The sequence below is a fragment of the Pseudorca crassidens genome, chromosome 13, assembly GCF_039906515.1.
Source record: "Pseudorca crassidens isolate mPseCra1 chromosome 13, mPseCra1.hap1, whole genome shotgun sequence".
NCBI classification, from domain to species: Eukaryota; Metazoa; Chordata; class Mammalia; order Artiodactyla; family Delphinidae; genus Pseudorca; species Pseudorca crassidens.
Window position 1 is genome coordinate 74,337,956 of NC_090308.1, and position 119,524 is coordinate 74,457,479.

General features: G+C 41.8%; 1 protein-coding gene and 1 long non-coding RNA gene across 2 annotated transcripts; one reads left to right on the plus strand and one right to left on the minus strand.

Annotated features, from left to right (window-relative positions):
* Window positions 1-349: 349 nt before the first annotated feature.
* SH3BGRL2 (SH3 domain binding glutamate rich protein like 2) lies at window positions 350-54,596 on the minus strand. The gene is made up of 4 exons (XM_067702723.1): window positions 54,333-54,596; window positions 24,288-24,473; window positions 7,681-7,761; window positions 350-4,730 (listed from the first exon to the last, which is right to left on the minus strand). The coding sequence occupies exons 1-4, from the start codon at window positions 54,375-54,377 to the stop codon at window positions 4,719-4,721; spliced, it is 324 nt and encodes a 107-aa protein (XP_067558824.1). The 5' UTR covers window positions 54,378-54,596; the 3' UTR covers window positions 350-4,718.
* Window positions 54,597-54,906: 310 nt separating this feature from the next.
* LOC137204807 (uncharacterized) lies at window positions 54,907-69,130 on the plus strand. Its single transcript, XR_010933852.1, has 2 exons — window positions 54,907-55,140; window positions 68,739-69,130. It is a non-coding gene; the product is annotated as an uncharacterized lncRNA (long non-coding RNA).
* The last annotated feature ends 50,394 nt before the right edge of the window (window positions 69,131-119,524 follow it).

Here is a 119,524-nt window from a genome sequence, read left to right on the forward strand (position 1 = left end):
TCTAGTACACCAGTGGAGTGTCAGTTGGTACCATTACTTTGGAAAACAATTTGGCCTTATCTGTTCAGGTTGACGATGTGCTTTATTGCACGTGTGACACAGCAATTCTACTCAAGGTATACATCTACTTGTGTATGTGCACCAGAAATCACATAGAAGAATGTTTGTAGCAACATTTCCTTTCTCTATTTCAAAGAAAGATGTATTTCCATATTCAGCAATAGGAGAAGGGAAAAATTGTGATATACGACAAAATAATACTTAGCAGTGAAAATAAACAAGCTAGGGCACTTGTTTCAAAATGATTATGCCCAAATGCAATGACCATAAAAAGAAGGTGACAGAAGAACAGAGTTTAATTCCATTTATTAGTTTTTAAGGATATGTACACAAAGGTAAAATAATAAAGGACAGGAAGGCTATGATCAACATGGCGTTCTGGATGGGCTCCCGCTATCAAACAGGGACGAGACAGGGTCAGGGAGGGAGCACACAGAGCCCCAAAGGAAAGGCAGGCGGCTGGTGGCAGACACACGGGGGTGTGTTTATTTTTCTTTATATGTCAGTGTATATATTATATACGTGTGTGTGTACATATTTATTCTGTTGCTGTAGGAAATCATTTTAAAAATTGGACTGGTTGAAACATACAAAGAAAAAGACTATACAGCACATTTCAGATGACGAACCATCGCTTGGAACACTGTGAACTTACCTGTTTCTCAAGTCACTGCCACTGTCACTGCTGCTAATTCTTCTCCGTTTCTCTCCTCTTTGAGGGTGGAGACTATTGTCCTGCTCAGACAGTCCCTGTCACATTCTAGGGGTTCAACACACGCTGATTAATGGGATGACCAAACTAACCTGGCCTGCATTTCTAGAAAACTAGGAAAACTTTGAAAATCTGGGTTACAAGTGGGCGGGGATTACTTGGCTTCTTTGGCTTCACAATTTAGTGCATTTCTGGAAACTGACAGCCTGTTCTCTTTATCTCCTCCTTCACCCTCCCTCATCTTGGAGTTTAAGTTAGAAATAGTTCAGCGATGGGCTTAACCTCAGACGCTGCCTTCAGAAACGTCTTCTGCCTTCAGAGGTGTTTGCAGCAAAGGCAGCCCTGCTATTAAGGGCTGTGGCTACACTGTACTTTTCTCCTGCACGAAATTAGGGAAGGGAATCCACAGCCCATCGCTTCATTGTACTCAAGAAACCACCGTCATCTATTTGAACCAACCAGGGGATGAGTGATTTAACGCCATCCTTCGTCCTGGTCACTGTCTGAGATGATTCTGCAGTCACCTCCAACACACACACACAACCCCAAGTGTGTCTCCTCAAGTACTCAAATGATCCATCTGCATTTTTACAACGAATCTGCAGCTTTCAGGTATGGGGTTCATGATGGGAGCAGAAATACAGCATCCCAGCTAAACAAGAAGGTTTCAACCAAACACAGAAGCAAAATTAGAAAAGGTGTAAGAAACGGTCGGGAACAAGCACTCCATTTTCAGAATATGTGTTTTCTGTAATTTATTCCTCTTTAATGCTGAATATAAAATCTGAGATTTCACCAATGCCTTTAGAGACAAATAAATGCATACAAATGGAAATCTAAACACAATAATTTTGCAGATCAAAGTGGGCTCTGACACTTTAGAAAAGATGTAAGCATTTCTAGAAAAAGCAAAACCCTATACAGCAAAATCAAATTAAAAAACAAAACAAAACAAACCAGAAAGAGGCTTTGGTACCTTTCAACAAGGAAGGACAAAAATAAGTTTAGTTCATTATTAAATTCATGTAATATAAAAACATCTATGTGGGAGTGTTGAATAAATCTATAAAACAGAAACAAATCTAAAATATATTAGAGCCTGAGAGAAAAAAAAAATCCTCCTTTTCTCCTTTTTGATTTTAATAGAATACCAGAATGTGGAAAAACAAGTACTTCCCCAACTAAATTTTCTTCTGGTCTGCATATACCTAGCAGGATGGCACTCTCTGTATTTTATCTCATTTTAAAATGGGATAATTTGATTTTTAGCAGCACATTTTCTTTGCCCCAACAAGCCTACTACAGGAAATAAAAATTCTGTCTTAAAATGCTTTTGATATTACATCTATGTCTGCAATTCCCATCCACTTCTTTCCTAGATTTTTAAGACTATGATTATTCAGATCTAAAGGCAGCTAGTTAAAGAAGGGATGAAGGGCTTCCCTGGTGGCGCGCTGGTTGAGATTCCGCCTGCCGATGCTGGGGACAGGGGTTCGTGTCGCGGTCCGGGAGGATCCCATATGCCGTGGAGCGGCTGGGTCCGTGAGCCATGGACGCTGAGTCTGCGCGTCCGGAGCCTGCGCTCCGCAACGGGAGAGGCCACAACAGTGACAGGCCCGCGTACCGTAAAAAAACAAAACAAAACAAAACAAAACAAAACGAAAAAAGAAAGGATGAAGAAAACCATTACAGGTTTGGAATTCAGCTGGTAAAACACAAGTAAGGACACAGTGCAGTCCCAGAGGGCAATACCTTAGGACTCTGCAGAGCCTGGGTACTGAGGGAAATGCCACACAGTGTGTTTCTAGCTTGCTCATAACAAGCACAATACCAGGTGAAGCTGGTCTCTCCTATTTCTTTGCTGCTCCAAAAAAAAAAAGTGGGGTGGGGTAGATGATCTGTAACTGTGGTAAATAATTTAGCACTCCTATTCATCTAGTCTGTTTAGGACAACCATACTGGGCCTACTACAACCAGAGTAATTCAGAAGTTTTGAGACAAACAATTCTGAGTAGCTTTCTTGGTCTAGCAGGTATTGAATTGATCCTACGACCCCAGGACTCAATCTTACCAAGTTGCTTCTCGGTAGTCACTGGCAAGAGTAGACAAAATGTAAGTTAGACCATTGCAACGTTAACTTTTAAAAACTGCTGTATCTTAAAAAGAAATTCTAAGTCTTCTTAGACTTTAACACGATATCCAGTTCAAAAACATTTCCTGGTTAGTCCCTGGGATTTATCAAGTGGAATGTGACCTGGATCGTATTTAATGCCAACTAAGCAGTCACAGCCATGATTTTACAGCAGCTTTCCTTGCAGAGAAAATGGTGGATCATATATCTGTTCCAGTCATGTAGGAATCAGTGGCGTGCTTTCCTTCTGGTTGTAGTCCTGGGATGCAAATCTCAGGCTGGGATGTCAGCTTTAGCATTCAACAAGTTCTTTAGAATAGGAGGGAGAGAGAACACAGGTGACAGGGACTAAATTCTTCTGTTCTTTCCATTTCTTACAAACTTCCTGCTCAGAATCAAAAGGGCAGGTCCACCATCAGGACACTGAGAATAGCAGAATATCTTAGGCAGCACTCTGAATTTATTCTATTCAAGACTATTCCCAGGTTTGGCAACTAAAAACTCTAAAAAAATGTGAGCAGGGACAAGGATGCAGAAAAGGAGCCTTTGCCCTAATGAAGTCGACGGGTTCAGTGTTTGTCAGCACCCACTCCGAAGGAAGGAGAGATTTCACATGCCAAGTACAATTCAGAGTGAGTCTCTGACAGCCCCTTTCTCGTATGTACTCTGTTCTGAAAAATCACTAGTGTTCATATATGGAATGAGAACATGTATCTATGTTACTCTGAAAATCCGGAACTGTGCATTGGCCAGAAATATGAACTGGCAGTGTCAGAGGACCGATGAAAAGTAACACAGGAAAAAAAATTAAAGTGTGCAGCAATATTAGTATCTTTTAATATGCCTCATCAATCAAGGGTTCACAAAATATATCTAACCGAGATCTTCCTTTCTCGAAAAATACAATCCCTTTGCAAAATATATAAGCAGCTATTAGTTGGGGGAGCTGCGTTTAAAAATATATGTGCACTTACGCATAATAAGTTGCTAGAGCTGAAATGCCTTCAGGTACGAGTCAGATAATGTCCCTATAAATTAACTATCAGTGCACCTTTTTAAAGATATCTTTTAAGTCATCTTACACATTAGGTGAAACTTTTCCTTTGTAAGAGATAAAGAAGCATTTTTTTTTCCAAATAGCAATTCTTTTCATCCCTGTCAACTGGTTCTGATCACACATTGTTGCAACAGTGATTTCTGGAAACATCTGTAGGGGTTTGGAGGATTTAGGGGGGGTAAGAATTTCCATTACCAAAAGGAGGCTAGAACATCTAAGTTTTTCCTACAGTTATGACAAAGCACTGGAATAGTGATGCCTGTGAATCTGCAGCAAAGATCTTTAGCCCTTTGTCAACCAACATTGCTTTTTTTCCTTTCTGATCAAAATATTCTAAGAGCCTGGCAGACTAATTTCAAGGACACCACCTAGGCGGCCTGAAGAGAAGCAGGTCTGAGCAATCCTGGCATCAACTACAACCCAGGGCAGATCCAGTACTTTCTCTCTGATGGTGCCACCTGCTTATCACTCAGTTATTCAGGAGGCACACCTGTAACAGGTGACAGTACCTCCGGGTGAGTGAGGCAACTGCAGGCAATTCTGAAAACAAGGAAAAAACCCACCACGGGCCTGATTTGGTTTAAAGCACTCATGCAATCCCATTAGACCCATGTCTTCCCCAAACACCTTTTCCGTGGCAAGCAAAGTTACTGATAATGCATGTGGCTTCTGTCACAGTGATGCATTAGGTAAGCAGGTGTGTGCTGAGTACCAGGGGCGCTCCAAAATGCATCTCCGTCCTCTTCCGCTTGTCTTTGCTAAGGTTCTGCCTATTTATTTAAAAAAAAAAAGCCAGTTATTGCATCGTGCGGGCAAGAAATTTCACCCTGGCGGTGATATTTTAAATGTCAGGAACAGAGATGTTGGAAATCACAAGAAATCACCGCCATGGGATGGATAAGAGCAAATAAATCCTGGGTTCAGGGATCAGAGCCCAGAGTTAAGTCACACCCACCTGACCTGCCAAATATAAAAGTGGAAAGAAAGCCACGTGTTTTCAACAACTGAGGAAACTCCTCTGAGGTACTGTTCCACTCACACCTGGGTGAGTGGCGTGGCCGGGGGTTACCTTACTCAGGGGCCCTGCGGAGGGTGACCTGAGGGGACGAACGGCACTGGAATGGCCATACCTATTGGTAAATAGCTGATACCCCTCTCCCCCAAGTGCTACCATGATCCAGCCACTGGATGGCTGACCCCTGGCATCGGCTGGGAGTGGGCCTCTGAGACCTGCTCCCTGGCTGGTCAGTGCTCAAGGTTTACTGGTGGTTGCGTATTTTCAATATCACCCCTGAATGGCAGGGATCCGAAAGCAGAAACTTCCATTTCAGGCTCTGCTTTGAATCTGTTACGATAAGAAAACTGATGATTTTCTACCTGAAAAGTATTGGTGAAAAGGCCTTCTTTTCTTTTCGGTAGGTACCACGGTGGGCTCCAGCTGGCCACAGAAGGATGTGGGACCCCCTCCCCCCCACCAGGGCTGCAACAATTCAAATTCTGGAGAAAAGTGGGAAATCTGTATTTTAAGTATCAGCAACCCACCTGAAGTCTTTAAAAAAGAGTCCGTGCAGGACAAACACATCCAGAACCAATGTGGCCTGCAGGCCGCTATTCTGTGGCCTCCTACCCTCCTCTGCCCCATCCACTTTGCAGAACTGCCCAGGGTCTAGAGTTGCGTCTGTGAATGTTCTTTTCCTACGGACCTTCTCTCCCCTCACTGTGTGAGAGCAATTAGATGCTAATGGAGTCTTTATACGTCCCCTGGCAGGCCTGCTCGCCTGGTCTTTCGTGTGTGTACTGCAGAGAGGGTAGGAAAGGAGACAGGAAAGGGGGCTCCATCTTTTGGTACATCACACCCGTAAATGCTCCGTCTAGGCCTTAGAGGGTAGACTGTATAATGAATTACTACCAAGGTACAAAATGACTAACTAGAAAGGGGGAAAATGCTGACTCGCTCTTAAAGATATTTGCACTTCTTTCCTACGGAGGTGAAGTATGAGTTGCTATTAACCCTTAAGGCCCTGAATGGCTCACGAGAGGGGATGGCACACACACCGGCACCGTGGCCTTCCACTCTGGTTCCGTGGGCCCCTGCTCATGTCTGACTGACTCAGGTGCCTGAAAGCGGGGGGCTGAATGGGTGGAGGTGCCTAGCGCTCTCACTGACCGTGGAATGGTCTCCTGCAATCAAGCAAACCTCAATGCCATCAAGACCAACTCCAATCCCATGACCGTTAAGTCATGTGAGAAGGCATATCCTACAGGTCACAGGTTTCCTGAGAAATTTCTAAGAGAATAAGTATTTTCAAAGAGTAAAAAAGTCAGCCCGAAGCCTCTCAAAGGAACCTACATCTTCAGGGAAAATGAGAACAAAGATGGCAAGCACGCAGTATTTTTCAAAGGTTTTTGCACAGACGCTGGTGTCCGCTGGATTTATGCATCCGTTAGACTGCTCCCACCCCAGTTTTTTCTAGTTCTCTGAAGATAAATCTGGATGGTTTACATGTCTTTGCACGAAACATGTTACAAAAATACTTTCATTTTCCTAAGTATTGCAATGTTCCATCTTTATAAAGATAGTTTTAAGCGCCTTTAAGGGTTTTCTGTGTGGGTTTTGTCTCTTTAAAACATGTGCACAGAAACCACCCACAAGCATCTGTGGACTTACTGATGTATAACAAAGCATGATTTCACGTCGGCGAGGAACTACAGGTGCTGTTGTATAATTTTTATTATTGATACTCTCTGTCTTCCTCCCACAAGTGTTCCAGAAACGGCACAAATCCTGGGGAGCCTCAAAAGACCTATTACTTACAGATATCAAAGTTCCCAGCAATGTACTTTCATTTCAATTCAGTGTTACAAACAGAAGCTTTAGAATTCAGTCTCAATTTGAAATACAGTCAAAACCTCAATTGCTATGTATATAAAGATTGCAAGGAAATACACCAAAAATGTTTATGTGGTTTTCTCTGGTGACTTTTTATTTTCTCCTTTGTACTTTTTTGCATTTTCCCAATTTTCCTACATGAGCCTAGGCTACTTTCATAATCAGAAAAATATAGTATTTCTGAAGTGGAAATAACAATCAAAATACTGCCTTATTTAATAAAGAAATATTATTTTTTATTTTGAAAGTGAATCCACGTGCTTCACAAAGTTACCATAATATATATCATCTATAGCTCTAAATATTAGAAAAGTTTGAGCCTTTTACATTTGCTAAAAGACATATGACACAATAAAGTGGCTTCGAAAACACTCTGATTAGTTTAGGAATTGCCCTTTTTTTCAAGGTTGACCATTTGTTACTGCAAACCACGTCCCTTCCAATGTAAAAGGCTTAAATTGCAGACGACCTTAAACACATGGCTTTGATTCTATTTCAAAAAATGTAAAGTAATGTGAACTTGCACTTTAAAATAAAAAGCACCTACTGTTTTTTGCTACCTTAAATTTTTTTTGGAAGAAGGAGATATAAATTATAAATAAACTGAAGTTTAAATAAAGATAAAACTCTAATATACAGCAACAATTGAAAATGGGAAAGAAAAAAAACTGGCTTCCTTGTGTGTCTTTATTTACCCTGAGCAGTCCTAACTGTGTATTTGAGAAAGCAAAAACTGAAAATTTAGGAGACTAGATATGCACTCCTTCAACCTCAATCCCTAAGAAGAACTCAAGAAAGACACATTTTACAACAAGAAAAGATTGACCTACCTTTGATGCCAACTGTGATTTGAGGCCTAAGAATGAAAAGACTGTGTTGCTTTCCTTGGATTCAAAGAAACTGTCATAATCCTAGAAAAAAGAGAAGGAGAAAATAAACAAAAGCAAACGATTGTATTTGGTGCTGTTGACAAAGTCTCTATGTAAATAAAAAAGGTACCACTACTCCATCCAGGCCAGGGAAAAGGTACATAAATCTACCGGATTTGCTCTGTTTGAGCCTCAACATTTGAGCATGATGATGAAGGTAACAACTTTTTAATCCAAAGTCTGTGGCAGGATTAAAATGTAAAACATTGAGGACAGAAACCAAATCAGAACATGCCCCCTCGAGTGTCAAACTAACATTTCTTTGTGTGGAATCACTCTGACAAGGTTTTACTTAAGCATTTCAATCTGAAAGGCTGCCTCCCAATTCCACTCTTGATGCTTTGTTACCTAGGGCTTAAAACAAGAAAAAAAAAATCACTGTGTAAACAGAAAAGCCATAAAGGTCTCCGTGTGTCAAAGTTGAGCGCTTCTATTCTGCTTTTGAAGTTTTCCACATTCCTTGAGACTGTCTTCAGAGAGAATAAAAAGATCAAACAAAAACTAGAGGAAACTATATTCTCTATAACATTTATCTTTACCTCACAGAATCATTTTTCTCCTCCTTGTTTCAGGAGAGAAGCCATTAAGGAATTCTGGCCAATGTGTTCATCAGTTGTTTTCTTTTCAAAAGCTTGCATGTGTTAATACTATTGGACATAGTTGCTAAGGCGATGTGAAGCAGTCTTAAAATTGGAGAGAAATCCCTTGGATAATTTTAGGCAGAGGGTAAACAGCACAGGCAGACAATGATGAGAATCACCTGTAGGCAACTGCTTTGTGCTTAGCGCCAGAGCATCAGCACATCCTTTAATCCCAGCTACCGCCCACCAGGTTAGAGACTCGCGCAGAGCAAAGAAATACGGTACCCAAGTTTGACAGCCGACATGTAACAAAGCTGAGATTTGGGCCCAAGTTTCACTGGTGTTGAAATCAATGCTTTTTGTATGCTATGATGCTTCTTGCCCAAGAGGAAACCAGGTATGGGGTACCCTGTATATCAGAGTCACTGAGCCCTCACGAACCCACTGCTGAGCTGGGTCAATAGCATGACAAATACTGGTGAAACCTGTTTAGGAATCTGAACGAGAGTGGATGACTTAGAGTGGAGATCTGCTTCTTGCAAAGCAGGCCTCAGCTGAAGAAAAAGCTTTGAATTATTTGACTCTCTGTAGAGACTCTCTTGTCCAAGCGCTTTAGCAAGTTGAGCCTCGTGTGGTTTGAAGGCAGCTTGATTGCAGTTCCCGGTCATCTCAGCCTCAGGCCTTGCTGGCACTGCTCCTGATCCTGAAGCGGTCACTCCTGCTGTCATTTCGGGTCAGCCCTGAGGCCAGTCACCTGCAAAGGGAGGCCTTCCTTGACCATACCGAGAAGGAGCAACACATCTGAAGGGGGAGGCTCAGCAAATACCTCCTTGGAAAATGGCATTTTAGCCTGAAATGTGAAGAATGAATAGAATTGGCCAAGTAAAGGGTTGGGATAGGAGCCTCTGAGACGGGAAACAGCACCGGGGAAGAGCGGAGCTGGCAGATGTGACCGGGATCAGCAATGTGCCAGACTCTGTAAACCCAAAAAACGATTTTGAATTTTATCTTAAGTACAAAAGGAAATCACGGACGGGTTCTGAGCAAGGGAGCAGAATGACCTATTTCCTTTAAGAAAATCTCTGCGTTGACTGCGTGGGGAATGGCTCAGAGAGAGGGCAGCAAGAAGAGAAGCAGGGACAAGGGTGAGGAGTGCACTGGGGGAATTCAGGTAAGAGACGGAGGCAGCCTGAACCAGAGCCACTGTCATAAATACAGGATAGGACAGACTGGAGATATATTTTGGAGGATTGATCATACTCAATAGTGTAATTGGTGTAGAGGGTTAGGGAGAATTAAGAATTAAAGCAGCTCTCGGGCTTCTCTCGGGCTTCCCTGGTGGCGCAGTGGTTGACAGTCCGCCTGCCGATGCAGGGGACACGGGTTCGTGCCCCGGTCCGGGAAGATCCCACATGCCGTGGAGCAGCTGGGCCCGTGAGCCATGGCCGCTGAGCCTGCACGTCCGGAGCCTGTGCTCCGCAGCGGGAGAGGCCACAACAGTGAGAGGCCCACGTACCGCCCCCCCCACCAAAAAGAATTAAAGCAGCTCTTGTACAACTCATCATCAAAAAACAAACAACCCAATTAAAAAGAGGTCAGAAGACCTGAATAAAACTTTTTCCAAAGAAGACATACAGACGGCCAACAGACACATGAAAAGATGGCCAACGTCGCTAATCGTCAGGGAAAGGCAAATGGAAACCACAATGAGAGATCACCTCACACCTGTCAGAATGGCCATCATCTAAAAGACCACAAATAACAAATGTGGTCGAGGGTGTGGAGAAAAGGAGCCCTCATGCACTGTTGTGGGAATGTGAATTAGTGCAGCCACTGTGCAGAACAGTGTGAAGAGTCCTCAGAAAACTAAAAACAGAACTACCATATCACCCAGCAATCCCACTCCTGGGCATATATCCGAAGAAAACGAAAACATTAATTCAAAAAGATTTATGCACCCCAATGTTCACTGCAGCATTATTTACAACAGCCAAGATACGGCAGCAACTTAAGTGTCCATATCAACAGATGAATGGAGAAAGAAGATGTGGTATGTATACACAATGGAGTATTACTCAGCCATAAAAAAGAATGACATTTTTTCCATTGGACTTGCAGGGTATTATGCTTAATGAAATAAGAGAGAGAAAGACAAATACTGTATGATATCACTTATATGTGGAATCTAAAAAATAAAACAAACTAGAGATTATAGCAAAAAAGAAACAGACTCACAGACATAGAGAAAAAACTAGTTGTTACCAGTGGGGAGAGGGAAGGGGGAGGGTTAAGGTAGGGGTAGGGGATAAAGAGGTACAAACTACTATGTATTATAAAATAAATAAGCTACAAGGATATATTGTACAGCACAGGGAATATAGCCAATATTTTATAATAGCTATAAATGGAGCATAACCTTTAAAAACTGTGAATCACTACGTTGTACACCTGAAACATTGTAAAAACTATACCTCAATTAAAAATTTTTTGGAAAAAAAATTTAAAGCAGCTCTGAGCTTTGTGACTTGATGGGAAAGACCAGAGAAAAAGCAGGTTTGAGGGTAAGGTTGGAGTTGAGTTTTAAAATGTTAAGTTTGAGAAATTGTATGAGACACTGAGTGAAGACGATCTCAATGAGGCAGTTGGAGGTTCCGACTGACTCTAGGTATTACAGGTTTCATAGAAACTTATGGAAAATTGTATAACTTTTAATAAGAAAAACTATGTCTCAATTTGATGTAGAATTTTAGGCAAAATCCCATGAACTGAAAATGTTGTTACCACTATTCTTTGTAACAAAGACAGTTCCAAATAATTGAGTAGCATTTCATTGACCTGGGCTCAAGAAATAACCCTGTTTGACCCACACCTTCTCTATCTGATCGTTTGTTGTTTATATTCAATGTGGTAACAAGAGGAAGAGAGCTAAATTACAGCCAGCTTATCTCACCCTTTTAGATATCCACCATATGAAAACTGGTGTACCTGTTTCTCTCTACACCATATTCTGCCACTACTCGGGCTAAATTCTTTCCCTAGGGAATCTCAATCGCAGCCACGGCTCTAATTAAACTCAGATCCCCAGCTCTGATTCTCCTCTCAATTCTGGTTCCATGTAAGCAACTAACTGTTCATAATAGACTATTAAACATAATGGGTCTAAATCGCAATTCATGCTTTTCCTTCCACCCCACAAGCTGGACCTCTCAGAAGCCTGGCACCACCAGCTAACGGGCTCTACCAGGCAGAAATCAGGCATCATAGGACTCCTCTCTTCCCTCAACCAGTAACTACCTTACATATCCCTTCAACCTCTCTGTTTTTCTACATCAGTCTCATTGCCCTAATCCAAGCTAGATATCTGCAACGGCACCTCAACATACCAACCCCTCTACAGTCTACCCTATCTCCCCCCACCCCCCCGAATCATGCTCAAGTGAGGACAGACTGATCCTTTAAAAAGGCAAATTTGATCATATCATCCTCTGCTTAAGTCCTTTCCTTCAAGACTTCTCATTGCTCCTTGTGGGAGAAGAGGGGTCTTGAACTTCTACCTGCACCAACCACTGTCTGGGTCACAGCTTCAATTCTGGGAAACTGAGTGGTATATACACTCAGTCAACTATAGATGAGATGTCCAGCAATCTACTAGCTGAGTTATGACCTTGACCAACTCCTTTAACCTCCTCAGACTGCTTCTTCCTTTCTGTATCAGATACGACCAAAGTCCCTTGAAGTTCCAGAATTCTAAAAAATAATGGAGCATTCAGTGGAGTTGCTCTTAAATGGGCTGTTAGCTGTGTCCAGATGTGAAGTCCAGCCTATGTATTCCAGTTCCTAGTGATACCTGTTCGAAGAGCTTACCTCTCTCTGAACAGGAAACAGGTTTAACCAAATAGGAAAGGGAAAGGGCAAAAGTGAGAGAAAAAAAACTAAGGACTAGTCAACAAAATGTCATCCCTGTTCTTGAATTCTGAAAGGGCTTTACCTGTTTCTACCTGATAAATAATCTCTGACGTCAGTGTGAAAACGCAAGAATGAAAAAACTAATAATATAAGAAATAAAAAGTGAGAAACAGTGCCTGACTCAATGTCTATAAATGCAGTGTGAATTTTACTTTAAAGACGGAAGTGCTGGGACTTCCCTGATGGTCCAGTGGTTAAGACTCCACACTCCCAATGCAGGGGGCATGGGCTCGAACCTTGGTGCGGGAACTAAGATCCTGCATGCCGTGTGGCGAGGCCAAAAAACAAAAAAACAGAAACAAAAACAAAACAACAAAAAAGGAAGTGCTAACATGAAAATACAGTGCGTGCGAAAGATCAAAAGGCAAGTTACGAGACTTAATATGTATAATTCAGGTTGCAGTGTTTATATTAAAAACCTTAATCTTAAAATGATTACAATTCTCCAAATCACAAAGCTAGAAATAAGGTCAACTTTCACAAGCGAGCTTCATACATATAAAACAAAACAGAGAATACATACGTGTAGAGAAAACCTGTAAACCATCCATTCAACCACACTGAACCAACACTGTTCTCATACATGTTAGTCACCAACAAAGGTATTTAGACATGTCAGATATTAGGAAATCTCAGAATGGCAACATTTCTTATTTATATAAAAAATTCTCTTGAACTGTATTTCTGTCATAAAAGTTATAACCGTTATTTTTAGTTTATGAACCTTTAACTCAGGGCCACATCACCATGGCTGGGGGACTTCTTACCGAATATTAAACTGGATGCTCCCAACAGTTTAGAAATTGTCACCCAAGGTAACTAACTCCCAAAGTGACAAACATAAAATTTGGTAATTAACTTTAAAAGCAATCATTTTTAAAAGTCAACGTGAGAACAGTACCTGACACACACCAGGCAAACTGGGGGATGAGTTGTGTCTGCTAATTAATGACCGACATGCCATGTTTTAGGTAATCTCATGCTAATAATGTAATCTGATTAAATCCTATTTCTACTTGATTACTTACTGATTTAAAGAATTATGTAAAAAATTTACTTTCTGACATACAAAAGCTTTTGAATGGCCTGATGAATCTCAAATTGTAAGAAGTTAAATCATCTTCTTTGTCATGTTGACGCAAAGAGTAGATGATTGATAATTTAAAATCTAGAAGTTCTGAATACCCTCTTTTAGAGGTAATAAACTAAATACTATGATGTGAAATAATATGAGTAAAATAGTATTAGAATCTTAAAATCACTTTCTATTAAGATAGAAGTTCTCTTATATTCTGGCCTTAGACATTCCCCAATAAAAGAGAAAGATCTGCTTCCTTATCAAATTCATTTCAGTTATCAGGCTTATATTTTAAAAGAAACAAACCACACTAGAGCTCATACTGCAAACGTTAAAAGCACTGCATTTTAAAAACTCACTATAAAGTTTCTAAATGGGCTTGTTGAATTCCTTATAGTCAAAGACACTCTCTCTGAAGTGTTTGCAAATACATGTCTGCGAATTGAACACTGTAAGACAATCAACCTCCCGTGACTATAAAATATAACGATCAGTTAATATCACCTTTGGAGGAGAGTACAAATACATAAAGCATATTCAAGAAAAAAAATCATTCAGTTTCAGAAGCTGGAACATTTTTAACTACATTTAAAACACAGGCTGAAAAATTCACTTTGCTTCTAGTGCCAAATGAAAAGAAAAAATTCTGGGTTACAAAGATATCAGCATAACTGAGCACTGTTACTAATGGAATATTTATCTAAATGCTACAATTTTAAGAAGAATAAAGCAAGCTAAATAGCTGTGAAAAAGAAAAAGGAAAAAAAAAAAGGCTTCCATTACCTACACTTCTGTTTGCATTTAAGTGAAAACCAATGTTAGAGACATTTATAAGCTCATGATAAAACCTACAACAGGTAGAGCTCACAGTAGTCTCATTCTTCCACAGAGCTTACTTAAGGACATTACCCGTTCCTACGGTTAGACTATTATGGACTGGACAAGCATTTGAGACAAAGGCCTAAAGTTCTTTGCCCTTTTCGCGTTCCCTCAGAGAACAGCGAGGAAAACCCACAGTAGCCACTCTGAAAAGCTGCATCGCTTCCCACGCTAAGTCGATAACAAGTGACAGACCCATACTATTTCTACATGCCAAGGGCCTTTCCAAACAGAAGCAAATGTGGTTTACCCCAAAGGAGAAATTAAAGAAAAAAGTTCCTCCTAAGACTACAAGAGCTACCGCTGCCGCTGCAAATGGGCAGAGACTCCTTCCTCCTGAAATTTCCTTCAAGCCTGCGGGTAGCCTCTGAGCAGAATTTTTTGATTCAGTGGTTAAGGACCATTAATGCTATATTCCATTTTGTGAAATCTTGATAGAGGAGGAAAAAATATTTGACAGCTCCAATCCCGGTAGGATCTAGAAGATGTAGCTGTCTAAAACAGCTTCATTCAGCAATTTTTAGGCCAAATACCAAAAATACGAGTAAGTCCAAAGCTGAAGATTTAAAATTCCTAACACATTTAACATTTCTGACCATTCCGATACGAGATGGCAGAGCAAGCGAATACGTCTACCCAAGCACCCAGTGAAATCGGATGGGAAACAATTTTGTGCTAAACACAGGAAAAGCAACCAGCAATAAAAGTTTAAGAAATACTCAGAGGAGTAAGTGAAAAGGCTAAAATCAATGAAGAAAATCTCATAAATATTTGTGTTGTTCTTCAAGCCACAGGAATTTAGTAAAATAGGATTATACACCTTCCTCTGTGACCACTCACACAACTAAGCAGTTCTGTAGAGAATATTTAGAGAGATTCTGTAGAGAGAATACGTTTATAACAATATAAATGTGTTATATTTACATAGTATACAATAGTTATCATAATTACAGATGAGTATGCGACTGTTATAAACTTTAGCAATGCAGTGTGTGCGTGCACATGTGTGCAAGTCAAAACGGGGGAGAAATGAGAGAAGCTATAAGAATGCAAGTTTCCCCTCTTCCAAAGAAAAAAGTAAATACTATCTAATTTAAAATCAAGGAATATAGGGCTTCCCTGGTGGCGCAGTGGTTGAGAGTCCGCCTGCCGATGCAGGGGACACGGGTCCGTGCCCCCGTCCGGGAGGATCCCACATGCTGTGGAGCGGCTGGGCCCATGAGCCATGGCCGCTGAGCCTGCGCATCCGGAGCCTGCGCTCCGCAACGAGAGAGGCCACAACAGTGAGAGGCCCGCGTATTGCAAAAAAAAAAAAAAAAAAAAAAATCAAGGAATATAGCTATTAGTCTATGAAACACAGAGTGGTGGTAACTTAAAACCATAAAGCAGAAACTCATAAAAGAGGCTACATCTTGGAAATCTGGGGGAGACTGACTTTTCACTTTGGACCCTCCCATCAACAGACTTTATTGTCTTAACATTGATATTAACATGGCCTTAGTGTTTTAACAGTTTTGTTTTCTTTTCATTAACTTAAACTGTGTAAGGCTCAGAAAACAGGAAAATTTTAACAAAAGGGAAACCGCCAGTTTGGGTATCAGTTAAGATACACTGCTAAACATGCAATTGGGGTGCCCTGAAATTGTCTGGACGAATACTGAAATATTGAATATTTCAATATTCAGAGCACAAACCATAATTTTCATGAAAGACATGTCCTAGGGATTCATCACTGTAGAATACTGAGACAAACATCTCAGTAAGGTGAAAATGGGAGATTAAACATTTATAGACAGAAGAATAAAAACTAGGGTTATATAGAAGAGATAAGACTGCAAAGAATATCTAATTAAATTGCTATGCTTCTGGGCATCCAGCAATTATCGATAAAGAGAATTGAAATCTCCCTTCCCCACCACCCTTTCCTAGTATCTGTGAGGATGCCGCATGAGATCACGTTTAGTAAAACATCTGAAGGAGAAGATTCTCCTTGATTAGATAACTGATCTTTTAGACAGAAAACCTTGGAATCCAGATTTTCCAATTCAGATCACAAGTTTCCTGAGAAAATTCTACCTGTGGCGTAGGCAAGCTTCTAATAGAGGTGATTTACCGAAAAGATTTCATTGTAAAATTTAGAAGAAGGTTCAATAAGCTTGCTTTTGAGAGATCTGGCTTTGAGTTTTATTAATAAACAGGAATGGAAATGTTCAGAACCTTGACAAGGCGAGACCCAACAGAACGGGTGAGCTACCTGCTTGGCTGAAAGTACGCGGAGCTATTCACCCACTTCTAGAACCAATTTTTGTTAAGTATGTTCTGTGTTCCCAGCTTCCTGATAGGTACCAGATACTAAGATAAATATGCCACGTAGCCTGCTGAGGGTGAGTACAAGGAACTCAGAGACCAGCGGAAGGCAAAGGCATGAAAAAACATTCTGTGAACTAAAGGTCATAATAGGAGTAATGACACGCAGGTTTGCTAGGCATGGGGGAGGGGGAGGAATAACCAGAGTCCTAGTTAATTAGAGAGAGTCAAGAGCAAGGCTCGTGTGAACTGAGCTTTGCAAGGGAAACAAAGACAGAATTATGTAGGAGGTAAAACTTACAGGATTTGGTGACCAAGGGAGTATCAAGATGAGGAAAATGGGTGTGGGGTGACTTTCAGGGCTTTGCCTTGAACCTACATAAATAACATCCCTACTTCAGAGACAGACCACATCTCCCGTGGATAATGAAAATTTTTGACTTTAACTTTCCTTTTTATTTTTCTTATGGACTGTAAACACAGTTCTATTAATTACTGCAGACAGTTGGACTTCAACATAGGTGGGTGATGATGACGTTAGTTCTAATAATCCACCCAGGGAAATAAGAGGCAACCTCTAAAAAATTAGTTTACAATGACATGGAAGCTATTTTTGTTGGGAGAACAAAGCAGGGCACAAAATGGTATATACACTATGATCATTTGTGAATTTTGGTAGTCGTGGAGAGCCCTGGAGCCAAACCCCTAATCCCCTGCAGATACCAAGGGTATGTGTATGTATGTGTGTGTGTTGTGTGTATAATCTTTTTTTTTTTTTTTTTGCAGTATGCGGGCCTCTCACTGCTGTGGCCTCTTCCGTCGCGCAGCACAGGCTCCGGACGCGCAGGCTCGGCGGCCATGGCTCACGGGCCCAGCCGCTCCGCGGTATGTGGGATCTTCCCGGACCGGGGCACGAACCCGCGTCCCCTGCATCGGCAGGCGGACTCTCAACCACTGCGCCACCAGGGAAGCCCTGTGTGTGTAATGTTGTTAAAAATAAAATTATATGTATGAGGCAGGAATTTGTAAAACTAATAATTAAGGGAGTTGGTTCTTCAGCTTCACAAAAGATCCCCAAACACACTTAAAATATATTATCCAGAGACAATCTTCTCAAGAGTCTTACGTAAACACTGCACTTGGGAACAATACAACTGCATACATTTAGGTATTCTTGTGGTGTGCTTCTGAACCTCTACCAATGGTTAGAAAATGCTAACACATCTTGTTTCCTTTCATACCTAAGAAAGAAAAGGAGAGGATACTCCACAAAGAACCACTGCTGGTCATTTAGCTTTTCTGTGCCTCGTGAAGATTAGTCTTAACCTGTCTGTCGTCTACTTTCAGGATCCATTACCCTACGTAATATGGGGAAAGGCTGCCATAGCTGGCCCCCAAATCATTACTTAAACAAAACTAGTCAGTAGCTTTAATGTAATCTTATTTGGTAATCTTATTTGGCTAGCAATACACCCAATGCTTGGGTACAAATTTAAGATTCTACAAGTATCATCTAAAAGTGCAAAAAAAGGTAATTCAATAGTTTTAAAATATAAATAATTTTATAAGTTGCCTCATGGAAAATAATCAGATGGTTATTTTTCTATAAAAGTCTGCCCTCTGTCTCTCAGCTGAACGGTCCTCGCTTCATTAGATAGGACTTTACATGAGTAGCTCCAGCCACACATTCTACCTCACTTCACCTCTCTCCCCACCTTCACCCAGAGCCCAGTTCTAAGTATTGGCCAAACATGCACCAGCTCATCTTGATTACCTGAATGGTCATTGGGTTCTTCCCCCTTGATGGCAAATCCACAAACTGGTTAATGTGACCCCAGGCAAATAAAATTTGGCTGCATTCCCATTTCTAACTACAAGGTTTTTTTTTTTTAATAAAATGAAAGAGTTAATAAATTCATTCAGCAAAGTTGCAGGACAAAAAAACAACACATAAAAATCACTTGTGTCTCTATACACTAATAATACACGATTGGAAAAGGAAATTAGGAAAATAATTCTATTTACAATAGCACCAAAAACGCCCACCAAACTTGGGAGTAAACCTAACCAAGGAGGTAAAAGACTTGTACACTAAAAACTACAGAACATTGCTGAAAGAAATTAACGGAGACACAAAAAATGAAAAGACACCCACGTTCATAGACTGGAAGACTTAATATTATTATGATGTCAACGCTACCCAAAGCAATCTAAAGATCCAACATATTCCCTATCAAAACCCTAATGGCATTTTTTGCAGAAATAGAAAAAAAAAAAAACAAAACTCCTAAAATTCATACAGAATCTCAAGGGACCTCAAATAGCCAAAACAAGTTTGAAGAAGGACGAAGTTAAAGAAATCGTACTTCCTAATTTCAAAACACATTACAAAGCGACAGTAATAAAAACTGTGGTACTGGCACAGACCAGTGCAACAGAATAGAGTCCAAAAAAATATAAACCCTCACATATATGGTCAAATGATCATGAACAAAGGTGCCAAGACCACTCAATGGGGAAAGCACCGTGTCATCAACAAATGGTAACAGGAAACCTAGATATCCACACTCAGAAGAATGAAGTTGGACCCTTATCTTATACCACACACAAAAATTAACTAAAAATGAATTAAAGACCTAAACCTAAGACCCCAAACTACAAAACTGCTATAGGAAAACCTAGGGGAAAAGCTTCATGACACTGTATTTGGCAAGTAATGGTTTCCTGGATATGACTTCAAAAGCACAGGCAACAAAAACAAAGACAGACAAATGGGACTACATTAAACTTAAAAACTCTTGTTCATCAAAAGATATAATCAACAGAGTGAAAGGCAACCTAAGAATGGGAGAAAATACCTGCAAAATACATATCTGATAAGAGGTTAGTATTCAGAATATACAAAGAACTCTTACAACTCAACAGCAAAAAGCCAAATAACCCAATTGAAAACTGGGCAAAGGACTTGAATAGACATTTCTCCAAAGATTATATACAAGCTCAACAACACTAGTCATCAAAGAAATGCAAATCAAAGCCACAGTGAGATATCACCTCACGCCCATTAGCATGGCTACTCTCAAAACAAGACAAAAACAGAAAATAACAAGTGTTGGCAGGGATGTGGAGAAGTTAGAACTCTTGTACACTACTGATGGGTTTATAAAATGGTGTAACCACTATGGAAAACAGTATAGCAGTTCCTCAAAAAATTAACAGTAGAACTACCATATGATGCAGCAATCCCACTGATATGTACATATCCCCAAGAACTGAAAACAGGATCTTGAAGAGGTATTTGCAAACTCATGTTCATAGCAGCACTATTCATAATAGCCAAGGGGTAGAAGCAACCCAGAGTCCATCAATGCATGAGTGGAAAAACAAAATGTGATATATACATACAATGGAGATCTTAAAAAGGAAGGAAATCTTGTCACATGCTTCAATGCTATAGGCTAGGTAAACACCTATCCCCCCAAAATTCATACATTGAAATGCTGATGCCCAAAGACCTTTGGGAGGGGAGTAGGTCATGACAGCAGAGCCCTCATGGATGAGATTAATGCCTTTTATAAAACAGGTCTGGGACTTCCCTGGTGGCGCAGTGATTAAGAATCCACCTGCCAATGCAGGGGACATAGGTTCGATCCCTGGTCCAGGAAGATCCCACATGCTGTGGAGCAACTAAGCCAGTGCGCCACAACTACTGAGCCTGTGCTCTAGGGCCCGCAAGCCACAACTACTGAAGCCTGCGTGCCTAGAGCCCGTGCTCAGCAACAAGAGAAGTCCGCGCAAGAAGCCCGTGCACCACAACGAAGAGTAGCCCCTGATCGCTGCAACTAGAGAAACCCCGCACACAGCAATGAAGATCCAACGCAGCCAAAAAGAAAAAGAGGACTGAGAGAGCTCCCCTGCCCCCTTTACCACGTGAAGATATTACAGGAAGTTGGCAATCTGCAACCTAGAAGAGGGCCTTCACCAGAACCCAACCCTAGTGTAACCCTGATCTTGGACTTAACTCTGAGAAATAAATTTCTATTGTTTGTAAGTTACCCAGTCTGTGGTGTTTTGTTATAGCAGCCTGAACGGACTAAGACATACCAGAGGATGCACCTTGAGGGCATGATGCCAAGAGAAGTAAGACAGTCACAAAGGACAAATACTGGGACTTCCCTGGCGGTCCAGTGGTTAAGACTCTGCGCTTCCACTGCAGGGGGCATGGGTTCGATCCCTGGTTGGGGAACTAAGATCCCGAACGCCTCGCAGTGTGGCCAAAAAACAAAAACAAAACAAAGAAAACAAAGGACAAATACTACATGATTTCACTTTTATGAAGTCTCTAAAGTAGTCAAATTCATAGATATAGAAAGTAGAACGATGGTTATCGGGGGAGTGGGGTGGGGGAAGGGGACAAACAGGAGTTATTTAATGGGTATAGAGTCTCAGCTCTGCAAGGTGAAAAAGTTCTGGGGACCTGTTTTACAGCAATGCGAATACACTTAACATTACTCAACCGTCCACTTGATAGTGGTTAAGATGATAAATTTTATGATGTATGTTTTTACCACAATAAAAAAATTTCAATCAAAAATAAGAAAAAAATATAAAGAAATCCAATTTTTTTTTTCTTCTGAATGGGGAAGGAGAAAAGAAACGGGAGGAAATGTTTTCCTTTTGTGTAGATATGTGTGTTTTTATTTCTAGTGCATTCCACACATGCCAGTTCCACAGAGAGAGAGAACAGAGTTTAAACCTTGAACGTGAGGATCTGAGCTTTCTAAAATGAGAAAAGCCTGTAGGCGTTGGGATGTTGACCTTTAGGAACCCATTTCCAGAGAAGAATCGTGCTTATGGTAGGACACTTCAGGGAAACAGCAAGAACAACCAGTCTGCCCCAAGAAGGGTTCTTGCCTACAAACAACTGAAACAGACACTGGCAACTTAAAAGGAAAAGAATGTATAGCGGGGAGCTCACAGAATCCACGTTAAGCCTGGAGGACCAGTTCAGAAAATAGGAGGAACTTCCATGTCTGGGGAACCAAGAACACACCTAGGCCACACCTCAGGACCAGCCTCCTTAGGACACCAGCCATATGGTGTCCAGCCACCAGGCTCTGCCTGGCCCCATCACCCCTGGACACTCACTGAGCCACCTCCAACTGATGCTGTGTTTCGGCATCATTTCCTCAGTGTCCAAATCTGGGGTGGGAAGAACTGATTGGACACGCCAGGGAGCTTCCATTCGGTGGGGAATTCCTCCCAATAGGCAGGATTTTCATGTGCTAAAGGAGAGAGAGAAGGCAGTTGTCCACACTGGTTAGCAAGCAGCTTAGCAGCTGTGTATGTCTCACATGCCTAGCTCATCCAGTTTAAAACAAAGTAGTAAGTTTCCAGCCAATTCCAGGAAACAGGAGAATCTTCATGCTTACTGGATCCTGTCACTTGCAATATGGCAGGTTTCAACAGGTTATCCAACCAGATACGACCACTCATAAACCACTGCCGGGCAATGCAAGGTGCACAGAAGCAGGTGGGATGCACGAGGCCATGGTTCATTGCCCTCAAATGTTTTTGCTTTTGTCAAAATCGAATTTATTTGACCTTGATAAGAGCAGACACTGTCTTCAAAACTCCTGCCAGAACAGACTATAAAGACAGAATGAATACACCAGCACTGCTGTCACAACTGCCATGGGACTGACACTGCTCAAGCAGCCATTTATCTGGCACAGTTTAATCAATATGGACGCCTCTAGCCAGCTCCCGGTCTACCTGAAAAAACTTCCATAGACTCTATAAGGCAAAGATACACAGAGATATAGAAAGTCATAAAGAGGTGGAAATAAAGGGAAGGAATTAACTTTATTTCACATCACATTCTTTTTTATTCATTGAATACATTCTTCTACTCAAAGGGCTCTGAAGACTTCGGCTTTTATGGTGATAGAGCAAAGATGTCTCTGCGTCCTTCCTCTTGAGAGGTCTATCAAACAACAAGGACTAAAAAAAAAACAGCAACAACTCCACTTTTAAAATAAACTTAGGAGATGTCAACAGCCCTGAACCATGTATGCAGGAAGTGGGTAGAGCAATGGAGAGGGAAGTCAAGAGCAGAGGATGGTCAAACCTCAGTGTCTGCAGAGGCAGCATCAACAAGAAATAAGGTGCATTATTATATAATAAAGGTTATTATTTTTGTGGAATTTTTTTACATCATGATCTCATATTAGGGAAAGTATACGGTTACCAAGAGTGTATTCCATTCATGATTACAGAGTCTAGAAAACGTACTTTTGTGCCTGCAGACCAAAATAAGATAATAGATGAAAATGTGTGTAAACTGTACAGTTCAAAATAAAGCTATCAGTCAAACAGTGCTAGAAAACTTAAAACAAAAATCCATTGGTTCTCTGTTCCTCAGACTTGGCGGCTGTGAAAATGCCTTTATTCTGGTCTTACAGTTGAATGGTAGTTTGGGTGGGTATAGAGTTTTAGAAGTACTTTAGAAACAGTGACAAACATCCTGGGAAGTGAGATGGATATGATCGTCCTTTGCTAAAGATGAGAACATTGAGATATAAAGAGATGCGTGACTTTCCAAAGGTGTCGAGCCAACATAAAGCAGTACTAGAACTCAAATCTGTGTCTAGTGCCAGGTTCGGTTTTCTCTTCATGACATGTGAAAACGCTGGGCACAATCTTTATGGCTTTATGTTTCAGCATTTCATTCTGCCTCACGTTCTTGGAGAACTGTTTCACTGTTATCCCTCTTCTCCACCCTAACGAGCACCCAGTTATTTATTTCACCTTGAGCATCTCTGCACTGTAGCCCCTTCCCCTGCTCCTGGCCATCCTTAAAGGACTGCAGTTCAGGTCTCAAAATAAACACTGACTTACATACTTAAAGCTACAGCAGAAAGCAAATCCTAACTACTCATTAGAGAGACATTTCTCAATGTTTTTTCTGAACCTAAGAAGTGAGAAGGAAAATAATTAGTCGAAAGTGGCTTCATCTTCTCAATGCCACCTGCAGCAGGAAGGCATCTGATGTATTTTAGTTGTTCATAACGATCCAGCTGGCTCATGATCATAAAAAAGTGAAACTCTGGTTTATAATCAGCCATTAGCAGTTTTTTTACACTACAGAGAGATAAAGATTCAAGCATAATTACCGCTTCCCCTCTGCCCCCCAAAATGTATTAGTAAAAAAATACGCTTTAAAATGTAGAACACAGTAAACACACAGGTACGCAGCTTCCCTTCCCACCCCCTTTTCCCAAAGCAAACAGGAAGGCACAGTCTGTGACCTTGGACTCATACACCATCTCGAATTCACCCTCTGTTAGACCTGTGGAACTGACTAGGTACTAGGTAAGGAGGTCAGTCTGCATTGAAAAAAACCCAACTGCACTCCAGATGACTCTGTTTTTTTTTTTTTTTTTCGGTACGCGGGCCTCTCACTGCTGTGGCCTCTCCCGTTGCGGAGCACAGGCTCCGGACGCGCAGGCTCAGCGGCCATGGCTCACGGGCCCAGCTGCTCCGTGGCATGTGGGATCTTCCTGGACCGGGGCACGAACCCATGTCCCCTGCATCGGCAGGCAGACTCTCAACCACTGTGCCACCAGGGAAGCCCCAGATGACTCTGTTTTGAATCAGACAAAGAAATGATGTGATAACAATCATTTGATACTTACTCCACAGTATCGGTTACCATTAAATATCTGAGGTGGCAGAGGGTTGCCCTGGGCAGGCTTCTTCTCCAGGGGGATGTTCTTGTACATCCACTGCCTCTGCTCTTCTGACATCGTGATGTCCACCTCCTCAAACTCTATCTTGTTGGCTTCCAGAAATCTAACCACATCCTGCTGCTTCTTCTTTATCTGCAGAGAGAAGACAAACACATAAGGAGAAATGCCCCTCCAAAACCAAGTGGAAATATTTCCAATTTGAACTAGATTTGAGTGTTCATCGTCAGAGGCCACTGAGCTAAAAAAAAAAAGAGGTGATTTTTGCAGACAGCACACACTGTCCACTCCCTGGTGATCCAGCAGACGTCTCAGCAAGTACTGACACAGTGATTTCTCCAAGAATTCTGGGGCACAACTCCGCCGGTCTGGGAGGGACAGACGAGGTCTGAGGTGGGAGATTCACTTAGTTCTCAGGGGGCCATAACTACCCACTCCCAGCCCCAGCAGTTGACATTTACAGTCACGAAAGCCCTGTCTGTCCCCAACCAATTGAAAACCACAGAGAGCCCATCTGAGATGCCGACACTTCATTGATTCCTGGGAGCGGCAACAGTTTTATTCCCCTCAGCAGCCTCTTTCAGATATGCCACAGCTGTAGCCAGTGTCATGAGAGCATCCTTTCATCAATTCACAAGAGTAAAACGTCCTCCACTTCCAAGGGGAGAGTAAACAAGAAGCACCATCCTACTCTGAACTCTCTTTCTTAACCCTTCTTGTTCCCCTAATGTTTCATCTTTCCTTCTCCAGTCACTAGGGGTCAGGTATGCTCTTGAAGAGCTGCAAACACATCTGCAGGTTTTCCAGATGTTACCAATCTTCTTCACTGAAGGTACGTATGAACTCATTGAGATGCGGTGACAAGATTCAGGTATCTTAACCACAGCATGTAAAACCTGAGAAAACAAGTGTGCTTTTTCTGAACGATCCTGGGAAATCTGCAAAAACAACAAACTTAAGTGGTGAAGTAAATGTTATAATGGCCAAAGAAAAGAATCATTTTGAGAAGTGAAGCAGCTAGAAAGACCTCTGGACAAAGAAAATAAAAGGCTGAAGAACAAACTTTCACAGAGTGATTGTCCCAACCAATCTCCTCCACCCCACCTCAATCCGACTGCTCCCCAAAAGCCTCAGTGACATGTGTCTCTGATCACTGGGTTCAGGTCTATGAATGACTAATGATGCAATGTCATAGTTAGTAATGGACAGAAATAAAAGGCTGGCAAGAAAGGACACCTTCTAAGCGCAATAATATTATAAAAGGAGAGAATTACTGTATGGTTGTAAATCCAAGTTGAAAATGATATTATCTCCATTTCTTGAACTAAGCCACTTCTCACGTCTGAAAAAGTTAACTTTTTCTCCTCACTCGTAGAATTTCAGAACATATATTATTTTGTAACTTCGGTATGCAAAAAAGTATCATCCATCCTACTTAACTTCCCCTTACAACTCTACCAGGTAGAGTTTATCGACCCTGAGGTTGAAAGCGTTCACCTATTTTGATCCAAGTCCTAGTGTGTGTTCTTATCAAGACAATCACGTCACTGTCCTAAAATCCTTCTTCTTCTTCTTCTTTTTTTTTTTTTTTTTTTTTTGCGGTACGCGGGCCTCACTGTTGCGGCCTCTCCCGTTGTGGAGCACAGGCTCCGGACGCGCAGGCTCAGTGGCCATGGCTCACGGGCCCAGCCACTCCGCGGCGTGTGGGATCTTCCCGGACCGGGGCACGAACCCATGTCCCCTGCATCGGCAGGCGGACTCTCAACCACTGCGCCACCAGGGAAGCCCCCTAAAATCCTTCTTTAGTGGGTCCCCACTGGCCTTCGTAAAGCAAACAAAAAGTTACCTACAATCCTACTATCCAGATGGCCACTGCCAAAATTTAAATAGAGGAAAGGGTCTGGATTTAATGTCCATATTTGGAGCTCTACATACCCAGCACATTTCAACTGTTCGTGAGCATGATCAAAAATGAAACTTATCCACAGTCAAACCTTGGTTTTCCATATATAATGTACAGACATACAACGTCCACCACGACTCCAAAATGTGGGTACTTAAAGGCTCGATGTGAGGATGAATCAAGACATGCACACAGCTTCTTCACTCCCCCCACCTCCTGGCCATAAACACACAGGGACACACACACACACACACACACAGGGTATTTATTGCTCGACTATAATCCCCTACAGCTCACCTGGTCTTTCCTTTCACACAATCACACCTGGTAAAAAACTGCACCTTGCCCCTTTCACTGAACACTAAATGTATCATGACCACCGCCCTCTGTCATTGAAAAGTTTTCAGAAGTATGAATTTTAATATCTTCCTGGCAATTCCATCATGTAGATGCGCAGTTAACTATTACTCTATTGTTGAATACTTGGCATGCTTGTAGGTTTCACCACTAGAAATAATATCATCTTTATATATCTTTGATGGTATCGCTCAAGACTACTTTAGGGCAAAGCCCCGTGAATGAAACCCAGGTGAAAGGGCAGAGCTATTTCTCAGACTCCTGAAGGACTCAGGGTAAAACTGTCTTTCATCAAGGCCACCTCAATTTACATTACCATTAGTCTAAGAGCATCCATGTCTCAACACCCCTCCTCCTTATAGCCAATATTTGAAAGTTACATCGTAGAATATTAAAATTCAAATGACGTGAGGTGATGGATGTTAATAAACTAATCGTGATAATCAATTCACAATATATACATACATCAAATCATTATGCTGTACACCTTAAACTTATACAAGTGTTGTATGTCAATTATATCTTAATAAAACTGGGAAAAAATGGTTGCTGTTTTAAGGAAAAAATTCAAATGCATCATTATACCCTAACAACGCTCAGGAAGCAAAGGACAGTTCCTCACCGATACTGGTGATGGCTGATGATAGCGTGAGGAGTGAAATGTGAGTAATTATATCTGTATTTTAAGAGGAAAGCAGGAGAGGCATGACCAGCTTTGTGTTTCAAAGAGATCACTTTAATATTATGCAGCTTAAAAAGAAAAAAGGAGAAATTCTGTAAGTACTGTTAACACTGCTATGGAAAGGTCTCCAAGATGTATACATGGAAAAAAAAAAAGCAGAACTGTGTGTAGGCTAGGCACATTAAAAAAAAAAAAAAGGAGAAAAATAGGAACACTTTTGTATTTACTTGTATTTTCATTTTTTAGAAAAATGCTTGAAGGTTTATATAAGAAATTAACAAAAGCGGTTGCCTGGGGAGTGAGTGGGAACTGGAGGATGGGGACAAAGTGACAGCAAGAGTTTTCACTCTATATTTGTAAACCTTTTGGAAAAGTGTGAATGTGTCAACATTCAAAAGATTAAAGAGAAGAAATTTAAGAGAGAAAGAAAGCCTCCCATAGAAAACAACCTGGAGGGGGGCAGTAGTCCATGGCCATAGAGACCAGGGGCATTTCGTATAAATCAGCAGGACATGAAGCTGGACTTGGAGCGTTTCGTCACTTGCTGGCCTCCCTGACTCCTTACACTTAGAAGAAAGGCCAGATGATTAAAAAGAAAAAAAAAAAAAGAGCTACAAATCCTTGTTCCCCCACTTATTTACTGGGTGAGTTTGAGCAAGCTACTTAATCTCTCTATGCCTCAGTTTTTCCATCTTTAAAATGGGAATAATAGTATTACCTGCTTTATTGGATTATTGTGAGGGTTACAGATAAATTATGTGTAGCTTACAATATTTATTGCCTGGCACATAACAGTGCTGTATAACGTCTTAATTATTATTGTTGAATTTGTTATTTGACATCACATTAAAAAAATCTTTCAGAATGCAGTGTCAGGGAAAAGTTCACTTTTTTGAGACATGGTGAATCAAATTATCGTATTTTGCTTTGCTTTTGTTGAAGTTTAGAAATAAATTTAGCACATGTTCAAAATTTTTAAAAATTAAAAAAAAAAAGAGCTAAGGCCACAGAAAATTAATACGATAGCAGGTCACCCAAATAAACAAAGGGGAGAAATTGTGCTCCAGAGAAGGAAGATTCAAGGGGATGTTTGTGACATTAGCCTCAGGAAGGAAGATGAGTCATGGCAGCAGGGCTGTTTTGAGATTTCCCAGGTGACCGAGGCTGGAACTGTGGAAGCCCAGGGATGAGCGGCAGGGACAGACCAGCGCAGGAGGTAGGACCTGGGAGAAGCCAGGGTCGTAGGTAACGGAAGGGCTTCCCTCGTGGCAAGAGGAAGCCGTCAAGGGCACTGCACAGGCCGGCATAAACCCAGGGTTCAGATAACAATAACATATACCGTCACTTCCTTGACACAAAGAGTTTTATTTACGTTTCAACCCTTCTGAAACAAAACACACCTTGCAATCAATATCAAAAGAAGTTTGGGGAGAGAAATTTGTGGAAGAGAAGTAAATTGTGGGGTGACAGTCAAGGCCTTCACCCATGTCAATTTAGCCATGGGTGACGGTACCTGTAACTCACGTGACTGTTTTTTTTTCTTCAAACACACTTAGAAGCCATAGCAGATAACGCTATTTATCCAGTAGCCCATCTCCCTTTCTTTCTTAATAACCGAAGCCTGATTTTGTTTTAGAAAGCAATGTGCTCAGCTATAAAAACTTGTTGAGCCAGCTCCTCTGCAGCTACGGGTGATCACAGAACACAGTGCTGGCCAGTGAGATGTGAGGCGTCTGCTCCTTGGGAAGGCTCCACCTAATGAATGAAAAGACAAAGCCCATTTTGCACTGGGTCACTCTTCTCCCTTCTCTCTTGCAGAAATGCACCCGTGGTGCCCGGAGGTGCAGAAAGCATTTGGCAATTGTGAAAACCAACACCATATGCAAGAATGGCAGTGGTCAAGCAGAATGACAGGAACCTGGGTTCTTGATGACATCTAACAGCTGCCACACGAGTCTTGTGCAGCCCACTCTAAACCTTATTAGACAAATAAAACCCTAATTAGTTAAGCCACTTTTTAGCAACTTTTCTAGAGCTTGCATCCCAATGCAATGCTACCTGGAAAACTCTTAATTGCTACATAAAATGTCTTCGGCAATACTGTAGTATGACGGATTGAAAATAAAAGCTATTATTGCACAGCAGAGCCTAAAAATAAAAGCTGTAAGACATAAATTTCATATAAGTGAAATGAGGATCTGTCACTGGATAAACAGATGAATTTTCATTCCTTTTCTTTGAGAAGCAACAGCAAAGCTGTTGGACCTAAAACAGGCAGATATCTGCAAAAGCATGAGTTGCATTCCATCTTATCTTTCAAACGTACACCATTACACGTCATCCAAAGCAATTAAGGGGAAAGGACACCGTTAAATCTCTTGGGCTCTATTGCAGGGAGGCCCACAGGCCAATTCTAGCCCAGTAACTGTGTTTTTATGGCCCACAGCCAAATATAGTCTTTATCTTTTTAAGTGGTTGGGGGGAAAAGAAATCAAAAGAATGATAGTATTTCATGACATAAAAATTCTATGAGATACAAATTTCCGTGTCCATAAGTAAAGTTGCATTGGAAGACAACTACATCCATTCATTTACATGTTCTCCCTGGATGCTTTCGTCCTAGAGAAATTAGCATAATTGAGCCATTGTAACAGAGGCTGTACCGTTCCCAAAGCCTAAAGTATTTAACAGCTGCCCTTTTCAGAAAAAGTTTGCCAACTCCACGCTAGATCACAGATCTTCATTTCCGGCTCAAAGCTCACTTTCTCAGTGAGGCCTTGCCTGACTATGCGATTTTACACTTTGACCAGCCTCCCTCCCCCAAAACTCCCGATTCCCTTTCAATGCTTTATTTTACCATAGCACACAGCATCTGACATACTGTCGTTTTACACATTTGTTTGTCCACCTCGTCCTACTAGGACACAAATTCCACAAGGGCAGGGGATTTTTTTTTTTGTGTGGTACGCGGGCCTCTCACGGTTGTAGCCTCTTCCGTTGCGGAGCACAAGCTCCGGACGCGCAGGCTCAGCGGCCATGGCTCACGGGCCCAGCCGCTCCGCAGCATGTGGGATCTTCCTGGACCGGGGCACGAACCCGTGTCCCCTGCATCGGCAGGCAGATTCCCAACCTGCGCCACCAGGGAAGCCCTCCTGTTGTTTTTGAGCCACCCAGTCTGTGGTATTTTCTTATAGCAGCCCAAATGGACTAAAACAATAAACCTTTACCCTTTCAACTCCGGGGCCCTGCAGGACCCAGATCCGCTGAAGCCCCAAGCCCTGACGAACCGGCCCCAGTGATAAGCTGTCTGGGCTGGTGCCACTCAATCTGCTGATGTAGCGTGAACACTCAACGACCCACGCAAATCTTAGTGAAGACACTGGTAGCTTTCCCTGGCAACCTCCTGGCTCCAGGCATCCCTAGGGACTGGATCAGAGGCCAGGCTAACTAAATTATACTGCACTTGACTTACACTTACCCCCTATCTCAGGCACTGAGTGCAAGTAAACTTGCACTTCTCTACTCTCTCTCCGCGTAGGATTAGTTCTTTCCCAGAAGGCTGCCAGTTAACTTATGTAATTAAGCAGCCCCTGCCAGATTCTTCCAGACGCTTCCAGACGTGTCTAATCATGTTTGAATTCCGGGGTGAACACAGCGGAGGCTGTACCTTGGGACCTTGGGAGTCCCTAGTAAACAAAGACATTATCAATTTGAATAAGATAGGACTTGTTTTTTTTTCTAACTGAGATTTAACAAGAGCAATTGTGGGAAAGCAAGTGTAAAGACAAAGCAGAAAAAAAGAATGAAATAATGCCATTTGCAGCAACATGGATGGATCTAGAGATTATCATACTAAGTGAAGTAAGTCAAACAGAGACAAATATCTTATGATATCACTTATATGTGGAATCTAAAAAAAATGATACAAATGAACTTATGTACAAAACAGAAAGAGACTCAGACATAGAAAACTTATGGTTACCAAAGGGGAAAGGGAAAGGTGGCGGGGAGGGATAAATTATGAAGTAACATAACATATATCTATATATAAAATACATAAACAGCAAGGACCTACTGTATAGCACAGGGAACTCTACTCAATATTTTGTAATAACCTATATGGGGAAAGAATCTGAAAAAGAAAACATATATATTATATATATATACACATATACACACACACACACACACATATATGTGTATCTTGAGTCGCTTTGCTGTACACCTGAAACTAACACAACATTGTAAATCAGCTATATTTCAATTAAAAAAAAAAAAAAGACAAAGCACAGATGGCAGACAACAAGAAAAACTGGAAAAAAAAGAAAAGTATGTATTTTAGAGTTAGACTGTCCTGGTTTTAACCCTGGCCCTGTCAGTCGAGTAGCCTTGGAGATATTACTACGCTTCTCTTTTGGCCTTAGTTTCCAAATACGTGAAATGGACCCAGAATCTTCTTTCACAGATTTATTGGGAGGATTAAATAAGAAAAGAGCTAAACCGTAATAGGCACTGCTCAGTTGTTTCATTCATTCAAGCATGTTCTCTTTCTTTGCCCTAGATGTGGCCTTCTGCAAAAAATATAAAGTAACTTCATAGAACTTTCAAAGGCTTTAGGTATTGGATGTAACAGTTCTTCATTTCACCTCCTTTCACACTTCGAATACACAGTTTTCTTTCTTCTGACTTGAGGCAGATGTAAGGCTGATTTAGGGCCTTTTATGTCTGTCACAAGGAAAAAATCAAAGGCAGGCAGAGGAAAGAGGACAGAGAGCACAGATTTTCTTATAACTTTCTAAGACTTACAGAGGAGGCGCTGGACTAGACTAGGAGGGGTAGGGGGCCCGAAGACAACTCCTCCTTCCAAATAAAAAGGGAAGAAAGGTCTGATGATCTCTTCTGGGTCAAAGACACACGAACTTCCAAGCAATTGAGTAGGGTACCTCGAAGATCTATCATTCCATGGCAAATTCTTTAACTAATACCACACCGTTGGACTTACTAGGCATTACATTCTCATAAAGAGGATGTAAATGGCAGGCGATAGACTAGTTACCCCAAGCTATTCACTATGTCTCCTGTGAAGACTAGAAAGTGAAAGCCCTGTGTTCCCAGCCACCCTTGCAGCTGGGAAGTCACTGACCCAGAGCCCACTGCTAAGCTGGGGGCCAAAATCCAATGGGTGGAGCTTCTGCACGAGGCTCTGCTCTCCTGCTGAAGCTAATGGATCAATACCAGGGCCCTTTGTCCCTGCCCTTCCTCCCTCTTCTTGCTTGGAACCTTGGTGTGAGGGCTGGAGGTGCAGGGGCCGCCTTTCCACCATGAGGCAACAAGCATCAGGAAAAGGCCAAGAGATCCCAGAAATACAGGCCCTGGACAAATCAGTCTCCAGACTTAACCTGGAGAGACCCAAACACCTCTGTTCATCTAAGTTCACGTTCCTCAGGTTCTCTCTTACCTGCAAACGGACACACGCCTCCCCTAAAACACCCACATATGTTTCCTTTCTGGGAAGCAGGACGGGGTGTAGAAGAAACCCCAACAAGCCATTGGCTCACTGGCAACATTCAAATGCTGTTTAACTCAACATGAGATTACACGTAAAGTGCTGTGTCTCTGGTGTCTATTTCAGTCTGTCTTACTAGAAAGCAAATACCAGGCTACCAAGCTGAAGATAACAGTGAGAGAAGCTGTCTTGCAAGAGATTGAAACTTGAGTTTTAGGGAATCAGAGTGTCAGAAAGAGCAACTGTGAACTACAGGGCAATTTTTGAAAGAATCATTATTATATGTGGTAAATTAAAGCAATACAATTTCAGTGATGGGAAACACTGTGCTTTTTTGTCTGTATATCATTAGCACAGCCCCTGGTAGTTACTAGGCACTCCATATGTTTGTAAACAAATAAACATTATTGAGCTTGAATAAATACTTTTAACATATTTTTTTTTAACCAGTAAATACTCTGGATCCTGTTTTCTTAACCAACTTGCATTGGCTTCTTTTTTCCATGTTTATAATGTTAAGTCGTCTTTTCAATTAAAAAATAATAATATCATCCCGAAGTAATTATTTTTTATATTACCTTCCAAGGATTCAACGTTCAGAAGCAGACTTTATATGGTTGTCATAATAACATACACATTTTGGGTAGAATGTTTCGGTTGTATTACAAATATTTTCTGCTTTTGTAATCTTCATAGTTATCTTATTGCATGCATGGATTCTATTAAGTATTTAACTCTAAGGTTTAGAACATTATCCAACCATTGGAAATTTAAGTATATTCTAGATATATTTTTCTTTTTTAAGAAAACAAAGCTGTTTCAAACGGGCTGACATTTTTCATGATGACAAATGGTATCAATAGTAGGCTACCTAACAGATACTAAAACACACAGAGATGCTCACACATACACACACACCTTCTTTCCTGATTTGTCCCTTCAAAGTGAAGATGATACTTTATCAGGTAACTATGTCACAAAATGGATTTTAGGAAATGTTTGATATTATGATTTTGTTACTGAAAATAATGCTTGTTGTCTATAAAAGTTGTCACTACGAAAACCCAGAAACATAATTTTCTAATCTACTAAAAATCTTTCAAATGAAAAATTCCAGTGAGTTTTTTTCATGTTAAAATCTAACATCTTTCAATTCGTTTTCAGGAACTAATTGACATCAGGCAAGAGAGTAGGATTTTAACTACAGAATTTTTACCACTTTTGCGTTATTGATGGATGGGACCAGAAAAATGATTATCACTGTCCTTGAATTCTAATGATGCTTATCCTCCATGTGCATATCTTTCATAATCTGCTTTCTCGATACTAATACTTTGAAGACATCACATACTTCCACATCTTCAACTGTCACCTCTATGGAGACACATCTAAAATGTGCATTTCAAAACTGGCCTCTTTCACAAGGGCCAATCCAGAGCGCCAAAGCCTTTCTGGAAATGTATGCTTAAACGTCCCACCATCACCTCAGACTTCACTGCTAAAACAAAACAACAAAACAAGGTTTTGTTGTCATAAGATCAACCTAGCAATCTACCTCCTTCTCCTAACTTCCCTGTTTCTGTTAACAATACATCACTGTGTTGCTGGCTCAGCATGACCACAGACCTGCCTGTGAGTCCAACACTTAACACTGTTCCAAAAATAACCTACCTAAGGAAAGCCTTCACACACACACACACACACACACACACACTCACACACACTCTCTCTCTCTCTCTCTCTCTCACTCTCTCTCCCTCTCTCTCCCCCTCTGTTTTAGATGAAGAGCCTCTCCTATCTCAGTTTGGTAGGTACTGGAATTGTGACTTTGATGTCCTCGGGGGGCCCTGGTTCATCTGTGACTTTTTCCATGACAGTTAGAACATCTGATGATGATGTCAAGGGCAGTGGCCTGATCCCCAGAGGGGCCACTTCATTTTGATTTGTGTTCTAGTTTTGGACAACTAGCAAGGGATGGATCTGTCACCTCGGGCAAGTTACCTCTTCTGTCAAAGCCTCAGTTTCCTCATCGGTGAAAGGCAGATCAGAATTTAGGGCAGACGGTGGTGATGAAAATTAAACGACGTAATGTTCTTAGTACACGGCACATAGGGAAAGAGCTCAACACACATCAGTCACTATTATCATTACACTTTTAATTCGAAGGCCACAGACCTCATCGGCTATTCTGTTCTTTGGCAAGCTTACTCTCCTGCCAATCACTGAGGACACCTGGGCCCAGTACAATGCCATTCCTTCAGTGAGTCTCTCATTTGTTCACTCTAGAAGGACATTCTGAGGGTCGAGCAGGTGTCCAGGCACTGTGCTAGGCTTAGTGGGTACACACCTGCCTCTGCCTTCCTTCAGCTCGCGCCCAAGAAAGCTGGGAGTTACAGGGAGTCAAAGTACTGACAGTGCCCAAACTATAAAACTAGGTAACGCAGAGAGGACTGATAAAAAGAAATGTTCACAGATTGAGATATGGGGAAGTCATTCTGGCTTTCCCATGAGTTACATTGAATTTTATGCTGACTAAAATAGACTGTGGCCTATCAAACATACATTGTACATCTGTTTTAATTATTAGAGGACACATTGATTAAAAGTAAAGAATGTCCGTGTTAAAAATAGAGATTAAGGGCTTCCCTGGTGGCGCAGTGGTTGAGAGTCCGCCTGCCGATGCAGGGGACGCGGGTTCGTGCCCCGGTCCGGGGAGGATGTAAAGGGAGGATAAGGCTCCCTTCCCAGGGGCCAAGGCCATGCTGACTTGCTAGGTACTGGCTGGAATGTTCTTTTTCTGAAATCTTGAAGAAATGTAACGCTGACTAGTTTCATGTTCTTTGTTCTGACAAGATATAAACTGTGCTGGAAACCCTGCTTCTGCAGAGCAATTTCTCAGTCACCTGGGAAGCTGGCTTCCGGCTAGTCCTCAGTTTGGCTCAAATAAAACTCTTTTCTGTTCTTACGATTGATTGTTGATTACTTCCATTGACAGGATCCACTCTCTGGGAACATACCCTTTGGTAAAAATGGGCTTCCCTTTAGAGATGAGCATGATTGCTATCATGCTAGCACATATTCTGCGAGGCTATATCCTCATGCCAACCCTGTCGTCCTCCCATCCTGCGAGGCAGGCTAGGGCAGCCTACAAGTGATGAGGGCAGGACGGGGTCTCCTCAGGCACACGCTGCACAGAGCTCGTCACAGCAGAATGCACCTCAACTGCCCAGGCCAGACTCACCAAACCCAGGAACAGACAGGCACTGTCCCTTGCTGTGTGTTCACAAGAGTAACCCTTTTGACTTTCCCGTCTCTGCTGCATACAGGGACTGAGAAAAAGAATGCTAGAGGTGGGCTCCCCTGGTGGCGCAGTGGTTGAGAGTCCACCTGCCGATGCAGGGGACGCGGGTTCGTGCCCCGGTCCGGGAGGATCCCACGTGCCGCGGAGCGGCTGGGCCCGTGAGCCATGGCCGCTGGGCCTGCGTCTCCGGAGCCTGTGCTCTGCAGTGGGAGAGGCCACAACAGTGAGGCCCGCGTACCGCAAAAAAAAAAAAAAAAAAAAAAAAAGGAAAGAATGCTAGAGTTAAAACTAGAAAGTGCGGGTGGGGGGGAGGGAAGGACCGGGAGATTGGGGTTAGTAGATGCAAACTATTATATATGGAATGGATAAACAACAAGGTCTTACAGTAGCACAGGGAACTCTATTCAGTAACCTGTGATGAGCCATAATGGAAAAGAATATGAAAAAGAATGTATATATATATATATATGTGTGTGTGTAACTGAATCACTGTGCTGTACAGCAGAAATCAACACAACATTGTAAATCAAGTCTACTTCAATAAAATAAATTAGAAAAAAACAAACTAGAAAGTGGAACAGGGAGAACCACAGATGTCAGGCACGTAAAGAGGAATTAACAAGTGTCCCCATGGCTGTCCTCTGGGACTAAAAGACCTACTGTACAGCACAGGGAACTACACTCAATACCTTTTAATAACTTATAATGGAAAAGAATCTGAAAAAGAATATATATATGTATAACTGAATCATTTTGCGGTACACTTGACATATACACGATATTATAAATTAACTATACTCCAATATATAAATAAATAAGTAAACAAGTAAATAAAGAAAAAAGGAAAAAAGAAATTGACTGGGTCTTTCCATAATGGCTTCTGTTAACTAAATCATCTCCATATGGTCCACACGTCCTGTCCAAGTTCTATTTATTCTTCAAGGTTCAGCCCCAAAGCCCACACTGCGATCAACTATGCCTACCCAGTGGTTCTCAGCTGGGACAATTTTGTTCCCCCCCCAGGAAACAGCTGTCAACGTCTGCAGGCATTTTTGGTTGTCACAGTTGGCAGGTACAACTGGCATCGAGTGGGCAGAGGCCAGGGATGCTGCTAAACACCCCGTGATGTACAGGACAGCCCCCCAGAATGTCAACAGTGCTGATGCTGAGAAACCCTGGCTTATACCAGCCACAGCCCTCCCAGACCCTCTTTTCATCAAACTCCCATTATCCCCACGGGTCACCACCATTTAGTGATATACAGCCTGGCGCTGTTGATAGCAGTTGCGAGTACCTGTGCCTCTTTCCCCAACTTAACTGTAAATGCCTCTGGCGGATGAAGACCATGTGTGTAGCACATCGGTGTTCCCCCGGGACTCAGCAGGGTGGCTCCGAAGAGCTGCTCGTCACATACCTGTTAGTTGACTTGTCTCCTTTCCCACCTGCTTGATGCAATATAGACGGCTTTAACTAATTTCTCTATCAACTCATGCCATAAATTGCTTTTACTCTGAATTTTGAAAAAAACAAAAATGAAAACAAAACAACTTGTATTACTTGGCAATGCAAAGCCATAAAAAACATGAGCAAAAACCTGGAATGAAAGATGTGGGTGGTTTGATGTTTCTGTTTTTACATTCCCTGTCAAGATTACATGTTTACTTCCTTAAAGGAAAAAGTCAGCCAAGTATAAAATATGAACTTAAAATGCCGCTCTTTTGCAAGACTATCTATGAAAATTACATACTACTGTTCACACACATGCTTCCTGTTAATTAGAGGATCGTTTGTAGAAAAACCTGCTCCAGCAAAACTTGCTGTAATAGTCCAAATCCTCTGCAGTAATGAGGAAATCCTGCTGAGGATGGTATTTTCCACCAAGAACGACAGGACTGCAGCCAAAAGCCATGCTTTTATCAATGGCCGGAGGTGGTGCCCTGCAACAGTGTGTTTGGAGTATGTTCTTCCCAATTCTACGCCTGTCCATTCTCAGATGTGCGAGAAGAGATCCTAAGAGGTGATCTAGAAACTATATCTATTTACATTTGACAAATAATATGGGGACGGCAGATTGTTCTCACAATTACATTTTTAGGGGGATCATATAATGAATTAGTATTTCCATAGTGGGTGCACACTGATGCCTCAGAGAAAGTCTGGGCCTTTTCACCCGCATCCCATGGACCGGTCCCGTCAGCTTTCTCTTCCCTCCTCGGGCTACTGAGCCAGGCCGGTCAGTGCGCCTTGGGTGCTGAAAATTCCCATTCAGCTGGACACTCCATTCTGTTCAGATGCCACACAACCGCCCCTAGGAGCTTTCAAAGCTAGCTTGAATCTCTGCAAGCTCTCACCCTTCCTACAGAGGACCCTGATTCCTGCAGCCCAGATAAGACAGTCTGTCTTGAAGAGTGACTCCAAATTCTGGTGTCTCCACCTCAGATTCCTCGTTATCTTCAGCCATGTCATTTCTGCATTCCGTCTTGACTCCAAAGAGTCAGTGGAGAAGTTAACAAAGAATGAGAAATTAACACAACATCGTAAAGCAACTATACTTCAGTGAAAAAAATATTAAAACTGGAAAAAGAAAAAAAGGAATTAGAGAGAGAGCAGAGAGACGCAGCACAAAGAAAAACCGAAGTCTCTAAAAGGTCAAGGAGGCATGGTTCACTCAACAGGTTTTACAAGACCTTGTGGAGACCTCGCGAGGCTGTAAACGCTGCCCTAGTAACTAGGGGAACGTAAGTGACAAATCAAGGGCTCCAGTGTGATGCAGCGCATAGTCGTTGGGGAAGGGGGTGGAGACAGGGCTTGTCAACAAGTAACTTCCATAGAAAACTGGCAGTAACACAGGCGTGCCCACAGGGCCAGGGCAGCCCAAAGGCAGGTGCTCCGTGGGGAAGGTGCCCGGGATGGGCGATAAACGCTGCAGCTGATGTGGAAGCAAGGAAGAGAAGCACAGCATGAGAAATATAGAAAGAATATAAAATAAACGGCTCCTAAGATGATGAGGAAAAAGAATCTACAGCTGTAATATCGAAAGGTAGAGAGAAGGAAAAGTGGCAGGCCACATGGGCACAGAGTTAAGAGCAAGTAAGTTACTTTCTCCTGGGATCGGAGAGTGAGGTCTTCCATATAACTGAAACTTGGCCCTTTAAGCACAGATTTATTATTATCTTGTTTTAAACTACTTTTATTTTAGAAATCTTTCTGAAATGCACCACATGTGTTCCTGCATTGTTCAGCAGGGTACATCGAACCAAAATGTGCCAAAGCCGATCTGATCTGTTCTGGACAAGCCATCATCCTTCCGGCCCATTTTTGTCCTTCGATGTGGTGCACTGACATTCTCAGAGCCCACTTACAAGAGCCCGCTGTTTTATTTTATGCCAAGCAGAGCCCAAAGCTGTGCTTCTGGAATTCTCCGCTTCTGCTTTCAGAAGGTGGCTGTCCCTTCTCAGAGCTTCCCCTGGTGATCCCTCAGGGGGGCCCAAGGCTGCAGGGGCCTACTGCATGCCCAGTCTTCTGGGTGAGGCCCTGAGGTCAGCTCCCTGACCCCTGCTCCACTGAAGGGGAACAGCTGACTGCCTCTCAGAGGTCTCCCTGCTTCCTCCCAAATGAAGGTTCTAGAATTATGATATCTGGATAAGAGACGTAATACTGTAATAAAATTATCCCTAATAACGTAGATTCTCCATGCCACTTATTTACAAAGCAGCGAAATAAATCACGGCCCTCGCAGCCTTTCTGTTTTCCAATCAGACTTTCGTCCACTACATACTCCGCTCCAGTCCCGCCTTGGCATGGTCACCAACTTTTATTAGCTTTTGGTTTTGATGTGGAAGCTACAGAAACAATATTTCTTCTCCACGTGTTCAATAAATACAACATGCCAAGCTCTCTAACAGCAAATGTGGGGCAGTGTGTGATAAGATGATGAATAGGACCTGACCGCAACGAGCTTAGAACTTGGCATGCAAACCACCTGGGTACAAAATAATTGTAACCAAGGGTAAAATGCGCTGGGTGCCAGGAAAACAGTTCCACATCCTGGAGGGCTGTGGAAACAGCATCCTCCCAGTTTGGAGGGCAAAGGACGGCTGTCTTCATTGGGAAATATTATTGGCATGGGCTTCAAAGAAGGGAGGGGACCCTGACCAGTTTCAATGCAAGGTTGGCACCATCAAGGCAAAGAAAGCAGCATGAGAAAACGCACAGAAGGCGTTTTAAACCAGGGGTTTAAAGAAGGCCTGGTGTGTGTATACAGTGGTCTAAAGAATAGTGAAAGAAAATGCTGTGAAGGTAGGTCAGATTCGGGTCAGAGGGCCCAAGATGCAAGGCCAAAAGGTGAGGCCCCGAAGGCAGAAGCTCTCAGCAGCCAGTGAGGTTTTCCTACACTCTCTGAACCTAACATGCAGACTTAATCTTGTTAGAAGGAGGACGCTGTTTTCCCTCCTTTAATGGAAAAGGAATTTAAAAAGGTGAATAATTAATCATCTCATCTCGGTTAATTATCTCTTAGAACCAAGCTCACTTTTAAAGTGTCACTATGGAACTCACTATAGAGCATGCATGTGTCATGCTCTCACTCGACAGGAAATGCACGCCAGTGGAAAAGGAATCATCTAGTCTACAACAAAAGGCAGCATGGGTACACAAGCCAAATTCATTTCTTTGACAAAAAGAGAACAGGGGGGCTTCCCTGGTGGCGCAGTGGTTAAGAATCCACCTGCCAATGCAGGGGACATGGGTTTGAGCCCTGGTCCGGGAAGATCCCACATGCCGTGGAGCAACTAAGCCCGTGTGCCACAACTACTGAGCCTGCGCTCTAGAGCCCGCGAGCCGCAACTACTGAGCCCATGTGCCACAGCTACTGAAGCCCGCGCACCTAGAGCCCATGCTCCGCAACGAGAAGCCACCGCAGTGGGAAGCCCGCGCACCGCAACGAAGAGTAGCCCCTGATCGCTGCAACTAGAGAAAGCCCGTGCGCAGCAACGAAGACCCAATGCAGCCAAAAATAAATAAATAAATAAACTTATTAAAAAAATAAAACAGAGAACAGGAAAGATGACATCTGTTCTAGTTCACAAGCCAAGCTCAAACAAAATATTTTGGAAAAAAAAAGTCTCTCAATTTTCCACTGGAGGCTTTTATTTAAGTGATACTTTCTAGAATCTTGAAAACAGCCACCTTCCCCATTTAAGAGATGCCATCTTTCTGTCTCGCTCAGAATATGCCTTCCTTTGCCCTTACCCAGATAAATATATCTGCCCTGGAGACTTACCTACAGCATAGATCATTCGTTCTAGCACTGTATTCCCTATGGCTCTGTTTTCTGTGCTCTTCTTCTCACTCAGATGATTAGCTACTGGGGGGGAAGGGTCATGCCATATATTCTGTCCTAAACATGGCTGAACACTGGGCAATAGAAGGTACTTATGAACATATGGGAATTGATTAACTCAATTAATTATAGACACACACACACACACACACACACACACACACACACACACACACATCCCCTAAAGACTCAATTCTGTCATACTGGTCTAAGTGTGGAAAAAAAGAAAAAAATTAAACAGTTAAAGCGAGCTCTTAAAAATAAAAAAGATCTAAACCAGTTCTTAAGAAACAACACCAACAGTACTAGGCAGTAGGGAAATGCAAATCAAAACCATCGCGAGATTCTACCACATACCCACGAAAATGGCCATAATCAAAAAGACAGACAATAACAAGTGTTGGTGAGGAAACTGGAACCTCATCCATTACTAGTGGGAATGTAAAACAGAGTAGCCGCTTTGCAAAACAGTCTGGCCGTTCTCACAAAGCTAACACAGTTATTACCATATGAAACCACCAATTCCTCGCCTAGGAATATACTCAAGAGAACCAAAAACACATTTACACAGAAACTCCAACACAAATGTTCACAGCAGCATTGTTCCTAGTAGCCAAAACATGGAAACAACCCCAAATATCCCTCGACCGATGAATGAATAAACAAAATGTGGTATATTCGTACATAGAATATTATTCAGCCATACCAAGAGACACAGTGCTGATACATTCTACAACAGGCCTGGACGCTGAGAACACGTGCTAAGTGAAAGAAGCCAGACACAAAAGGTCACATATTGTATGATTCCATTTATATGAAATGCCCAGAACAGGCGAATCCAGAGATAGAAAGTAGATTAGTGGTTGCCAGGGACTCGGGGAGGAGGGGCTGGGGAGTGCGACTGCTCGTGGACACGGGTTTCTTTTTGGGGTTGATGAAAGGAGCTAGTGGTGATGGCTGCACAACCCAGTGAATCCGTGAAAAACCACTTACACAACAATTTAAAGGGTTATGGTATGTGAACGATCTCAACTAGAAAACAACAATCACATGATGAGACGCCTAAGGCCCAGAAATGCAAAGTTTCTTGTCCAAAGACACAAAGCTGATTAAATGGCATCTCCAGAACCAGATTTCAAGTCTCCCGACGCCCAGGACACCGTTCCAGGAGAATCAGGACAAGTCGTGTAGACGCGAGGCAGCTAGTCCTTTACTAGCTCACGCCTCAGCAGAAGAGAAAGATGAACTGAATGATCTCTTCTGTTCCTTCCAGTTTTTGCGATCTAAGTCTTATATCACATCGTGAGCATCTCCTCTCCGCTACTGGTGACGAGAGCTGGGGTTCTCAGTCAGGGAGTTTACCCCTCAGGGGACATGGGAGAATGTCTAGAGACATTTCTGGTTGTCGCACCTGGGGGACGGGGTGGGTAGAGACTGGGCACGCTGCTCTCTGTCTGAAACGCACAGGGCAACCTCCCACGACAGAGAACTATGCAGCCCAAGATGCTGACGGCGGTGCTGCTGACCAACCTGGGCTTAGGGTATGACCAGCTTCATCTCCAACCTTTCCAAAGAAGCTCCAGAGCATGATGACCTCAAGCCGCAGTTCTGAGATTACAGACTGACTGGGAGGCTGGCACAGCAGAGACAGGAAATAGACACTTTTCACCTCCCATAATAATCAGCTTCCACAGAGAGTCGACTATTCAAATGCCCACAGGAGTCCGGCAGTTAACAGAAAGGAATGTGGCCAACAAACACCTAATAACCATTTGGGACTATTCTGTCTTTTCTTCCACAGGAAAACTCTCACTGGCTCCCGTTCTTCCTGAAACATATAGAACCCTCTCAATACACTCTCAATCTAACCCACTTTGGATAGACACGGACGCCAAGAAATACTTTCTAACATAAGAAAAAGAATAACACGGGCTCAAGAACAAATGGCTCAGAGTGGGGAAGGTGGTGGGAATGGTGGGGGGCTGTGGAGACCCCCGGGGTATATGCCCCCATGAAGGGGCCACCACTAGTCAGCTTCAGTGGATCCATGCCAGGATGGAGATCAAAAGGTCTCCAGATGTCTCAAGAAGAACGGGAAATCCAGATGATGTGTAGGGGTGAGAAAGACATCTCCCAGGATTTAAAATCTTTGCTCAAAAAAATTTTAAACACTGTTAGGTCAAAAACAACGGGGTTCCAGCCTCTGCAACCAGACCGTGACCTCTTAGCTCACACTAATCCCAATAAACAATGTCAGTTTCACAGTTTCAGGTCTTCCTAGGGACAGGTTCCATCGAAGGCAGGACCTATTGTCTGATTATAAGAACAATTCTTTTTCCTTAATTAAATCTTGATAGTTCATGTAAAGTCGAAAATTTACCAAAGACCAGAGAATTATTGCTGACTTAAACTCATAATATTATTGATGGCTGCCATTTCTTGAAGCTCCAACAGCTTTACAAATGGGGACGCTGAGATCCAGAGGAATAAAAAGGCTTGCTAAGCTACCCCGCCAGTTAGGGAACCAGAGGCATAATTTGAACCCAGGTCTCTCTGCTCAGATATTCTCTCCACTTCCAATGGCTATCACGCCAAGTTACTGAAAGAAATACAAATAACAAACGCAAGGCCCTGAGTACTTCCTGCACATGCTGTGAACAGCAGTTGTTACTATTATTATGAAATATTAGCTTTCCATCTCAACGCATACTCCTCATAGCTTTTATCAGAGTCTCTGAAGAAGCAAAGCTATTGTTTTCACAAGCCCTGAGGACACTGTGCCTAAAAATTACCTGCTGAGTGGAGTTCTGCCCCTTCCCCCTTCCTTAGCATGAGTTCACACACTGTTATCCCAGCCAGCTTTCTGGGTCGGCATGACCAGGTCCTCACTGATCTCCGATCAGGGGCCCTTCTGGTGGGCAATGTGGTGTCACGAAACAAGTACCACACACAAAGTCAGAAGACAGGGGCTCGAATCTGGTTTCATTGAGCTGAATGATCCTGGGCATGTTACTTAACTCTGTGCCTCAATATTCTCATCTGTAAAATGGGTATAATAGACTGCAGTCTGTAGGATGATTGTAAGGATTAAATTACCTGCAGAAAAAATCCTCCCACATTGTTGGCCACAGGTAAACACTCATTGTTCACCTGACTTTTCAATGTCCAAGGCTCGGCACAGTGGGCAGGCTTATCCTCGAATCTACCCATTCCAGTGCTTTTCTCCCTCTCCTGTCTCTACCACCTTTTCCCACAAAGCCCCTTATCTCTTTTACCACCACCCCTGCCCATCTGCCAGATTTGAAAGAACGCTGCCTACGTTTCACAACAACAAACAAGGTTTGGTGTTCAGTTTCACAGTCAGGATAATCACTGTCTTTTCCGGGAAGTATCACTCATTTTCATTAACCACAGAAATCCTGCCCTTTCTCTGCTGCCACCTCCTCACCCCATATTCGAGGTGAGATGTTTGCAGAGGATATAATCCATCAATTCAACCCACTTCTCATATTTCTCTTCCCTCTTACAGATTGAAAATATTCTACATTCAGTTACATGAATTTGAAAGACAGAGTCCAACTACAGAGTCTAAGACAGGGCTGGCAAGTATGTGGATAAGCCCTGGTCTTCCCTCCTCCGGGGCCAGAGCAGACATCAACAATCAATCACACTGTGTGGGGGGCTTCCCTGGTGGCGCAGTGGTTAAGAATCCACCTGCCAGTGCAGGGGACACGGGTTCATGCCCTGGTCCGGGAAGATCCCACATGCCACGGAGCAGCTAAGCCCACGCACCACAACTACTGAGCCTGTGCTCTAGAGCCCGCGAGCCACAACTACTGAAGCCTGCACGCCTAGAGCCGTGCTCCACAAGAGAAGCCACTGCAATGAGAAGCCCGCTCACTGCAGCGAAGAGCAGCCCCCGCTCGCCGCAACTAGAGAAAGCCTGCACGCAGCAATGAAGACCCAATGCAGTCATAAACAACAACAAACAAACAAACAAAAAAACCACACTGGGTGTTTTCCAGCTGATCCCAGACAAGGCTCCAAAACCCCTCTCCCAGCTCTGCAGGCAGCCACCATTCATCAGACAGGGCTGCCATTTGGGATGAAATCTACTTGCCAAGTTTAGGAAGCGTTACATCAGATGAGGACTCTGCAATCATGGACTGTGTACAGCAAAGGAAGAGTGCCCATTTGCATCATAGTAAGCACTTTGTAGGCTGTGAATAAATATGGTTTAGTGACTGTGCACAGCATGCTGTGTCCCTATAAAGTGTTCAAAAATTACAGAAGAACTCTAAGTGGTTTGTTGGGGAACGGCCTCAAATTGTCACGTTCTTATTCAAATTTTCAGTTGAAAACTCTTTACACTTGAATTTACTAAAAATTCTCCAAACATTACATCAGCATGCATCCTTGGTAAGCATTATGTACTGTATGCAACATTTTGATGATTAAAGATCTTGCACAGTTCAGGGTTATAATTTTTTTCATGGTTTTATTACTGCTATTACTACTGCTGCTGCTGTTAATAACGATACAATAGAACTAATAGATAAAATGCACCGCGTACTTTCTATGTACCTGGCACTGTATGTGGAATACTTCAGGCCTTCGATGCTCACAGCGATCCTACACAGAAGGTACCACTGCTGTCCCACTTTTACAAATGAAGGGGCTGAGGCTCCTTGCCTAAGGTCATGTCGCTCACCAATGGCAGACTAGGATTTGGACCAAGCCCCGCCTTAACCATGAGGCTACACTAATGTAGCCAATGTGCTGCACTGGGTGACATCTCGCCAATGGTACATAATCCAAAGATGAGGCAGAAGTAGGTGCATGGGTTGAATGTAAACTGACTCCAGAATTAAATAAACCAGTAGGTATTCAATCCAAAGACCTACTTTGGCTAGTATGTAGTTTATCATAAAATGACAGTGTAACCCAAACCTCCTGTCAATTGGGGATCCAGGCTTATGGAAATGGCCAATTTCCAGTCAAAGGAACTATCCTGATGAACATGATTACTAAAGAAGAGAACCTGGAAGCTTCAATCCACACAGGAACGTCATGAATGGAGACCATACTCCCACTCCTTGCGCAACCCACAGAAGGAAAACTAACTCAAAAGCTATGTTGGCTGTGTTGCTTTGGGTTTTTTTGTTTTGCTTTGTTTTATTTTGTTTTGTTTTCACTTGAACTTATTTGAAATCGGATGGTGGTCATAAACTGATTTAAGTCAGATATTATAGTCACAAACTCTTTTCCCAACTTAAGTTGCATACAGGTGGTGTATTTTTTTATTTACCTTTTTTTATATTGAAGTATAATTGATTTACAACGTTGTGTTAGTTTCAGGTGTACAGCAAAGTGATTCAGATATACATATATCTATATCTATTCTTTTGCAGATTCTTTTCCCTTATAGGTTATTACAAGATATTGAGTACAGTTCCCTGCACTGTACAGTAGGTCCTTGTTGGTTGTTTTGTTTTTAATATCGGATTGGTGTGTAGCAATAGCTGCTGACTTTAACTACATATATTTGCATTTACCAAATGCCACTGAACTGACCTGTCCAGCAAGTCACCTCTTACTCTTAGCCCTCCACTCCCAAGCCACTAGAGCCAAGGTGACAGAAAGCCATTTCCAGATCTGGGCTGTCCATCACCAGTAGGAAATGGAAAATGCATCCTGACGTAGTAGAACTCTCTGCCCGCAGTCACAGCCAGTGTTTCCTTTCCGGCTTTGGGAGCTCTGAGGTAATATTGGCAGGGAGCACACAAAGGTGCCACAAGAAGGCAGACACACCCTGATGCACACCACTCCACTCTCAGGGGTCAGTTCCAGGAAACCCCCTTTCGGGTTTTGCCAGTTACGGAGCCAACCCAAAGGAGTCAGGTCCCCTCAGAAATACCAATCAAACTGTTCCAGAGTCTCCCAGGGGCCATACCAGCCTAAAAGTCCCTGGGATTGTAGGTCGGGGCCCCCTCTGCCAGCATCTAGCTCAGCTTTCAGTCCTACAGCAGAGTTGTCATGAGTCCAGAAGGGAAACATTCCATTAAGTACTTTTCCTCAGTCCATTAGCGTTTGGGAACAAAACAATCAAACATAAAAGAAGTAACAACTCTAACCTTAAATTACCACAGCCCAGTTCCTGGGGGACTAGCCTGTGCTGGCAGATAAACTCAGATAAGCCTTTCCAGAGGACAGAGGGAAACCACTGCTTTAAACTAGATGCTCAGTTGCAGCTGGTGTCCATTTCCAACCTCTGACTCCCCTGTCCCACTCTCCCAGCCACACCAACTGCCAATCAAAACTCTGGCAACGGTAAGTACTGATCCTATTGGTCTAAAAAAACACCAAACAGAAGGTTTCAGCGACTTGTTGTTAAGCTACAACAAGAAAGAGGGCCCAAAAAGAGAATTGTACATGATCAGGAGTAGAGGATTTCCCTCACATGTTAAAAAGCACTGGCCATTTCTGAGAAAAAATAACTTTTCACTACATTTCTCACCTGGAAAGCTAAGCTCCTTTTCGGCAAAATGGATAAACGGAGTAATATAAAATTGATCACAGAAAAATAGTGAATACAGGAATGTGATTTAAATGAGAACTTAAGTTTCTAAAGAACTCTGCAGCTAAACTAACACCCCTGAAAGCAGTCCCTACTGAAAACCTGATGAAACCTAAAAGGGTCTCCTTCTGAGTTTAGAGTTTGGAAGGCAAATTTTAAAAAGATTAACCGTTGGCAGCTAAACTAATAATTTCTTGATCCAGTTTTTTCAAATCTGCATTTCAAAATTTCATATATAATGATCGCTAAGCCATACTAACTCTTATGTTAAAAATGAAACATTCACTAAGAATCTAGAACTTTTCTATTCTGTCACCCATTTCTAACTTTACTGAAAAAAAAAACCAATTCATTTCAGAACTTTTTACAAATTAAACATGAAAAACCTGAAGAAGAAACATTCTTTAGAGTTAGTATCTCACACTGCTGCCTGTAGAATTGTTGGGTTTTTTCACAATAGCTGTTTTCTGCTTTTGATCAAAAAATTGAAAAATACAGAAATAAACAAAGCTCAATTAGGCTTACACTCCTGCGATGTGGAAACCACCTCATACTTTTATAAATAGATGTCAAAATTTAGTTCCCTCAAATCAAATGAAATATTTATTTAAAATGTCCTAATGCACATGGATTTTAAAAAGTCCCTAATTTCGTAAAGGAGTCCATGCCCTTGATTATATTTACAAGTTTAAAGTATCACAGAATGGAAAAAATATCAAATTTGGGAAATATTAAGATGAACTAGAAAAAGTGAGGTCAGGTCTTCACTTGGGATATCGATAAATCTCCCTTTCTAGCAATGGACCTTAGTATGCATTGACTATAATTCCATACCCATATCTGACTTGGAAATTCGCCCATAGTCTTTCCAATTAAAGGGGGGAAATGCCATCAATTAGTCCTTCTATTTCAACTGTCAACTTGCATGCTGTTACGGGAAATGAACTGTGTCCCCCTAAAAGATGCTGATGTCCTAACCCCCGGTACCTGTGACTGTGACCTTATCTGGAAATAGGATCTTTGCAAATGATCGAGTTAAGATTAGGCCAATAGGGTAGGCTGAAGTTCAATATAAAAAGGGGAAACGTAGACACAGAGGACACACACACACACAAGGGGAATGCCATGTGTACATAAAGACAGATATCAGGGTCATAATCTACACGCCAAGGGGGAGTGCCAAAGATTACCAACAAACTGTCAAAAGTTAGGAGAGAGGCACAGAACACAGTCTCCCTCACAGCCCTCAGAAGGAACCAAGCCTGCCAACACCCTGATCTCGCCTTCTAGCTTCCAGAACTGTGAGACCAATTTCTGTTGTTTAAGCCCCACAGTTCTCGGTACTGTGTTAATGGCAGCCCTAGAAAACCAATACACGTCTTCCCAGCCTGACGTTCCCTTACAACTTTGTCCTTGCACTCCCAACTTATTCCTGCCTCTCCTAATTATTTCTTATAATGCTCCTGCCACTTCCCTGAACTCCCTCCCTCCCCTCCCCTGCCAATGCCCTTCGGCGCTGTTTCTTGTCAGGGGTACCACTGGCATTTTGCATCGGGCAGCTCTTACAGGGGACTGTCCAGCACACTGCAGGATGTGGAACACCCCTGGTACTTTCATTCCGCCAAGGGCCCATAGTGGAGAAATTTTGCTCTAGAAGCTTTGGAGCCACCTGCCTGCCAGACTTTGACTCAGGGTCCCACCATCTACTGGGTATCATCTCAATCAGGTCCGTTAACTTCAGTCTCTCCATCTGTAAAATGGGAATAAACCTTGCCATGTGACTCAGGACTGAGTTAAAGATCCTAGCAAGCCCAGGCTTACCCTCACTAGCTTTTTTTGGCATTAGAGTCACTGGGGAATTGATGCTCACTCTGTTTTATATGGTCACATCCTGACTTTAACCACCTCGGAGCTCCTTTCAGAAGCTCCCTTATACCAACGAAGCTTCACAATGCATTTTGATCATTATCACGGGTCTGACCATTGCACGTTTACAGCAGTCATACGTCACACAAAGCAAAGCATGGGCACGCCTTTCTACAGCTAAAAACGAGTGTGACAACTCTGAGCACAGTTTCTACATGTTTCCCCTCCACTCCCACACCCACCTGAAAACACAGTTGCAGCCGTGGACAAAGGTCCATGTCTTCCAACTCTGCTTCCAACTCTGCTTTCTTTGTACCTCTTCCTCCCGGTGATGGTCCCCTCCAACATCCAGGGATATACTACTTCTGTCTAGCTCATTTCCCCTTGTCCCATGGAAACATCCCCCGAGCCAGCATCAGCCCTTCATTCTCCTTGATGAAATGGTTTGCAACCCAAGTCTTTGGGCTGTGGAGTGTCCGCACTGATTTACGCCATGAAGGCAGAGTGTGTGCCTGTTCTGCTGACCATCATACACCTGACAGCACCTAATAGAGAGCCTGGTACTTCACAGGTTTTCAATGATTGATGCGAGCATGAGTCAATCAAGGCATGAATGAATGTAGGGCTGAATGAACGTACAAAGGGATACATTCAGTAGTCAGGAGACCTGGCCTCCACTTAACCCTCAGCTCTGCACTGACTGCCATTAATGACCTCAGGGGAAGTCATTTAATCTCTAGGCCCAAATTTCCTTCTCTGTGAAATGAGGTGGTTGGACTTCACTAGAAAATCTCTTTCGGTATTCTTCCAGCTCTCACAACTGAGCCCAAGAACTTTTCACAAAGAGTGACAAACTTTACTTCCTTTTTGAGAAATTTTAGTCAAGGCAAGCAGGATGGTAAAGATTCTCCTGAAATCACACACCAGGGGTCTCTCCCTGTCAGACAGCACCTTGTTCCCTGGGGACAAAAGGCTCCAGACAGCACGCCAGCTGCAGATTCTGAAGACATCTCTGAGATGTGGAGTACTCTGGAGTTTGTTAGCACCGGCTGCTTTCAAGGACTCAGGGTCTACTCCGTACTCAAAAGGTCCACAGGGACCCCAGGTGCCTGTCCCCTCCCACCTAAGGTTCCTCCCTTTCCAGCCTGAACAAGATGGGCTCAGGCACTCTCTCCCGGGCTCCAAATCCAACTCAGTCCCTCTCTCTGCCATCTGCCTGAGGCTCCCACATGCATATTTTATGATTTCTGGCACATTTCCTCCTTATCTGACATCCTGCAATGCATCCCTCCACCGCCTATATAATTTCTATCTCTGGTAAAGAATGTTCCTGAAAGAGGCATGTGTCCTTGGGTTGTACTTTATTACTGGTGGTTTCACCTTTCCTATCTTATCTCCCCACCTGATCCCTACCTGAATTCCTGGAGGACAGAAACCACACCCTCTGCTCTCCTCCAATTCCCACAAGACCAAGGACAGGGCTAGGCAAGGAGTAGACCCTTAGAAAATGCTTGTTGAGCAAATAAAATAATGAATGAATGAAATAATCGACTGATTTCAATGTTTTTACATTAAAAAGTCATATCAATACATTTCCTGGATAAAGTTACCAAGACCTCCCCTTCTGGGTATACAACCAGAATAAATTAGATTTTAAAACGGCACTCCTATGACTACACTATTTTCTTAGGACTGAAATAAAGTGCCCTTCTCTATGATATGAATGACAGCAGCACGATTAGTTGCATAAGAAATCTGATTTTCAAGTAGCTGTAGCATAATAATGCGGCATTGCTTTTATTTCCTATAAAAGCTGATTTTACTTGGAGCTGGGGAAGAGAAAAGGGCAATCACCCCTTCTGTTAATTATTCTAACTACCACTGTTAGGTGTTGAAGCTGGAGAGTTCAGGCAAATCAGAACAAGATATGAGAGTTTTCCCCAGACAGATTGTTTAAATCTATTGTTGACTGGGGCAGAGCATCTTTTTTGGAAATTCCTGGGACTTACTTGGCCACGTCTACTTCTAGTCACATTCCTTCCTTGTGGTTTAATCCACTCCAGCTAAAACCAAACTGATTTGGGAATCACATTATTCATTCTCCCGTGCACTTGCTGGTCATGGTTGGTCACCGAATGAAACAGAGCCAATGGTCAATGCAACACCGCTGGAGGGAAAACACAGCTGTGCCCTCACAGCTCAATACAGCATAATACCATAAGCCCTAGTGAGCCTCTTCTGCTCAACAGCTGACCTAAACAACTTCATTATCTCTTAGAAATCACCATTCTTGCATAGAAGCATAAACTTACCCTCACCCAAAGTATTGATGTTACCTAATTACAGAAAAACTCTGTACTGATATAGGAGATAAATTTACAATTGGAGGGACTCAATGACTGAGGGTTGTCTGAGACCCAAAAAGATCAGGTACTTTAAAATACATAATTAGCATTTATGGGCTGTACATATGGTATGTGATAACAGAGTATGTCTTCCAGCTGAAACCGTATCTTGTTGGAACACAGACTACCGGGTGTGTTAGTGAGGGGACCTGAGCCATCCCAGTAAAACACCAGAGGAAAAGAATAAATTCACTTTGATACTAACATGTATATTGTCAATGGGAAAGAAGTCATTATAAGGATTTATCCACATTTACCCAACTAATTAATTCAAAGCACTTTAAAGCTAGAGTGCAATGCTGAGTTATTCATCACAACCCTTCATTCTATGGACAAGAAACTCCAGCAGAGGTGAGGTACTTCAACCAAACTCACACCACTCGTCAGAGCCTTCCTCAAAACTGGGGTCTCTTAGGTCTAGCTTCATGTGCAAAACACCCAACATTAAATTTAAAAGTTAAAAAGGCACATCGCAGGCAGGCAATAAATATTTGTTAATGGAATTGAGGAAACAGAGATGTGGGGTTCCAGAACTCTCTTGATATACGACCTTCTTACAGGACAAGCCAAGTCATTACCGTAAGTTTGACTTGTCCAACATCGGTAGCGTAGGCTTCTTAATACATAAAGCATCCCTTTTTCAATCAATAAAATGCTATTGCAACAATTATCGGAGCACTCAAGTTGATGGTGAAACCAAAAGCTTTGTAGCACTCTTAGGAAGAAGTGAATTGGAAAAAAATCTATCCATGAAACAGTATGGGTTCCCAAACACATGAAGTGCAGCTTCAGTGCAGACATCTATAAAAGGCAGGTATGACTAAGCAGCCCCAAATAACAAGAAACACCAAAACTATCAGGAATGTGGGGGACCAGGGCATGCGTGCATACAAAGATAAGTTGGAATTTCTCATCTATCGTAACTAATGCAAAAGGGGGCCTTTTTTTCTATTGTAGGGTAATTCCTTTTTAAATAAAAAACCTCAGTGTTGTGTTGCAAACAACATTTTCTTCCTTCCATCTCACCTGCTTCAGAAACAAATTTGGGGAAAACATGGTTGAGTTGCTGGGCCTGCAACCAACTGGCCAGACCAAATTTTAAGCTATCAGCATTGCACTTTCTGATGTATTTGAATCTGTATCTCACCAAAGAGCCTCTTAAATCTAGAGTTTTACTCTTAGCTAAGGTAACCAAATCTTAATAATCTAATCGTGTAGAACATATTGCTACCTGTCTTATTCAGTGGGCTATCAAGTATATTACTGAATTTTTCCCTAAAGTCTGATATCTAGCTATGTAACTTCTTCCTAAAAAAAAATTCAAGAATATCGACCAAACAAAACAGCTTAAAATAATGAAAGAGACCACAATTTATATATCCCCAAGATGAAACTGAGCACAGCATTACTGGAGAAAAGAAACCAAACGCACCACATTTTACATATAGATGTAAAAATATTTATAGTACCCGAGGCCAAAAAAAAAAAGGACAAAACAAAAACCCCTGGCACGACAGGACAAACCTGGTTTACTGTTCTCTCTGCGCAGGTATAAAACTGAAGAAACGTGCTTGGTGGCGGGGCACAGAGGGTGGAGAGCAAGTTCTACTTAAACTTGTTCCATTCAGGAGCTAGGTTAGCAAACCAAGCAGCCTGACAAGCTCCCGTACAACACAGAACCGGGCTGAGTGTCCCAAATCGGCAAGAACTGACACCAAGGGAAGTGGGACCCCCGAAGCTCTCGGACCACCCATCCCCAAATCCCCGAGCCACTCAACTGGAGCTGGGGGCTTCCCGCCGACTCCATTTTCCTGTCTCCGTCTCAGGCCGTGCAGGGTGGGCACGTGGGTGAGTCCGGGGTCCCCCACCAACCTTGGCTCCCCGCCCTATTCATTGTCCGAGGATGATGGGTCACCTGCCGGGCGCCGGCTCCCGCCGCCGGACGCGCAGCGCGCCGAGACACACCGGGGCGGGCGCCGCGCGCCTCCCGCAGGATCGGCGCCCTGCTGCCCCTACCACGCAGACCCGGCCCGCGGCCGGTCCCCTACGTGCTCACCGCCACGAAGCCCGAGGAGGAGGCGATGAACACGCGGATGACCATCCTCTCGCCGCGCCGGGACTGACCGTCGGCCCCCCGGAGGCTCCGGGCTGGCGCGGACGCAAAGGCAGAACTCGGCTGAGAGCCTCCGCCACCGCCACCGCCACCGCCGGGCACAGCGCTCCGGTCTGGGAAGATCGCAGGGATCCGGAACCCTCCCGCCCGGTCTGCAGATAAAAGCTGAGAGCTTCCCAACCGCCGGCCAAGGTAGAGAGGGGGGGCAGAGGGGAGGGGAGGGAGCCGGCTGCGGGGCGTGATGGGAGTTGTAGTCTCCGCAGCTCCCTGGGATGGCGGTGAACTGAGCTCTTACCAACCGCCTCCTTGCTGCGCGTCGATGCCGGTCGCGCGCAGGTGGCTGGAAGGCCACCCGAGGCCGGGAAGAAGCTATGACGGGGGTGGCGAGGATCCTGGCGAGACGAAGGGGCAAAAAGAAAACTAGGCAAGAAGAGCTTGGTTCAAAGTCCGAGCTGGGGTTTCAGTGTTGTGGTTTACTGGTGTGGAGCATCCCCTCCCAGAAACGTCCACAGACTTAGTGGTGACGCGGAGACCCATCATCTCCGGGTCTCCTGCCCGCCCAGCAAGCCCCAGCGACTCGCGGCCGGCGGGGTGGGGCGGGCCGGGCGCTCGGGGAAGTGGGGACGGTAAGGGCGGTGGGGACGCGCGCTCCTCTCTTTTCCCAGCGGCTCTGGAGGTGCGGAAAGGTGATTCTTTGCGGGGTAAATGAGAGGTTTTCTTTTTCGGTAGACGCTGAACATTAGAAACCCAGGTGAGAGCACAGCCGATATTTTATTTTTCTAGCAAAACTGTAATTGTAGCAGAAAAAATAAATACCAAGCGAAATTAGAATCGTACTATCAGCATCGGGAATCAGGACCCCGCCCGCCCCACCCCCTCCCCTACACAATGGCTTCGCCTCTGTGCACCTGATATTTACAGTTGAGCCAAATCTGTGCCTTTTTCAGACCTGCTGCACATTCCAGCGCAGTCTCCCAGGAGGATGCTGTTAAAATAAAAAGCTTCTATGTAGTTGCTAAGAGTTTAGGAATAGTTCTTCAGCAAGTGTTTTCTGTTTTACGAAAGCGCAAGCCTCTCGCAGCTCCGTGAAAATGAACCCGTTTTCCCTGCAGTACTGTATTTACTTTCTTCCTTGCAGCAGGGGAGTTTTAGCAGAGTTCTGGGAGCAATGTTAATTAATAGTTCTAGAAACAAAGAAATTAGATGATGAGGTCTCCGGCTCTTTGGTAAAATTCTTGCACAAACACTAATCGTTTTGGAGCATTTGTTTTTTAGAGCGATTTTGAATATTTCAAGTGTATAACCGTCCCTATTTATCAGAAGTCATGTCTGTAGTATTCCATTTTTTATTTAGTACAGTGACAGAAGATACAATGCTAATGGGACTTTATTTCTTCTTACTATTCAACAATTTTAACTATAAATTTTGCTGGCTGTAGATAATCTCTCTCTGCAGATTTAGTTTAATTTGGTCACCGTAAACGCGGAAATGAATGTTTATTACTTTTACAATAATTTTCTTAAAGGTAGATACCGTATTTCCTATATAAATGCAACTTTATAAAAGTCTCAATTTCTTTGGTTTGGAATTATTCAGCTTTGAGGATATGGTTAAACTCAACAAATGAGAACTCAGAGCCTGTGCTCTAACCGGTACCAGAGTGGGTGAAAAGCTGAATAAGTCATTTCCTCAGTCAGCAGAGCACCTGTTGTCTGCAAAACAAAAAGTCAGGTACAGAAATAGTGACAGAATGAGATACACTGTACCAGTAGAGTGTTGTATGGATATAAAGGAAAGCGAGGGAAAGGGTGGCCTTCTAGAAGAGACTTTAAAGGTGAGTAGAATTTCTGCTGGCAGATAGAAGGGATGCAGGATGGAAAATGCAGGGTCTATAGGAACAGCAAGGGGTCCATTTTGCTTCAGGAAGGAAAATCAGGGTCCTAACAGGGGGCAATGCTGAAAATACAGCTTTGGTTGAATGCAGCAAGAGGCTCTCACCGGGTTCTCTGCCTAACTCCCTGCCTTTTTCTGGAATCTCTTCCTCAGCTTTGATCCAAGAGCTTGTAGGGGTGGTTTCCCAACACGCCCCTGGTTCATAGAGCAAGACCCAGAGCCCTGGCCACAGCTGATAGGTTGAGGGGTGAGCGTCTGAGCCAAGCAAGGCCAGGCAACATCTCTTCCCTAAGGATTTAAAATTAGGACTAGGGCTTCCCTGGTGGCACAGTGGTTGAGTATCTGCCTGCCAATGCAGGGGACAGGGGTTCAAGCCCTGGTCTGGGAAGATCCCACATGCCGCGGAGCAACTGGGCCCGTGCGCCACAACTACTGAGCCTGTGCGTCTGGAGCCTGTGCTCCGCAACATGAGAGGCCACGACAGTGAAAGGCCTGCGCACCGCGATGAAGAGTGGCCCCCGCTCGCCGCAACTAGAGAAAGCCCTCGCACAGAAACGAAGAGCCAACACAGCCAAAAATAAATAAATAAATAAATTTTTGAAAAAAAAATAAATAAAATTAGGACTGAGAGAGAGAGAGAACGCTTGAACTTCATCTTGTGACCTGGAAGCTCAGTGCTTTCAGAAGCCCTGTTCCAACGTGAGAACCACAGAAGCTGAGGAAGGTAGTCAACAGGAAGAGAACAACAAAGCAGGGGCGTGGAGGGCGATGGAGATGTTTCAGAGAATCCTCATAACGCTTTAGCCCAGGGGCCCTAAAACTCTGGCCTGTGTGTCAAATCCAGTTGGTTGTCTGTTTTGTAAATAAAGTTTTATTAGAACACAATAGTTTTCCTATTGTCTCTGGCAGAATGCCAGAAACCATATGGCCTGCAAAGCCTAGTACATTTACTCTGTAGCCCTTTTACAGAAGAAGTTTGCCAGTCCCTGTTTATGGCTCAGCCTGTTCCTGTATCCCTGCTCTGGAGGCCTGTGTCATAGTCCTGTAGTCAAATCATAAATTCCTCATCTTAACCTAAGTCACCCCAAATAGGTTTCTGTTTTGTGCAACCCAAAGTGCCTTAAGAAGGTTGTACTTAATTTGTAAGCATTCTGAGGAAGAAAAGGATATGATCAGAACTATACTTTGAAGACTTCCCCAGTGCTGCAGTGGTTAAGAATCCACCTGCCAATGCAGGGGACACCGGTTCGAGCCCTGGTCCGGGAAGATCCCACATGCCGCGGAGCAACTAAGCCTGTGCGCCACAACTACTGAGCCTGTGCTCTAGAGCCTGTGAGCCACAACTACTGAAGCCCTCATGCCACAATTACTGAAGCCCGCGCACCTAGAGCCTGTGCTTGGCAACAAGAGAATCCACCACAATGAGAGGCCCGCGTACCGCCAGGAAGACCCAACACAGCCACAAAAAAAAACTATTTTAAACAAATTTGTTAAAACCAAGTCTTTAAAAAAAAAAAAAAAAGAACTGTACTTTGAGAAGATTACTCTGGTCATAGTTAGCTCTGTTTTTTGGACCCTCAGTGAAGAGGTTTATCCTTAAAGCTTGTATTCAGGACAAAGTGTTAGCAGTGCAGGAACCCACAGTAGCCAGTACAGAGTTGGGACCCAGAGAGTGACAGAGAGTAGAAAGCAATCTGGAACATAAGCTAAGAGTCCAAGATCACCACCAGGGTATCATAGCACAGAGAGGATTCCGTGCTGATCTGACAAGTCAAGTCTGCAGATAGAGCAGGTGGCTGAAACTTAAGACAGAACTCAGAAAATGGAGTAGGTCATTAGGCATCATGGAGGCTGCTCCTGCATTGCCTAGAAATCGATCCCTTTTACAAGTCGTGATAGAACATCTGGCGAGGGTGGGTTTTTTCCTTAGTGTTATTGACATGTAATTGATATATAACATTGTGTAAATTTAAGGTGTATAACGTCTCTTTTCCTGGCAGCTACACAATCCCGGCCAGAATATCTATGCAAAGCGCAGATAGTAAATCCTCTCCCTATAGGGGTCAGGCAGGTGACATAAATGAGAGAGGTGGGGTAGGTCCAAGTGCACATGTCTTCACCGAGAGGACTGTAGCAAACTGGACAACACTGCTCAAAAATACAGATTTTTGTCTAAAATGTTCTCATCTTTCAATATTGACTCGTAAGTCCCATACAGCCCTAGGGTTCTCCAGGTTTCTCCCTGCAACATAAATAAAGCTCTGAGCCTGGTGTTTGGCTCCAGTAAAGCCACAAGAAGCATCAGGTGTTATTATAATAATGGTTTGTTATCATTGCTGACCTTTATGAGAGCATTGCCAGCAGGAGGGCAGAGGCAGAAGCCACATCGCAGCGATAGCTAATGAGGCAGTAGAGGGAACGATCTAGTCTTTTCTAATTGGAAGTTGAGGAGTAATAAGAGAATGAACAAGGACAGAAGCTTGCAGGGGAGTCAGGGAACAGAAACATTCTTCTTTCAGGTTTATCTACAGATTAAATGAAGAGCTCTCTGAAACAGTCTGGAGTCCCCCAACTGTCCAGATTTTATTTTTAGAGTGGCATTGAATCTGATTGATAATTCTGTTTTGTCGGGGGTGCCTGTCCTTAACAGCACTTAATCCAAGACTGTCTAGCTCCCCAAGGATTTCACTTTAAAAAAAACCCCACACATTTATTTATTTATTTTGGCTGTGCCGGATCTTTAGTTGCGGCATGCATGCGGGATCTAGTTCCCTGACCAGGGATTGAACCTGCGTCCCCTGCATTGGGAGTGCGGAGCTTACCCACTGGACCACCAGGGAAGTCCCAGGAATTTCACTTTTTAAAGAATGTCAGTCACCACACCATGCGTGTAACATCCCTGCCCTACTCCAGGCAGTAGCTCCCCTGAAAGCTCAATGAGCACATTTGGCTGTTAGTAGGCGACAGATTTGTGGGAGTGGAGGTTATAAGCCAAAGGGCAAGGGTAGGGCAGGGATAGGTCAGAGTGGTTAAGGAACGGGCCTCTGAGTCAGACCTGGATTGATGTCCCAGCTCTATAAGCTTCCTTAGGCAGTTTAGGTAACTTTCCAATACCTCCCCTTCCGAGTTGTTGTTGGGGGCTTAGTGGAGAAGATGTAAGTAAAGTGCTATTCACACAGTGCCTGGGACACAGTTGGGACTCACAAAGTATTAGCTGTTACGAATCACGCAAAGTAAATCAAGGAATGGCCTTCATTTGCATAAAGCATATAAATCCTGTAAATATTTCTGTCTCATGTCTGTGATTTGAACTTGCTAAATAACAGGGATCTGGTTCGTATGAGCCTCTTGTCCAGTGCCATGTCCTGCTTAAAGTACTTAAAATCTTTTTGATGTTAATGAAGTTTAGAGACCATACTTAAGAGAAAAGGAGTATTAGTGAAATGAAGCAGCAATAAAGGCAAGTAAGGCGGCTTGAATTTTGTCAGAAAATTCATTCGCTGCTTTTATGTGGCTTCATCGGGCCATTCTGTCTATTCTTAATAAAATAAAATCTTAATTGACAGAACCATACTAAGCGATCCCTGAACTGGATGGAACTTTCAGCCGTCATGTTGAAGAACTGGAGGCAAATCGTAAAGCAAGGAATTAGGCTTGAAACCAACATTCAGGACATGTTCTTTTTTTTTTTTTTTTTTAAATTGAAGTATAGTTGATTTGCAATGTTGTATTAGTTTCAGGTGTACAGCGATTCAGATATATATATATATGTGTGTGTGTATATATATATACATATATATGTATATTCTTTTTCAGATTTTCTTCCCTTATAGGTTACTACAAAATGTTGAGTAGATTTCCCTGTGCTATACAGTAGGTTATCTATTTTACAAACAGTAGTGTGTATATGTTAATCCCAAACTCCTAATTTGTCCATCCCCCACCCCCTTTCCCCTTCGGTAACCATAAGTTTGTTTTCTATGCCTGTGAGTCTCTTTCTGTTTTGTAAGTAAGTTCATTTGTATCTTTTGTATCTTTTTTTTTTTAGATTCCACATATAAGTGATATCATGATATGATATTTGTCTTTCTCTTTCTGGCTTACTTCACTTAGTATGATAATCTCTGGGTCCATCCATGTTGCTGCAAATGGCATTATTTCATTCTTTTTTATGGCTGAGTAATATTCCATTGTATGTATATATACCACATCTTCTTTATCCATTTATCTGTTGATGGGCACTTGGGTTGCTTCCATGTCTTGGCTATTGTAGATAGTGTTGCAGTGAACATTGGGGTGCATATATCTTTTCGAATTATAGTTTTCTCAGGGTATATGCTCAGGAGTGGGATTAACGTGTCATATGGTAGCTCTATTTTTAATCTTTTAAGGAACCTCCATACTGTTCTCCATAGTGGCTGTACCAATTCACATTCCCACCAACAGTGTAGGAAGGTTCCTTTTTCTCCACACCAGGACATATTCTTGAATCAGTTCACATTCAATCCAATCAATAGGGTTCCCTATCCTCTCTGACAGGAGAAAACACTTTCATTTCCCCAATACCTTATTCCCACTAGAATCTGAAAAAAGTTAGGAGGAGAGAGGTGAATGCACAAGCCATCTTGGAGCACTATATATATATATATTGGAACTATAACAAGGAAGCTTCAAGGTCTGCTGGTAACCACCGGAAGAGCTAAAAACCTTGCATGCAGTTAATTTCTTGCAGCTGTAGTCATTCAGTGTGTGTCACGTGCTATGCTAGATGCTGAGGACTCAGCACTGAATCAAACATAGTCCCTACTGTTGATCTCCGAGAGACAGCAGTCAGCGGTCCTGAAGAGAGATCTTAGTTCCTTGCCCAGGAGCTGAACCTGGGTAGCCTGGATGAAAACCAGGAATCCTAGCCACTAAACCATCAGGGGTTAGAGGGTAGAAGCAAAGTTCCCCTAGCTCTTACCCCCATTGAAAGCAAGAATGTTTCAAGGAGGCAAAAACTGTAAAAACAGGTACAAAGTTTATTATTAGAGACACAGCACATTGTATGGGAGAGCATACAGAAAAGCAGTTTATTTATTTAAGTTTATGTAAATCAGAAGCTAGGCATCCTCTCTAAGGAGGAGCCCAGTAAAATGGTGATTTGAATCACTTATATAGGACAGTCCTTCTGAGTCTTTGTTTACCTTTGGCCAATTATCTTGTTTCTTTTTTCACACCTGACGGGTCCTAGGACCCTCCTTCCCTAAGACGGGTGAGCAACTTTTTGCCAAGATGGATCCCACCGCAGAGGCCTGTGGGTGCATGCCCACACTTATTATGGGGGAGTGCCCCCTCCCTTTTTAACCCCCAAGGAACCTTCCTGCGCATGTGCAGACAGGGAAGTGTTCCTTGGCCTCAGGAGTGGTCATCTTATCTCTTTACTTCAGCAGAGCTCAGCTTCTGCCACCAGCTTTGTCCTTGGAGTGTCTGGGTGAGAACAAAGCTTCAATTTTACTCTGCTTGACAAACACCAGCTGTCTGGCCCAGGGGCCCATCTATCTCTTACCTCTCCCTCATGGAGATTATGGCTTCTCAGGAAGATGAAAACTCAACAAGAGTATGCTAGGTGCTTGAAGGAAAGGACTATTTTTATTGTTTTATTTTGTTTTTTAACCTTGTAGGACTCTCCTAATCAATTTTTTTGGAGATACATATATATATATACACACACACGTGTGTGTGTGTGTGTGTGTGTGTGTACACATCTCCCCCTGCCCCCTCCAAGATTACATTCCAGATCAAGAGATGACGTCACCATAACAAGATAAAGGTTAAAGTTGATATTGCTTAAATAGTTCTCGGCAAATTAGAGGAACTCCCAATACTCTACAATATTTTGATTATTAGTTCAGTACTTTATAAATGAATGCCATATTATAATAAACAAAAATTTACATTTAGGTTGTTGAATTTTGAAATTATTTTGATTCCTCATGAATACATTGCTAATGAGTTTTCAGTTCATTATAATTTCTCATTATGCTAGGCATAAAGCCATTTAGAATAATTGCAACAGAGCAAGTCTAAGAAAAAGTTTATATATAGCTTCAATTAGAGTAGATGGAAAAGTCAGGTTAAGCAAATATAAAGTGATGTTGTTGTAGCGGTTATTCCTTTTTATTATTGCTTTTCCTATGATTTTGAAGGGCCTACTCAATGGAAATGATGAACATTTGCTTTTAGTACTTCTAAATACCTTGAGCTATAATGGTTTTGAAAAAAACAGTGAGCTCTTCACCTTTAAATTTCTCAACTCTTTCCTAAAAAGTAAAATCAAAGGGCGACAAAAAATATAGAGCCCTTTATTAGGTTACCACTTCTTTTCCTCAGTTTTGCATCCATCTCTAGCCACTTTATTCAGAGCAACTTAAATTGCAGCCATCACTCTACGTTGGTCTCCACTGCAATGAGAGCTGTCGGGTTTAAATAGCATCTTTTTAGAGGGAAGGCATTTTTGCATTAAGTGGAATCCCTTTTAACACCAAGGTCAGGGAATGAGACTTCTCTGTGAATGCACTCACTGTACTGGGAAGCTATGATCTGGCCCAGGTATCACTAAGTTTATGACAAAATGAAGGACTTAATAATGAAGCTCTAGTCCTTCTAGTGTTAATTGCTTTCTGGTTATAAACCAGACATATCTGAAAAACCCATTAAATTCTTCTTGCCCTGAAAACAATGTAGTGGGAATGCCTTATTTTACTTGAACCACAATTTACATTTCCCAGAACATGTAGCTTTTTATTTTTTTTAAGATTTTATTGGAGTATAGTTGATTTACAATGTTGTGTTAGTTTCAGATGTACAGCAGAGTGATTCAGTTATACATATATTCGTTCTTTTTCAGATTCTTTTCCATTATAGGTTATTACAAGACATTGAGTACAGTTCCCTGTGCTATACAGTAGGCCCTGTTGGTTATATATTTTATATATTGTAGTGTGTGTATGTTCATCCCAAGTTCCTGATTTATCCCCCTTCCACGTTTCCCCTTTGGTGACCATAAGTTTGTTTTCAGTATCTGTGAGTCTGTTTCTGTTTTGTAGATAAGTTCATTTGTATCATTTTTTAAAATTAGATTCCACATATAAGTGAATCATATGATATTTGTCTTTGTCTGACTTACTTCACATAGTATGATAATCTCTAGGTCCATCCATGTTGCTGCAAATGGCATTATTCCATTCTTTTTTATGGCTGAGTAATATTCCATTGTATATATGTACTTCATCTTCTTTATCCATTCTTCTGTCGATGGACATTTAGGTTGCTTCCGTGTCTTGGCTATTGTAAATAGTGCTGCAGTGAACATTGGGGTGCCTGTATCTTTTCTAATTTTGGTTTTCTCTGGATATATGCCCAGGAGTGGGATTGCTGGATCATATGGTGAACGTGTAGCTTTTAAAATCTTTTTTTTTAATTTATTTGTTTTTAAATTTTGGCTGAGTTGGGTCTTCATTGCTGCACGCGGGCTTTCTCTAGTTGCGGTGAGCGGGGGCTACTCTTTGTTGTGGTGCGTGGGCTTCTCATTGTCGTGGCTTCTCTTGTTGAGGAGCACAGGCTCTAGGTGTGTGGGCTTCAGTAGTTGTGGCTCGCGGGCTCTAGAGCTCAGGCTCCATAGTTGTGGCGCATGGGCTTAGTTGCTCCGCGGCATGTGGGATCTTCCCAGGCCAGGGCTCGAACCCGTGTCCCTTGCATTGGCAGGCAGATTCTTAACCACTGTGCCACCAGGGAAGCCCCGAACGTGTAGCTTTTTAAAAGCCAATCTGTTCAGTTCGGTTTATTTGTTGAGCACCTGCTCTCTATTAGCAACTTATCAAACTTCCTCTCTTAAGTAATGTGCATTTCTTTAAATGTTTAATAATTATTAAGAAATCATCTCTCAGGACCATAAAAATATGAATATGTCTTTGTAGTTCCTGAGATGCATAAATTGGATAGCTGTTCAGTAGAGGGGATATTATATGATTTTAATTCCATACCGCTGGTATATATCAAATTCCTACTAGGTACCAGGCACTCTACTAGATGCTGGGTATATGAAGCTTCATAAAAGAGTATGTGCATTAGAGGTGGAATAAAACAGGTTTAGCACAAACTGAAGTCCTGGATAGAAGCACAAAGGCCAGTGAGTGGGTGGTTATGTGCGAACAGTGCAGAGACATGGAGTATGGGTCCTTGGAAAGGAATCTCTGTAGTATGATTTAAAGTTTACTTGCAATATGTGTCATGTCTGTTCCGGTTTTAGTAGAATAAGTAATATTTTTGGTACTTAAAAATCTCATCAGTGTCTATTTTCCTACAGTTTGCTACATTTTGCCTTTGTTCCTCAATCAAGCGTAACAACTGTGTATGTGGAGTCAAGGTTGAGGGTGGGAGGTGCTGAAGCCGACAGAATTCAGTGGTACTGAATAGCAGCCTATCAGCCCAAAACAGAAACAGGCTTCTTGTGTCCAAAATCCACTTCTGTTCCCATAACAGTTGACATACATGCAGCTGTAGGTTTGGCTAAATCTAACAAACTTGTGGCAGCAATCAGGACATTTGATGTGAAATATTACATAACAAGAAGAGGATAGGGAGGTGAATCCAGGTTTATCACCGCAATTCAGCAATGTCCTCAAAGCCCAGGACGCTTTCCACTTTCCAGTGCGCCATCTTCAGCATAGTGATGTTCCTCCTTGGGCTCGTTGCCTCATGGTTGCAAAGTGGCTGCCTCAGCCACAAGGATGGCATTGTCATACTATCATCCCAAGTAGGAAGAAAGAAGAGGGCAGTGAGAAAATATGCTTTCCTCTTATCACAGAGGAAAAGCTTTTCCAGAAGCCCCCCAGTGTGTTTCTCCCTAAAGCTCTTTGATCAGAACTGGGTCACATGGCCAAGGGAGTCTGGGAAAGTACATATCAGGAAGGAGAGTGCCAGAGGCAAGATGGGTTTAGGTCTTTATCCCCAAGGATTTTGGGGTGGAGGGTGGGCATATAGCCAACCCAAACTACTGGGGTTCTGCCAGGAAGGAAGACAGGGTGAGTGGCAAAAAACAGTAACTGTCATTTGCTCGGTGTGACCTTGGGTAAGTTAATTAGCATCCTTGCCTCAGTTTCCACAGCAGGAAAACTGAGATAATTATAAAATCCAATTCCTAGGCTTGGGGTAAGAATTAAATGGCATAGCCCATGCTAAGTGCTTGAATAAGGGCCTGGTACATGGTAAGCATGTGTAAATAATAGCTACTAATAAAAAGAGCCACTGTATTTCCCAAAGTTCTTGATTTACAACCCACCTCAGATTCTTTGGATAGCACCATGTGCAGAAGATACACAAGTGGAAAACATGGTTTCCAACCCTGAGAGGAGAGTTTTTTCCACCAGACGTACATCTGTAACATAGTTTAGACACTTTGTGCTCTTTTCCTGCAGTATCTTCCATTCCTCTCCTCTCTTCCCATTCCTTTCTTGCTTCTCTTCCTTACTTGCTCTCACTTCTACTCGTCTCTCTTCTTTGCCCACACATGCTCCTTTTCTCTCTCATGAGCCCCTTCCCTTCCTTTCAGGCCAGGAAATCATCATTGCTTTGCCACTGCTCCTGACTCCAAGGCTGAAAAGGATGCTGACCGTCACACAGGGCTCCAGATTCCTATGAGACAGTTATCCTCCAAAGACTAATAAGTGATCTATTCAGAGCTCGGTTAATTTATTCTGCGTGTGCTGAAGCTTAAGTAATTCACAAGCCAGGCGACAGTCATGCACCTAGCATGCGTGGATTAGATGATAAACACACGTCATTGCATTAGTTTCTTTTTGCCATATTACTCTCAAAGGTCAGATAAAATTGTTGTAGGGAAAGGCAAAAAACTCTTAATTTAACCAAAATGGTTTATCCACCTTTTTTTTTTTAATGAATAGGGCAGAAGTAGGACAGATAACTTAAGAAATGAACTTTGAAAGAATATATTTTCAAAAGAATTACCCAGCAAGAAAGAAAGAACATTTGTTTATCTCAAAAAAAAAAAAAAAGGCAGAACCTGGGTCCTGTGAGACTGATGAATGGAACACAGCAGAAAAAGAAAAGGAGAGAATGTGTGTGTTAAGAGTTTTGGAGGACTTCCCTGGTGGCGCAGTGGTTGAGAGTCCGCCTGCCGATGCAGGGGACATGGGTTCGTGCCCTGGTCCGCGAAGATCCCACGTGCCGCGGAGCAGCTGGGCCCGTGAGCCATGGCCGCTGAGCTTGCGCGTCCAGAGCCTGTGCTCCGCAACGGGAGAGGTCACAACAGTGAGAGGCCCCGTGTACCGCAAAAACAAAACAAAACAAAACAAAAATCAAACCAACAGATTGATAAAATCGTTGGTTACCTAGAGATAGAGAAGACAAGGGGATATGGATAAGTATAGTTGAATTCTTTAACTCTATTTTTATGTAATTTTGAATTTGAGCTACATAAATGCTCAAACATGTTTTACCTGTTCAAAACTAAAATTTACTCACAAAGAAAATAAAAGCAAACCAAATTTGAAATCAAACCAAAACAAGTTACTCTAACTATAGATCATATGGATGACATAATATATACAGAAAAATAGTTCTTTGGAGTGACATTGGAACACAATATTCTTATTGCCCATCTTTAGTTGAATATATTTGAAGGACAAAAAGAAATACCCCTTCAAAAAAAAAATCTAAAATTCACCAAGTAATTTTCTGCTATTTGCATTTTAAATCTACTTTATGTCTATTGTAAACTATAGCAAATTAGTAAATATGTAAATGTTATTAGAAACAGATATGTTTCTATGTAAGAGAAAAGAGGTACAATGTAAAATTTTAAAAGTTAAGAAAAGCCATGTAATATTAAATTTGAATTGAGAGTATCAGTATGAACTCATGATTTAAATACATTTCTTAGCTTTAGCCACTGAAAGAGCTTACAGGCAATGATAGTACAATGGCAATGAGTACAATAGCTCCCTGAGTACAGAGATCTTGGATTTCAAATACTGTTTTTCAATAAAAGATCCCAGCGTTCCTTGGAGAAATGGCTAATTCTGGATCTGGGGTGGGAAAGTACAAGGTGAGCCCAGGACCTTTTCTTGTGCCAAAAAGCAGGGAAGTGCTCAAAGAATGATGGGGACATCTCAAAGGATGCAGGAGCCAGCCAGCTTGAAGGAGCTTCCTCTGGCCAGATTTGGGGCAATTTGAGCACCAAAAATGAGTGCAATTGATCATAAAAGTAGAATTAATAAAAAAGCCACAAGTCTGTAGCACTGTTCAAAGAAAGACAGAAAAAAACCGATTTGCCACCATCAAAAGTGACCGTAGCAACTCCTTATTCTGAAAGTTAGCAAAGAGAAGGAGACATTTACCCTTCCTTTGTAAAAGGAAATGTAATTCATCCCCAATAGGTAAGGAAAAGGTCTTGTTTATAGAGGTATGCCTGCAAAGAAATGAAGGAGAAAAGAAAACTTAGAAAATCACCAAGTTGCAACTATCAATTGAACAATATATACAATTAAATATCAATGGATGTGTCTATTATCAAGTACGGAACAGATGATCCACACCCTGCCAGACAGATTTTCAAGAGAATCCCATCCTTACAATGGGAGAACCTGTGGGCTATCACTTTAGCCAAGAGATCATATTTAGCGTCATATTCAACCTAGCATTGAGTCTCCTGACTGAAATGATATGAAGTACAAAGCATCTATGAAGTATCCCTGCCAAAGGTGTTTAACAGAATTCCAATCCCGTCTTTAGACCCAGCTTCCAGTTTACAGGAAAAATCAGGGGAGAGACTTATGTAACACCACAAGGAAACAGAGAAATCCGGAATATGGGTTATGCTACCAGACTTTGGCCTGGACTCTTCTAAGAAAAGGCCATGTCATAAAACAAAACAAACATAGCAAAGTTTGAGGGGCTGTTCTTGTTTAACTTGCTTACCCAAATACAATGAGTGAAACTTGATTGGATCTGGGTTCAAAAACACAGGCAAAAGCTACAAACGCAATTGGGGACAAGGAAATTTTAATCTGGACTGGCTATTAAACTTGGATATAAATATGGAACTATTGTTAATTTTCTTAGGTGTGATAATGGTTTATGCTTATGTAAGAAAATATTGTTATTCTTAAGGAGATGCAGGATGAAATATTTAGGGGTGAAATCTTGAGATGTCCATTACTTCATTTCAAAACTTCATATAGATGATAGATAGCTTGGAAGAGAGATAGATAGGTATGGAAGAACCAAATATGTCAAAATTTTAATAATTGTTGAATCAATGTTTTGATATTTCTCATAATCAAAAGTTGGGTGAAAATTCATATTTGAATTGAATAGAGTAAGAGACGATGTCTGACCCTTAGTAAATAGATACTCCATGCATTTTCTTTTTGCTTCCCTGGGTCACTGAACAGAGCTTCCCAAAGTGACAAAGGCAGCATGTGAGAGGTGGAAGGGATCGTGGAGATCATCTGTCCAACCCCCTAATGTGACCATCAGGAAGACGAGGTCTGGTCCCTGAGTGCCAGTTGCTGGTGAAGATTTAGGACCACCTCCTTGAAGCTTTGTCGTTCTTCCCAGTAAAAGAATGAGCTCTGGGGCTTCCCTGGTGGCGCAGTGGTTGAGAGTCCGCCTGCCGATGCAGGGGACGTGGGTTCGTGCCCTGGTCCGGGAAGATCCTACGTGCCGCGAAGCGGCTGGGCCTGTGAGCCATGGCCGCTGAGCCTGCGCGTCCGGAGCCTGTGCTCCGCAACGGGAGGGGCCACAGCAGGGAGAGGCCCGCGTACCGCAAAAAAAAAAAAAAGAATGAGCTCTGGAATCAGGAGGTCGTGGATGCCAAGACCCCGTGTGATCTCAGGCAAGTCACTTGACATCCCTGAGGTGTATCATCTGCCCACATCCTCCTAACAGGATAATAGTCTAGTCTCACATAATCATCACGAGGATGGAGTGAGAAAAATGTGTACGAAGAACCTTGGGTAGAACTGTCACAGAGCTGAGAATCGCAGCAAACGCTGGTTCTTACTATTCTTGCCTCTCACTCCTCAGCACCCTCCGTGTCTCTCCTTTCCCTGCCTTTTGCTACAGTCGCCCTTCAGCATACGTCTCACCTGGGCTTTCAAGGGCAAGGCCGGGTGCAGCATCACAGTTCCGGTGGGCTCCTGCGTCTCTCCGTGGCTGTATGTGCCCTGCCATCTGTCCTGAGCTGCACGGTGACATTGTGCCAAGGAAACGTCCTTAACAGCTCTTTGGGCCTCCTGCTTACCAGCACGGCCAAAGAAGGTGGCTTCAGCCCACATGCTTATAAAATAAAACCGTGAAGAAATCATGGGTGGCTTAAAACAGATTTTGTAAAAAGAAATATAAGATGTGAAGAAAAATATAAATCCAGAAATCCTTTGATGGGTACAGTTTGTTGTGTGCTGTAGCTCACAAACAGGGGGGGACAGTGGCTCTTTTTTTTTTTTTTAATATCTTGATCCTCATTAATTTATTTTCAGGTATGTTTTAACAAAGATACTATTTTTCCTATATCATTCATAATTCTCCCAAAGAGCAGAACACAGAGCATAGAGCATCCAGTTCTCTATGTAAGAGAACATACATATATGTACAGTCAAAATTAAAATTGATGTCTCTCTTAATAAATTTAAAAATATAACGCTAGAGCTTGCCAAACTTTTTGAAATGATTATGGCATTGACTTAACGATATCTTATGATATTTACATCCATATCAGTCCTAAGAAATGTTTTGCATGTGCACATCCCTGTAAGTACGCACTTGGAAGAAACATGAGTGTAACACTCCTGTTTCTTATTTAGCAAGATAAGTACCATACTTGGAAGTATCAGCAATTGAATCCACGCAAGAGGAAGGCTATTGTCATTGAAGCTAAACTGTGCTACCACCGAGGTCTTAATTCTTCCCCTCAAGACAAAAAAGAAAACAACAGACTTTACTTTGCAGACAAAGTAAAGTTACCTGCCACATGATACAATCACCCAACCCCTAAGTTTGTTGTTTTTTTTAAATTGAGACAATGGTTCTTGAAGTCGAAATAAATAACCGCAACTTGTGGAGTGTTTAATAGGTATCAGTTACTGCACTGGGCATTTTGCAGGTGTGATCACGCTTAATCCTCATGGCAGCTCTTTTAAGAGAGATATTATTCCCCTTTTACAGACGTGGACATGCAAGCTCAGAGAGATGAAGTGATTTGTCCAGTAAGCTGAAGAGCCTCATTTGCATCTGGGCCCCATGCCAAAGCCTGCACTTTTATTAACCAATAAACTCCACCAGCTGCAGAGTCATCCTGCCCAGAAGTGGCCTCACGGAGTCACCGTAGCGATAAGGTCCACTCAGCTGGACTCTAACCTTTATTTTTTCTAAGCACATCAGCCAGGGAGGACAGTCCAGGTGTAAACTCATGACCTAGTTAGTCTAGACCTTCTTGCGAATTGTCTGAAACCCAAGCCTCATTTGAGCCCCTTGCCCTCACCCCAGGAGGACGTGATCCCCTCTGTGGAGGTCCCGAAGTTAAAGCAACCATGGGCCTCATGGCCTCCCGAGCAGTGGGGCGGCACCCAAGCAACCCAAGAATGTCTGAGTGCTGGTACCGAGGCCACCATCCCCTGTGGACATTAATAACGAGTCCTCCGGGCTGCCTCGGCCAGAGCCCGAGTCAGTCCCTTGTACAAGCAATCTTTAGGCTGAGCCCTGAGAGGGGACCAGGACTGGAACACCCTCCCAGGGAATGAACTTCCAGGCCACCTTGGGTCACTTCTAGGGCTCTTTGTGTTTCTGCTGCCGGAGTCCCACCAAATCAGAAAGTGGTTTTAGCCCTCCTCTGCTCCATGGACCTGCCTGCTATCTCTCCTGGGTTACAATCCCAGCCCTTCCTAAAAACTGCCCTTTCCATCTCCTGTGGCCGCTGACCTCCATGACCCAGGAAACGCATACTTCATTTCCATCAACAGACCTGACTCAGGGCTTATCTCAGTTTCAATCAGAGCTTTTTCTATACGGTGTGCCAGTTAGGTACTCAGAAGCTCCCCTGAATCCTTCCTGGATTCGGGTGAGGAAGTAAGTATCTTCTATGTGCAAGTAAGTATCTACTATGTGCAAAGCTCTGCGGTAGGTTCAGGTCAGAGAGGGGGACGCTTACCACCCAGCAGAGGGTGAGACAAGTCAGAGAACATGACAGCGTGAGACCCAGTGCAAATGCTGTAGGAACAAGAGTTGGAAAACAATAGAAGACGAAAAACCTCTGGCTGTCAGGGATGAAGAAAGATTTCAAGGAGGCCATAGCATTTTACAGCATTTTGGAGCCCCAAACACTGTGTGCCGGGGAACAAAAACAAAATTCGTATCTCGCCCACCTTATCTCTTGCCTTACCCATGCATGCATCCTGCATTCCAGCCAGGCTGAAATGTTTGCTTGACCCATAATGTTGTCTATCAATTTTCACCTCCAACTCTTTGCTCTTTCTACCTGGATCCCCTCCTTCCCATCCACAGTCTCCAACTGGCTAACTCTAATCACGTTTCAAGACTCATGTCAGGGGTCATCGTTTCCAGAATGTTCTCCATGAGGTCCCCCCTAAGAGACTCCCACAGCAGCATGGGTCTCTCTTTATCATTGATGGTTATTAGCATGGCTTCTGGAGCCAGGGTATCTGGCTGTGATTCCTGGCTCTGACACTTACAGCTAAATTGCCTTTACCTGTTTAAGAGGGCTGAGTTCGTACCCACATAGCACGTAGGATAGTGCCTGGTCATAAGAAGCACCAAACAGATGTTAACTATTATTAACTACTATGATTATGCCACCAGCAGCAGCATGGCATATATCACCCTGGATTTTAATTCTTTATTTGTCGGTCTGTCCCAAGATGAGGATCTTCTTGAGTACAGGATTGTGTATTATATACCTTGGTATCTTCCACTCCTCATGGATTCCCTTGCACGTTAGTAGCATTTAATTAATTCTTGCTGGGATTGGAGATGGGTGACTGGAGAAATGAGATGAATCTGGGCAATTCCATAGGATAAGACCTGGGAACAGTGTCTAGTGCTGGTACGGTCTAAGGCATGACCTTGTTTCAGGTGATGCAGTTACAATGGGGGTCATCAGAGTCAAGGGAGCATAGAACTGTGAATCCTGATGTTGGATCGTCCAGATGGGTTTTCTCATCACCAGGGCTGCTATCAGGAAGTGCAAGGATGTCCTAGGAAGACAGGAAGTCCAGGGATGGGATGCTTGCTTCAGATGGGAATGTGGCAAGGGTTGGAAAGATGCTGGTACAAGGGAGGAGAGAAGGTATGGCATTAAGAGGAGAGATTGCCTCTCCCCTGCTCTCCAGCCCCACTACATCCTCAGTGCCCTGGCCACCAGTAGTTGAAAACATAGACTTTGTTTGTTAGCTGCCTATTTGAAATGCTTCTTGGGCTCCCACAGCTTGTGGAGTTTGTGTGAGCACACGTGTGTGTGAGCACACACAGAGCTTCATGTTGGCGCACTGGCTCACTCACCTCTACCCCCCCTACTCCCTTATCCTTACTGACCTCCCCTACATCCTCTTTCAGCCCTCTTTGCCTTTGAATTTGCTGTTCTCTCAATCTATTTGCTATGCGACCTTGGATAAGTTACTTCATTTTTCTGGGCTTTCTTTTTTTTCCTCCGTATAACATGGAGAGGTCGAACTCATCTCTATAGCAGTATTTTTAAAACTTCAGGTCATGAATGGATCAAGAAACCAACTTAATAGGTCTAACAGATATTAAAATGTGAAATAGAATAAATACAAATAATAATGTGAAATAGAATAGAATATGTGTGTGTGTGTGTGTGTGTGTGTGTGTGTGTGTGTGAGAGAGAGAGAGAGAGACCCGGGTCATATGTAAATGTATTTCTTACTATGCACTGTGGTCCAAAAAGATTGAAAGCACAATTCATTAGATCCTCTCAGCTTTAAAATTCAAAATGTGTAGAGTATTTCCAAATTTTCTTTGCAACTCTGAGGATGGAAATGAACAGAAACATTTCATTTTTAAGGAAGAGATACTCATGACAATAGCCAGCCACTTCGGGTTGTGCTGACAAGACAGTTAGCCTCCGCTTCTTCAATTCAAGAAATTGTTCACAATAGTGTGATGGCAGGTACGGTACCAGATTTCTAGGGTAGCATAGTATTTAGCTCAGAACGTCATGCTGAGGGATTCGGAGGAAGCCCTCTGGCTGCCCTCTGGCTGCAGTTCCATACTGAACACAGAGCATCGTACGGTAGGTAATACTTCCCTCCTTGACTGCGTAAAATTCCACCATTACCAATCTCGTGCTGTGTGGTGATCACCCCTTCTAAAGATCCTGAGAGGGTTACACGCTAATAACATATGAGAGTGAGCTTTATCGTGAAGGGCTAGAGCCTGGCGTTTTGTTAAGGTTCTGAGTTTGACGCTCACAGGAAAGACAAACTCAAGTCCCAGCTCTGATGTGCAAGACCTGGTCCCCTTTCAGTGAGTGTCTTTTGAGCATCTATTAATTTAACCATGTAAGTCTGTTTTTCCTTCTGTAATGCAAAGAGACTTAATTAGAACTTCTCTGAGGTTCCTTCTGTATACACCACCCTCATGCACTGAGATCCCATGGTGCTAGGGCCTTTATACACTCTCTACTTTTTTCGAATACTAACCCCATGACAGAGGTATTTTTATGCCTAGTTTTTGGATGTAGTATGGAGAGTCAAGTATCAGGTCCCAGGTCACATGACTTGAAACCGACTCTGGTCTCTGCCTCCAAAGCCTTTGCTCTTCCTGTTATACTTGTGGTTTTTGAACACTGGTCCCCTCAGGCTTGCTTGGAGGGTGGCAGCCCTGGCCCTACCCAAGCTTACTGACTCAGAACCCAGCCCGGTGGACAGCTTCCCAGGCATTTTCGGTGAGTCTCAGAGTTTGAGGACCATAGCATTAAACAAAACGTAAAAAAGCCTGTAACAAACATAGTCTGACACACTTTAGTCCAGATGAGCTGATTAGGGGCCTTTCCTGAGAGACCACAGCACCTGACATGTACAGCACAGTTTCTAATGGACAGACGCTATGCCGGGTTCTTTACGTGAGCCCATTTCACTGCAGTCACGTTAGGAAGTGAGTGACTCCACAGTTCCACGTTTTAAAGGCGAGAACTCTGAGGTTGAGGAATTTGCTGAGGTCATGGAGCCAGTAAGTGGCAGAGCCACGAACCAGGCAATGTGACTCCACTGTCCCCGCCGGCAACAAGGCAACAACCTGTTCCTCAAGCAAGAAAAGAGGCTAGGCAGCACAAGGGAACAGGGAAGTAGGAAGACAGGACAGAGTAAGAAATGGGTCTGAGAAGGAAGCCCCGGGGCTACTGACGATGAATACTCTTTATTTTAGTGTTTTCTGTAAGAGCCTTCATGAGAGAGTTAGAAGAACCAGATACATTATGTAGTGTTTATTACGAAGCAAAATGAGGAAAGCAACATTTCCATTTCCAATTTCTGGTTAAAAGAGGTGGCTTTATCATCAAGGAAGAAATCAGAACTCAGAGTATGAATATGGGACCCAAAACAAACTCTGCATCACCCCCCAAACTTCCCAAAGGGTTTCAGCAAAGCACTTTTAAACGCAAGGTAAGGGGGGGCAGGGTTACTTGTTGCAGACTTCTTGGTGCCAGAATCCTTTGTTGTTGCAGCTGTCCACCACGTCAGGTCACCATGTTCCTATAAACCTCCAACAAAAGAGATGTTTTTCTCCATTCTGCAACTTTTTATCTTTATAGGAATGGAAAAATGTTATACTCTTAAAGGTCAGAGACTTGAGAATAGGCTATTGTGTACATACCAGGCTATAGGCAACATTCTTTTACAAAAGGTGCAGAGCCAGCATGACTCAGCACAGGCTGCAAAGCACAAAGCTTAAAGAAAAACAAACAGATCTAATAAGGAGTCAGATTTGTTCTTCCCTGTTACAGGAGTGCATAGCAATACCTACTTCATAGCGCTGCTAAAAGGATCAAACCACATTCAATATTTGGACCTGCCTTGGGAACAACAGAACACTTGACAAATGTTCAAGGACATTATTATCAGTAAGAAGTTTCTTCATCATCATTTGTGTGTCAAGTACCCACTGTTCACTCAGCACTGACGAAACGTGGGTAAAGAAACTCATTCATGGTGACACAGCCATAGAGACCAGGAGTGACACAGCCAGAGACTGACTGTCAGTACCCCATTTGTGCATGGTTCTTGTCAGTTCAATAAGTGCCTTCTTAATACTGCAGATGAAAAACTACAGGGTTAGGGAGGTTAAATAAACTGCCCGACCTTGTATTTCTTTTTATTTTTTTAATTTATTTTTTAAAATATTTATTTAATTATTCTGGCTGCGCCAGGTCTTAGTTGCAGCACACAGGATCTTCACTGCGGCATGCGGATCTTTTAGTTGCAGTGTGCAGACTCTTACTTGTGGCATGCATGTGGGATCTAGTGCCCTGACCAGGGATTGAACCTGGGCCCCCTGCATTGGGAGCACGGAGTCTTACCTACTGGACCACCAGGGAAGCCCCTTGTATGTCTTTTAAAAGGCAGAACAAAAAGCAGGAAAGCACTTATTCTGGTGCCGAGAGCACTGTCTCCAGATGAATGTGGTATTTTTTTGGTAAAATACAAAGGATAGAGTAGAGTCCCATTTGTTATTACTTCTGATCAGTGTAAATCAAAATTAAAATTCAGGATGGTGTGAGAATAGAAAGCCACTTGTCTTAGTCTGTTTGGACTGCTATAACAAAATATCATAGACTGGGTACCTTATAAACAACAGAAATTTATTTCTCACAGTTCTGGAGGCTGGGAGTCTGAGATCAGGTGCCAGCAGGGTCAGGTGAGGACCCACTTCTGGGTCACAGACTTCTCACTGTGTCCTCACATGGTGGAAGGGGCTAGGGAGTTCTGTGGCGTCTCTTTTATAGAAGAATTAATCCTGTGTATGAGAGTTTTATCCTCATGACCTAATTACCTCCCCAAGGCCCCACCTTCTAATACCATCATCAGTGGGGATTAGGGTTTCAACATGTGGATTTGGGGCAGGGGGGAAACAAACATTCAGACCATAGCACTATCTATGCTTGCTGAAACGATTCTGTCCACAAATGCATTTATACAAGAAATATTGGGTTTTTTTCTATAACCTTTTTAAAAATATTTATTTATTTACTTATTTGTCTGCACCGGGTCTTCGTTGTGGTACGCGGGATCTTCGTTGCAGCCTGCAGGATCTTTAGTTGCAGCATGCGAACTCTTAGTTGCGGCATGTGGGATCTAGTTCCCTGACCAGGGATTGAACCCAGGCCCTCTGCATTGGGAACACTGAGTCTTAGCCATTGGACCACCAGGGAGGTCCCTTTTTTTCTATAATCTGTTCATCAACTTAATCTCTACTTCAGGCCTCTACCCAAACAGACCTGGGCTTCATTTAGTCAGTATTGGGGCCCTTCCTCTCCCACCATTGCCTTCGAGTCTGGGAGGGAGGCTCACAGAGTGCTAAAAATGATGAAAAGTTCTCCGAATAATGGTCTTTGAAGACTTCTCTGTCTGTCTTAGGCGACTTGGGCTGCTATAACAAAATACCATAGACTAGGTGGCTTAAACACCGGATGTTTATTTCTCAAAGTTCTACAGGCTGGGAAGTCCAAGATCAAAGTGCTTGGTGAGGCCTCGCTTCTGCAGCCACAGACAGCCGCCGCCTTACTCACGTGCCCTGTCCTCGCTGCGTGCGCTGGAAGGAGAGATCACACTGGCCTCTCTTCCTCTTCTTAAAAGGGCATTAGTCCCATCATGAGAGTCCCATCTCATGCCTAATTTAAGCCTAATTACCTCCTTCCAAGGTCCTCCAGGGGTCGGCCTCTGCCTCAAACCCTGTCCTCTTCCATGGGTTTGGCTTTTGGAAAGCAAAAGCCAGCAGGGCCTGCAGACCCTTCTGCTTCCCATCTCGCCCTGTGTTGGGGAGAAGTGGCCAGGGGGAGAGAACAGAGAATGTCTATGGAGAAAAAACATAACTGAACAGCTCAGACTGTCACCCACCACAATCTACGTGCACAGAGTGTCCCCTGGAAACTGAGGTGGCAGATGTGGCCTCTCCCCTCTCACTGTCCCCTGGCTTGGGACTGGGGCCAGACACCCAGGTTCCAGCTGCCCTGTCTCACATCACCTAATGCTCCAAACCCATCTTCCTGAGGGAAAGCACAATAATGTCATGAAGAGAATCAAGTCAAAATAATTTGTTTTCCACGAGTAACTGAGGTAGAATGATCTGACAGGTGTGGGTTCCAAAGTTCATGCAAACATTGTTCCTAAAGTTTACACAAAAGCTTTATCTCTAGAGTACAAATACTGGACTTCCCTGGTGGTGCAGTGGTAAAGAATCTGCCTGCCAGTGTTGGGAACCTGGGTTTGATCCCTGGTCCAGGAAGATCCCACATGCCGAGGAGCAGCTAAGCCCGTGCGCCACAACTACTGAGCCTGCGCTCTAGAGCCCACGAGCCACAACGCTGAGCGTGTGCACCACAACTACTGAAGCCTGTGCGCCTACAGCCCGTGCTCTGCAGCAGGAGAAACCACGCACCGCAAGGAAGAGTAGCCCCCGCTCGCCACAACTAGAGAAAGCCTGTGTGCAGCAACGAAGACCCAATGCAGCCCAAAATAAATAAAATTAAAAAAAAAAAGTACAAATACTGTCAGGTGCTTAAAAAGAGTATGACTCTTTCTGTACATTATTGCCCCCAAATATTCTCAGAAATTATGGATTATAATTTAATATACTATAAACTAAAACATAATGTTTTTTAAAAGAGTCAGTCTCACTCACTTAAGGGAATGTGGCTCTTTCCTTCTCTAGGTCCTTGCTTAACTATTTCAGGCACTTTCAGGACCAAAGGCTTTCTCCCAGCACTTGAACAGCTGGGTTTTTTTTTTTTAACATCTTTATCGGAGATTAATTGCTTTACAATGGTGTGTTAGTTTCTGCTGTATAACAAAGTGAATCAGCTATACTTATACTTATATCCCCATATCCCACCCTCCCTATCCCACCGCTCTAGGTGGTCACAAAACACCTGATCTCCCTGTGCTATGCAGCTGCTTCCCTCTAGCTGTCTGTTTTACATTTGGTAGTGTATATATGTCAATGCTACTCTCTCACTTTGTCCCAGTTTACCCTTCTCCCTCCCCCTGTCCTCAAGTCCATTCTCTATGTCTGCATCTTTATTCGAACAGCTGGGTTTTGATGTGGGTTTTGAGGCTGTCATAAGAACGAAGAGAGATGTACTTGATTCTTCTCATTTATGATTCTAAAAAAGGGCAGACTGGTTGATCTTTTATTAGCTGCGGGCTAAACAGAGTGCTGCTTGCCTTTGGGTTAACCGCCCTGCAGAGGTATCCCCGCACCCGCCTCTCAGGTAAAGAGAGTCCCAGTTAATCTGGCCTTTCTCAGCAGAGAGCCTTAGGTCCCCTGGGCAAAGCCGCTCACAGCCGTCCCTGACGGCTGCCCCCAGGGCTCTAGATGGCCAGGAAGATCACATGCATGTGAGTGGGACTGGCCAGCGCTGGTTGAATTCATAGAGTCAATCTCCACGCATTTCCCACGTGATGAGTAAACAGTTTTGGTTCTGTGCATTTCGTGGATTGCTGGAGGATTTCTGTAGCAAATATTTAACACGGAGCAAGCTGGGCTTCTCTGAAACCAAGTAGGGTTTTGAACTGCTGCTTCCTTGTTTCAGCTGCTGTGAACTCAGGAAATGACAGTTGATTTTATACCCAGCAGAACTTGATGAGAGAGGAAGTTTGTCGCCATAACATCCAAGCTTCGTGTCAAAGTCAAATCAAAATGATTTTTTGTATTACTAACTGGTTTGGATTACTTAGGCGTTGTAACGGGGAGTAGGTTGCACTAACTATCCTTATTGTTGGAACTGGTTAAATTTTCTCACCTACTTATTGTCAGATCCTTGACAATAATCTGGAAGTTCCCAGATAAGGTGGTGTGAGAGGAATAAAACCATCATGTGGAATGCTGCTAGAAATCATTGCAGGCAGGCTGCAGTAAGACGAATGGAATTTAATAGACTACGCTTGTTTTCTCCCATGCGTGGTGAAGTTATTAAAACACCTGAGCCCAGCCTTGCCTAACACCATGGACTTGCAATTATAGCTGGTATTTTTGAGCCACTCCTATGCCAGATTCTTCACATACCATTAATCCTCACAGAAAACCAGCAGAAGAAGCATAATAATACATCATTTACAGATGAAGAGACTGAGGTTCTGAGTGGTTAACTGAGCTGTCTAAGGTTACACAGCTAGTAAGTGGCTGAGCTATTATTAGAATCTGGATTTGCCCAACATTGGAGTCCATGACTGAATATTTTTAGGGTAGAGACTGGAGCTATATACTCTAGTTAATTTAAGGCCAGTTGATTTAGCAAAGTTCTATTAGCTAAAAGAGCGGAGGAAAGACGGTTATTTAATAATTGGGCTTCCCTGGTGGCTCAGTGGTTGAGAGTCCGCCTGCCGATGCAGGGGACACGGGTTCGTGTCCCGGTCCGGGAAGATCCCACATGCCGCAGAGTGGCTGGGCCCGTGAGCCATGGCCGCTAAGCCTGTGCGTCTGGAGCCTGTGCTCCGCAACGGGAGAGGCCACAACAGTGAGAGGCCCGCGGACTGCAAAAAAAAATAAAATAAAATAAAAAAATAATGAAAACAGCAACAACGCTCCTTTGTTGGGCACCTTCTATGTGTCACAAATGTTTCTAGGAACCTCATGTCCCTTATTTCATTCAAGCCACAAAACAGCCGAAGGATTGCTGTCCACCTTCGTACGCGACAATAATGAGACTCAGAGATGTTCCCTAGTACTCTCTCATGCAGCAGTTCACTGGCTATCAGGCTCCGTACAGGAAGATCAGGCCATGAATCCAAGCTGTGGGTAGATAGGATATAAAATCATAAAATGATAGAATCTTAGAGCCAAAAAATGTAGTCAAGGTGACCTTGCCTAACTCCTCTATTTGACATGTGGGAAAACTTAGATTTAGAACCTTACACCCCAAATCACACGAGATCTAGTTAGTTACAAATCCAAGACTAGAATGCAGGCTCCATTCAGTGAATCCATTTTCATGTGCATGCCTACTATGTGCTATGCATGGCCAGGTCTCCCATCTCCCAGACCCAGAACATTTTCTGTCAGACTGTGTGTAGAAGCAGGACATGGGGCCCAAGCTCACCCCTCCTTCTGCAGGAGAGGATCCTGTGGCCTGAAGAGTAAAGAAACAGGTGGTGACAGGGAATGGAGCAGGAATTGTGTCCATTCATGCCCTCCTCCTTCATACTATCCAGCACTGTTGGGGGTCTACTTGTGTGCCAGACACCGGTCCTTTCTTGAACTGTGAAATACGACAGATACGCACACAATTCCTGGATACTATCAGGCCTTGTGTGGAAGACAGGACATGTCAGACATTGTATAAGAAGGCTGTACGTGGCCAAACCATGAGCTCTAAGTCATGGGACTGAGACATAATTAGTGAGAAACATTTTTGACCTGCTGTGAAGCCAGAGAGGAGCCGGAACATCAGATATCACTTGATCCTAAATGGGAATGTTAAAAATACCATTGTGAGTGACTTTTTGGAGTGACTTGTCCTGCACAAAATGAAGTCCAAGCCTTTTGACTGGAACCTCACTGGACGATTTATTTCAGTGCAATTAATAAGAATAAGGAAAAGCATCTGTTTCTATAACAAAGGGCCATATTCATCAAGTTCACAAGTCGTGAACTGCTGGGAACATTTCTGAAGATAAGAGTGACCTCACCAGGCACAAGGCAGGCCCAGGGTGCAGCCTCCACATTGGTCTCAAATGCATGAGACCCTCTCTGTCCTTCCATGTCCTTCCACGTGAACCCCTGAACCACTTTATTTTTATTTATTTATTTGGTTGCACTGGGTCTTAGTTGTGGCAGGTGGGCTCCTTAGTTGCAGCTCACAGGCTTCTTAGTTGCAGCTCACTGCCTCCTTAGTTGTGGCTTGTGGGCTCCTTAGTTGTGTCTTGCGAACTCTCAGTTGTGGCATGCATGTGGTATCTAGTTCCCTGACCAGGGATCAAACCCTGGCCCCCTGCATTGGGAGCGCAGAGTCTTAACCACTGCACCACCAGGGAAGTCCCTGAACAACTTTATTTATGAGATCTTTTGGCTCTAAATATTCGCACATAATTTAAGAAATGTATATTGAATGAAAAAAATGCATGACTGAGGAAGGTGAGCACAATGAGTTAAGTAACCATCCAAAGTTAAATAACTAGTTAGCAGCAATCTTGTGTAATAGGGAAGAACCATTGTATTCTATTATAAGTTAACCGCTAGAGGGATGTTGCCTATAAGCTTAAATATAGGTAATGGCCCATTGCTGGGAGCCCTGCCTCCCAGGTAATGAACATTAAGCTAAGATACCTTTTTTTTTTTTGCGGCACGTGGGCCTCTCACTGCTGTGGCCTCTCCTGTTGCGGAGCACAGGCTCCAGACGCGCAGGCTCAGAGGCCATGGCTCACAGGCCCAGCCGCTCCGCGGCACGTGAGATCTTCCCTGAGCGGGGCACAAACCTGTGTCCCCTGCATCAGCAGGCGGACTCTCAACCACTGCGCCACCAGGGAAGCCCTAAAATACCTTTGCTTAGAGTGCAGGAAACATCCTGACCAGGCCCACCTGTGAATAACTGCAGGGAGGAAGAAATGAACACATCCCCTCCAGAGGCTGACCAGAACTAGGAAATGTTTGACTTTACTCCCCTCCTTTTAGTATAAAAGAAGCCTGAATTCTAACTCAGGTAAGATGGTTTTTTGGGACACTAGTTCTTCATCTTCTCAGTCTGCTGGCTTTCCAAATAAAATCACTATTCCTTGTCCCAACACATTGATTTATTGGCCTGTTGTATAGCAAGCAGTACGAGCTTGGACTTGGGAACACTTGGACTTTAGACTTCCATCCAATTTCTATTTCATTCTCCCAATTAGCTTCGGAATCTTTCAACAGTATAAAAAAGAGTAGTAATATTGTGCCCTCCTTTGCTCCAGAATAAGAATGTCAGCAAAATGTCTTGCAGTCTTTGCAGAAGCAAACGTAAAGTTAGGGTATGGAAAGGCAGACATTAACTCAGGCAGCATATCTCTAAAACCATAGCAGGCTGCATAATGACATTTCTAAAATTCTCTAATTTGACATTGGAAATGTGGCTTCCATGTGCAGAAATGCAATAATCTCTCCATTTGCTGGGCTACATGAGAAATGAGACTTAACTGGCCTGCCTTTTTTGGGTGGATAAATGGATGATAAGATTCTAGCCAGTCTCTTTTAACTTTGTGTCCACAAGTATATTTGCTGCATTAGTGGAATATAAGACTATATAATAAAGGCTGCCAGGCTGAGACATGACTGATTCAGTGTTTGGGAATCCTAACAGCTAATGGACATAGAGCTGTGTGACTGCTTAGGTCAATACGGCTATTGGGTCAACTGTGTATGAATGAATCATTAATAATCACCATAGAAGAAGCATTGCGCCAACTCAGATGGCTCTCTTGACTTAACCGTGCTGTTGAGGGATGGATGAGGCTGGACAGAAATATGAGGAATGAAAAAAGAGACTCCTCTAATTGGGAGAGATGCCTGTCAGCAGGGAGAGGCCAGGGCCGGTTGCTGGTTAGGAGCCTGGGCCTGGAAAGGCAGGCACACTGTGGAATCAGAGCCAGTATGGCCATCGCTTGTCTTCTAGTCAGACTCAGCTGGATGTGTCTAAGTAGTCTGCCTTGGTGGGCAAACAGAGACTTTTCAAACAGTACATGCTTCCTGCCCTTCATAAACATTTTCTCCTCATAGAACTTTTATTTTGCAACCAACCTTAACTCATTCCTTTGACTCAGTCCACCAGCTTCAAATACACATCCTAACGTCCAATGCCATGAATTGGAAAGGCGCTTATCTCACGAGGGAAAATTCTCTTGCCTACCCGTGAGGAGGCACCAACAGTAAATGTATGTTTAGTGTAAATGATCTACCTGAATCTCCACCCCTCCCTGTGCCAACCCTGATAGGAAGCTGATTGTTACGAGTGCTACACCCTCGGCCTCCCCAGCAGTTTTGCAGGCCGTGGGAGGTTTAGCACACGGCGCTGCATTTCAGCGTTCTCTGGGGCCGGTGGACCCAAACCTTGCCAGGCGTGAGACAATTACCTGGGCAGCTTAAAACAAATGCGTGTTTTCCAACTGCATCCCGTATCTAACGCCTCAAAATCGGGGGTGAGGGGAATGGGGGTCGGGGCAGAGCAGCTGTGGTTCTGGCAAGCACCCCAGGTGGTTCTGACCTACAGCCAGGATGGGAAGCCAGATTCCTAGGTTGAATTCTGTGGGGAAGAAAAAGAAGAAAACTGTATAAAATAAATAATGAACAAGGGCCTGCTGTACAGCACAGGGAACTATATTCAATATTCTGTAATAACGTATAACGGAAAAGAATCTGAAAAAGAATATAGATAAATCCCTTTGCTGTATACCTGAAACTAACACGACATTGTAAATCAACTATACTTCAATTAAAAAAAAATAGAGACCAAAAAAAGTAAAATCAAAAGAAAGAGTTTGTGAGTCATAAGAGAATTTTCCCCCTGAGTAATGACGGCTGAGACACTTTAGGAATCTTTATAAAAACCACTGTTGTGATGCTGCATGTGATTACGGTCCTACTCTCAATTTACACTGTGGTCTTTCTGGAGGAGTCTCTGGATCCTGTTAAGTTAGAATGCCTTGAACAGTTACCATATGCCAGGCCCTTTGGGCAACTCAGTGGGTTAGACAATTTTCCTGTTTACAGAAAGCTGACACTGAATCTAGACTATGGAAAATGAGACTCTTATACATGAATAATCAGATGATGAACTACAGATTGAAAGAGCCAGAGGTACTGAAGAGCTGATCCTGGCACACCTTGATCCAGGTGATGTTGCTGTCTTCCTAGGAGGCCAGGGAGGACCCATTTCCAGTCTCCTGCTACTTTTCATGTCTCATAATGGATGGAATGCCCAAGGGTGCAGTACCTGTGTGCTAGGTGCAACTGTCCCAGGAAGGTTAGGGTTGAGCTGTATGGAAGTGCCTCCCGGCCTCTGAGGGAAGAATTGAAGAAAGGCTGGAATAGCCATTCAGGCCATAGGTCCATGGACGAAGTGCTCAACAGGATTGTGGGTTTAAAGAAGGGAGGAAGATGATGCTAATGAAGAGAAAAAGAAATCAGAAGAGCCAGGAATTCTCCCTTCTGCCAGGTACACTGGGAACCCAGCATGTGCTGTTTGTCCAGCTGTGCATCTGAGCCTAAGGTTCCAGCCCTCTGCTTTCCATCCCTGGATCTGTCCGTCAGGCTGCTGGCTTTTTGTTTATGCATGCTCTGTTGCAAGGCTAGAGGTCCACTGCTGTGGTTTTGAAACTACAGGGAATCAGCCAAGGGGAGGAAGCTCCAAACTGCAGAGAATTTTAAGACCAGCTGAACCAAACTGCATCAACAGAGATCAGAGTGAGTCAGGGAACAGCCCAGGCCTCTGTGCAGAAGGGCGTGTTGGGAAGCAAGGTTATTTACATTCTTATAAAACGAGTGCTGGGGAAAGATGGATGGGATTCTCATAGTAAAGTTAGCAGCTAAGTCTCTTTAAAAGGCCCGAAGGGGGCTTCCCTGGTGGCGCAGTGGTTGGGGGTCCGCCTGCCAATGCAGGGGACACGGGTTCGTGCCCCGGTCCGGGAAGATCCCACAGGCCGCGGAGCGGCTGGGCCCGTGAGCCATGGCCGCTGAGCCTGTGCGTCCGGAGCCTGTGCTCCGCAACGGGAGAGGCCACAACAGTGAGAGGCCTGCGTACCACAAAAAAAAAAAAAAAAAAAAGGCCTGAAGAATTCTAAAGATAGAGGGGTGCTTGTTTCTCTCTATTCCAATAAAGAAGCAATGTGTGTTTTCCTTTTAAACAATTAGAAAAAAAAATTTATGTTTATCTCAAAACTGGAGCCCAAAGTTTAATTCTGAAAATAATAAACGTCCAAAACTGAAATAGTTTTCTTTTCTTTTTAAAAAAAATTCTCTTATGACTCACAAACTCTTTCTTTTTTTAAAAAAAAAAAGTTTTCTTTTCTTTTACTACCAGCAGAACTTCCCATCCAGATTTTGGTGTGTAAGTAAATGACAAAAGATGTTCATTTATATAAACTCATCTGAAAAAGGAACTTTCTCCTGACCAAAAAATATGGTACTTAGTGAAAAGAAGGGGGAATCTGGGTTTCTGATTTCAAAAAAGCCAAAGATCAAATTTCCTTGACACAGTAACTTGTGACATTTTAACCAAAAAGCAGATGACTTCTAAAGGGTCTGCCAGCCAGCCAGCCAGACACCGAAGGTCAGGTTGTTTTTCTGATGCACTAGCGTTCACCCCAGTTATAACTACTCAGCAGCTCTCAGCATGACAAGGGTAATGCAGTGTAAGCCTTATCGTGACAGCAGAAAGGTCTGAGTTCTTCCAGCAAGGGTATCTAATGCCCAACATGAAGAAAATAAGTTTTCAGAGACCCAAGAATAGGAAAGAAGGTAGCTACAGGTATATATGTGTCTAAGAAGAGTTAAGAAAACAAAATCCATGCCCCACCAACTAAAACCTAAAAATCTTGTGTAAGGATTGTCCTGAGGCTTCCGGGTTGGATACCCGGAGATCTAGGCAGGGCAGACTTGTCTTCTCCTATAGCAGAAGGGATTCTCTGCAGCCTCCACCCCAGATCAACAGGAATGCCCAGTGATCTGTGAGCGCTTCCTCAGTCAGCCTCTCTACCCGCCCATCTCCCACCTCTGAAAAGGCCTTTCAGCATCAGTTCCCCAGCCTGCAAAGTCAGGTTTTGAAGACCAAGTCAACAGTACTCTAAAACATTTATTACATTGTTATTTATTTTAAATGAGAAGCCTTTGGTTTCTTTCCACTGGGGATTAATATGATTAAGTCAGCAATTTTATGTCCAGGAGAAGAAGTACAAACTAAAATTTTCCACCAAGATTGCATCTCAAGGTGAAATGTGCTTCCTAGTGACCAACTCTGCCGTAATGTTTTCAGACACTTGTTTTCGTTTCCTGATTGGCTCAGCAGGAATCATCTCTCTTTTGAGTGTGTTTGATCACACTGATATAATGAACGACACATGTTCAAAGTTTTCTTCACATTTGGACTCTCCTGGGTGCCCACAGTCAACGGGTGATAACCCTGCTTGTTCAGCTGTTTGAATCCCCACGCCACAGTTTCATCTTGGCACTTAACATCTGGGTATTCATTGTCTCAATTCCCCACATTTAAAAATGCGCTATGAATATTACGGCTTTACCAAAACATTGAAAATTCAAGGTGGTTTTGGATAATACTCTATGAAGAAACTTAAAATCTTAATATTTGTCTAAATAATTCCTTATGCAACGTCAAGGGCAAGGGGTAGGAAATTAAACTGTAGGAAGATGGGAACAAGATAATGGACGTATTCATTCACATGACTAATCATTCAACAGCTTATTTTTTTTCTCACGATTCTGTGGGTTGCCTGGGTGATTCCACCGATCTCTCCCAGCATCGTTCACGGGGCTGTGCCCATATGGCGGATGGGCTGGGGACTGGGCTCAGCGGAGGCTGTCGGCCACGGCACGTTGATCTTCACCGCAGGTAGCCGCTCCACATTGCTTACAGTATGGTGGGCTCAAGGCGACATTCTTGGAGGATTTCAGCTATAAAATCTTTTACGTGAAACTATAAGATTTATGTCACTTCTGTCACATTTTATTGCTCAAAGCGAGTCACGAAGCCAGCCCAGATTCAAGAGGAGAGAAAATAGGCACTACCTCTTGAGGAGAGAAGAGGCAGAATCACGTTGTGAAAAGCTCGTGGGATGGGGACTACTGATGCCGCCATTTTGGGAAACCATCTACTATACTCCACCTCCTAACACAGTTCACATTCCAGCCCCATGCAAGATACACTAGTTGCCACTTTTCTCCATGGCTCATGACTCAGCCATAAAAAAGCGTGAAATAATGCCATTTGCAGCAACATGGTTGGACCTAGAGATTATCATACTAAGTGAAGTAAGTCAGAGAAAGACAAATAGCATATGATATCACTTATAGGTGTAATCTAAAAAATGATACAAATGAACTTATTTACAAAACTGAAACAGAGTCACAGACATAGAAAACAAATTTACGGTTACCAAAGGGCGGGAGGGATAAATTAGGAGAGGAAAGGGAGTGGTGCTGCAGAGTGGGGAAAGGAGCCTCCTGGCCTGGGTCTCCCAGGGCTGCATGCCCAGTGGCCTCAGATGTCCCTGCCACCTGACTTGGGTTTGGGTAAGCAGGGCCTGGATGGCTCCACAGCAGGACACCTCTAGTACCTGGGGCTCTAGAGCAGCCCAGGGGCACCACTGTCTTTTTAGGAAATCACAGAGAAGCAGAAAGGGAAAAAAAATCTCCCACAGTCTACCCCATGAGCAATTATCACTTTATATTTGGCATATATACTTTTCAGATTTTCTCTATGCATAAGTATGCTTATATACAAACTTTTAAAAAATGGATTATACTATTCATACTGTCTTATAATGTACACTTTTCATTTAATATATTGTGTGTGGCAAAAAAAAGCAGATGTACACTACTATATATAAAATAGATAAACAACAAGGTCCTACTGTATAGTACAGGGAATTATATTTAATATCTTGTGATACACTATAATGGAAAAGAATCTGAAAAAGAATATATAGATATAGATATAGATATCTGAATCATTTTGCTGTACACCGGAAACTAACACAACATTGTAAATCAATTATACTTCAATAAAAAAAAATTGATTAAAAAAAATAGACAAGTTTTCTGCTCCCCACATACCCAACACACAGTGACGACACAAGGACAGGAAAACTACAATAGGTAAATGATTATATACTGTGCCCCCTCCCAGGCCCTAAAAGGAGCAGAGAGTAAGCATGGAAAAAGTGGGAAAGTTCTGCCCTCAGGACGATGGATTAGAATCCTGTGCAGTCATCCAGTGAGGAATACTCGTGAAACCACCACCATCTCCTGAGCATTTACTAGTGCCGGGCACTGTTTGAGCACTCTCCACACAATTTCTTATTTAACCTTCATCACTAACTTGAGAAGAAAGGTACCTTTTTGGCAACTGAGGGAAACTCAGGCTAAGTCATGACAGGTGAGATAACTCACCTAAGTTACATGGCTCAAGTGTTTGGAGGTGGGAAAGCTGAAGGTAGCTTTGAACTTTCTGCTTGGATATTAACTGGGATAGGGAAAGTGGAACAAGTGATAGGAGATGGAAAAATTAATCCTTGGACATGTGAATTTTGAGGTCCCTGCAGGATATCTACTGGGAGAAGCTAAAGGCTGGAAACACAGTCTTAGGAATGATTGGCCTTCATGGGACCCAAACACGAATTTTCCCAGGGAGACTGAGAAGCAGTTTGGGGATGAAACTCTGACAAAATCCAACAGCCACCCAATTCTCACTTGTCATGGTTGCAAGTTGCTCATTTGTGGCTGGCATTTCTATTATATCAATATCATGTTGTGGGCCCGTGGGTAGGTGGGATGGGTCAGGGATGGTTTTTCTGCCAGTTGTGATACAACAATTTGGATCACATTTTCTGTAAACTTGCACAAAAATGCTCCATTTCTAGTGAGAGAGATGAATTTAGAATATTCTCTTCCCTGTGCCTGGGAGAGTATATTCTTTGGACACTCCCACATTTGAGGAAAATGGATTTTGGGTCAATGGAGTCTCATTTCCTTGTAGAGAACAGTTCTTGTGTTTTAGTTTACCTTTGGTTTATTTGTAAATCAACTGCAGTTGAAAACATATAAATATATCAACTGCTGAGACATCACCTAATTGTAAATTGAATAAGCACAATAGCCTCTCAAAGACTTTAAAATCAGGGCCACTGCAGTACTTCAGAGATTCCTTGATGCCCTCAAGGGGAATTGTTCTTGCCTCCTAGAGTAATTCGCGTGGAAGTAGACGTAAAAAGCATTTGTGCAGTGTTTCATTTTGATTTAGGACCACCCTTTTTAAAAATAACAAAAATAACGGGTTTCACTGTGAAGTCCATTTTCATATTTATCTAGTTTCAAGGTTATGTAACTCTTTGGCGTGGGGTAGGCAGGAACACAGATGGTACGGTAACTATAGCAACACCACTTAGGCGTGTTTTCTGCCTGTCAGCTTTTTTCAGCATCATATTCCTTCTAAAGCAGAGGCTCTCTCACACATATTCTTCCTACTCTTCCCCCTTTTGCCCCTTTTCTCCTCTCCCCTGCACTCTCCCTCTCTGCCCCTACTCTCTCAGCAGCCTAAAAAAGAATGAAGACATTTCATATAAATTCCTCTTGGTTTTTCAGTCTCTAAATTATTCAAACTTCAAATATGAATCTGAATTATAATGTTTCCATCGTAAAACTGCATTTCTTACTTATCTCTCTTTTACTTAAGGAGGAGATAGGGGAAGGAAAGCAATTATAAAGCAAGAAGTTACCAAAATGAAACCATTTTTCTTAACCTTTGAGTTCAGGCAAAATCACCTAAGTCTAAGTAAGCAGACATGTACCCTTAGGACTCTTGCAAACAGATTCTGCTCCTTCTTTAGGTAAATCTAACTTCCAGCCATCCTCACGTTAAAAGTCTCCCTTGACTCTCAATCCCATATTTAGGAATATTAATGAAAAATTAGGTATATTAATTAAAATATATTTAGGTATATTAATTTCAAATATTTAGGTATATTAATATTACAAATATACTTAGGTATATCTTTAGGTATATTAATTTAAAATATTTAGGTATGGGGACTTCCCTGGTGGCCCAGTCGTTAAGAATCCACCTTTCAGTGCAGGAGACCTGGGTTCTATCCCTGGTTGGGGAACTAACATCCCACATGCTGCAGGGCAACTAAGCCCATGCTCTCTGGGGCCCGCATGCCACAACTAGAGAGAAGCCTGCTCGCCACAACGAAGATCCCGCGTGCTGCAACTAAGACCTGATGCAGCCAAATAAATAAATATTTTAAAAAATAAAAATAAAATAAATAGGTATGTTAATTAAAAATCTAGAGCCTGTCTTCCGATGTGTCTAAGCAGGATATATCTGACAATCACACTCTGAGTTTCTGCCCCTTAAAAACCCTATCTTCTGTAAAAGTACTTGAGGGCCTTTTCTCTATGCAGAAATGACATTTTTCTTCTTACTTAAAAAAAAAATTTTTACTGAAGTATAGTTGATCTACAACGTTGTAATTAATTTCTGCTGCACAGCAAAGTGACTCAGTTATAAATATATATATTCTTTTTCATGTTCTTTTCCATTGTGGTTTATCACAAGGTATTGAATATAGTTCCCTGTGCTCTACAGTAGGACCTTGTTGTTTATCCATCCTATATATGACAGTTTACATCTGCTAATCCCAAACTCCCAATCCATCCCTCCCCTACGCCCCTTCCCCGTTGGCAACCACAAGTCTGTTCTTACTTGTTTTTTAAATGTCACCCCTTCAGGGAGGACTTCCTGATTGAATCTTGGCTATTCTCAGTTCACTGTACATGTCTTCAATTGTGATTTATTTTTTACTTATTTGATTACTTGTTTATTGTCTGTCGCTCCCAAGAGACTCTAAATTCTATGAGAGAAGAGACCATTTGGAAATGTTTAAAATTATATTCCCATTATCTTCTGCGGGGTTTGGCTTATTGTAAGCATTAAATAAATACTTTTCAAATAAGTTAATGAATGTTTCCTTTTGGATAAACTCCCTCTAGATTTGGTTGTAAAACGATACCAAACCGGTCTTTCTAATTCAAGTGTTGGTGTGGTTTCTGTTTCCCTTTTTACTTTAGCTGCTAGAAAGCTCAAGTTAGTGCTCAATCAGTGTAGCTGTATTTGCTTCCTTTTGTGTATATTTGTTTCCTTTCTTTTGCATGGCTTTTAATTTCTTTTACTATTGTAGTTGCATTATTTTTATGTTTTATGTTTCAAGCCACCTCAAAAATCTTCTTGAAAGCGAGTACCATATAATAAATAAATAAATAAATAAATAAAGGTAGGGTCCTTCATAGTAAAATGATGTTTCAGGAATCTCACAGAGAGAATGATGTGTCGTATGAATGGTTAGCTCTCAATACTGATGTGAACGGTGACCAAAGAAACTTTGAATGTATTTGTAGAAAATTGGAAAGGCCTTTCTACAGGCCTGTGACATAGCTGTCATAGAGTATTGAGTGAGAATAAGTAAATATTTCATAAACAACGGATGACATTTATCTGTGAAATAGTTGAATTTTTAAAGTGTAAAATCCACTTGAATTGCTGAAGCATGACTTTACTACAAGACATATATATATATACACACACACACATATATATAATTTTTTTTCTTGCAGACCCACTTAAAACTCCTTCTCTCTGTGGCTTAGTGGGTTCCCTGCCACCTTTTTTTAAGGAAGAAAAACCTGCCTAAAAGTCACAATTCATGGGTTTTACCACCTTAGGTGAACAGTGTTGCCAGATAATCCAAGTTTGCAGATTCAGGGCGTGAAAACCTTCAACTGACACTGAGATCTGTTTACATCTGGTGGAGGGGAGGAGAGGGTGCTTTAGGGTGAACTCCTGAGATGCTTTCAGAGGAAGCTGGGATGATGGAGCAAATCAGTGACACCAGTGTCACCTGGGAAGATTGTGGGACAAGTTGAGGATCTATTAATAGAAAGGACAACTGGGAAGATGTCCCACTCAGAAAACAAATGATTAGTGGCCAGAGAAGCTGGGAACCCACTTCAGGTGAAAGAAGGAAGTACTTTTCTCAGCAGTAAGAAGACACACAGCATCTACTTCTGTACCAGAGGAGATAGGAATGGGTCAGTGTGGTTTTCTCCCTTGCCTGGGGGAGTGTGGTTAATGTGTGTAATGCAGGTTTTGAACGAGCTCAAGAGCGGAAGGACCAGTGGCTTCCTCTGTCCCTGTTCCTGATTCTCCGGGACAGGGCGGTGTAGCCAGAGGACAAGTAGAGAGAGAGCTGCCTTCTGCCTGCTTTTTCTTTTTCTCTATGCATAGCAAGAGAGAGGGGGGCCTTCACCCCTCAGAGTCCCATCTTGAACCTTTGAAAACAGTCGACAAAGCCCCCATTTTCTCTACCCTCATTAATTCTTTCTGTGATTCCGGGCTCATGCTGGGCTAATAATAGGGTGCATTGCTTTTTAGGAGTTTGAGGGAGTTAGGTAATCATACCCATATTACCTGTGGGTTCTGAACCAACTGATAAAAAAGACACCCTGGTGTGTAGAGGGTATTTGTTTCATGGTGGTGGTGATGGTTGCTTTTGGCCATTCTCCTTTCCTAATAGCACCCAATTTCCATTTACAGAATGGCCCCTCTACTACTGTGGGCAGTTCCCATGGGACGATTGGTAAGGTGTCTGCCTTGTCCCAGCCAATTGAATCCATTCCCCAGTGGGTGTACGTTTGGGTTGTACCAGTCACTTGCTGTTGTGGTAGAAGCTGCTATAAACATTATTGCATAGGTCTCCTGGTGTTTATATGCAAGAGAGGGGATTTGCTAGGTCATAGGATATGTAACAAGTTACTGCCGATGTTTTTTCCAAAGTGGTGCTTCTAATTCGCATCCCATAAGCCGTGGATGAGAGTCTCATTGTTCTGTGATCATGCTAACACTTGGCACTTTCCAATATTTGAATTTTCCCAACTTGTTTGCAATAAAATATCATTGTGGTTTTAATTTGTATCTATCTGATATTGAATGAGGTTGAGCACTTTTAAATTTTTTATAACTACTTCCTTGGGATATAATTCACACAACTTACAATTCACTCACGTAAAGTGTACAATTCAATACTTTCTGATTTATTCACAGAGTTACGCAACCATTACCACAAGCAATTTTAGAATATTTTCATCACCCCTAAAAGAAACCCTGTACCCCTTAGCAGTCATTTCTCATTTCCTCCCAAGACCCTAAACCCTGGTAACTTTTTGTTTCTATAGATTTGCCTACATTGGACAGTTCCTATAAATGGAGTCATATAAACCGGCTTCTTCCACTAGCGTAATGTTTTTAAGGTTCATCCTGGAGTCATATAAACCGGCTTCTTCCACTAGCGTAATGTTTTTAAGGTTCATCCATATTGTAGCATCAGTATCAGTATCAGCACTTGATTCCTTTTTATTGTCAAATAATATTCCATTGTATGGATGTACAACATTTTATTTATCCATTCATCAGTTAATGTTAAATACACTATATGGGCTGTTTATACTTTTAAATATCCATGTACAAATTTTTGTGTGGATACATATTTCCATTTTTCTTGGGTATACACTTAGGAGTGGAGTTACTGGGTCATATGGTCACTCTATGTTTAACCTTTTGAGGAACTGCCAGACTGTTTTACCATGGGGGCTGCCATTACCATTTTACATTCTCACCAGTTTGTCCATATCTTCATCAATTTATTATCTGTCTTTTGATTATATTCATCCTACTGGATGTGAAGTGGTATCTCAGTTTGATTTGATTTGCATTTCCTGATAGCTATTGACGTTGAGCATCTTTTCATGTGGTTATAGGACATTTGTATTATATATGCAATATATATATATATATATCTTCTTTAGAGAAATGTCTATTCAGAGCCTTTGCCTATTTTTAAAATGGGTTAACTGTCTTTTTATTATTGAGTAGTGAGAGTTTGTTATATATTCTCCATACAAGTCTCTTATCAAATATAGAATTAGCAAAACTTTTCTACCATTTAGTGGGTTGTCTTTTAACTGTCTTGAGGTGTCCTTTGAAGCACAAAGTTTTAAATTTTGATGACGTCCAATTTATCATTTTTTTCTATTGTTGCTTGAGCTTTTAATATCATAGCTAAGAAACTACTGACTTGTTCAAGGTCCTAAAGATTTATGTTTATGCTTTCTTCTAAAAGTTTTATAGTTTTAGCATTCACATTTAGATTGATCCATTTTGAATTACATTTTGTGTATGGCATAAGGTAGGGCTCCAAATTCATTTTTTTGCTTGTGGATACCCAGTTGTCCCAGCACTGTTTCTTGAAAAGACTGCTCTTTCCCCATTGAACTGTCTTGGCACCTTGTTGAAAATCAATTGGCCCTGACTCTGACAGTTTATTTCTGACTCTCAATTCTATTCAAGTGACCTGTATTTGAGTGCCGCATGTCTTGCGTACTGCAGGACTGTAGTAAGTTTTATAATTGGGAAGTGTGAGCCCTCCAACTCTGCTCTTTTTCAACATTGCTTTGGCTCTTCTGGGTTCCCTGCATTTCCATATGAATTCTAGGTTCAGCTTGTCAATTTCTGCAGAGAAACCAACCATGATTCTAATAGGGATTGCATTGGATCTGTAGACCAATTTGGAGAGTACTTCCATTACTACAATATTAAGCCTTCCAATCTGTGAGCACATCATGTCTTTCCATTTATTTTAGGTCTTCTTTAATTTCTTCCAACAATGATTTTTAATTTTCAGAGTATATTTTTTGTACTTCTGTTAAATTTGTTCTTAAATATATTATGCTTTTTGATGCTATTGTAAAATGAATTGTTTTCTTAATTTCATTTATGGTTTGTACATTGCTACTATCTAGAAATTTTGTGGTATATAAATCTTTTTTGTTGTTGTTGTTGTTGTTGTTGTTGTTTTTTTGCGTTACGCGGGCCTCTCACTGTTGTGGCTTCTCCCGTTGCGGAGCACAGGCTCCGGACGCGCAGGCCCAGCGGCCATGGCTCACGGGCCCAGCCACTCCGCGGCATGTGGGATCTTCCCAGACCGGGGCACGAACCCGCGTCCCCTGCATCGGCAGGCGGACTCTCAACCACTGCGCCACCAGGGAAGCCCGTGGTATATAAATGTTGTGTCCTGCAACCTAGCTGAATTCATTTATTAGTTCTAATAGTTTTTAAATAGAATCCTTAGGATTTTCTGTATACAAGAAAGATCATATCATCTGCAAGTAGAGATAATTTTTCTTCTTTCCTATCAGGAGACCTTTTATTTTCTTTCTTGCCTAACTGCCGTGGCTAAAACAGCTGGTACAATGTTGAATAGAAGTGGCAAGAGCAGACATTCTTTTCTTGTTCCTGATCTTAAGGAGAAAGCATCTAGTCTTTCATCATTAAGTCTGATGGAAGCTTTTCGTAGATACCCTTAATCAAATTGAGGAATTTCCTTCTATTTCTAGTTTATTGAGTGTTTTTATCATGAAGGATAAAATTTTATCAAGTGCTTTTTCTGCATCTATTGAGATGATCATGTGGTTTTTGTCCTATATTGTTTGATGTATTACATTGATTGATTTCAGATGTTAAGTTTGAGTATTTGTTTACAGGCCATTTGTGTTCTTCTATTAAATACTGTTCATAGCATCTGCCTTTTTTTCTACTGGGTTGTTTGTCCTTTTCTTACTGATTTTAATACTTTTTTTATATAGCCTAAATATCTTTCTCAGTTATAAGTGTAGCAAAAATTTTCTCCACATTTGTCATTTGTCTTTTCTGTCTTTTTATGAAGTCTTTTGATGAACAGTAGATTCTTAACCATAAATGTTATATACAATTTTTAAATCTTTATGGTTTGTACTTTTGGAGACCTGTTAAAGAAATCTGTCTCCTCAGGAAATAAGTGTATTCTCCTGAATTGTCTTCTGTTGACAGTTAGATCTTGACTCCACCTAGAATTGTTTTTTTTTTTAGGTGTGAGTAGGATCAGATGTTATATTGTCCCATTGTTTGGGGCCAGTAAGTGGGGCTCCTCAGATTCACTCAGCCTCACCTTGCCCAGGGTCCTCCGCTGATGGTGCTTGGGGAGCTCCTCGTCTGCTGTTCCTAATGCCTCCTCTACCAGCACTGCAGCTGTCTTGACCTTACCCATGGAGAGTGGCAGCTCTAGCATTGCCCCCATCATGTCTGTTGCTGTGGGAACATCAGTAGATCTGGAACCCGGGCTGTATGGTCAGGCCACTCAAGATGGCTGTTCTCTTGCTCTCTGTACATCCCCTGCTGGACCAGTCCCTGCTTCACCTATATCCTGCTCACATGACTGACCTTCCCTCTCAATACATTGCCCCTGGCCCAGCTGGTGATTGTTCTGATCTTTGTTCAGAACATCTCCACCACGATAGCTTATCAAAGGGATGGTGAAGGGCAAGCTCCTCGGCCGGTTTCCTTGGTAATAGGTGAGCCAACCTGATGTCAATTCCCCCTGTACACACCCCCGCCCCACCACCCCCATAGCAAAGACTACTGCCACGTCCTGCCTGCCGTCTGCTGCACACGGTGGGGTGTTGCTGCAGGACCTTGCTTTAGACATGTAAGATCTCCCATCCATTAAACCATTAATGTCTCTGTTGCTGACTCTGGGTTCTTTCTTGGTCTTGAGGCTGGGCAAGTACAGGGCTTGCAGGCCTGCAGGGTGCAGCCCAAGACGGGCCCAAACCAAATGGACCCATAGAGTCTCTGGTTCCTCCTGCCTCTGCCCACTCTGGACAAAATCCAACACTACAAGGTATGAGATCTTGGCGTGAGTGTTCTAGAGGTGGCCCAAAGAGGTCAAGTGATACTGCCTGCAATTGTGCTGGGGTTCATGGTTTCGGAGACAAACTTTGACCAGTGAGGAATAGAAGACGAGAGAGAACCAGCAGATCAATTCTCTCCCCAGTCTTCCCACTGATAGGCTACTGTGAACCATCCATGATGATCTGAATAACCTGTCTTAAAATGTCCAGCATCACTGAGCAGTGAGCAAACAACCATGTCTTTATGTGAAGCTGTGGATAGCTCAGAAATATATTCGTTTCCCCTCCTTCACAGCCTCACTGCTTCCCCCGCCCCCTGGCCAGTTTTTTTTTAAATCACTTTTTGCTGCCCTAGGATTAGATCTCCCAGTAAAGTAAAAGCCCTTAAGCTTTCCCCTAGGCTCTGGTTTCCAAGAATCCAGGCTAAGATAATTATCTTAGACTCTCTTTTACTCACTTAACCTGCAATGCCTATGATACCGTAAATCAAGTTTCTCTAAATGTGTGTGTTTCAAATGTGTATATTTGGTTCCATTGATCCATTTATGTAGCTTTACCAATACCACTCACTTTAAATTTTGTCATATAGCCCCCAAACTTAACCATCTTCAGGTGATTTGGGGTCATAATATATTATAAATCGAATACTCACCTAGATTCAGTTCATCAATACTTTGGCAAGATTTTACAGTTATGTTCATAAGCAGAAGGGTTTGTGTAAAGTTGGGATCATATGATAGAATTCACCTGTAAATTTTATGGGGCGTGGCATTTTTTTTCTGGGAAAAATTTTAAATGACCATTTCCGTTTCCTTAATGTTTAGAGATTATTTCTTATACGGTTATATATGAGTCAGTTTTAGTGAATTATACTTTTCAGTTTCATGAGCTGTAGAGTATGTGTGTGTGAATATAAATATCTATAAATCAGTACCAAAAAGTCAAATAGCAGTGGATATGACCAAGCATTTCACAAAATAGGAAACACAAGAGAAATACTCAGTCTCACCAGTAGTAAAGGAAATGTAAATTTAAATAAAAATGAGTGCTATCTTATACCCATAAATTGTTAACAACGTAGGCTGAAGATACCAAACGTCAGAAAGAATTTGGAGCAGCGGGAACTTTCACTTCTTTGTGAGATATATGTTGGTGTAACTGCTTTGAAGAATACATGTTACATGTATGTGCACAAGGACATCATACATGTACACAAAGATATCATCAGGTATATTAATGAAAAAAATGGAAACAACTTATTCGTCTATAAATATAAGAACGGAGAAATAAATTTTAGTATAATCATGCAGTAGAAAAAGAAGATACTAAATGCAATATGGTATCCCAGATTAGAATCTGGAACAGAAAAAGGATATTAGTGGAAAAACTGGTCATATCTAAATAAAGTCTCTAGTTTAGTTATTTGTAATGTATGAATGTTAATTTCTTCATTTGGACAAAGTACCATTGTTGTGTGAAATATCCACTGGGAAAAGTTGAGGAGGTGATGTGTGGGTAGTCTCTTTACCCTCTGACTTTTCTGGAAGTCTAAAATTATTTCAAAATAAAGAGTTGGGCTTCCCTGGTGGCACAGTGGTTGAGAGTCCGCCTGCCGATGCAGGCAGGGGACACGGGTTCGTGCCCCAGTCCGGGAAGATCCCACATGCCGTGGAGCAGCTGGGCCCGTGAGCCATGGCCGCTGAGCCTGCGCGTCCGGAGCCTGTGCTCCACAACAGGAGAGGCCACAGCAGTGAGAGGCCCGCATACCGCAAAAAATAAATAAGTAAAGAGTTTATAAAAAAGAATGAATAGAGCTACTTATATCATCATGAATAAATTTCACAAACGTAATGCTGAGAAAATAGCAAGTTGAAGATGACACATGCAATATGTCCAAATAGACAAATGTAAAAGCATTCAGCGTATTATGTGTTATTTCATGAGACGTACATATGTATGTGAATAATAAACACCAAATTCTGAATATTAATTACTTCTTGAAGGTGAGGGAGTGGCATATGATCAGAAAAGTTAATGACAGAATTTAAACTTTATTTTCAGTGTTTAATTTCTTAAGTTGGATGGTGCGTACACATACAGATTTTGTTATGAAATTCTCCCTTTAAATTATTTAGAATATTTGATAATTTTTTAAAAGCCAGTTTCTCTAAAAGGAAGGAAACAAGGAAGGGAAGGATGGAGGGTGAGAGAAAAGTGGAAAGGAAAGGAAGCAGTACTAAGTACAGAAAGTTTTAAAAATACTCTTTTCTAAATGGTTTGGAAGTCTTGATGACCTCTCGTAGTAACCTCTAAGGATTGGAATTTGAGGCACATTTAGGACAACAACCATCTGATTCAGAAACTCAAGGAAGCTCACAAAGAAGTTTGATTCTAGGCCCAAGACCCCAAGAGATTTGAGTTCAAGTAAGACCTAGAACTTGGACTTTTAGCATACTAAGTGTTCTTATACCATTTAGAGTATGTCTACGTAATTAAACTGATTTGGTTTATTTTAGCATGAATGATTTCAAAAAACTTCTTATTTATCTCTCTCTATGTCTCTCTCTCTCTCTCTTTCTTTATCTAGCTATCTGTATACTTTATGTGAGTATGAATGTATGTATATGTGAGTTATAGGTTACCTGAATTAATGAGTAGTCCCAGCTGAGAGATAACTTGACCAAGAGATTATTAGCCAGCTAGGTAGCTATCCTATAATGGGTTTTAAACTTTCTTGTACTTTGCATCCTTTGACAGTCTGGTAAAGTTGTGGATCCCTTTTCAGAATAGCGCATTTAAATGAATAAAATAATTACATAAGATTATAAAAGAAAATAATTATATTAAAATATAGTTATAAATTATTTAAAAATTTTTGTAGTATATTAATGTGTGCTTATTAAGGCATTGAATAACAAGATATACTGCAGATATAGCTATCATAATTTGAAAGTAGTGATGAACATAAATGATATTTGGTGATATTTGCAACAATCATAATGTCACATGAATCATCTATAATTTCTACTGGCCTCGAAGTCACAGATAATACTTATACTGTTATAGTTTGTTGCCTAAGTTCATAGTTAAAGACAATGCTAAAAAAAAAGAAAAGGAAAAGGAAATGCTAAGTTTCAATTAGAAGTTTTTGAAAATAATAATTGTCTGTAGGGCTTCCCTGGTGGCGCAGTGGTTGGGAGTCCGCCTGCCGATGCAGGGGACACGGGTTCGTGTCCCGGTCCGGGAAGATCCCGCATGCCGCGGAGCGGCTGGGCCCGTGAGCCATGGCTGCTGAGCCTGCGCGTCCGGAGCCTGTGCTCCGCAACGGGAGAGGCCACAACGGTGAGAGGCCCGCGTACCGAAAAAAAAAAAAATTGTCTGTAGATCAGGTCTAGCACCAGGATGAGGTGAGTAAAGCCATCACCTCAACTGCAAAATTTAAGGAGCACCCAAAAACTCGGTTATCAAGATATGTTTAAGAATTTTAATATGTTTAATAAATCAAAATTTTACAAAAATATTTACAATATTTAAAGTATTTTTAAAATTTAAGGCAAAACGAATCATGATGAGCAAAATATCAAGATTTTTAAATAAAGAGAGGATCAGTATGTATGTCCTGAATTCCAACTGCAGACCCAAAGAATTCTACCCAGAATGCAGAAATCCTGCATTTAGGCAGGCATTCTCACTTTACCACTTTTCCACCACTTATTTGTCATTGGCTGGCAAAATCTTCCAAATCTCACTTTTGCATGAATAATCTCTACATGTGATAACAAATACGTTTTTCTGTCTAAGTGCTGTATAGATTCCTCAGAATACAATAAGGTTTCAAAATCAAGTCTGTCTGGATTCTTTGGTGCTGGTGACAAAGATTAAAAAAAAAATACAGAAAAAGGTAATTTTTTTTTTTTTTTTTTTTTTCTGTACGCGGGCCTCTCACCGTTGTGGCCTCTCCCGTTGCGGAGCACAGGCTCCGGACATGGCTCACGGGCCCAGCCGCTCCGCGGCATGTGGGATCCTCCCGGACCGGGGCACGAACCCATGTCCCCTGCATTGGCAGGCGGACTCTCAACCACTGCGCCACCAGGGAAGCCCCCCAGAAAAAGGTAATTTTGACATCTTGCAGTTTCCGTTTGTAACCTATTAAAGTCGTTTAAAATAATTCTGATTATTTCTCTTATAATGTGAGATTTTTTACCCTAAAAATAAGTTAGTGGTGGTGTCCCTCTAAGGAGCAAGGAGAAATGGTGGGGAGACCATGCTAAGAGGTTAGGGACAGTCCCTCCCGCCCAAACACTGCCTCTTAGAAACCCCCTGAGACAGAATACCCACAGCGGCATGAATGTGCTTGTTTTTTTGTTATTTTTTTAAAATTGAAGTATAGTTGATTTACAGTGTTGTGTTAATTTCTGCTATACAGCGAAGTGATTCAATTACACATACATACACTCTTTTTCATATTCTTTTCCATTACGGTTTATCCCAAGATATTGAATATAGCTCCCTGTGCTCTACAGTAGGACCTTGTTTATCCATCCTATACATAATAGCTTACATCTGCTCACCCCAGAATAATGTGCTTTCATTCTTTATTAGGGAACACACTCTTTTGAGAGTTATTCTTAAGCGAAACATATATTTTTCTATATTCATCTTTTTCCTATACCGGAAGCACAATATCAACAACGCACAAGTCTGGGGATAAAATGCTGTCATTCTTTACGGCATTTTTAGAGCACTTTGATGTATGTTCTTTCTCATTCGCTCTTGCATTTGTGGCGACCAGTACTGAGGCTCCACCTAGGGCCCTTTTCTGTAATTACATTCATATTCGTGAAAGCTAATCTTTGGGACGGCAATAGGAAAAACAGTTATGCAAATTAGAGAGAGTGGTTGAATCTTTGTTTTCTTCTGAGCATCCAGCACAGACAAATTAGGTTTGGTCCCTCCCGACGACAGGAACGGAAAGCTAAGGCTCTGATGGCCATGGGGGATGCTGACCAGGCGAGGATGTGTTTCACATCGTTCCTGTGGCCTTGGGACAGTGCCCTCCAGGAATGCAGCAGGCTAACCTCTCTAACAGGTGGTCCCAGCCCAGGCGGGGCAGTAACGGGGAGAAACAATAATCTCTTTGTGCCTCACAGGGAACACCAGCCAGGAAGGTGGGAGAGGCTTAAATCAGATGAAGGCAGAGAAAGATCAAAGGGCAGGACTGAAGAATTTGGTAAGAAGTTACAACGCTTAAAACCTTGGCTGTCTCCTCTACCTTTTGTATTTGTGTCTATTGGTTGGATTTTGAGCACTTTACTCCTCGTCCACTCGGCGATGGATTTTTTGCTTCTCTCTTTCTCCAGCAGTGAGTAATGCAGAATGCTTTGAGCTAGCGCCCCAGAGTGTTTTGACTCACACCTGCCATCTGTCTGCTTAGTCACCGTGCAACCATCCTTCCCCGAAGTGATGGTTTTTATTTGCTATAAGAGCTGGCAGGAGGCAGTGGTTGTGTGAGGAGATTGCTGGATTCCCAGTTTTCTTTATTCTTGTGATCATAGCAGCAGGGCGCATTAATGTCTCAGATATTCCCTTGGCTTTTTCTGGCAACTACCATATGTTCCTGAAGATACGGAGTGTGGGGAGAGTTGTAAAAAAGAAGGGGATTATTTTTGAAAATGTTATTTTGAAATTGTAGGCATGTAGACCGTTACCACTCAGCATAGAGCAAAGTGGAAATCTCCCAAATTATTGATATACAGAATGAATAGAAATAATCCCAGTCCCCAGTTTCATCACAACCACCCCGACTTTCTGCTTGTTCCCATGGATGGACTTACTCCGTAGAGTTTGGATGTGAATTCTCGAGGAAGTAAGACAGAGCCGTAAAGAGCGAGTCCTCTTTACATTCGGTTATTGGAACCATGCACACAAAGCAGAAATTGTGCTTAAAGTGACCACTGCAGGTACATATCCAGACAATTTAGGCAAACAAACCCACTTTAGAATCAGGTTGTAAACCAGGAACATAGTTAGTTCACTAAACGCCTATTACATATGGTAACAACAAATTCATTTAATTATTTATATATGTAAAGAATATATAATATACATATGCACAGTATAAATAAGAAAAATAAAATAAACACACCTCTACGTACCACGCGGCTTAAGAATGAAAACCGTGACATATTTTTGATCCTAGCATTACCAAGCATCACCAGCCTTCCAACTTACTCCACTCCTGGCTTCCTGGGTAACCACTATCTGGAATTATGGGTTGTTATTTCTTTATTTTTCTTCATAGTTCCAAAAAATGTATGTATCACTAAATGATATGTTTGTGGGGTTTTGTATGTGTTTCGATATACATTTTTTATAAATGGAACTGCAGTCTATGTATTCTTCTGTCACTTTCTTTTTCATCAGCATTGTTTCATTCATCTGGCTGCATGAAACTCTAGTCCATTTGTTTTCACTGCTATAAATTAAGTATTCCACCTTATGTATCTACCACAACTTATTTATCCAGTCTCCTGTCAATGATCTTTTGAGTTGGTTCCGGTTTTCACTATTAAAACCAGTACTGCAATGAATATTTTAACCCCTGTGTACTGTTGCATATATACAAGAGTTTCTGTAGTCTAGGGTATTTATCTAGAGTTGGAATTGCTAGCTGTTAGGTGGGTACATCTTCACCTTTACTAGATAATGTCAAATTATTCTCAGAGGAGGTTGGACGCATTTACTCTCTCATGAGCCGTATTTAAGAATTTCTGTTTTCCCTTATCCTCACCAGCACATTGGTCTGTCAGGCTTTCAAATTGTGGCCAATATTTTGGGTGCAAAATGATATTTCAGGCTTTTCCTGATTACAAGTGAAGCTGGACATCTTTTTGTATGTTTACTTAATATTGGCTTTTCATCTTCTATGAAATGGGTACCCATGCTTTTTGTCCATTTTTCTATTGGTTTGCATGGCTTTTTTTTTTTTTTTTTTAACTGACGTTTTATAGATGTATATGATTCTAACACTTTGTTCTAACTAAAATGTGTTGGAAATATATTACCCTGGTTTATATCTTGTCTTTTTACATTTTAAAAATGGTGTCTTCCAATCAACAGAAGTTCTTATTTTAAGAGACTTGTATTTGCTTGTTTTTCGGTCTTAAGAAGTCCCTTTTGTGACACAAGTTTGCAAAGATAGTCTATATTTTCTTCAGAACGTTTAGACATTTATGTGTATTTAATCATCAGGAATTTATTTTTTGGTTATGATGCGGGTCCATATAGAAAGCAAACTCTCCATTCATTATTTATTAAGTCGTCCATTCCTTGCACATTGCTCTAAAACTGCAGCTCTGACTTCTTTCATATACATATGTGAAGGTCTGTCTCTGAGGTTTGGTTCCTATTTTTGTTGCTTTGGTATATTTGTGTATCTCTGCACCACTAAGACACTTGTGAAGCTTTAAATAAACCTCGAAGTCTAGTAGGTAAATTCTCTTCTCCATCTACGCACATTTTTTCTTCAGTAGTGTATTGGCTATTCTTTCTTCTCCTTGGCTATTCTCATTCTTTTGCTCTTTCGTGTAAAATTTCAATTCACTTATCACATTTCACAAAAGCAATTTAATAAACTTTTTCTGCAGGTGTACTCTCATTAATTATAATTTTTCTATAACATAGGAGGAAAATAAATGTTAAATACTTAAGTAAGTTAGACACTGCACAAAGAAGTGTTAAATCATTTTAAAGCAGTGCTGAGAGATTAAGGAATGAGTTAACTCAGTAACATCCATCCTAAAAAATTTAATTAGCAAGACTTTATTTTGTTTAAAAACAAGAAACATCACAGCCTATAGGAAACCGGCCAAGATCAATGAATGGAGATTTTATATGTTCTATACCAGATAGCTCATTTTTGGGAGAATCTAAGCTTTCAATAAAAATTGTGAACAAGTATTTATTCATAATCAATTATAATGTACCTAGCCCTGTTCCAGATAATATAAAAATATGTAAATGGAGTAAAATATGATGTATGTCTTCCAAGGATTTATAATTTATTGTGAAAACAATTGATTATTAATAAAATTCCGAGCTTTGTACTTCTGACTATGAGCTATTGTGGAATACAAGTTCAGAGAAAAGAGTTCTGTGGATTAAAGGAATCAGGATAAATTTCATATTAAATAAGTAGGATTTTTTTTTTAATAAGGAAAGGAAGAGCAAGGTCTGGTACATGATAGGTGTCCAATAAATATTTGTAAAATGAGTGACATCAAGGAATAGTTGACCAAGTAGGTACAGAGCTGTATATGGTCCGATGGAAAATTCACTTGATAGGGTAGAGGGCAGAATAAATCAAGGAGAAACTGAGTCACAGGTAGTTGATTAATCCAGTTCAAGGCAATAAAGGTCGGAAAAAAAGTGTCATGGCAACGTGGAAAGAATGTAATTGGAGAATTAAGAAAATATTAATAAAGGAGGGGGCTTCCCTGGAGGGACAGTGTTGAGAATCTGCCTGCCAATGCAGGGGACATGGGTTCGAGCCCTGGTCTGGGAAGATCCCACATGCCGCGGAGCAACTAAGCCCGCGTGCTGCAACTACTGAGCCTGCGCTCTAGAGCCCATGAGCCACAACTACTGAGCCCACGTGCCACAGCTACTGAAGCCCGTGCTCCTAGAGCCTGTACTCTGCAACAAGAGAAGCCACCCATTGAGAAGCCCACGTACTGCAACAGAGAGTAGCTCCCGCTCGCCGCAACTAGAGAAAGCCCACACGCAGCAACGAAGACCCAATGCAGCCAAAACTAAATAAATTAATTTAAAAAGTTTTTTTTTAATTTATAAAGGGATCGTTGAAATTAGTGACATATTAGGTCACTAAGAAGGAATTACTAACATGTAATAATTAGTATCTAATAAAAATAAGAAAGGGAAGAGTCAAAGATTACCTCAACGTTTTTCATGAAGTATGATTATACTACTGATTCCTGTCCCCTCCTCCACAAATTTAAGAAGTTGGAAAGACTTTCTAGCAGGTTTGATGGGAAAGATAATACTTCTGTTCTGGACATATTGAGTTTGGGACAACAGAAAAATACAAGCATTTGGAAGCATAAGATGAGCACACAGTTAAGATTTCAACTAAGTTTTTAAAAGCTAAAATTATAGAGGAGTGTCTCAGTCTGGGAATTTAAATAGGGTTTGGATGCGACACTTTTGAGTATATCTAGAGGTCTAGCAGAGGCTGCTGCTTAATTCAGGAACTTTAATACACGAGTTCAAGATAAATCCAAGCTCTAAATATTTGACACTGGCAATAAGCCAGGTATTGTTCCTCAAAACTCCCTGCTCTCATGGAATCCAGAATCCGGTAGGGGCTGAGATGCTCTTGGGAAGTAACTCATTCTAAGGGAGGAGAGTGTTACATACAGGTTCTGGGATGAAAGGCTAGAGCTCTCAGCTCCAACCTCCTCCCCCCGAAACTTACCAAAGCGTACCGTTCATCTCACTTAATACTAGGTCGACTGAAAAATAATGCACAACGTAAAAGTTGAGAGTTATATTTTATTCGGTGGGCACTCTGAGGACTTCAAGCCCGGGACATAGCATCTCAAATAACGCTGAGAAACTGTTCTGAAGAGGCAAGGGGGGAGCCAGGATACATCAGAGTTTTTGCAACAAAAGACCAGGTAGTTGGAACGTTAAAAGCTTACTATTAATAAAAGAAAACCAGACATCTCAAGTTAAGAAATTTAGCACTTTTCTATATACGGGAAGATGCAAGAGACTGGGCTCACTGAAATTATTCCTTTGATATGCACCTCAGCTGTCTGGGGCCAGTATCCTGTGTTTTCTCATCCTGAGTCCTCTCAGGGTGCAACGTAGGGGTGGCTGCAGCAGCTGACTCCTGGATGGGGGGGGCATCCTGCTTCCACCCTGAGTTCCCTCAGGGCTCATCGTCAGGCTTGATGGCTGCAACATCCTTTGTTTACTGATATGGCAGGTGATATTTTAATTCACAACTGTCAGAATGTGGAGGAAACAGGCAGGTTCTGAGAAGCCAGTGGTACCAGTGTGTATCTGGAAAGAGCTGTCACAGGAAAAAGCACCAGCAATGATGAGATGGCCATCACTGCAGAAAGCTGAAGCAGGAGGAAGGAAGTTAGCTGCTGCCATGTAGGAGAGGACAGGTCTATTCCATGAGCACAAGTGAGATACCCTCTAGGGACTCCTATAATTCATTGGGAGAGATGTAGAGGGGAAAAAGAGAGAGTTTGGGATGTCTCAGATCTGCACTGTATCAATGAATATCCTCAGGGACAATACGACACCCCCAAAGGGTAATTGTAAATGTATGTGGGCACTTTTGCTTCTCCCAATGACTCTGGGGTCCTGTAGCCATTTAGTGTGTTGGGACCAGACGTGATAAACTAATGCAATGCTCAGAACAATCTCACACAGGGAATTATCTTTCTGGCCAAAATGCTACTAAATAGTGCCTCTAGTGAGAAACCGTGCATTATAACGATACCAAATAATATGATAAACTATGAGTTATGTTCTAATTCTCTTTCTTCTACAATATTTAAGATAGTTGATACATGACAAAAACAACTGCATTTGATGAGCATTAATTTTGAAATCTAACATCATGGCAAAAGTAGTAAAAGACATAATTTGCAAACTCAAGGAAAGTACAAACTAATGTTGAATTATAAAATTCTAAAAATTAAATAAAATACAGTGCAGTTTTACATTCTTGAAGTTTCTTCTGCCACACATAAACTCATTGTAGGAGGCTTAATTCTTATTGTATTCATGTTTTTAAAAGATGGAGAATTTTCTCATTTCCAAATCCCAGGAGAACGGAGATTGTGAGAAAATTCAAAGAATAAAAGACTTAAAGAAATTTATTATGTGTTCCCTGATTCCAGGGAAAATAACATATAAATTGTTCCAAGAATAGAGTTCTCTGTGTGGAGGGAAAAAAAAAAGGGAACAATCATCTTAACTGAATGTATTCCTCCCTTTCTAAGTAGGTTTAATATTATATCCTCCTGCTGTTGAACATTCATTTCTTCCTTGTTCTCCTGCCAGGGAAAATTCCATTTCATTAATCTAAATTGGAATTTTCCAAATAAAAAAAAACAGAGAAAAAGCTTATCCAGAAAAAGAGGAAGAAGCTAAGCCAGAAACAGCAGAAGATATACCAGGGGAGCATTACGGGTCAGATATCAAAGAGAGTCCACCTTCAACAGCACAAGCTATCGGGACACCGTAGTAATTTCCCCTCTATTATAATTAAAAAAGCATATTACAGCCCTTCATACATAATGTATCATTCTATCACCCATCTTGAATATTAAAAAGATTCAGTTCTGTGAAACTCTTGTGTATATTTTGAGAATCATTATAAATGAAAAAAATAGGATACATTTTATTTTAAGTTAAATAACTCATAAATTGGAAGACTCTCTTGATTGATAGAATTAGGGAAACAGGGAAGAAGGAAAGAGTACTAATTTTGAATCCAGAGAGCTGGAGATCAAATCCTGGCTTTACTACGTGCTGTGTAATTGGGTAAATAGCTTCCGTGACCTCATCTGTAACCTCAGAGATTCGCTTTTTCTAATAAAGCATCATGGCAGAATTAGTAAAAGAATTTGCAAACTCAAGGGAAGTACAAATTAATATTGAATAAAAAATTTTTAAATTGAATAAAATATAATGCACTTCCACTTTCTTAAAGTTTCTCCTGCTGCGCATGAAGGTCATTGTCTTCTAAATTCTATTTACAAACTGAGCAGTTCCTTCTTTAGCTCATCTCTCTCTTAACAGTAGTTTTTTAAAAACTTAATTTTATATTGGAGTATATACGTTGGATTTATAATGTGTTAGTTTCTGCTGTACAGCAAAGTGGATCAGCCATACATATACATATATCCACTCTCTTCCAGACTTACAATACCTTCTAATAGACAGCTAGCAGAAACCAGGTGGTACTGCCTGGAAATCTCCATAAGAGCTCCACAAGTTTATTAGGTATATTTGCTATCTTCCAAAGTACCACAGGTGACAGCTGTGAATTGTTGGACTACTATACTAATGGGTCACCATGTTTTCAGCCTGCTGCAGCAGTTTACTTATTCTCGTTCCAGTCTTCACTAATAGTTGGTTCAGCATTCTTTCCAGCCTTTGCTAACGGCTTTCTTGCTACTATTCCAGTCTTTGCGAACAGCCTTGGTCCACAGCTTTTCCAACTTCCGCTGGCTGCCTACCCCTAAAGCCGTTGTCACACCTTTTAGATATTTTTTATAGCAACACCTCACTTACAGAAACAAATTTTTCTATCAGCTCATTTTTGCTTGTTATGAATCACTCCAAAACATAGTCCCTGAAAAGGATCATTGGTTACTAGCTCACAAATCTGTAGACCAGCGATTTTGGCCGGATGTATCTGCATGGTCTCACCTGGACTCACTCATGTGATTACATTCAGCTGGTGTGTCACTGGGGTCTGGTTGTTTGTGAACGGTCTCACTCACGTGTGTGGTGGATGGCAGGAGCCACAGGAACAATTGGGTTACATGTCTCCAACATGTAGCAGGGAAGCCGAGGCTTCTTGACACTGTTGCTGTATACCCAAAAGAGCAAGAGAAAGTAAGTTTCAATTCATAATCCTTTTCAAGTCTTTGCTTGTGTGACACTTGTTATTCTCACTGGCCAAGCAAGTTAGTGTGGGAGGTGACCACCAGGTGTAAGGAGAGAAATGTTGTAAACGACCTGTGACAGATGGTGATGCCTGAGCTCGGTTTTGGATGCACAGGATTTTACAGATAGAGAGGCAGGAGGGAAATTTATCGCAAAAAGAGGGAGCAGTATGTTCAAAGCCATGGAGGACTAAACATCATAACCTGCTCTGAAAATACGTGATGTTGCCTTTTCTTCATAGTGCCACCGTTCAACCTTGCATGTGTCAAGCTTTGAAATAGAACTTAGATTATATTTTTAAATGTCAAATTTGAATTCCAACCCATTTGCCTATGCTAATAGAAGAAGTCTTAAAAATCATGAAGAGGACAGTAAGAAAATGCAATGTTTGGAGTTGACACACCTTGCCTTTCAGACTTCTATTGTCATCACTTTCTAAATATGATAAAATTTCAACTCACAGACACATAATAAATGAATGATTAATATTATTTCCATTCAAGACAAGTCAGATTGGGAGTGGCGATGGTGGTGGGCGGTATATGAAACCAGTGAAGCACACCAGTGGAAACCCTTGAAAAAATGGACTCTGTGGCCTATGATGGATTTTACATAGCTGAGTAGAACGGGAACCAATGACTAAGTAAAGTTTATTGGTGATGGTCGGTTTTATGCAGAAAATGGTTTAGCCAGTGATAGTAGTTGACCTGTTTTGTTATGTACTCTATTCTATGCTTAAGTGACATTCCGTAACTCTCCATATTCTGATGTTCTGAAATTGAAAGAAACATCTGTGTTTAGATGCATTTCACATTTAACTGCAGGGGCTAGAATATTTTGCTACTAGATCTGTTTTATGCCACTGCCAAGGTGTCTGTTTTTCAGCATTTTACCTCTGTGATCTAGATGATGAAAATTGCTCAGAGCAGTTGTAACCCAACTTTATATCTTCGCTCCCTCACGACCTATCTGACATGACAGTTTTCAGAAGAAGAATGTCATACATTTGAAAATCAGTGAGTTACTAAGCTGTTACATCTAGAGTCTTGCAAAATTATTAATATTTTTTTGCCAAAGATGTGGGGAGATTCATCTTAGTGTATTAGAGGTGAATTAGAGACTGGAAATATGGTTCACCCTTTCATTTTAGCACTGTCCAGAGAGCTGAAGTAACTTATCCAGAGCTATGAAGCCCGTTAATTGAAGAGTTGAGTTCCTAACCTAGACCACCCATCTGGACTAGTGCTGTCTACCACATCATGCTGCCTCTGGTCAAAATAAAGTTTGTGGTACAAATCAATCACCATTTCATAGCTATTTCAAAGTGTTAATTAAATATTTGATATCAGCCCAAGTTCAAGGTGCCTAAGATAGGACAGTGAACAAAAGATAGTACTTGCCTTCATGTAGTACCAGCTTAGTTAAAATATCACATAACTAATGGTTTTGACATTTTATAACTGTTTGTCCCTACATTCATTTGTTCAGAAAATATTTCGTAAGCACTGAATATACGTCATTACTTTTATAGGCACTGGGAAAATGTCAGTGAATGAATCAAAGAAAAAAAAAAACCCTGCTCTCAAGGAGCTTGTATTGATAGTATAGTATTCATTTTTAAATGTGTTTTTAAATAAATAAATATAATAGTGTAAATATAAAATATATAAACATAAAATAAAATATTAACTAAATAAAATAAATATCAATATTATAAATATAAACATACACACATAAATAATATGGCATAGTGCAAAGGCAACTTTCTTGTAATCAGGAGATGTGGATTTTAATTTTGATTTTTGCCTCTGAACAACTTTATGACTTTTTAAAAGTTACATAACTTCCCTGGGTGCACATTTACGGGTCTGTGAAACAAGGGGAATAGACTACGCCTATATGATTCAGTATGATAGCACGCCAGCCCTGGAATCAGTCATTCCTCTTAGAAGCCCTGGTTCCTTCCTTTCTGTAGGGAATGACATTAAAGAACAAGGTCTTGGCACTCACTATACTTGTTGTTTTGCTTCCAGGGCCCTTTCACTTGACAGAGCTCTTCCTGTTTCTTTTCCTTAAAAGTATCCATCTTCTCCCATTTATCTGAGTCATCCCTACCTGCTTCTGATTCTTTCATCCTGTTTGCTTTCTTTTTGCAGTTGCAGTACACCATTACTGTACCAATCCCAACCCTCATTCCTGATTTGCCCTTCTTCTACAGATCCAGAATAGTTTGTCTGTTATTCTTAGGAAAGTTGATACATGTTAACTTATTTCTTTTCTTCTTTCCTTCTGGGCTCTGGAAAGTGGATCAGCCTACTTTTCTTTTTTTTTTTTTTGGTGGGTATATGGTTGGATTGTGATTTACTCTATTTCACACTTTCATCTCTCCAGTTCTTATATCAAATCGGTCTGCTAGAGTGCAGTATTCTTCTAGTAGTGATTTAGCTCTTTTTTCCTGTTACAATTTTCCGAACTAAATACTTTTATTTTTTTATTGTTTTGGCCACGCCACGTGGCTTGAGGGATCTTAGTTCCCCAACCAGGGATTGAACCCAGGCCCACAGCAGTGAGAGCTCGAAGTCCTAACCACTGGCCTGCCAGGGAATTTCCCTTTTACTTTCTTTTTAGTTTGAAATTTGTTCATTAAGTCACTCATTTATATATGTGTCATGACTATGCTTGGTATTCCAGATAATAAGGTGAAAGAGACACACCCTGCAGTGGTAATTCTAATCAAAGTCCATGCCACCAAAATATTGATCATTGTTTTCACTTGGTGATAGATACATGGAGACTCATTATACTAGTCTCTCTATTTTTCTGTATGTTTGAACATTTTCATAATAAAAAGTTAAATTAAAAAAACACCCCAAGTGCCAAGAATGCATCTTATAAAGTCACCTCAGTTTGTTATCAAACTGTTGTGGTGCACGGGCTTCTCATTGCGGTGGCTTCTCTTGTTGCGAAGCACGGACTCTAGGCTCGCGGGCTCCAGTAGTTGCAGCATGTGGGCTCAGTAGTTGTGGCATGTGGGCCCTGGAGTGTGCAGGCTGCGGTAGTTGTGGTGCGTGGGCTCAGTAGCTGTGGCGTGTGGGCTCTAGGGCACCTGGGCTTCAGTAGTTGTGGTGTGCAGGCTTAGTTGCTCCACGGCATGTGGGATCTTCCCAGACCAGGGATTGAACCCGTGTCTGCTGCATTGGCAGGCAGGTTCCTAACCACTGTGACACCAGGGAAGTCCTGATATCTCTATTCTTTTTTAGCTTCTTTTCCATTATAGGTTATTACAAGGTATTGAATATAGTTCCCAGTGCAATACAATAAGACCTTGTTGTTTATCTATTTTATATATGGTAGTGTGTATCTGTTAATCCCAAACTCCTAATTTATCCTTCCCCCCCAACCCTTTCCCCTTTGGTAACCATAAGTGTGTTTTCTATGTTTGTGAGTCATTTCTGTTTTGTAAATAAGTTCATTTTTTTAGATTCCACATATAAGTGATATCATATGATATTTGTCTTTCTCTGTCTGACTTACTGCACTTAGTATGATAATCTCTAGGTCCATCCATGTTGCTGCAAATGGCATTATTTCATTCCTTTTTATGGTTAATATTCCATTGTGTATATATACCACATTCAATCGTCGATGGACATTTAGGTTTCTTCCATGTCTTGGCTATTGTAAATAGTGCTGCTATGAACATTGGGGTGCATGTATCTTTTTGAATTAGAGTTTTCTTCGGATATATGCCCAGAAGTGGGATTGCTGGATCTATGGTAACTCTATTTTTAGTTTTTTTAAGGAACCTCCCTCCATACCGTTCTCCATAGTGGCTGCATCGATTTACATTCTCACCAACAGGGTAGGAGAGTTCCTTTTTCATTTTTTAAAGTGAATATATGACTATATGTAGTTAACAAATTCTGTGATGTAAGTATCCTCAAATAAATTGCTTCCTCCCTTCAAAAAGGATTCTAAAATTCACATTTATATTATGCATTTATGCAACCATGGAAGGCTGGTCTTGACACCAGGATATAGTTTTTATCCTTATATTTGCAACACCCTCAACGATTGCCTATTTGACAGTGGTGGACCCTTCTGTGTGTAGATGACCTGTGTTCAAACCATGCTGATTCTCCAGTCCACCCATCTCCAGAGCTGAGCTGTCTGCAGGAGTTAAAGCAGCAGATTCCACACACATCCTCTCATCTGCTGTTCATTCCTCAGGGCTATGATGTCTCCTTCCTCGCAGGTGTGGCTCATTCGAGTGAAACTCATTTGACCCTCATAGCAAGTCAATTCGCTGATGTGTTTAAAATTAGTTTTCTTATTTAGGAGATTCTCATTTATGATACTCATTTGCCTTGTAAACATTTTCTCCCTTGATGATTCCAAGGAAAACAAGAGCCCAGTCAGAGTTGAATGATCATGTCTTAAATCAGTGACGTTCAAAATAATAAACTGTAATATACATAATTGTTTGTCCATTCCAGCCTGATTAATTCCAAACTCCCCACAATCAGGGTAACTTTTCTCCTGGAAGCATTCTGGAAAAAGTTTTGCATGCCAAATGGGACACATAAATGAATAATTGTCTTGTAAAATATTAAAATTGACTTAAACATAGTATTTTCTGGATATCTAATGTTTGCTGGCTGAAGCAAGTTGTGTCCTAGCAAGCTTATCCACTACTAATTACAATGCATTTTCCTTCAGTGCTCATTTAGTCCAAATGTAAATATTCCAAAAATAATTACCCTCAGAAGGTTACTGTATGGTAATGTTTGCTACAATCTGGGAACATTCCCAGTGGGATAGCTCCAGTTCTCTTATTTCTCTATTAATAGCTCCCCACATTTTTTTTTCCATTTTACAGATGTTTTTGAAAATCTTTGCTGGATGCTTTTTGTTGCTTAATAAGAATTTTAAACCTTTTATATTTTAATAATAATTTGGAAAACTCAACATTTTCTCCATAGTCATCAATTTTAATTTTTCGTGTCACGAACCACTAAAATGATCATGAACTAAAAAGGAAAAAAAAATAGGTATTAATTTTAATAAAAATTAAAATGTGACTCACATTATAATTCTGTGTATCTTTTCCCAATCATCTTATTTATCATGATTTAATTTTGAAGTTATCTATAAAATATTATAAATATAAATTGCAGGTACTCTTTTATATCTGCTGATTAAACAAAAAAATCATGTTTTTTTTTTTGCGGTACGCGGGCCTCTCACTGCTGTGGCCTCTCCCGCTGCGGAGCACAGGCTCCGGACGCGCAGGCCCAGCGGCCATGGCTCACGGGCCCAGCCGCTCCGCGGCATGTGGGATCCTCCCAGACCGGGGCACGAACCCGCGTCCCCTGCATCGGCAGGCGGACTCTCAACCACTGCGCCACCAGGGAAGCCCCAAATCATGTTTCTTAATCAAAGTTTATTGCAATGTATATAATAGCATTCTACTTGGACACCTAGGAGTCTATAATTATGCATGTGGTCCGGGAAGAAATATAAATTGGCAATTGTTATTTTATATATTTCTCACATAGGCAGAAAAGCATGAATTGTTATAAAAACAAATATGTTACTTTCTGAGTTTTCAGAAGTACTTTATCTTTTTCTAATCATAAAAGTTAAACATGTTCATAATAGACAGATCAGAACATATATTAAAAAAAAAAAATACAGAAAATTCCAGTAGTTCCATCATCCAGAAACAGTTAATATTTTTGCACATTTATTATGCTTTTGTATTGAAGTTTGTTTCTTTTTAAAAATTATCATATTATTTCCTCTCCTCATTGTAAATTTTACATTTTTAGTGTTTCCAAAGTTTAATCATATACCATGATATTTAATCACATTACTATTTATGGTATCTTCAATTTTCTTTTTTAAATATTTTTGTGATTATTGTACATTTGCACATTACAAGTTTTGTATATAGGAATTTCTTCAAGGAGAATAATTCTAAAAGTGGAATTATTGGGTTGAGAGATACCGTCATTTTAAGATTTTTGATGTACTACTAACAAAATGGTTTAAACCAGTTTATACTACCAGAGAGTCTGAGAGTGCCTGTTTTAATACCTCCTTACCAGCATTCAGTATTTTTATTCTTGAAATAAGAAATAAGTGGAGGGATGAAAATCGAATCTACTTGGATTTAATCATTTCATTCTGAAAAAATTTTAAAGCCTTCTAATGACGTTAGACTTTTCTATATTTCTAACATGCATTAATTTCTCTTTGGGCAACTGTCTATTCATATCTTTTGTTTATATGTTTACTTGTTTCACTATTTTTAATTTTAGAAAGCTTCCTCCTTGCAGAAATCTGATAAATATTTCATTTTATGCTTGCTTTTTATATTTTGAATTTTACATTTAATTCGTAAATTCATTTGATATGCATTTAATGAAATAGTATAAGGTATGGGTTATAAATAATTATCTCTAAGCCCGTGACTTTCCCTAGAGTCATTTAATGAATAATTCTTTTATTTTTTTTGCGGTACGCAGGCCTCTCACTGTTGTGGCCTCTCCCGCTGCGGAGCACAGGCTCCGGACGCACAGGCTCAGCGGCCATGGCTCACGGGCCCAGCCGCTCCGCGGCATGTGGGATCTTCCCAGACCGGGGCACGAACCCGTGTCCCCTGCATCGGCAGGCGGACTCTCAACCACTGCGCCACCAGGGAAGCCCCTCTTTCTTTTTTTTGATTTGAGAAGTTTTCCTTATCATATATTTTAATTTGTGTTAGTACTATTATAAAAATTGTGGTAGGACTCTAACATTTTAATGTTTGAACATGTTATATTTCTCCTCATAATTATTATTTTTCATTTTTAAACTTACTTTGCATGTTTATTCATTTAAATATGTTTTAAGATCCTTTTGAAAAAATTTTTTAAATGGTTTTGGACTATCAGTGAGCCTATAAATCAATTTGGGATGATTTGACCCCTTTAAATTATTCAGTTTTCCTTTCCAGGGACATGGTATATTTTTAGCTTTTTCTTTATGTAGGTCATGAAATGTAACTATTGTGAATGAACTATCTTGTCTTCTACATTATCTAGCCAGATATTGGTAGATATCTGATAACAATATCTGTAATAACAATATTTATCTATATAATAATATCTATCTCTTTCATTGTCCAACTAGATATTGCCAGGTACCTAATAAAAATATAATAATACCTATGTTCACTGAGGTTTTACTTGGGGTTTACTAAACAATTATGTTATTTAATTTTCAAAAAAGTCTGAGGAAGTGGACATTTTGGTTTCCATTTTACAAGTAAGGAAGCTAAAACTTAAGAGCATTTGGGTAACTTGCCCCAGTTTGCAGCTTCTGAGTGACAGAGCCAAGTTTCTCTGACCTCTGACCTCAAAGTCTGTGCTATTAACCACACCACACTGCAGTAGGAAAGTTATTCCATTTTATATTTTTGACTTATACTCTGATGGACTGAATTTTAGGATTGAGAGGAAAGTACATTTGACTTACAAATTTCAAGTCAGCATTCTTTATTCCCTGTTGCAGACTCCTCAATAAATCTCTATTGACTTTCAAAGAATACTCCAGAAACAAGAATTCTCAAATGACTGTCAGTAGAACTTGTCAAAAGAAGTTTAGAAAGGCTCTATTAATATTTTTGCACGTATTATGTCCTTAGCACAAACTTTGTGATTTAAAAATTTTGTCTCTCTCTCCCACCCCTGGAATTTCTTATATACAAAAAGCTTCTAGACACTTCCAGAAACTCCTATTTAATTTTTTGTTATACATTAGACAGCTATCATAATGACACAGTATTAATATACCTACTATGGTCACAACAGGAGAAATAAGAGGGAAAGACAGGTCATCTGCCTCTTCAAAGGCCATTGAAAATTATACTCATGAGCTCAACACAGCTTAATTGACCACATAATTTAAAATGACCATTAAGAAATGCATGATAAATAATAGCTTCTGAACAATAACTGTAGCATTTCTTCAGAATGAAGAAGAGTCCTTAAAAAATGGGACCAGACCTTATAATTTTCTCAGAAACCTGTTCATTATCAAAGATACTTAATGGAAGAGGAAGGAAAATGGCTCCGTGTTACAAGATTAAGTCATCCAGGATCTTTGGTATTCTGATGGCTTCTGTCCAACATGGCTGCAAAAGTCACCGTTCTTATTTTTGATATATCATGTTTGCATGCTTGTGCACGTGGTAAAAAAAAAAAAAAAAAAGAAACCGAACAAACCAAAACATACACTGAATTTTTGGGTCCCTTCTTTTCACTGGGCCACAAGTATGGATTAGCTTTTTTTTTTTTTTGCGGTACGCGGGCCTCTCCCTGCTGTGGCCCCTCCCTGCTGTGGCCCCTCCCGTTGCGGAGCACAGGCTCCGGACGCGCAGGCTCAGCGGCCATGGCTCACGGGCCCAGCCGCTCCGCGGCATGTGGGATCTTCCCGGACCAGGGCACGAACCCGTGTCCCCTGCATCAGCAGGCGGACTCTCAACCACTGCGCCACCAGGGAAGCCCGGATTATCTTTATTTAGATGGTAAACTTTTTCTTTTGCACTCGGTTCTTCTGAACATGTGTGTATCTTGTCTAAAACTGAGGTTTTGTTGTGATTTTGAAGAGATTCATTAGAATCCAGTCTTGCAAAATATTTCCACGTGTAAGAAAACATACAAACACTCTCTTCCTCAACATTCTGTAATTTTGATCAGAGAGACATTGGGACTGGCAGGTACGAACTCAGCGGCCATGGCAGATTAGATGGTAAAACTAGAACTTTGTTGCTTGACTTGCATCAGCTATGAACTCCACCTTTTCTTTCTTCACTTGGTTGTTTAGACTCTATAAATGCTTCTCAAAGGAAAATTCCAGCAGTGACTGAGAAGTGGCTTCCATACCCAAACTGAATACTCTTTGGGAGATGGGAGTCTCTCTGGTCTACTGCAGCACAATTAAAAGAGTCTGAATCACCAAGGCAATGAGGGGTTGATTGCACGTCTTTTGGCGTAGCATCTCATGCTTAGACTAACTGCAATCTGAAATACTGCAATCATTATGAGAATCATGTAACCTATTTTAAATATCAAATAACCATTAGAGCACACTCAGAAGTTAGTCGTAAAATTCATAGATGTAGATCGTCTGTTTTGACAGCTGAGAACATTCCCAAAGCAGGCTTGGATTCTCCTAAACCAGTACTTTTCAAACTTTACTGTGCGTACAAATCACCTGGATGAAGGTTTTTATTCTGTAGGTCTGGGGTGGGACCTGAGATTCTAAGTGATGTGCAGAGATACTGACACTGCTTGTTTGTGGACTCCACTTTGAGAAACAAGATCTTGGCCAAAAGAATCCCAGCTGACATTTAGATAAACCACTGAGAAGGTAGTCATGACTCCCTTAGTATTTCAATAACTTCTACTTCTCCATTATATAGCAAAGAATTTGAGGGGTAAGGCTTTGTAACTCCTAAGAACTTGCACATAATTTAAAATCTCTTTATAGCCTGCAATGAAAAAAGCACACCAGAGGATCAGTAAAAAAGTCCTTCAAAAAAGTAACAGTCTCCATTATTTTATAAACTATAAATGGAGTAAAACCTTTAAAAATTGTGAATCACTGTGTTGTACACCTGAAACTTACATAATGTTGTACATCAAGTACCTTAATAAAAAATTAAAAATAAATGAAGTCTTGGCAATGGGGG

Bases quoted from the DNA above. Each gene is read 5' to 3' on its own strand.
- SH3BGRL2 (XM_067702723.1), bottom strand. From the start codon at position 54,377: ATGGTCATCCGCGTGTTCATCGCCTCCTCCTCGGGCTTCGTGGCG. The intron at 24,474-54,332 runs GTGAGCACGTAG...TTCTCTCTGCAG, and splicing joins CCTCCTCGGGCTTCGTGGCG to ATAAAGAAGAAGCAGCAGGA. The intron at 7,762-24,287 runs GTAAGTATCAAA...TCTTTTTTCTAG, and splicing joins ATGGTAACCGATACTGTGGA to GATTATGACAGTTTCTTTGA.